The sequence below is a fragment of the Stenella coeruleoalba genome (assembly GCF_951394435.1).
Source record: "Stenella coeruleoalba genome assembly, chromosome: 4".
Classification (NCBI taxonomy): Eukaryota; Metazoa; Chordata; class Mammalia; order Artiodactyla; family Delphinidae; genus Stenella; species Stenella coeruleoalba.
The window spans coordinates 311359-447608 of record NC_137149.1 but is presented as its reverse complement, the minus strand read 5'-3'; the positions used below and the strand labels follow the sequence as shown (position 1 = coordinate 447608).

Below are 136250 nucleotides of genomic sequence, written 5' to 3'. Positions count from 1 at the left end.
CAGGAACACAGTGCCTGCATTCAACAGCTAGAGCTGAGAACCTAGTAATTCAAGCGGTGTCAGAGTAGAAAGAAGGGGCTTGCCTCAGTAGAAGGGAAAAATCAACTCTAAACTAAATGCATTTCTGGTCCTGCCCAGCAAAGCTTAAAAACAAGACCTAAAGGGTCACACAGTTTCCAAGTCACTTAACTGTGTCCCAGAAACAAATGCAAGAATATTTACAGGAATACAAAACTATCCAGCACCCAACAAGGTAGAACACACAATGTCTGACATCCAACCAAAAATTATTAGGCATGAAAAGAAGCAGAAAATGATAACCTGGACTGAGGGGAGAAAAATAATCAAAAAGGACCCAGGAATGACAAAAACAATAGAATTAGTGGACGAGAACAGCAGGCACGCTTCCTGTGACTATATTCCACGTGCGCAAGATGCCAGTGGCAAGGCAAGTATGTTAAGTAGAGACATGGAAGACTTTTCTAAGGCCTCCAACTGAACTCCAGGGAGGAGAATCAAAACGTCAGATACAGAATACACTGAACGGGGTCAAGAGAACACTGTGAAAGAAAAGGTTGCGAACTTGAAGGCAGAGCTACAGAAACTCTGCAAATGAAACAGAGAGAGAAAAATGACGGAAAGAAATGAACAAAGCATCCGTGCGTTGGGGGACAGCTTCAGGTAGTGAAATACACCTGGAACTGGAGCCCGAAGGGAGAGGACACAGAGGTGGAAAAGGAAGAATATTTTAAGAAAAAGTGGCCAGAATTTTCCAAAATGCAGTGAAAAACATAAACCCACAGTTCCCCAAAGCTCGACAAAATTTAAGCACAAGAAACATGAAATAAACTACACCAAGGACCGTCCTCCTCAATGCTGAAAACAGTTCTAAAGAGAAGAGCTTAAAAGCAGCCAGAGAAAAAAGGCACATTTTTATACAGGAACAAAGAAAAGGGTGATTGGTTGATGTCTTGAATGAAAACAATGCACCCAAGAAGACAGTGGAGCGGTATCTTTGAAATGCAAGAAAAGGAAACCCACCAACCTGCACTGTTTACCAGCCAAAGTGTCTTCTGAAAACAAGGGTGAAACAGGGCTTCTCCAGACATAAGAAGCTGGAAGAATTAGTCACTGGCAGATCTGTACTACCAGAAACGTGAAAGGACATCCTCCAAGTAGAAGGAACATGGGACCAGAGGGAAACCAGGAGCCACACAGAGAAGTGAAGGGCCCCAGAAAGGGAGACTATGTGAGCCGCTGGAAGGAATGCTTTTTTAATGATTTAAATTTCTTTAAAAGATAATCAATCATCCGCTTACAGAAGAAATAACAATGTATTGTGTGATCTCTATCATATGAAAAGTTAAAATGTATGATCACAGGAGTACAAAGGCTGGGAGGGGAAAATCAAATGGTGTTTTAAGGTTCTCTTACTACACATGAGATGGTATGATCTCACTCAACAGTGGATATTGACAGGTTAAAAAACGTATAGTATAGGGGCTTCCCTGGTGGCACAGTGGTTGAGAGTCTGCCTGCCAACGCAGGGGACGCAGGTTCGTGCCCCGCTCCGGGAAGATCCCATGTGCCGCGGAGCAGCTGGTCCCGTGAGCCATGACTGCTGAGCCTGCGCGTACGGAGCCTGTGCTCCGCAATGGGAGAGGCCACAACAGTGAGAGGCCTGCATACGGCAAAAAAAATAAAAATAATAATAATCGTATAGTATAAATCCCAATGTAACCACTAAAATAACCAAACAAAGAATTACAGCTAAGAAGGCAACAAAAGAGACAAATGGGATAATTTAAAAATATAATAATCAAAAAAAAGGGCAGGAAAAAAGGAGAAAAGAACAGATGAGATGAGTAAAAGATAAATAGCAAGATGGTAGATTTAAACCCAATCATATCAATAATCACATTAAATGTATATGATTGAAACATCCAAATAAAAGGCAGAGGTTACCAGATTGGGTTAAAAAAAAAAAAGCAAGATTCAACTATATGCTGCCCACACAGAGCACACTTCAAATATAGACACAAATTGGTTAAAAGTAAAGGGGTGGGAAAAGATAAATTGGCTAACACTCAACAGAATAACTGAGTGGCTGATGTATTAATACCAAAGCAAAGTTCAGAGCGAGAGTATGACCAGAGAAGAACTGGGCCGTTTCATGATGACAAAGTTCTAATCATCAAAAGGACGTAACAGTCCTAAATGTGCGTGTACCTACGGCCCGCGGTAAGAATCCATGAAGCAAAAGCCGGTTAGGAGAAATGGGCAAATCCACAATTATACTCAGAGATTTCAACACTCTTCGCCCAAATGTGATTCAACAAGTGGACAGAAAATCATCAGGAATATAGAAGACGTGAACACTCTCACCTAACTTGGCCTGATGGATATTTACAGAAGAGTCAAACATTTCCTGAGCCACAGGTGGCAATATTTTTTAAATAATTCAAGTCATTCAAAGAATGTTGTCTGACCACATTGGAATTATACTAGAAATCACTAACAAAAGATATCTGGGAAATCCTCAAATGTTTGCAAACCAATAATCCCCTTCTTTTTTTAAATATTTTATTTATTAAATAAATAAATTTATTTATTTTTGCAGCATGTGGGATCTTTCGTTGCAGCATGCAGACTCTTAGTTGTGGCGTGTGGGATCTAGTTCCCCGATCAGGGATCGAACCCGGGCCCCCTGCATTGGGAGTGCAGAGTCTTAGCCACGGGACCACCAGGGAAGTCCCAGTAATCCACTTCTTAATTTCTCATACATTGAAGAAGAAACCAAAGGAAAATTAAGAATTATTTTGGGGCTTCCCTGGTGGCACAGTGGTTAAGAATCCGCCTGCCAATGCAGGGGACACGTGTTCGAACCCTGGTCTGGGAAGATCCCACATGCTGCGGAGCAACTAAGCCCGTGTGCCACAACTACCGAGCCTGCTCTCTGGAGCCCGTGAGCCACAACTTCTGAGCCCACATGCCATAACTACTGAAGCCCACCTGCCTAGAGCCCGTGCTCCACAACAAGAGAAGCCACCACAATGAGAAGCCCGCACACCGCAATGAAGAGTAGCCCCCGCTCACCACAAATAGAGGATGCCTGCACACAGCAACAAAGACCCAACGCAGCCAAAAATAAATAAATAAAATACACTTTAAAAAAAAAAAAAAGAATTATTTTGAACTGAATGGAAATGAAAAGAGAACATATCAAAAACTGTGGAACACAGTTAAAGCAGTACTTAGAAATTTATGGCACTAAGCACCTAATTAGAAAAGACGGGGCTCAGATCAATGACCTCAGTTTCCTTCCAAAGGAACTAGAAAACATGAGAAAAGATGAAACCCCACGTAAGCAGAAGGCAAACAGGAAAGATCACGTGAGAAATCAATGAAATAGAAAACAAAACAAAAAGAAAAAAGTAGAGAAAATTAATGAAACCAAAAGCTGGTTCTTTGAGAAGATCAATGAAATCCATAAATCTTTTATACGTGGATCTGAAAAAAAAAAGAAAAGACACAGATTATCAATATTAGGAACAAGAGACGCAACGTTACGACAGATTCTACACACATTAGAAGAAGAATAGGACCAGAATTTGAAAAGATACGTGTTCACCGCAGCACTGTTTACAATAGCCAAGACGCAGAAACAACCTAAATGTCCATCAACAGAGGAATGGATAAAGAAGACGTGGTGCATATAGACAATGGAGTATGACTCAGCCATTAAAAAGAACGAAATCATGCCATTTGCAGCCACATGGGTGAACCTAGAGATTGTCATACTGAGTGAAGTAAGTCAGACAGAAAGACAAATAGCATATGATATCGCTTATATGTGGAATCTAAAAAAAGGCTACAACTGAACTTATCTACAAAACAGAAATAGAGTTACAGATGTAGAAAATAAACCCCTTACCGTGGGGGTAAGGAGGAGAAGGATAAATTGGAAGATTGGGACTGACACATACACACTACTGTATACAAGACAGATAACTAATAGGGACCTACTGTTGCGCACAGGGAGCTGTACTCAGTACTCTGTAATGGCCTATATGGAAAAGAATCTAAAAAAGAGTGGACATATGTATATGTATAACAGATTCACTTTGCTGTACACCTGAAATTAAGAACATTGTAAATCAACTATACCCCGATGCATTTTTCTTTAAAAAAGAAGAATACGGAATATTGTGAGTAAATTCATGCCAATACATTTGACACCTTAGAACTGGACAGAGTCATCGGAAAACAAAAACTACCAAAGCTCACTCTAGAAGAAGTGCAAAACCTGAATGTATTTATTAAATAATTTGAAGTTTTAATTAAAAATCTTTCCACAGAGAAAACACCAGGCCCAGGGAGGGTGGTGGTGGTGTGATGAACTGGCAGACTGGGATTGACATATATACACTAATATGTATAAAATAGATAACTAATAAGAATCTGCTGTATAAAAAATAAATTAAAAAATTCAAAAAAGAAAGGATATGCCACCCTCATAAAATGAGTGGGGAGCATTTCCTCTCTCTCTGCTTTGTAAAACAATTTGAATAAGATTGAAAATATCTGTTTCTTCAGTACTAGGTAGAACTTACCCAAGGAATTATCTGAGGTCGGATTTTTTTGTGGGTATATTTATGTATGTATGTGCCTGTGCGCATGTGTGCTTATGCGTGAATAAATTTTAAGCTATTAATTCATTTTCTTTACCGATAAGAAAAAAAAAAGAAAACACCAGGCCCAGATGGCTTCACTGAGAAATTCTACAAAACAGTTAAGGAGGAAATAACACCCATTCTACGCAAACACTCCCAGCAAAGGGAAGAGAAGGGGCTACCTCTTGACTCATTCCATGATGGCAAATACAGAATGACAAGAACAGAAGCCTACAGCACAGTATCGGTCATGACCACAGACGCAAAACACCTGAAGTTTTGGTTAATCAAATCCAACAAAAAAAGGATAATACATCATGATCAGGTGGGGTTTATCCCAGGGATGCAAAGTTGGTTTAACATTTGAAAATCAATCAACATAACTTACCATATCAACAGAAAGGAAAAACATATGATTATCTCAGTAGATGCAGAAAGATCACTGGACAGAATCCAACACCCATTCCTGATGTTAAAAAAAGAAAACTCTCAGCAAACTGGCAAAGAAAAGGACATCCTCCAACTGAGAAAAGGCATCTACAAAAACATTACAGCTAACATCATACTTAACTGTTAAAGAATGACACTCACCCCTTAAATGAGAACCAGACCTGGGGTTTGCTCTCTCCCTGCTAGTTCACATAGTGCTGGAGGGTCAAACCAGTTCAGACTGCAAGGAAGTAAAACACCCCTGATTTGTGAATGACAGGATCATCTATGTGGACGATCCTACGGACTCTACAAGACAAAACGTCACCGAAATGAGCAGTGTTAGCGCACTCAGCGAGGTGGCGAGACACAGCCAGCCACAAGCAACAAGTTTCCAGAGCCAATTACACACATGTCATCGAGTCACGTGACGTAGCGTCCCACTCGCTGGTATTTACCCAACAGGAAAGGAGGTACATGTCCACACAAATTTGCACACAAGTGTTCACAGCGGCTTTATTTGTAACAGCCCCGAACTGGGAACTACCCAAACGTCCGTCAACAAGTGACGGGGCAAACCGTTCTCGGTCCACACGATGGACGTGATCAGCCATAAAAAGCCGTGAACCATCCGTCGACACTTGGCAACGACGCAGGCGAGTCCGAAGGTGACTGTGCTGGGGGAAAAGGCGTGCGAACTGTGTGACGGCGTCTGTACCACATTCTAGAAAGAGCCAGTGGGTCTACAGTGACCGAGGCAGACGTGGGGCTGCCTGGGTCGGGGCTGGGAGGGGGCGTGAGACGACCTCTGGGAGTGATGGGAACAGCCACTGTCTAGATTGTGTCAGAGTTTCATGGACAGAAACAGGTCAAAATGTATCAAATCATATGCTCTAAGTAGTGTCAATTATGTCTCAATAAAGTTGTTATTTAAAACAACAAACAAATCAGGTTGATCTGCTAGACAGACAGACAGACAGACAGACAAGAGGCCTGTGTGGAGGGACTGGGGAGGCCGCTGAGGTGATGGGCTCGGCCTTGGCTGCTGAGTGAACACACGAAGTGTGAACGGGGGTGACCTCACTTTTAAATGCACGAGACCCCTTTTCGGTTTCGCCTTCTCTCCTGGGGCCTCACTGGAGCCCCCCCACGCATGGGGCTGGCCACTCCTGCACCTGTGCTGGGACCACTGAGGGAGGGACCCCTCCTCCCCGAGGGACACTGGGGGTGCTGCCGGCGACTCTCGGTCACAGACACCATAGGGATGGGTGGCCTCGAGCTGGGCAAGTGCGGCAGAGGAAGAGGCTGGTTGCTATGGCAACAGCCCTGCTTCTAAAGACTGGGCGTCCCTCCTTCTCCCTTGAAAGGGAAGAGGCAGAACTGAGAGCCAGGGGCACGCGGGGACAGGGGCCTCCCGGCTTGGCTCCTGTGGCCACAGGGCCGGTTCTACGTGTTGCTGCCGGACCGAACCACCCGCACTCACCCCACCCCAAGAACCCGCCGGGGCCCTTGTCTGCTCAGGAGCAGCAATTTGCGAGGAAGGGAAATGGGGACAGATGGGCAGGACAGCCACACCGCCCCGTGTACAGCCTGTCCACGTGCGCACGCGGGCTGTTCTTCTGCCCGCACAGCCTGTCGGACACATTCTGGGAAGAGGGAGCCCCACCCTCGAGGATCGGCCAGCAGGAGCCTGGTAAGCACCTAGCAGTGCACCGCAGGCACCGGGCCACGGGGCTGGCGCTGGCCCCTGGGACCAGCAGCACATGGGTGCTTGGAAATGCAGTCTCAGGCCCCATCCCAGACAGACTAGAGTCAGGCCCACGTCTTTTTTTTTTTTTTCTGTACGCGGGCCTCTCACTGTTGCGGCCTCTCCCGTTGCAGAGCACAGGCTCCGGACGCTCAGGCCCAGCGGCCATGGCTCACGGGCCCAGCCGCTCCGCGGCATGTGGGATCTTCCCGGACCGGGGCACGAACCCGCGTCCCCCGCATCGGCAGGCGGACTCTCAACCACTGCGCCACCAGGGAAGCCCCAGACCCACATCTTAACAAGACCCCAGGCGACTCACACATGCAAGTGTTTGCAGCCATGGGCCCTCAGGGGACTTGGCGAACACGAGATGGCCGATTACATGCAGGGTCTCGAGAAATGACGCAGGCGGCAGCTTCTGAAGTGCTGCTGGAGGCACGCACAGGCAGGAAATTGTAGGTCCGCTGGCAGGTCTCTGAAGCCCCTTGTCATAGCGAGGCTAGGGCCTTGTGTACAGGACCCAGAGCCCCTGATGGAGGGGAGGCTGGCCCCCCTGACAAAGAACTGCCTGTACAGTCACTAGCCTGTGGCCCCAGTTACGTAAGGGGCACCTGCGGCAGCCTCAGTGACGGCCCTATGGAGGGGATTCCTAGATGATGGCTCTGAAGTGAGGCCGATCCGCACACACCGGAAAGCCACCGTCGCTGGTCACACGGGGCGTGGGCCTGAGGCTGGGAGCCCGCGGCTTTGCAGACCCTTCCTGTAGGTGTTTCCACCTCCGCAGAACGGAGAGCGCGCCGTTCATACTCAGCGAGCAGCCGCAGCCCCACACTGGCCCCGGCTGCCGCACGGGGGCTATGGTGGAAGCCCCCAGGCCTGCCCTCCACGCCAAACCAAAATAGCACCATGTTTCTGGGGTTGGGTCCAGCATCAGGAACTGGGGAGACGTGAGGGTGGGGATTCCTTCTCTGTTCTCCGTATCACTCGCCAGATGGGTGCCGAGTGACAGATGATCACAGCATAAGCCAGGGCGACACCGACCGGCTGAGGTCTGGACGTGTACCTTTACTGGACAAAATCCCACAGTCCGTGGCGCCAGTATGCAGCGCAGCTGGCTTTCCTGTCCCCCTCGAGGAAGGAGACCAGCGGGCTCCCGCACATGGCAGGCACGGCAGCCCACCTTCGGAGTCTGCCTGATGGTACCAACGCTCCTACCACCTGAACACGGTCCAGGGATCTTGGTTCCCTTGAGGACATTATGCCGATTAGACAGGGCGGCCAAGAGATGACAAGCGCCCTAGAGGCCTCGGTAAAGCCCATGCGTCCCGCAGCGTGAGAGGTAAACCTGCTGAAAGTCCAGGGAAGTTTGGGGGTACGACGGTCTGGCAACGCGGGCGTGTGCAGGACCACTTCTAGGAGGCACAGCGCTCAGTGCGGCTCTGGGTGGGGGAGCGGCCCACGCCACATCTGCACCTGCTGTTCTCACCCATCTCCTGGGCCCCAGGACACTCGCCCCTTGGGTGGGTAGCCCATCAGACCCCACGCAGCCTGGAGCATCTGTGGCAGACACCCGTGGCAAACGCCTCCAGCCCAGAGCCCTGGCATCCTGGAGCAAGTCCATGTCCTCCTGCGTCAAACACAATTCTCCACTTGAAAAGCAGCTCTGGGTCTGCCACTGAGCTCTGGGGCAGGTCCAACTCATTTACCAAGTGGCCACGTGGCCCAAGGGCCCAGTGAGAAGACGGTGCACACAGCATTCGGTCCCGAATTTAAACATCAGAGCTGGGCCCAGGCGCGTCCAAAAGCGAGTCACGTGACCGGAGCCGCCAGCTCCTGAGCTGCCTGCTGCCTCTCCCTCAACCCACGGCCAGGGCTGCACGAAGAGCTTCCCGCAGCCGCGTGTGCACGCGCACCGGCGTCCCCGGCACGCAGAACCAAGGTGCACGCCCGGCTCAAGCAAGCAGCGTCCGACAGGTCAGCCGGTGGCCAGACCCAGAGCCACGAAGACAGGACACTTGGGGACAAAGGTCTGGGGACAGGGACAGAGAGGGTTCCGTGTCCTGCAGGAGAGCTACACCGCTCCAGGCAGCGTCCCCGACAGCAGGGGCTCATCAACGGGGCATGCCGATGTCAGCCTCTTTCTGCCATCTGTGACCACTCCGTGGGCCCAGGTGCAAAGTGGCCATGACAGCAGGGACGGAGGACGTGCACGGGCCAATTACGTGGACTTCCCGAACTCCCAGCACAGCTCCCAGCCCAAGCCCAAACCAGCGAAGACCAGAACGCGGTCAGAGGATGGGGACACGCCAGCAACCCGGTGGCCGCTTGACAACACACAAGCCACAGTGAAAGTGGAGACGGTGACTTACCCCTGGAGACGGCTGTGGCTTTGCTGTCCTGGCCAAGACGCAGGTGCCACTGCTAAACCCCCACTGACTGCCCTGGAGCCACACCTGTCTCCACAGGAGGGGCCCATCTGAGACCCCTGCTCAGTGGGGCGTGCGGTGGAGTGTGCAGTGTCCAAGGAAGGAACTGGGGAACCCAGTACCCTTCCCAGTAAGCTGCGAGCTGAGATGCCCCCTGACCATCAGGGGTCCTCAGGCTACCGAACCAGCAGGTAGAGAAAAGGCTGCTTTAAAAAAATGTTTTAATTGAAGTATAGGTGATTTACAACGTTCCATTAGTTTCTGGTGTACCGCAAAGTGATTCGGTTATATACGTGTATATATAGGGTCGGCCAGAAAGTTCGTTCGGGTTTTTCCATAAGATCTGACGGAAAAATCCAAATGAACTTTTTGGCCAACCCAATCTATATATTCCTTTTCACATTCTTTTCTATTACAAGATGTTGAATACAGTTCCCTGTGCTACACGGTAGGGCCTATTGCTTATATTTTATATACAGCAGCCTGGATCCCAAGAAGAGGCTGCTTTAACGCCCGAGTGATGCATTCCGCCCACCGCTACCGACCGGACTGGATCCCTCCGGTTCATACACTGCCGCTCTCACCCCCAGTACCTCAGACTGTGGCCTTATTTGGAGAGAGAGCTTTAAAGAGGTGATTCAAATGAGGCCCTGTGGGTGGGCCTGAATCCCACACGGCTGGTGTCCTCACAAGAAGAGGAGATCAGGACACAGACACACACAAAGGGACGACCCTGTGAGGACACGGGGAGGAGGCGGCCGTCCGCAAGGCAAGGAGAGCGCCCTCAGGAGGAACCCCTGCCCTCAGGCTGCGGCCTCCAGGATGCGAGAGAATGAGCCTCTGCTGTACGGGCCGCCCGCCCACCGTGGTGCTTGGTCACGTAGCCGCATGCAGCTAGAGCTTCCTGACGAGGCAGGAAGACAACGCCCAGAGACCGGGGGCCCACTGGGCACCCCAGCACCCCTTGTATGTAACAGCGGGGCCCCAGGCACCAAGCCCTGAAGCCTCCCCAGCGGCCAAGGGCAATGGGGACAGGTGCTGGCTTTGGGGTTCACGTGGAGAACGCTCACGCTGACATCCCCAGCCCAGGATGAGGCCGCTGGTGGGCCCTGGTGCCCCGCCCTTTCCATGCGGACAGGAGCCGGGGGTGACTGGGCCTTGCCTTGCGTGTGCCCTGCCAGGCCTGCCTCACCCATCCCTGAGCCCAGGCGGCTCGGAGGGCAGCAGAGAGAGGAGGGTGGGTCGGAGCCCCCACTCCCGCTTGCATCGCTCCAGACTGGCTGCACCCCCGCTCCTCGCCACGTGGCCTCACCAGGTGGCCTGGGCTGGGCGTGGGGGTTGGGGACGAGCCCCAGGGCTCCACACCACCCCTCGTGGCTTCCCTGCCCCCGTCCACATGTCCATCCACAGTCCCCAAGTCGCCCTCTTCTGGGCGTGCTGCTTCCTCCTGGACCCAGGTAAGGAGCCCAGATGACTGCAGGAGTGGACACTGTCGGCCTCCCCTGCAACTGGGGACAGTCTGGGCCAGGCAGGGTGCAGGGGGCAGCCGGGCTGGGCCTCAGGAAGTGGGAACCCTCTGGGCCCTCCTGGCGCAGGGGCTGGGAATGGGGCCTGCTGCACCCAGCGGTGACGCCAGAGACCCCAGGCGCGCAGGGCTGGGCAACTCACACCTGTCTGCGCTCGACCCGAGTCCCATCCCGGCTCCCACAGGCAGGGGTGGGGCGAGGCGGGGATGGCCTCACTCCAGCCAGGCCTCGTGTCTGCCCAGTGCCCACCACGAAGGCCGTCCCCATTACTGTGCGTGGAAAGGCACTTTAAGGGGGCGAATGAGGGGCAGGAGGCGACAAACAGAGGGGATGACCGGCTGACGGCACTCTGGCCCAGCATGGCTTCCGGCCACCCAGGCTTACGGTCAGCACAGGTCCAGTCGCGGGGCAGCAGTGGCCCTCACGGGGCGGGGACCCCCAGGTACCACACGGGGCTCGAGAAGGGGCCTGGTCGGGCCCAGTAGTCCACAGCACGAACCCGGTAGGAGCCGGAGACAACAGCCGTGTCTGAGGATACAAAGGCACGTGCCTGCCCTGGAACCTGAACCCCTCTGATCCCCCCAAACTCCAGGTGCCGGAAGGGCCTGGACCGCGCCCCACAGGGACCGTGCTGAGGCAGCAGGCCCACCTGGGCTGAACACGAAGAGGTTAAAGGTCGAAGGCTTCCTGTTGATGGGCAGGTACACCACACCCTCCGGGGAGAACTGGATCTCGTAGGTCCACAGGCACCTGGGGAAGGTCAGGCAGGACCAGGGCTGGGGTCCGGGGGGGCTGGCAGGCAGGGGGCGCCCAGAGCCCTACTCCCCTCCAGCCCCCTTCCTGGCCCCTCCCCGGGGCCCAGGACACTCTTCCTGCAATGACAAAGGGCCACACTGGCTGAGAGGAGGGGTCTGGAACACGTGCCAGGGGCAACTGGCCTGTGTAGGCGCCCCCACCCTACATCACAGAAGCACAAAGTCACGAGCCATTTGTGCCAACAGTGGGGGCAGCTGTATGGGCGGTGGAGAGCACAGTCCGCGTGGGGTGACCAAAGGGCCACAGAGAGTGGCCACATGGGCGCTGCAGCCCGGAGGATCTGGGGGCCCAGGGCGCGTTGGGGGGGCAGGGGTAGGGGTGGTGGCCGCACTCACGTACTTGGAGCTCACACGCTCATCGGACCAGACCAAAAGCAGCTGCCCGCGGGTCAAGGGGAGAGCGCGGAGCCGGGTCACCTGCGGGAGTGAGGCACCGGGACTGGTTGGGGGCGGGGCGACCGGGGCGGCGGCGGGAAGGGGACTGCCACTTGCCTGCCCCGGCGGCTCCTCCGGGCGCGCGCACACGTGCACCAGCCAGAGCGAGGGCAGAGGAAGCTCTGGGCGCAGCGTCAGGCGGCCGCTGCTGGGAAAAGGGAGCGGCATCACGGCCGCCGGATCCTGGGGACAGAGTCAGGGGCTCAGGGCCCTCGGACCTCGGGAGCCGCCCCGCCCCTTACCCCACGCTCCCCGCGGACCTCGGCCGCGCGCATGCGCCGGAACTGCTCAGCAGAGGGGTAGACGGGCCTGCCCAGGCGCCGCCACTCGCCGTAGGGACTGCAGAGCCAGTTGTCCATGTACAGCTGGACAAAGACGACCTCTGCGGAGCGGGTTGCTGGGGCCGGGCTCGCCTCCTCCAGGCCCCGCCCCGCCAGAGCTACCCCCACCCAAGGAGCTGGAGCCCCCTCTCTGGGAGCCCTGCTTACCCGGACCCGGGGGCACCCCGTACAGGCTCAGAGTCAAGGGTACGCTGCGGTTGGCATGGGCGCGGGTGTCGTCGCTCGCGTAGACCAGCACCGTGGCGCGCCAGGCATCGGCGGGGCCCATGGGGTGGTGGGTGCTGGCCAGGACGCCCACCGTGTGGTTGCTGTCCAGCACCGTCCCGTCCCGCGACACCTCAGCCCAGAGCTGCTCGCCGTCTACGGGGGTTAGAGGGATCGCCACGCAGAGTCGTCGCCCCTCGACCCTCCCAGGGCCCGCTTCCCACCATTTGCCCTCCTCCACTGGAGGTCCCCGGCGACACCACAATCTCTGTGACCCACTGAGCTGGGGAAGGGTGGGGAGGGACAAGAAACATGCTCCCGGCTCCCCAGCAAGGCACATCCTTCCGTGGGCCTTTGCACAAGCTACTCCTGGCCTAGAACGACATCCCCGTCCAACTGAGGCTTCGTCCTGGCCCCGCCCTCGCAGGAAGTGACGCGAAACCCGGCACGCGGCTCACCCAGCAGGGCCAGCAGGGCCATCGCCGTGAGCACCGGCTTGCGCAGCAGCTGCACGTGCGGCGGGCGCGTGTTGTTGACCTGGAAGCGCGCAGTGAGCGTGCGTTGAGAGAAGGGGTGCGGGTGGTAACTCAGGAAGGCGTTGTCGTTGCTTAGGAGCGCGTAGCGGACGGAGGAGCTGCTGTTGGCCACCAGCAGGTTCTGGTGCTGTGCGATGACCTGCGGGAATCGGGGTGGCTGGGAACGCGACCGCGGGGGCCGCCTGCCTGCCCCTCCCACCCGGGAGAAAGGCCTGCCCCGGGGGCGGGCCTGGCGGCGGGCCCACCTTCACGACCATGGCAGCGTAGGTCACGTCGGCCCTCCAGGGCTGCGGCAGGGACCAGCCCACCAGCGGGTCGGCCTCGTCGTTGTAAACGGGGGTGTCCGCGAACTTGGGGAAGAGCCGCTGTATCTGCCGCACGACCGCCGCCTCCTGCTCCAGGATGTAGATGGAGCTGCCCGCGCCCTGCGCAGAGGCCCCGCCTGAGCAACCCCCGAGACCGCCGCGGAGGGGCGGCGGGGCTGCAGGCAGCAGGCGGGCATTCTGGGGTTGCCGCGTGCGGGGGACCCCCGCGTAGGCGCTGGGTTGGGGGCGGGGACGGACGGAAGGGCGGGGATCCCGGGCTTGACCTTCTTGTGGAGGGCGATGTAGTCCAGCCTCACGCCCACCTCCCCGGTGAAGAAGTTGGTGCCGTTGTGGCAGTGCTCCAGGAGGCCCCAGCAGAGCGGGGAGCGCGGCAGCGGGTGGAAGGAGTCTCCGGGGCCGCCCAGGCGCAGAGCCGAGCTGGCGGCTCGCAGACCCTCGGAGCAGGCGTCGTAGTAGTTCAAGAAGCCTGGGCGGGAGGGACACCGAGTCCACACCCCCGCGCCGGAGGGGCGGCTGCCACCCCCTCTCAGATCCGCAGGACCCCAGGAGGCCGGCCTGCCCACCTTGCAAGGTCATGGACACGTTGTCAAAGTCGTGGTGGTCCGGCTCGTTCCACGTCTCGAAATTCCACTTGGAAACGTGCTTGAGGCCGTACCTACCTGCAGAGGGTCCCTACTGTGGCGAGAGGGCCCCTCCCCTGGGGCAGGGTCATGAGCTCATGGGGATCCCCAGGGAGGGCAACCATGGTGGGGGGTTTGGATGTGACCGGAGTGTCTGATTCCCTACGAGCTCGCCGCCCACCGACTTGACCCCCCTCCCCCATCAGGAGGCCCTGGTTCAGTGGGTTCATGATGAGAAGACCAGGAGGTGGTCCGGGTGGGCGTGGGAGGAGAGCCTGCCCAGGAGTGCCCACCCTGTCCCCGCAGGGCACGCGCCCCACCCACCGATGTATCTCCTGGCCAGGAGGGAAACCAGGTTCTTCCACTCGAACACCTGCCGCTCGTCCTCGAAGTCAGTGAAGCGTCCGGAGGGGCTGCCCATCAGCTCAAAGCCTGCAGCACGTGAGGGTGGCTGTGCTCACCTGCCTGTCTCCACCAGGCCGGCACTGAGGGAGGCCCTGAGTGGGCAACCAGGAGGACAGAAGGGCCAGGCCAAGGGGAGGGGGTGGGGCCAGCAGTACAGGGGCGAGGCTGGCAGCTTACCTGGGACGAGCTGGTTCTCCCTGAGAAGGTCCAGGTAGCGGTCCAGGTGGGTGAAGTTGTAGCTCAGGCCCTGCCTGGCTGACCCCCTGTAGAAGGACACTCAGTGTCAGGACGGGGGAAGGTGGGCCCGGGACTGGAACCGTGGCCACATTCAAGCAGCTAAGAAAGCTGCAAGGTGCCGGGCAGGACTAGGCTCCAGACTCAGCTGGCCCCTCTCCTCAGAAAGCATAACTATGTACGCCTATCAGTCACTCACAGCCTAGTATGAACTAGGGTGTCTGTGCTGGAATCCCACCCTCGAGCCTTCAGGGGCTCAGAACAGCCTGTGGGAGGGGGCAGGCGGGTCTTTTGGGAAACGTACAACAGGAGGGAGGGGGGAGAACAGGCATCCTAAAGACAGCTGACAGTGAAGCGGGAGGCCGTGGGATGAGCCTGGCAGGACCCCATGGTGCCACATCCTGCTTCCCTGCACCTCCTGGAGGCCAGGGCCCCAGACTCGGCTCCACACTCTGAGAGGCAATGTGGACAGGCAGGAGAGGGAGAAGGGCAGCCTCCCCACCCTGCACTCATCCCTGCGGTGGAAATGCATTCGTGATAAGCAGCAGGAAAGCAGCTAGCGGGCCTGGGGCAGAAGAGGGGTGTGGGTTGTGAGAGACGCAGTCACACGGGGCCTCGTGACAACGGTGAGGATGGGATCCTGACTCGGGATGGGACCCAGGGTGGCATGGGGAGTCCTCTCAGGGGTCGAAGCAGAGCAGTACCGTGACTTCTTTTATGTGTTTGTAGGACAATTTTTTGAACAGTTCTGGATTCACAGCAAAATTGAGACGGAGGTACTGAGATTTCCCATTTACCCCCAGCCGCGCTCTCTCCCCACGTGCACAGCCTCCCCCATGCTCAACATCCCAGAGTGGGACTTTTGTTACAACTGATGGACCTACACTAACATCACAGTCACTCCAAATCCACAGTCCACATTAGGGCTCACCTGGTGATGTACATTCTGTGGGCTCGGAAAAATGTATACTGGCGTGTATCTACCACTGTAGTATCACACAAAGTATTTTTACTGCCCTAAAAATCCTCTGTGCCGCACCTCTTCATCCTCCCCCACCCCAAACCCCTGACGTGTTTACTGTCTCCATAGTTTTGCCTTTGCCATGTTTTGAAAGGATCCCTTCATCGGCCCATTGGAGCCAGAGTGGGAGCTGGAAGACGGTTCCCCGAGGGAGGTATGGTGCCCAGACTGGGTGGTGGTGGTGGCAGCAGCAAGGGGGAGCTGGAGCGGACGGATTTAGGAGGCCGAGGGGCCAGCGTCCTCTGCCGGACTGGAGGGGAGCTGGGAAGGGGGGGTTCTGCACAACCGTGGATTTCACTTGAGCGCCTGCGGGTGCGTGCAGTTGGCAGAGGCAGGCAGGGGAGTAAGATGGGTCTCGAATGCGCTGGCGTGGAAGTGGTGCACCTGGGGTCGGGGGCTGGGTGAGGAAACTGGTGCTCAGCCGTCAGGCCAAGGCAAGGAGGGCGAGGCAGGCTGAGTAGAGCACCAAGCCTGGGGCTGATGCGGCAGCCTGGGGTGGCCCAGATGGGTGGGCCGGCAGAGGGTCTGAGGGCTTCCCCTTAGGGCACGCCTGGTCCATCCACAGTTCTGAGGGGGAGGGCGGACACGTTCTAGAGGGCGTGCAGCTGCGCCCTCTAGTGGCATCCAGGTGCGTCCCGCCTGCGCGGCGGCGAGGGAGGGGCGACGAGGGATCAAGGTGGAATCTGGCCCTGAACCGCTCTGGGTCTAAGTCTCCCAGTCAGTCCCACGCCAGTCTGGCCAGCACAGCGCCGTCCCCCTGAGGGACAGCGAGGGTCTGGACAAGTCAGCACGTCCCTTCCGGGCCTCCTCTGCCCCACTCGTCACTGCACAAGGCCAAGGCCGAGCCACCACGCAGACAGGGTGCCTCTGGCTCTCACCAGGCCAGGCCACGTCTTCCCACCTCCGGAGCCCAGACCCACAGCACGTGCGCAGCGGGGGTCCGCCCTTCCCCCTTCCAAAGGTCACAACCAGTAGCAAAGGAAAAAACTTAAGCGCTCGGGTAAAAATTAAATGCGTGGCAGCGGACGGGTTCCAAAGTCCCACAGATGGGGGTGGGGGAGCAGGCGTGGGAGATGGGCGACGCATGCACAGTGGAGGCCCGGGCACGGGTGCCAGGCTTTCCCTGCAGATCCTGGCAGCGCTGGGCCGACTTGGGGCGGGGGCGGGAGCACATCAGGCCTCGGGTAAATGCTGTGTGGCGCTCAGTGTCCTGGGCCAGCGGGGTGTCACCAGGGGAGCCCCAGCTGCAGAGCCGATCTCAGCCTGTCACTCTGAGTAGACTTGAGTGTCCGCTGACCCAGCGTCGGCACCCAGAAATGCCCTAGGAGTCAGTAACCTGCCCCCCGGGGACCAGAAGACCCAACCTTGGGGTGATCCCAGGCCCAGAAACCCCGGGGGGCAGTCCTCAGGCCCCACTGTCGGCGCCTAGGTCTCCATCCGTCTCAGCCTCCGTTGGGAGGGGAATTTGAGAGATCAAAGCTAGTGAGGGGGCTGAGCCAGAAGGTGCAGCGCGCAGCCCACCCCTGCGCTCCCCCTGCAGAGGCCCGGGTCACAGACGCAGTCCAGCCCGAGAGCCACGCAGGGGGCCGAACCTGGGCGCGAGGCACAGGCGGCGGCGCCTCCCGCTCCTGGCCCGGCACTTGGGCCGGGGCAGCCGAGGCTGCACAACGACTTTATTCACTGCACGCCGGCGGCCGTCAGGAACGCCTGCACCAGGAACGCCCCCCACCCCCCATCCCTGGGCCTGAGCGCGTGCGCCGCGAGGACCCAGCAGCACCCAGGACTGGTGAGTGCTCGGGTGCGCGGGGCGGGGCCCCAGGCCTCGCGTGCTCGGGCGTGGAATCTGGGGAACACAGGGTGGGGATCGGGCCGGGTGCAGATGGAGCCGCGCTTGCTCGTCTGGCAAAGGGAGGGACGCACTCGTGGGAGGGGGCGCAGGGTGTTTGGAAATGTGCTGGGTGGGGCCCGGGCCGCGCGTGCTTGGCTTGGGGGGTGCACTCGTGGGAGGAGGCGCAGAGCGGGGGTACGTGTGGAAATGCACGGGGTGGGAACCCGGGGCGCGCGTGGTCAGCAGGGATGGCGGGGCGCGGGGCCAGGGTGGGGAAATACATGGTGCAGGGCGAGAGTGCTCAGAGGGGGAGACACAGACCCGCCGCTGCGGGAAACCAGCAGCCACAGTCAGGGTCCGGGGCTGCGAAGACGCCGGCCGGGGAGGCAGGAGAGGCCGGGGAGGCAGGAGAGTCGCTCTTCTGGAACTGGGAGCCCTGGGGTCTGGTTCTCGGGGCCCTGGAGCCCAGCCTCTTTTCAGTTGCGGGGATACATGGCTCCTTTCCAAATAAGTGTACTCAGTGGCTTAAAATGGTGATTTAAAGACCAATATTAAAATAACCATGTGGCACAGGACTGGGCAGGAGGCAAGATGAGGGCGGTTCCAGCAGGCGGAGGTGCTGGAGACCCCACGCCCCGTGCTGGTTAACCCGTGCCAGGGTCCTGTGGCCCCCCTGCCCCAGTGGAGGAGTCTGCAGTGGGCCTCGGCCAGCAAGGCCCCAGGACCCAAGACGCTCGCCTGTGTGCCTGGTCAGACGGCAGCATGAAAACCACAGTCCTCAAAGCACAGAGGGACAGGCAGGGTGGGGGGGCGCTTAGGCCCCGGGGTCCTGCAGTTCTCTCTCAGCTGTATCTCTTCACCTGCTTAGAGGGGCTGGGGGAGTAGAGGCCCAGTCCCTGCCACCAAGGCAGCCAAGGTCAGGCCCCTTGCGGTGCAGCTGGATGGGGGACACAGGTGCTGCAGCGCTGAGAACAGCCCCTCCCTGAAACATAAATATCTCCACCTGCCTAAAATCCCACCACAGGTGCTCCAAACCTAGGCAGCCCCTGAAAGCCCTGTCCCCACCTCCTGAGAGGGGGAGGGGCCGCCGCCCCCATTCACCCCTCCCCTCCCCGGCAGTGGGCCCAGCCGCCACCTCTGCCCACACGTGTCACGCAGGGAGTTCCCACGATGCCGCCCCGCCAGCAGCTGGGTTGGGAGATAAGCGTGTTGTGACCCCTCGGTGGCCCCTCCACTCCAGCCCTGAGAGGACTCTTATCTGCCCCTGAACTGCTGTGACTTTCCCGCCAGCCCTCTGGGCGGTGGCTTCTGTAAACCACATCCTTGGGCAAACAGCACCCCCAGGACCGAGTGGGTACCGCGCAGGAGGCCCCGGGCTCTGCCCTGGGTGGCTGGGTTCAGACTCCGGAGGGCGGGGCGAGACCTCGGGGCCCAACACAGACTTTTGAAGAACAAGTAATCGGACGGACGCGGCATCGCAGTGGGGCCTCGGCCCCGACCACTCCTCCCCCTTGCTGCAGGTGTGCAGACCCTCCCACTCCCTGGCTATCCCCCCAGCCACCCTGGGGTTCCACTCCCACCTCTGCCCCCAAATGGGGCCTCTGGTCTTTCCCATCCGGGCCACGGATGCGGCAGAACTTTCAGGGCGGCTCTGGAGGGAAGTCCCAAAGTGAGACTGGACGTGGGAGGTGCCTGGATGGAGGTCCCCCCACCCCCTGCCCCGGGCTTTGGGAGACAGCAGGCCCAGGCCAGCTCAGCCTTGCAGCCCCGTCAGAGGGACCCCCCGCAGCCTCTCAGGCCTCCCCTCCGGGACGGAGAACACTCAGGGCTGCGGTGTTCTTTCCCCACGTCGCCCCTCAGGCACCCACTTGTTCATTTTGAAGATGTGAGAACTGAGGTTCTGAGTAATTTTAAAAACAGCAGCGCACTCTTAGTTAACTGTACGTGGGACACGAGGGCAGTCATCTAAAGGGAACGTTTACCTTCACACCGGCCCCATGAGGCAGGTCCCGCTGGCCCTGGAGTGTGGATGGAGGCGTGGCGAGGCCAGGCGGCCACCCACCGCACCGGGCCAGCACCTGGCCGGGATCCAGGTGGTGGGGCTCCAGGGGACAGAACCAGGACCCCCGTCCCTGCAGCAGGAAGGGCACACCTGGCTGCTAATTGTGTCCTGATGCCTGGCAGCCCTCCAGTCCTCGGCCACCCACACCCCCGCCCCGCCCCGCCCCCAGCGGCCTTGCGCCTGCTTTCCACACAACATGGGGCTACTCTGCGCCCAGCTGGCTCCCGCGGGGACCAGACCCATCTCCTGGCAGACAGGATGTCCCGGGATGGGACTCGGAGACCAGCCCCTCCCTCGGACCCCCATCCTTGCCCACACTCCAGGGTCCTGGGAGCCGTGGCACTGGGCCCCAGAGCCGAGGGGTCGCACGCTGCCTGTTCCCCCGCCCCTCCCCCAACACAACTGGCCAGGCTCCTGAGCTTCTGCCTCCCGCAGGGGCCCAGAGTCCAAGCTTCCCGCTCCAGCCACTCAATGCCCCAGCCCACCTGTCCCGCACCCGAGCCCTGCTCCTGGGAGGCTGGAAGCTTGTAAGAGCCCCACACAATTGTAACTCTCTGTGAGCCTCTGACTACAGTACAACTCCCCGAATTAGCCGCTCAGGTAATGCTCATCTGGGGGAACCTATGACTCAGCAATCTTCGGAGTAAATGATTTAACCGCACGCCCAGCACAGCCGAGCAGTCAGAGCTAGGCACAGGGCACTGCCCGCCGGTCAGTGCCAGGCCAGCTCCGTGCCTGAGCCCACCACCCGCACGCCCAACCCGCTAACTGAGCCCAAGGCCCCGGGGACAGACAAGCTAGGTCCGCACTCTCTGCCGAGCCCGTGAGGGGCCCCCTCAGGTAAGAGGCCCCCTGGGACCCTGCGGCAGGACAGCGACAGCTCTAGACAGCTCGGCCACAGCAGAGGCCAGCCCCCTGGATGGAGCAGAGGGGTAGGACGCTGTGAGTGGAGAGGCCCGATTCCACCGTTTCCTTTGTGGGCTCCCCGTTGTTTAAACAGTCACTCAGTCGACACACCTGGACCTCGGGGGCTGGCTGAGCTCAAGGTGTCCAGGGACCCCCGTGTGGTGAGGTCTTCAAAGGAAAGAAACAGCTCCCCTAGCATCCCCCAAAGGGCAGGCCTGCCACTCGAGCCCTGGGGGCGGCGTCCGCCTGCCCACACCTCACACCAGGCCGGGACGAGCGCCCATCCTCCACACCCGGGGACACCCCAGGCCCCGCATCCCCAGCCAGTGCACACACTGCGCCAGGGTGACCAGGCTCTGAGGAAGCAGAGACCATCTGCTTCATGTCACCAAGAGGGGGACAGCAAGAGCCGAAGTCCTGGCGGACCTCAGCACAGCTGTGAACGGGACGCCCTGGTGCTCGCTGAGCACAGAGGCAAGGTCAGCCTGGGCCGGGTGGCAGGCTGCCCTCTGGAGAGCAGGGACGGTTGGCACGTGTGTTCCGCGGTGCGCCTGTGCGGCCTGAGCCACCAGCCAAAACCCAGAAGCGTTAACCCTCACCGGGAAAGGGGCCTGCTGTCCCAGAACACCCTGCAGGCGACGGACACCAGTCACCCCCGCTCCCCTCCCAGCCGGCCCCTCAAAGCACGTTCCAGGAATTCTGCCACAAGGACCGGGCAGTGGCAGGCGCTGCTGCAGCACAGATTTGGGGTCCTGGCATCTGCAAGGCTCTTCCCGCCAGCAGGGCCGCAGTGCAGAGGTGATGGAGGGACGGCCAGAGGGGGCTGTGGTGGTCCGGGCGGCTCCGGGGGAGCGGAGGGGCCTCGGGCACGGACGGAGAGCAGTGGAGCTTGTTCTGGCCACGCGAGTCTGGGTCTCCATGACGCCCTGACTCTGACACGTCTCGCCACCCCAGCAATGACACCCACTTCTGCCCACCCTGCAGGTTTTCTCGGGGGGCGGGCCGGTGCCCCACGATGGCAGCGTCCCCTGAGTGCACACAGCAGGGCAGGGGGCTGGCGCTGGTTCGCCGGCGGCCCCCCGCACCCCCAGGCCTGCGAGAGGCTCTGAAGGCCCGGCTGTGGCGGAGCTGTTCGTGCAGCGTGCAGGGGGCCTGGGCGCTGCTGCAGAACCTGCTCCCCGCCACGCGCTGGCTCCGCCAGTACCAGCCTCGGGAGGACCTGGCGGGTGACGTCATATCCGGGCTGGTCATCGGCATCATCTTGGTGCCCCAGGCCATCGCCTACTCACTGCTGGCCGGGCTGCAGCCCATCTACAGCCTCTACACGTCCTTCTTTGCGAACCTCATCTACTTCCTCATGGGCACCTCACGCCACGTCTCCGTGGGTATCTTCAGCCTGCTCTGCCTCATGGTGGGCCAGGTGGTAGACCGCGAGCTCCTGCAGGCCGGCTTCGACCCCGCCCAGGACGGCCCGGGGCCCGGGGCCAACCGCAGCGCCCTCAACGCCTCGGCCACCATGCCGGCGCTTGGGCTGCAGGACTGCAGCCGGGACTGCTACGCCATCCGCGTGGCCACCGCCCTCACGCTGCTGGCCGGGGTTTACCAGGTGAGGAGCCGGGCCTGGGCCTAGACAGGCTGGCTCAGCCACTCAGAGCAGCCCTCCAGGTACTGGTCGCCCCCCAGCAAGGGCCAAGCCCGCGGGAGACAGGAGGTCAGGGCAGTGGCTTAGCCCGCAAGGCGAGGAGAGAACAGGGCATAGGCAGAAGTGGGTGCGTGAAAGCACCCCAGGTCGGGGCACCAGAGGGGCTGAGGGTGCCCGGGTCGGGGGCCTGCCTGGCCAGCTGCAGAGTGTGGCCTCGGGCCCAAATGTGCCCCCACTTGGCCTGCACATCCTCCCCAGCTTCCTGTCCCAAGTGGGATCCTGGGAACTGCCTTCCCGCCTGCCTTCCCACGGCCTCCCCGCACCCAGCCCTCACTGGACCAGGGCTGTCCACCCCAACGTCGCCCCCTCCCAAGAGCCACCTCAGGTTCTTCCTCTCAGCTCCAGGTCCCCCGGGAGGGGGGCGGTGCTGTGGACAGGGCCGAGGAAGGAGCTGCCTTCCGATGCCCAGAGCCCACGTGTGTGAGACCACGGTGAGCGTCGTGGCCACAGCGTGCACTCCGGCGTCTGCCGTGCCTGTGCGCGCACACGTATGTGCAGGCGGCCGCGGGTGGGGTCCACGTGGGAAATAAGCAATGCGAGGAAGGGAGGTCCGGCTCTGTGCTATGCCTGCGCCCTGCGGCCCTGACCACGCTCTGTCTGCAGGTCCTCATGGGCATCCTTGGGCTGGGCTTTGTGTCCGCCTACCTCTCGCAGCCGCTGCTGGACGGCTTCGCCATGGGGGCCTCAGTGACCATCCTGACCTCCCAGCTCCGACACCTGCTGGGCGTGCGGGTCCCGCGGCACCAGGGGCCGGGCCTGGTGGTCAGCACGTGGCTGAGCCTGCTACGCAGTGCCGGGCAGGCCAACCTGTGCGACGTGCTCACCAGTGCCGCATGCCTGGCCGTGCTGCTGGCGGCCAAGGAGCTCTCGGACCGCTACCGGCGCCACTTGAAGGTGCCGCTGCCCGCAGAACTGCTGGTCATCGGGGCGGCCACGCTCGTGTCCCACTTCGGGCAGTTCCACGAGCGCTTCGGCTCCAGCGTGGCTGGCGACATCCCCACTGGCTTCATGGCCCCGCATGTGCCAGACCCGGCGCTGGTGTGGCGCGTGGCGCTGGACGCCGCGTCCCTGGCCCTCGTGGGCTCCGCCTTCTCCATCTCGCTGGCGGAGATGTTCGCCCGCAGCCATGGCTATTCTGTGCGCGCCAACCAGGAGCTGCTGGCTGTGGGCTGCTGCAACGTGCTGCCGGCCTTCTTCCACTGTTTTGCCACCAGCGCCACCCTGGCCAAGAGCCTGGTGAAGACAGCCACCGGGTGCCGCACGCAGCTGTCCAGTGCGGTGAGCGCCGCTGTGGTGCTGCTGGTGGTGCTGGCGCTGGCGCCCCTGTTCCGGGACCTGCAGCGGAGCGTGCTGGCCTGCATCATCATCGTCAGCCTGCGTGGGGCCCTGCGCAAGGTGCGGGACGTGCCGCGGCTGTGGCGGCTCAGCCCTGCCGATGCTCTGGTCTGGGTGGCCACGGCGGCCACCTGCGTGCTGGTCAGCACCGAGGCCGGGCTCCTGGCCGGCATTCTCCTCTCACTGCTCAGCCTGGCCGGCCGCACACGGCACCCACACGCTGCCCTGCTCGCCCGCGCCGGGGATTCCAGCTTCTATGGGGACCCAGCAGAATTTGAGGGCCTGGTCCCCGAGCCTGGTGTGCAGGTGTTCCGCTTCACGGGGCCCCTCTACTACGCCAACAAGGACTTCTTCCTGCGGTCGCTCTACAGCCTCACCGGGCTGAACGCGGGCTACGCAGCCGCCTGGAGGAAGGAGCGGGGCCCGCGGGTGGGGGCTGGCGAGGCAGAGCCTGTCGAAGGCAGGGACCTGGGGCCCGGGAGCAGCACGGCTGCACTGGTGCCCTCGGCGACCCGCTTCCACGCAGTGGTCATTGACTGTGCCCCGCTGCTGTTCCTCGATGCTGCCGGCCTGGCCACGCTGCAGGACCTGCGCCGAGACTACGGGGCCTTGGGCATCACCCTGCTCCTGGCCTGCTGCGGCCCCTCGGTAAGGGACACCCTGAGGAGAGGCGGCTTCCTCGGGGAGGACCCGGGGGACGCGGCCGAGGAGGGGCAGCTGTTCCCCAGCGTGCACTGCGCCGTGCAGGCGGCCCGAGCCCGCTGCCAGGAGCCGGTTGCCGCCAACTACACCCTCTAACAGAGCCGGTACCTGCCGCCAGCCTCCACTCCCACCACCCATCACTGCAATCTTGCTGTCGCCTGGTGCCTCCAATCTAGAGGACCCAGGGAACCCCAAATGGGATGGAGAGTGGCAGTGAACACACACAAGGACCCAGACACTTGAGAACCCTCAACTGCACCTTGGAGACAAACGCTGCCTCGGTGCCAGCCTGGGCCCAGTGCTGTGCATCTGTGGTCCGTGGAGCCGGCCTGACAGTTGGTGTCCCGTCTTACTTGAACAAGGACCCGGAGGCAGTCACGTGGCCTCCAAGGTGCCAAAAGGACGTTGGTCCCTTGGCCCGCTAGCAGCCCCCCACCAAGTGAGAGCTGGCAGCTCTGGCCAGGGGTGAGAGTCTCTGTGTCTAGGAAACCCCGCAATGCACACACCCAAGTGTCTCTTACACCCTGTGCCTCAGCCCCCACAGGGGCTGGCAGGGCCAAAGGCAGACGTGACCAACACGACCTCAGCCCGGCCCCTGGCGTGGCATCCCCACAGTCTGAGCATAGAGCGAGGGTGCCCACTCGCCCGACCCAGGGGCTGCCCCAGCAGCCACAGCGCCTGTGCCGCCAGGAGGGTGCCCTCCATCCTCCCCTGCCCCCAGGATGCTTGGCCGAGAAGCACAGGGGCAATGGCTTCTTGGAGCAGGCGTCCCCCACCCCATCACCCCGCCATGGCCCGGTACTTCATTGTCCTCCACACCCAGACGCCACTTTCTCTCAGTCTCTGTCTGCATCTCCATACGCTGGGCTCTGCCCAGCTGCCCCCAGGCTGCCCATCCCCTCCATCACCCACCTGGCCGTGATGAGGTCCAGCAGCCAGTGGGTCCGAACCTGTTCCATGCCACCATGAGGGACGGCACCCACGTAGGCCAGGTTGAGCTGCTGGTCCCAGCTGAGGTCATACCGGTCAGCCTGGCTGTGCGGCAGTGGGGGACTGGGCACAAAACAAGGGGAAGCGGAGGCATTAGTTCCCTTGAGTGGGGCTAGCGGAGGGGCCTCAGCACAGGCCCCACACCTACAAACTCAGGGCAAGGACCGGGGCGTGTCTGCTGGTGAGTTTTACTGTCCCTGATGTAATAAACTGCCCCCTAGTGCCAGGACTCTGACGAAGTCTCAGGTTTATGGGGGTCGGGGGCTCCCAGAGAGATCACATTCCCACCCTGCTCCCTGCCCCACCGGCCGGGAGATATCAGCTCCAAGTCTGACAGAGGCAATCGGGGACACCAGGGACGGGGACAGGTCCCACTGCAGGGACGTCGAACGTTCTGGGGTTGCCCCCTCGAGGGGGTCCCGGTCTGCGCCAAAGAGTAGTGTCCTGGGCCACAGCCCCTCCTGCAGCCTGGGCTGCCGCGGTTGGCCACCAGGCTCTTCAGCCTCTGGGGGGTGACCAGGCACACTCAGGACCTGGCCCCAGGCCCCCACCACACGGGGCAGCCGCTCAGCTAGAAAACCTCCGCAGCACCGGAAACATCGCATAGAGCCAGCGAACAGAGAGGAGGTCCCCACTCTGAGGCTGGACCCGAAAGGAAGGAGCGAGCCGCGGCCCTCCTCACTTCGGAGCGCCTACTGCAGGTCTCTCCAGGTGCGACACGGGGGTCCCGGAGGCCCGGGCCGGGGTGCGCGGCCGCGGTTTGGGAAGAGCGCGCAGCGAGCAGGGGCGTGCTGGGCCGCTCCGACCTCAGTGTCCCCCGCGGAGCGCTCACCAGAAACCGGTGCTCCTCCAGAAGGGCTGCAGGGGACGCAGCGCGCGGGCCGCGTCCACGCGCACCAGGTGCGGAACCTCGGCGGCCGCGAGGGACGCGGCCAGGAGCGCGAGCAGCGCGGCACGGGGGCGAGGTGGGCGCATGGCGGGGGCGCAGGGGACGCAAGCTCCGGGCACGGGAGCACCCCAATCCCAGGAGACCCACCCGGCCCTCCGCGCTCCGGGAGCCGCGGTCCGCGCCCCGCGCCCCGCCCGCCGGTTCCGCCTCCGGGTCGCGCGCCACGTGACCGCCGGCACGGGGCGGGGCCTCGGCAGAAGCGGGCCGGGCGGGGGTCTGGCGGGCCGCGGGCGGTGGGCGGGGCCGGAGCGGTGGGCGTGGAGCGGGGCTGTGGGAGGGGCGCGGCCGGGAGGGGAAAGCAGGAGGCGTGGGCGGGGTCTGGCGGGAGGCGGCCGTGGAGGCGGGCCCGGGGCGGTGGGCGTGGGGCTGGGTGGCGGAGCGGGGAGCTCCCGCAGCCCCGGAATCTGGAGCGCTTCTCAAGGCAGTAGGCTCTGTCCAGCTGCCCTCAGGCTGCCACCCCCCCGCCCCAATCTAGAGCCCCTTCCCGGCAGTTTGCTCCCCTCCGTTCCCTCCCGCGCCGAGCAGACTGCGGGGACTGGGCGGCACTCGGAAAGCGCTCGGCCTTCCGCCGCTCGAGTGAAAACCGTCGTCTGTTAATGCTTCGGAAGGTCGGCTCGCGGGCCGGCAAGTATCGTAACGCGCGGGCCAGGCGGCTGCTCGGTGGAAGGTGGTCAGAAGTGGGACACATTTGGAAGGTGGACTGGTGGCTCTTAGGAATTTGGCTGGAGCAGCGTGCGGATGTGACGTTTTCTGAGAGGAGGGCTGTTGTAAAGCAACGGGGGTGGTCAGGGGGCTAAGCTGCCTTTGAGAAGCCAAGTGGACATTTCTATGGGCAGATGGGCAGCGCGGCCTGGGTGTTGGGGGAGGTGGGTCAGCGGTGAATGTTTAAGCTTCAAACTGCACATGCACTACGTGTGTGTATACGTACATATACTGTAGGTCGCACAGCATCACATCCTCCACCAATCAAACGTCTCAGGACTCGGGGAAGAGCCTCTGGCCTTGCACTGCCCTCCCTCGGACAGCAGAACCCCGCCCCAGAGTCAACCAGTGTCACCAGTCCCTTGGGCTGCAGAGAGAGGAGCTCTAAAAGTGATGGACGACATCCAGTCACAGAATGAAGACGTGCTGCGTAGCCCGAGGAAAAGTACAAAGGCAGCAGAACCCAGGCGGGTCCTAGTGAAATGCTGAAACCAAAGCTGAAAGGAAAGCCTCCAAAGCAGCTCGAGCGGGAAAGGACCCGCTACCCTCAACGTGCAAAACAGCAAGAAAGAACACTGACTTTCCAACAGAAGCGGCCAGAACCAGTAGCCAAGGGAAGGAAAACTTCAAACTAAACCAGTTAGCCAGGACGTCTCGATCCAGCAAAAAGCGTGCTCTGAAATGGAGGTCAAATAAAGACGCTTTGGAAAATCCAACTCTGAGAACGCTTGTCACCGCTGACCCTCCTTTACGGAAACGGTAACTGGTGTTCTTCCAGAAGAACGTGATCCTTGCAGCCCAGAGGGGCAGGAAGGAAGGAAAGGCAGCAGAAAGGTCTATTGTCTATAAGTCTAGGGAAGAGTGACACATAACACGGCAATAATAACATCTCGTGGGGCTCGAAGTATATCCAGAGACTGAAACACGACAGCAGTAGTAGCCCAGGGATTATGAGGGGCACACGGTGTGTGAGCGGCTGGCCCCCCACGTCCTCTGAGTGGGAGCGTCTACCGTGAAGGGACTTTGCAGGTGGGACTAAGTTAAGGGACTTGAGATAGGGAGATGACCCTGGATTATCCGAGCAGGTTCTGAGTGTCCTTGTAAGGGGGAGGCAGAGGGAGATTTGACACGAAGGAGGCTGCGTGGTGACTTCAGAAGAAAGAAAGCCATCTGAAGATCGTCCTAAAATTTGCACTCAGGACTTGCTTTAATCATGTTAATCATGTGTGCTTAGACAGACAGACACAGATCCCTAGAAATAGGAGGCAGGACCACATGGGGAGGCGGAGGGAGGGGATGGGCATTATTAAAGTATCCTCAGTGCAAAGAGTCTTTAGTGCCCAAAGGCAGGACAGGTCCCCTTTAACAGAGGAGAGGGCAGTGGAAATGCTTTGAAACTTGGCGTGAGGTGTGAGTTAACCACGGTCCTTGAATTAAGAGAGATTAAGGGCTGGGACAAGACAGAGGCCCATCTAGGGCTCCACTTGCTGGACTGGCATTTGAAAAGGGGTGTTTGAGGAGACCAGTCTTTGTCTCAGTCACACAGGCCCTCTGGGAGCCGTCAGGGACTATACTTTGAGAAGTGACATGTGTAGCATGTCCTGGCCACACCTCACGTCGTGGCCTTAGTGCACGTGGAAACGTGTGATTTTGATATATATTTGGGAGTCTGTGAGACAAGAGATTCCTAGAGTTCTCACCTCTGAAGCGGGCGATCTTTAGATGATGGTTGGACAGTGTATGATCAATGTGCAGATGGGCCACTTGTTCAGGGCACCCGCGGCTAAGACAGCTGCGTGAAGTCCAGCCGGTGTGCTGAGCTCTGGGTCCGTCCATCTGCAGGGCTGAGGCACGAGAGGAGCCCCGGCACATGGGGTAGCTGGCAGTGCTGTTCACACAGTCCACAGACTCCCGCTGCTGCCACTCAGGTCATCCCGAGGGGCTCCCCAGGTAGCCAGGGGGTCTGGGGGAAGAATATGTGGCCACCAGAACTCAGCAAGGACTAGAAGATGTTGGACCTGTGTGTCCAGTGGCTGTCCTTGGAGGAGGACGTCATCACGGTGAGGCCACACCTGTGCTCCTGGAGAAAGGCATCTGCCGTTGGTCAAGGTTGGCCAAGGGCTCGCCTGCCAGGACGGTGCGTGCTGGAAGGCAGCCAGGTGCCAGGGTGGCCTGGAGAGGCGTGGCTGTCCCTTCAGGGTGGAGCCGACGGTGGGGAGAGGCACCCACTGAGCACAGTGTCTGGTCGCTGGTCGGTGGAGACCGTGGTGTTAGCAGTGTTGGATTTCTGGTGTGGAGCCCTAACAGTGGGACCACAGCTGCACGGCGTGTTTCTTCCACCGTGAGCGACCCCTAAATTTTACAGGGAAAAGAATGGGCAGAACTAGGCCTTATTTTCTCCCCTCTGTGCCCTTATATTGGTTTTTTCTTTCATCCTTTTCTCCCTCTTCATTTATTTTCCTGTTAGGCTTTTCGTCCCTGTCTCCGATTGGTAAGAGGACCAGGGGGCCTGCTGGCAGCACCGTCAATCTTTCTCCCTCTTCCTTCTCTTAAACAAAAGCCTGTATTTTCTCAAATAAAACCTGGCCTAGGGCTTCCCTGATGGCGCAGTGGTTGAGAGTCTGCCTACCGATGCAGGGGACACGGGTTCGTGCCCCGGTCCGGGAGGATCCCACGTGCCGCGGAGCGGCTGGGCCCGTGAGCCATGGCCGCTGAGCCTGCGCGTCCGGAGCCTGTGCTCCGCAACGGGAGAGGCCACAGCAGTGAGAGGCCCGCGTACCGCAAAAATAAAATAAAATAAAATAAAATAAAATAAAAAACCTGGCCTGTATCTCTAAGCAGGGCAGAGCGGTTTCCTTCCCTCCGCCCGACCCCGTATCTGTCTCTGACTGTATTGGCTACATTCGCTTAGTGTCTCTGACTGTATTGGCGACATTCGCTTCTTTTCTGTATTCTTGGTGCTGTGGCATTTGGGGCCTTGGTTGGAGACACAGCCCTCCCAGTGCTGAGCCCCCCACAGTGAGCCACTCTCAGCCACCGCGCCCACGCGCCCTCTGCCCTCTGCCCCCTCGGGGCGGGGCACTGGGCAGGCAGCACTGTCCCTAGCGCTCAGCCCTGCCAGCATTATTCACACTGTCCAATCCTAAATCTGCCGCGTGTACCTGTGCTGCCTCACCCATTCCTTCCTGTGAAAACCCCAGTTAAGGCTCTGGGCCGCGTTCTCTTCACTTCTGCTTCTGCCTCCTGACCCAAACCTATGCTCCTGATGGAAGGGGGTGGCCCCTTCTCTTGAGAAATGTGAATAATAAATTCTTCCTTCAAGGCAGACGTAGAGAATGGACTTGAGGACACGGGGTGGGGGGGAGGGGAAGCTGGGAAGAAATGAGTGGCATGGACTTATACACACGACCAAATGTAAACTAGCTAGCTAGTGGGAAGCAGCCGCATAGCACAGGGAGATCAGCTCGGTGCTCTGCGACCGCCTAGAGGGGTGGGATGGGGAGGGTGGGAGGGAGACGCAAGAGGGAGGAGATATGGGGATATATGTATACGTATAGCTGATTCACTTTGTTATAAAGCAGAAACTAACACACCATTGTAGAGCAATTATACTCCAATAAAGATGTAAAAATAAATAAATAAAAACTGAAAAAAAAAAGTTCTTCCTTCAAAGGCAGTTGTCTCCATTTCTGTCACCTTACCATAGGTGATTAAAACAAATCCTGGGCACAAATTTTATTTTATTTTATTCTATTTATTTAGTTTCGGCTGCGTTGGGTCTTCGTTGCTGTGCGCGGGCTTTCTATAGTTGCGGCGAGCGGGGGCTACCCTTTGTTGCGGTGCGCGGGCTTCTCATCGAGGTGGCTTCTCTTGTTGCGGAGCACGGGCTCTAGGCGCACGGGCTTCAGTAGTTGTGGCACGCGGGTTCAGTAGTTGTGGCTTGTGGGCTCTACAGCACAGTCTCAGTAGTTGTGGCGCACGGGCTTAGTTGCTCCACAGCACGTGGGATCTTCCCGGACCAGGGCTCGAACCCGTGTCCCCTGCATTGGCAGGCGGATTCTTAACCCCTGCGCCACCAGGGAAGCCCCCTGGGCACAGATTTTAGAGCAAAGGTGCAGCCCTGCTCAGGATTGCCAGGAACGTGGCTCCAGCAGCTGGAGGCCAGCAGCCCGAGTGGAGGGAATGTGGTCCCGCCCACACCTTGAACAGGCGCAGGGGCTTCTGCTATGGAGACAGGGGCCATGACGCCAGAGTGGTGGGGACAGTGGGGTCCTGGGCACAGATGGACACAGGCACCACAGGGAGGCCGTGGGTCCATGCAGTTACCTGGGTTCACACAGGGCCTTCATATGCCCAGAAGGTTTTGTAACATTTGCTAAATGAGGACAACGTGACCACAGCAGTTCCCACACTCTCTCAGGTCCCTCGTCACACTTCCCCTCTGGCTGGAGTGGCTCTGGGGGTGGCACTCTCGGGATCTGGCCCAGGGGAAGTTGAGTTGTGGGAACATGGGTTGGGGGTCAGTGGAGAACACACGTCCTCCCCAGCCACTTGGTTAGGAAGTTACTGCCAGACATCCTGGCGTAGAAAACAGCTTCCAGGAACACCCGTGGCAACTAACCAGGAGGAAGGAGTGAATCACCCTAACTTTTGGAAAAGGATTAAACATGCGCTGATTTAACCGGAAACGCTGACATTGACAAGATAACGTGGACCCTAACAGCCAATGTGACAAGGACATGATGTAAGAAGTTTCGTCAGGTCAGCAGGGACATTTTAGATTAGTCATGGCCCAGGAAAAGCACATGACCCTGAGGCTTCCCAACTATGGAAGAAACTTGACGAAGTTCTCTCCGGCTGTGACAGTGGTCCTAACAATGTATACGATACAACCGGTAACGAGTTGTCATGCGGAAAGGCCTGTAAATTAGCAGTGACAATCGTTTTCAATCAGTTACGCTGGAGGGACTAAATTATCTTTTTCTTTTCTCCCTGGACAATGATATTGCAAAATTGTTATGAAAAGAGACAGTTAAAAATGTACACGAGGGAGTTCCCTGGCGGCCCAGTGGTTAGGACTCTGGGCTTTCACTGTCGAGGGCCCGGTGCAAGTCTTGGTTGTGGAGCTAAGATCCCACAAGCCACGCAGCAGGGACAATTTTTTAAGAACGTGGATGAAGAAAGAATCACAGTGGGGCAGCAGGCAGTTAGGATTAAAGGTGTGGCTTCTTCTAGATTCTGTGATGTTTGTGCCATTTATCGATATTTTTCATGTTTAATTTGTTGTGATTTTTTTCTCTCATTCTGACTAAGTGTGTTTCTAATTTTATCAAAATAATTCTGCATTTTTTCTTAAAGAGAGTCCCATTGACTTCAGGCTGCCCCACACCTGGGCAGGCCCAGCCCCACATTCACCTGGTGGTACATCGGCCAAGTAGAGACGCGCCCGAGGCTGCACAACACGCCGCCCTCTTCCTGAGACTCGGGCATCTTCGCCATCTCAGGGCGGGCAGGTGCTCGTGGCGCAGGACTCAAAGGCCCTCCCCAGAAGGGAAAAGGCTGCCCAGCTGGCCGAGAGGAAACGAAGAAGGCCTTCACTGAGAGCCACCACTGAGCGGGTGGCAGGACCTGCCAGGTGTGGGGGGGATGCAGACACGGTCCCTCTCAATATTCGCGGAGCCTGTCTTTGCGAGTCCGCCTGCTGGCGAAGACCCGCTCGTCCCACCGTCGGCAACGCTCGCGGCGCCTTCGAGGCTGTCCGCGGATGGAGGTGCGCGGACGGACGGGCCCTGCCTTCTCGCTTCTGCTCACCCGTGAGCGAGCCCTCTTCCTGCCCCTCCGGGGCCGCGTTTCCGCTCCTGTGATTTCGGTGGTGATTCTGCGGCTTCCACGGCCCCCGGCCGAGGGCTCTTCACATCCAGAGTCCTGAGCGCCGAGGGCTCTTCACATCCAGAGTCCTGAGCGCGCGAGGCCGGGACGTGCCCTGCGGAGGAACCCGTGTGCCGGGGAAGCTCCGTCCGGGCCGAGGGACAGCGCTGCCGGCCGGGTCAGTGCTTAACGAGCCAACGACGGTGTCTGTTCACTAAGTGGTCTTTTGTGTTGACCCATCGGGGAAAACGCCGTGCCGAGAGGCTGGCAGGAAGCAGCCCGGTGTTTCCCCAGGAGCCGGGGGTGAGAGTTTGCAGAGACCACATAGAGCATGACTTTGAGAATACTGACAATTGACTGTAACCAATAAAAGAATCACCTCCAGAATATATAAAGAACTCCTACAAATCAATAAGAAAAAGACGCTCAATGGAAAGGTGACCAAGGCATCTAAGCAAGCCTCGCAGGAGGAGGTGCAGACGACAGACAGATCCAGGACGAGCTGCAGCCTCTCTCACCAGCGCCGCCGGACAAGGGCCAAAGCCGCACACGCCTCTGCACCCTGACCAGAAAGGCTGAAATTGTGACACTGTTAGTGTCCAGCGCTGGCCAAGGTCTCCCACGTGGCTGGTGGAAGTATGAACTTTGATTTTTGTGTGGAGTCTTGGAAAGCTGTTCGACATTATTTTCTACAAGTGAACATAGCACGTCCTACTTCAGCAGACACAAGGACATACATGTATGTGTGGTAACCAGACACATGGACGAGGATGTTCCCAGAAGCATTTTCCGTAACAGCCAAAGTCTGGCACCAACACCCAAGCCCGCTGGTGCAGAAGGACTGAGAGGCAGGACCCCAACGGCGGGCCAGACTCTCACATGCCCGCGACGTGAGCAGCAACAAAAAGACCCTCAGTGGAACTCAAGACAAAACGTTGGGTGACACAGGCCAGTCACCAAACAATGCAGGACTGGCTGTTTCTGGGCCTTCCAGGCAGGCTGGCAGGTCTGTGCGTACATTAGTTTGCCTCGGTTCCCACACAAAACACCACAAGCCGGGTGACTTAAACAACATTGATTCTCCCACTGATTAATATGCTGAAACTCTAGCCCCCATGGAATGGCATTTGGAGGTGGGCCTTTGAGGATAATTAGGGTTGGATGAGGTCATGAGGGTGGCGCCCCATGATGGGATTAGTGTCCCCACCCCCACGTGCCAGCACAGCCAAAAGATGGTGTCTGCAGGCCAGGAAGCGGGCCCTCACCAGAACCAACCACACTAGCACCCTGATCTCCAACTTCCAGCCTCCAGAACCAAGATAAATAAATGTCTGTTGTTTAAGTTGCCTGTCTAGAATTTTATTATGTGTCCCAAGCAGAGGTTTAGATTTAAGCTTCATCTAGAAGCTGCTAATTACTTTGGAAGGTATTCCAAGCAGGTCAGGGGACAGTTTGGTGGAAGTTTGTTTGCCATTTTAGTTACTATGCTGGGTCAGAAAGCAGTTAAAGTCTGCGGAAATGGTCAGACGTGGACTTTTCTTCTCAAGATGTTTTTCCTGTACTCCGCTTTCTCGCAAATGGAGAAAGATATGTCCTGAAATCCTGCGTCCTTAGAAGTCAGCTGGTTTCAATTATGGGGAGTGGGCTTCAATAGAAACCCCTGCTTCTTACAGGCACCATGGCTGGGTCACAACCCTCCTGGGGCCAAGAAGCAGGTTGGCCTGGGGCTGCTTGGGGGTTGCTGAGGAGAGGAGTGTGGGCAGTCAGGGCCCTGTGGCCTCAGGGCGTGGGGAGGAGGGAGGGGGCTGGCAGTGAGCTAAATGCTCCAGGGCGCAGGGGCCCGTCCGGGGAGCCCCAGGCGAAGGGATGTCCTTGCCTTTTCAACATCACGGCCCCGGGGCTTTGCAACCCATTTCCCCTGTTTGTATGTTTGTCCTCCTGGTAGCTCAGTCCTGGCTCCTTCCGTCTGTCCACGGCCAGGCACTGAGATACCAAGTGGCGTTTCCCAACTTATTTTTCAGTTTGCTCTTGTCTGTCTGCCCCAGAACTCAGCCCCAGGGTGGGCAGGGGTGCCAGCCCAGCGCCCTGGTGCACAGCCGGTGCTCCAACAGGATTGGGAGCCCAGTCCCCCCCCACTCTCAGGGGTTGGCTCCGGTCTTTGGGCCCGTCCCTGGCCCCGCCCTCCCTCTCTCCCGCCTCCGCAGCCCCTCCCAGCAGGCCTAACACACTTCCAGGCATTTCCTCCCTACTACGCCCTCCCCCGGACATTATCCTCCCCTGGTTGTGTCCCCTGCCCCGTTCTCCTCCTCCTCTGGGGCCCTGCAGCCCCTGCTCACCCTGCCGTGCCGGGGCCTGTCCCGAGGGAGGGCAGCCCACAACGACGCAGCAGGGATCAGGCAGGTCCCCCGGAAGCGCCGTGGCCCACGACGCCCGGCTCGGCGACGCGCATTACAATCCGCGGTCAGGCCCACAGGGGCGGGGACCCCGGAGCGCTGTCAGGCGATGGGGCAGGATGCCCCGCGTGGACGCGACCCCCACACGTCCTCGAGACAACGCTGGGGGGCAGGGCAAGGGCTGGATTCACTGCCTTCCCTGGGAGTGCGGTGGGGGCGGGCCTTTCACAGCGGGGAAGGGTCCGGGAGGCCCGGGGTGGGGTCGCTTTAGGTCGCCCACGAGGTCGGGGTCCAGAGGGAAGGATGCCAGCCCCTCGGGCTTCCCAAGTGAGAGATGATGGGAGGGAGCACCTCCTGAAAGGAACCACCCCGTCTGTGATGAGGACAGGGGCCGGGCGCCGGGGGTTGCTCGCGGCGGGGCAGGGTCCACGCGTCCGAAGACCCCGCAGACTGAGCCGCCCATGCACGGCTGGTGGGAGCACACAGGGCAGACAGGCCGTCCCAGCTCCAGAGCCATCTCCATCGCCTTCCTCCTCCACCATGGACGCCCAGACTGGGGCCCAGAGGGCCTAGCTCCTCCCCGGACCTCACCCTGGGACCCCCCCACCCCGAGACCGCAAACCCTTCCCCGGCCCTCTGACTCCAGGCGGGGGCCCCCTAGGGCAGGGCCTGGCCTCCAGACCCCACTCTGGGGACCTGGGGCAGTGCCGCACGTTTGCCGGGTCGCCCTGAGCAGCCGCGAGCGGGATCCCGGTGCCGCGTGGGAGGCGTCCGTCTGCGCAGGCGCGTGCCCGGGCGCCGCAGGTGCAAACACCTCTCGCGTCGGTGTCTGCAGGTCGTGTGCCTGTCTCGTCCGGCCACCGGACCTCGTCGGGCCACCTGATCCACCCACCTGCCCGAAAGGCCGCGGAGCTCGGACCTCGGCCCACCCACTGCTCCGCAGGCTCGCCCCGCTCGTGCCCCGCCCCCATCCCGCAGGCCCCACCCCGCCCCCGCCCAAGGGCCGGGACCCCGCCCCAGACCCCGCCCCGCGGGTGCGCGCCTGCGCAGTGACGGCAGGCGCAGTCGGAAGCACGGCGAGGACCGCGGGGCACAGCTGGGGACGGCTGCCCCTCTTTCCCGCAGTGCTGACCCCGCAGTCGTCCTCCACTGGGGCACGGGCCGCCCTGGCCGGGGATGGCGGCGGCGGCCGAGCCCGGGGCCCGCGCCTGGCTTGGCGGCGGCTCCCCGCGCCAGGGCAGCCCGACCTCCAGCCCGGAGCTGGGCGCCGGAAGCCGCTCGCGGTCGGGGCCGGGGTCCGGGCCGGGGTCGGGGCCGGGGTCCGGGCCAGGGTCGGGGCCGGAGCGGGCGGGCGCTAGGCCCCTGGGCCCCGCCGCGCCGGGTCACAGCTTCAGGAAGGTGACGCTCACCAAGCCCACCTTCTGCCACCTCTGCTCCGATTTCATCTGGGGGCTGGCCGGCATCCTGTGTGACGGTGAGCGCCCGCGACCCCATCGCAGATCCCAGTACCTGGGCCAGAACGGGCACCTCACCTCTGACCTCTGCACTTCCAGCAATGGCCTCCCCAGGATAGAGTCCCTTGCCCCTCGGGGCAGGAGTGTGCCAGGCCCAGACCTCTCCGTGGAGGTGATGAGGGCCAGCTCCTGCGGGCGTCTGGGGGCGTCCAGTGGCCGCGGCCCCTCCCCCAGGCCGGTGGAAAGATCTGCTCCCTAGGCGCCCTCACCTGGCTTGGGATCCAGTGGGGAAAGAACGTCGCGGCAGCGCAGGGCAGGTGCAGTGAGTGCGGATGAGGCCAGCGAACCCTGAGCAGGTGCAAGGGGCAGCAGTGCGGCCAGGCAGGGCTGGCCTGGGCCACTGGCTCCCCTGGGCTGGCGCTGGCCCATTCTCTCCTGGGTGCACACTGCTGCCCACAGGGCCTGAGTGCTGGCGCTGCCCAGGCTCAGACTCCCAGAGAGCTGGGCCAGGCCTGCCACCCCGAGTGTGACATGCCCCAACAGGGCTCACACGCCGCCGCCAAGCCGGCCTGGCGGGGTGAGGAGGCCCTCCCTCCTCTGGCTCCTGGGCAGCTGACACGTGTGCTGCCAGGGTCCGCTCTTCTAATCCTGCTCGCTTCCGCAGGGGACGGGGCGGGGAACCTCTGCCCTGCTCAGGGAGACGGGCCTTTGGCTCTGGGGACAGAGGGAGCATTCAGGCTAGAGCCTGCAGAGGAGACTGGGCGCCTCACACAGGATGCCTAATGCCAGGGCAAGTGGCAGGTCCCCCTCGCGGGTATGGCCTCCTGAAGGTGGGCACTAGGTCTGAGGGGCGAAGAAGCCCATGGAAGGGAAATGGGGGTGATGTGGAGGCCTTCACTGGGCAGCTGTGCGGACCTTCTCCCCAGCTCTGGAGAAGGAGCCGGTGACCTCAGCAAGCAGAGGGGCCTGACAAGGGCATGGGAGGAAGAGCCCCTTCTGCCAGGGAGCACCCAGCATGTGGGGGGAGCAGGGACTAGGTGCACGGGCCAGAGGAGGAAGCTGGGGGCCGCCTGCCCGCAGCCGAGCCGGGCTGGGTGCCCCCCCAGGATGTGTAGGGTGCCCTCTTGCTGCCCCCGTGGGCCTTGAGAGCATAGCTCACCACTGTTGGAGCCTCTGGGCTGTACTCCCTGGGCCGGGGCAGGTGCAGCCCTCATTGGGCCAGCCACCCTGCCTGCCTCGGGGGGCTGGGGGGATCCTGGTCTATCACAGACTGGCTGTGGTCTGGGCAGGCACATCGTGTGTGGGAGGGGTAATTAGGGGTGTATGCAGTTGTGGGGAGTGAGGGAAGGGTGTCCCTGGTGAAGCTGGTATAGGGGGTAGGTAGAGGTGCAGGAGCTGGCCAAGTGCCCGCCTGCCCACCCACCCCCAGCAGAGACTTGAAAGAACTGGGCCTATGTGTGCGTGTGTGTATAGGGCGCTGGACGGGGGACTCTCGGGACCCCAGAACACACCGTCATCCAGGACGGTCAGAGCCACCAGGGCCCTGCTCCCCGCTCTGGGCTCTCTGGGGTGGGACAGAGGATCAGCTTGTCTCCATGCCCTCCCCCTACCCCATGACTAGGGTTGGGGTCAGGAAGTTTTGGGAGGGTGGGCCCACCGTGATAGGCCATCTGCCCCGTCACAGAATGCTGACACCCTACCACACAGCCCTTGGCGGTCCCCCTGGCTGCGGCGTCCTCCCGCGTGCCAAGACCTGGGGTCTTTTGATTCCCGGGCAGGACGGGGTCAACTCACGGGGCTCTCATTCCCATAGTCTGCAACTTCATGTCCCACGAGAAGTGCCTGAAGCACGTGAAGACCCCGTGCGCGAGCGTGGCGCCCAGCCTGGTCCGCGTGCGTATGCAGCATGGGCTACTGCACCTGCGCGGGGAGTGCGCAGAGGGGCAGGGAGGCCAGCGTGTCGGATGGGGTGGGCAGTGGCCCAAGCACTGGGGGGCTGGGGTGGGAGTGTTCCCTTGTGCTGGTCTGGGTCCCTGAGCTGCAGACTGCATCCCTGCCTGTGAGCCCCTCCCAGGGCAGCAGCTGGGCGACACTTCCCGATGGTTCTGACCCTGCCTTCTCCAGGGTCCCTGATACCCAGCACTGCCCCTCCTGCCTGTTGGTGGGCCTCCTCCACCTGTACTTCATCCGGGTGGCCTGAAGTGTATCACGGAGGGGAATAGGCCGGGGGGAGTGGCCAGCACCTGTGCAGCTGGATCAGGCCTGGGCAGGACCAGCCGGGGCCTGAGCTACAGTGGGGGTTGTCTGAGATCACGCCCCGGCAGCCCTGAGTTGGTCGTGCACAGGGAATGGGGAGGTCAGCAGGCAGGGCAGTCCCCGGCAGGACCCCTGGGAGCGTCGAGGGGCTGAGAGGCACACACAGCATCCTGTTAATCGTGCTCGGGAGGACCGAGGGGGGGTGTGGCGGTCAGGCAGGTGGCATGGGCTGGTGATGGGAGCTCCCTGGGACAGAGAGGAAGTGGGGCTTAGGGACCCGGCTGCCAGGCCTTAGGGCCCAGGCTGAGGCCGAGCTCTGCTCCCTCCAGGTCCCCGTGGCCCACTGCTTCGGCCCCCGGGGGCTCTACAAGCGCAGGTTCTGCGCCGTGTGCCGAAAGAGCCTGGAGGCGCCCGGGGTTCGCTGCGAAGGTACCGCCAGGAGCCTGCCTGGCTCCTCTGGGGTCTAACTCCCTTCTCACCAGGGACCTGGCCTTTGCTGCCCAGGGGCGCCCAGCCTTCCCTGCGGTCAGGCGGTAGCTCTAGCGTGGGGTTCGGGGATTCTGGAGCTGCCCGCGCCGGGAGGCGGGGAGGCGGGGAGGCGGGTGCAGGGGACCGCAGGGGCGCAGGCTGCGTGTTGAGGTGGGCCCGGAGGGGAGAGGAGCGGAGAAGCTGGTCCCCATCCCGCCGAGGGAGGGGGGACTGCTCCTGTCTCGCACGTCGGACCCCAAAAGGTTAAAGAATGTGCCGTCAGGGGAGGGGCGGCCCCAGACAGGAGCAGAGAGGCCGGCGAGAAGGGGTCTGGCAGGGTCGGTGGGCAGCGGCGAGAGGCCCTAACCCTGCCCGCCCCCCAGTGTGTGAGCTGCACGTTCACCCCGACTGTGTGCCCTTCGCCTGCAGCGACTGCCGCCAGTGCCACCAGGACGGGCACCGGGACCACGTGAGTGCGCTGGGCCGGGGGCCGGAGGGCCGGGGAGGTGGGGGAGGCTCCGCGGAGCCTGCTGACAGGCCTCTCCGCAGGACACGCACCTCCACCACTGGCGCGAGGGAAATCTGCCCTCGGGCGCGCGCTGCGAGGTCTGCCGAAAGACTTGCTGCTCGTCCGACGTGCTGGCCGGCGTGCGCTGCGAGTGGTGCGGCGTCCAGGTGGGGCGGGGCGGAGGCCCTGGGGGCGGGGCGGGAGAGGCGCGGGTGCGCTTGAGGCGGGGGCGGGGGTCCTGGGGGCGGGGCGGGATGGATGTCGCGGCCAAGACCTGTGGGGCGGGCTGCATCGTCCAGTGGCAAAGCAGGTTGGGGGGCGGGGGTCCTGGGGACAGCTCGTTTGGATCGGGGTGTTTTCCGGCTTTTGGGGTGGGGGTTCGGTTGTGCAGGGGAGACTGAGGTTGGGGGTTGCGTGGGAGCTCAATGTGGCCCCCCGGGAAATCACTGAGGGCCGGCCTGGACCCAGGCCCTCTCCTGTACCAGGACCCCAGGCTCGAGCCCGTGCCCTCTCCCCCAGGCCCACTCGGTCTGCTCCGCGGCTCTCGCCCCCGAGTGCACTTTCGGGCGCCTGCGCACCATGGTCCTGCCGCCGGCGTGCGTGCGCCTGCTGTCCCGCAACTTCAGCAAGATGCACTGCTTTCGGATTTCCGAGAGCACGGCCCCTGAGCCCGGTGAGCAGGGCGGCGGGGAGCGGGCGTCTGGGGTGGGGGCCGGCCCTCGACTGAGGCCAACTGTGACCGTCCCGCAGGGGAGGGAGAAGACAGCGTGGACGGAAGCTCCCCCGCCGGCCCAGGGAGAGAGGTGATGACACTAGAGTCCAGTAAGTGCCCCTTAGCAGTGTCCAGCCCCGCATCCCATGCCCCGTTCCCCCATCCCGTGCCTCGTTCCACGGATTTGCACCCACTTCCCTGTGGCCCAGGCAAGCAGACTCTGAAGATCTTTGACGGCAACGACGCAGTGCAGCGAAACCACTTTCGTGCCATCACCGTCCCCCGCCTGGCCAAGAGTCAGGAGGTGCTGGTAAGAGGGACCCCGCAGCCGCCTTGCAGGCCCGTCCCTGGGGGGCTGCGGGGACCCAGCGTGGCCTGGCTCCGCTCACGCCCACCCCCACCCCCCTCCAAGGAGGTGGCGCTGCGGGCCTACTACATCACGGAGGACCCTCAGGGCTTCCAGCTGCAGGCGCTCCCTGCACCTGCTCTGGCTGGCAACACCGGGGCCTCAGGAAAGGCCTGGAGCGGTGGGACCACCGAGGAGGAGGGCAGTAGAGGCCCAGGGGCCCGAGACGCTCCCAGCATCACTCGTGTTCCCGAGGCCTGGATCATTCGCGCTCTGCCCCGCACCCAGGAGGTCCTGAAGATCTACCCTGCCTGGCTCAAGTGAGACCCAGGTCCCCGGTAGGGTCCGCGGAGGGAGGGAGGCGTGGGGGCTGTGTGACCCCAGCTCCTGAGCTTGTCCCCTGCAGGGTGGGTGTGGCCTACGTGTCCCTGCGTGTGACCCCGCAGAGCACTGCCCGGACTGTGGTGCTGGAGGTCCTCCCACTGCTCGGACGCCAGGTATGTGTGCTGGGCCCGCCCTGCCTGGCGTGGTGGCCCCGTGTGGGTCTTCGGGAGGCGGGGTGGGGGGGGGGCGTTAGGGCTGGTCCAGGCCTGATGCCCTGAACTCCACCCCAACAGGCCGAGGGGTTGAAGAGCTTCCAGCTGGTGGAGGTACTCATGGGCAGCAGGCAAGGTGAGCGGGCAGCCTGTCGTCAAAGCCCTGACCAGTCCTGCCCCCAGGCGCCGGCGGCCCTGGGCAGGTGCTTTTGGAGGTGGCCGCGGGGCCTGGGGCTAATAGTGGTGTCTCTCAACTCTGCAGTCCAGCGCACGGTGCTGGCGGACGAGGAGCCTTTGCTCGACCGGCTTCGTGAGATCCGGCAGGTCAGTGGGTGTGGACACTGGCCCCTGGGGAATGGCTGGCCTTTGGCCATGGCTTCTACCTTGTAGAGAGGGAGTCTGTCTGCCCTTAGGACACAAGGCCACGCTGGCGGGCAGCTAAGCATCCCGGCCAGCAGTGCCTCCCCTTCGCAAGTTCCCCGTGTGTCCTTTCTCTCCTCTCCTTTCCCGTCTTGGCGGCCTTCAGCCTGGGGCGTCTTCCCTTCGGCCCCCTTGGTGGACGGGGGGTGGGGAGGCCCGTCCCCTAGTGCTCTGCTCGGCGTTCCCCCCTCCCCGCAGACGTCCCTGCGGCAGATGAGCCAGACGCGGTTCTATGTGGCTGAGAGCAGAGTGGTGGCCCCGCGCGTCTCTCTGTTCGTGGGTGGCCTGCCCCCTGGCCGGTCCCCCCAGGAGTATAGCAGTCTGCTGGACGAGGCTGTGGCCAGCAAAGGTGCGACTGCCTGGGCTGGTCCGGGGCGCTTGGCCAGGTGGGGGCAGGGCGGGAGTCCTGAGAGCAGGTGTGCGGGCTGCCGGGCCGAGGCTGCGTCCCCCTGCTGCCCCGCTCCCCCCAAGCACTGGCTGAGCCTTTCCCGAGCTGGTTCCTGGCCCAGAGGGTCTCCGTCCTCACCTCTGGGGCCCAGACCCCATCACCTCCTCTGAGGAGGTTTCCTGCTCTGGGCCCTGGGGGGGTGCCCTGTGCCTGGAGTGGGGGGGCGCTTCCTGGGAGAGCTGCGCTGTTGGGTGGTGTGAACTTATTCCTGGCCTGGGGGGCCGGGTGGGGCTGCCTGGGGTGGCGGCCCTGGGTCGGGGGCCTGGGGGGCAGGCCCCTGGCGTCTGACGGCAGCGTGCCGCCCCGTCCCCCCCCCGCCCCCATCTTTGCAGCTGGCCTGGTGTCCGTGAGCCACGTCTACTCCGCACAAGGTGAGCCCCCACGGGTTGTGGTCATGTTGGGTCCGAGGTCGCTCCCTGGAGTAGCTGGAGCAGCCTTGCCCTCTTGCTTCACCTTGTTTGGGGCCCGTGGGCCGGGGAGACGGTGCTGTTTCATTTCCTGGCTCACGGCCGCGATGCTTTTGCTAAAACGTGACTGAGGTGCAGAGAATGTTTTCTCCACAACCTCTTGTGGTCATGGTTTCCATCTTTTATGGCGGGAAACTTCAGATCTCCGCAGTGGGAGGACAGTACCGTGAGGCCCGTCTCCCCTCTGTGGGTCCATAGCAGTTACCAACGTCCTCCGTGCCTCTCGCGGGTCCTGGGGGGGGGTGCGGGTCTGCTCCACCCTGCCTCCAGGTGGCCTTCTCTGGCCACCCAGCATCTCCTGTCTCTGGGCCCGGCTGTCCTTGGAGGCTTCCCCCAGGGGAGGGAGTCACGCACTGCGGGGACGCCTTGGGACGGGCTGGCCTGAGGTGGGCCGTGGCCAGAACTGGGGCCATTCAGCCGCGGGAGGAGGCGAGGCCCCAGCCCAGACACCGTGTGGGTGGCGGCAGGACAAGTAACCGAGCTCACGGCCCACCTGCCACAGGTGCCGTGGTGCTGGACGTGGCCTGCTTTGCGGAGGCCGAGCGGCTGTACATGCTGGTCAGGGACACGGCTGTGCACGGCCGGCCGCTGACCGCTCTGGTGCTCCCGGACGTGCTGGTGAGTGGCGCCGGGGCGGGGCCTGGGGCCATAGGTTCCACGGCCAGTTTGTCTAATACCCGGTCAGTTGGAGCAAAGTCCGGGTCTGTGTGCACGGCTGATTCACTCCGAGGGAGGGGCCCGAGGTCCGATGGAGAGAGGCCGGCACGCCACGTGACTGGCCCTGCAGCGGACACCTCTTCAGGGCTGGCCTGTGTTTGTGACTGTGTGTGCGGCCCTCGCAGGGTCGTGGGCCCTGGCCCCGCTTTTCCTGCCCGGGAGGCCTCTGCAGCCCTGCTCGCACCCTGGGCCTCCTCTGGCCAGTAGGTGATGCTCCCTGACCCTGGAGGCTGTCCCAAAGCCCCAGCAGTGCCCCAGACCCCGCCCTGCGCTGTGTGCCCTAGTAGTAGCTTCTGGTCCTTGGCCCTGCTGGCCCCCAAGGACCCCCCGTGGTGACCGGACCCCAGTTCAGGCCGAGCAGGATTAGAGCAGAACGAGTTCAGGGTCTGTGACTGGGTGAGCCACGTCTGCAGGTTTCTGCTGCCCTGTCCTACCATCCAGACAAGGAGGCGGCCACTGCAGGTCAGGGCCCCCCTCCGCCGGCTCCACGGGCAGAGACGGGTGGGTGATGCCGACACGCACTTTCTCTCTCCCGGCAGCTGCCTGCCCTGGGCTGAGCAGGTAAGTGGTGACCGCAGGCAGCTCGGCCCGGTGGCTCACACGTCACCCCAGTGTGTCCTCGGCCTTGAGCCACGGCCGAGCCCGTGTGCGGCCGCTGCCCGCTGTGTCTGCGCCCGTTTGTCTCCTGTCACCCAGCAACCCCCGTCGCGGGGACCCCAGCCCCCGTCCTCACCACGTGGGGACCCCTGCTCCCTGCCCACTCTCGCGGGCGCTGTTTCTGCCGTTGTGTTTGGGGGCGGGCTTTGTCCCGTGGCCCAGGGGAGGCCTGGGGCCGCCCTGCGAGCCAGGCTGCCCCTCCTGACTGCCGTGTGGGTGGGCAGGGGCCTGGCAGTGGGCTGGCTCTGAGAGGGGCAGGCGGGGTCCTGCGTGGGCTTCCAGCCTAGGCTTCTGGGCCATGTGGGTCTGGTGGCGGGCATGGTCTGAGGACACGTGGCGTGGCAGCTGTGGCATGGCCGATGTGCTCAGAGCTCCAGGCTGGCCAGTGCCTTCCCGCCCCACTGGCCAGGGGTCTGTGGGCGCCTCTTCTGTTGTGGGATGCAGCCCGAGCAGGCAGTGGTGAGGTGGGGTGGCCGCGTGGCCTTCCTCTGGAGGGGCCGGCCCCAGACTGGCTCAGGCAGGTGGGCTGAGGGGCCGGGGCCGCCACTGCCAGGCCGCGTGCTGGGGGAGGCCCGGCTCTGTCTCTGGGGGTCCGGCCAGCCCGCCCTAACGCAGTCCCATCCGTCAGCACCTGAAGCTGCCCCCACACTGCCGCCCCCTGCTGGTGTTTGTGAACCCCAGAAGCGGAGGCCTCAAGGGCCGCGACCTGCTCTGCAGTTTCCGGAAGCTGCTCAACCCCCACCAGGTCTTTGAGCTGACCAACGGGGGGCCGCTGCCCGGGTGAGCCTGCCAGAAGGGGTAGCTGCCCATGCCCGCCCCCCGGCCAGCAGGAACAGGTTGGGGTTCGGTGGGTCGGGACCCTTGAGGGCACCCTGGGTGGGGACGAGCTGTGGCTGCTTCTGCCCCGGGGGTGACCTCCTGTCCCTGCTTGTTCGCGGCCGTGGCCAGTGCCGGGACACGTCCTGTCTCCCTGCCGCCAGGTTCCACGTGTTCTCCCAGGTGCCCTGCTTCCGGGTGCTGGTGTGTGGCGGGGACGGCACCGTGGGCTGGGTGCTTGATGCCCTGGAGGAGATGCGGCACCGCCTGGCTTGCCCAGAGCCTGCCGTGGCCATCCTGCCCCTGGGCACAGGTGGGGTCAGCTGGCACGTTGGGGGATGGGGCCCCGGGCTTGGCGGGGCGAGGGGTGGGTGTGGAGAGTCAGCGTGTGTCTTGCCGCTGTCCAGGGAATGACCTTGGCCGGGTCCTCCGCTGGGGGGCGGGCTACAGCGGAGAGGACCCGTTCTCCGTGCTGGTGTCGGTGGACGAGGCGGACGCCGTGCTCGTGGACCGCTGGACCATCCTGCTGGACGCTCACGAGGCCGGCAGTGGGGAGAACAGCGTGGCAGACGCGGAGCCCCCCAAGGTACCGGTGTGCCCGGGCGGGGGTGTGGCACCCGGCTGGCGTCTCTCTACCACGTCTGTCCAGGTGTTCGTCCTTGTCCCGGCCACGCCTTGGCGCTGGCGCCAGCGCTGTCCCCTCGTGGACGCGGGTGCCAGGCCTGGGGATGGCCGGCTCAGAACCTGAGTGTGGGGCAGTCACCGGACAGAGCAGCTCTGTGACAGGAGGCCGGACCCACCGCAGGGGCAGCGGGGAGCACATGGTGGGGGCCGACCGGGGCCAAGGGACAACGCGTCTTGTTCTCAGATCGTGCACATGAGTAACTACTGTGGGATCGGCATCGACGCAGAGCTAAGCCTGGACTTCCACCAGGCACGAGAGGAAGAGCCCGGCAAGTTCACGAGCAGGTGCCGCAGGGCAGGGGTGGGTGCGGGGCTGCCCTGGCGACCATGTGCTTCCTGGGGGCTCGCCCCGTGACTGTAGGTCCCCCGCCAGGTTCCACAACAAGGGCGTGTACGTGCGGGCTGGGCTGCAGAAGATGAACCGCTCCCGCGGCCTGCACAGGGCCCTGCGGCTGCAGGCGGGGCGGCAGGAGGTGCAGCTGCCTAGCATCGAGGGGCTCATCTTCATCAACATCCCCAGGTGCCCGCACGCGGGGCGCCCAGGCTCCGGCCCCCCCCGGCCTCCCTCCGGCCTCCCTCTGACCTGTGTGCCCCTCCTTCTTGGTGCAGCTGGGGCTCGGGGGCCGACCTGTGGGGCTCCGAGAGTGACTCGAGATTCGAGAAGCCACGCATGGACGACGGGCTGCTGGAGGTGGTGGGGGTGACGGGCGTCGTGCACATGGTGAGCGCGGAGGCGGGGGACCGGGGGGCCGGGCTGCGGCGCTGCGGCCCTCTGAGCATGGCTCCCCCTCTCCCCCACCAGGGTCAGGTCCAGGGTGGGCTGCGCTCCGGCATCCGCATCGCCCAGGGGTCCTACTTCCGTGTCACCCTCCTCAAGGCCGCACCTGTGCAGGTGGACGGTGAGCCCTGGGTCCAGGCTCCCGGGCACATGATCATCTCGGCCGCAGGCCCGAAGGTACGCCCGGCGCGGGCTGGGCAGGGGGATCGCTGCCCGCAGGCCTCGGCTGCGCGGAGTGGCCGGCATGGCCTGGGCGCCTGGCGGTCCTGCTGCGGCTGGTTCTTCCCTGACGCGGGGAGGTCGTGAGGCTGGATGAGGCCGGCCAGCCCCCAGGGAGCCCCTCCCCACAAGCCGCGGTCACACCACGCTCCGCTCTTTCCCCTTCTGTAAGATGGGCTGAGATGGCAGCGGCCGTCCTAGGACCCGGCACCAGGTGGCCTGCAGTATTGCACAGCCCTCAGACCTTGCCTGTCTCGGGACAGGTCCACATGCTCAGGAAGGCCAAGCAGAAGCCCAGGAAGGCGGGGACCCCCAAGGATGTGCGAGCAGATGGGGCGCCTGCCCCTGAGGGGGACTCCAAGTAGAGGCGGCTCCTGGAGCAGCGCTCGCTGGTGGATGTACTCGCCCACAGCCCTGCCCTTGGGTGTTTCCCTCTTGTCCCATCCCCGTGCCACACACAAGTGCTGGGTGGCCTTCGTCCCAGTGATGGGCGGGCACGGGGCTCTCTGGGGCCCGGGCCACTGTCCTGGAGGGCACACACTCCTCCCCAGGTCCCTCTGCCACCTCTGACCCCTTCAGCCAGGCAGTGCTGCACCTCACCTCATGCCCCTTGGGCTGGCCCCCTGGATGCTCCTACAGGGCAACTGGCTCTCTGGACCCTGGGGTTGCCCAGCACAGACACGGGACACCCTGGCCACTAGCTCTTTGGCCTCACCTCTCCACCGAGGGCTGTCCTGGGGGACGTGCCTCTCCAGGCCCGGGTGGTGTCTGGCCGGCCCAGTCGGAAGCTGGCTGGTGGCCCTGGAGTGACACGGCTGGGATGGGAGGGCCCCGAGGAGGCCAGGTGGTGCCCAGGAGGTAGCAGGAGCCTGGCTGGGGGCCCAGAGGAAGTGCGGAGAGCGTGCGGAAGAGCGGGGGCGGCTTCAATCAGCAAGGCCGACGCGGCACATGACCATCGCGGCGCTCGGCCTCCCATTTGCCGACAGTCAGCACACGGGTGCCGTGCCCGCTGCTGGGCAGACGGGACTCGTATGATCTCCGTGCGTCTCCACGCGGAGACCTGGCGAAACAGGATGCAAACGTGGCTGTCTGGCGGGCCACTCGCAGAGCCCCTACCACAGAGCCCCAGAGTTTAGCCGGCCCAGAGTCTCGACCTGGTCCCCAGAAGAGCCCGACCCCAGCTGCCTGGGAGCCCCCAAAGCCCCAGAGAAGGGTCCACGAGCCCCTCTCCTGATCGCCTGGTCTCTTTGCCTTTGGCGCTGTCTTGCCGCTGGGCCCTCGCACCCTGGGTGGTGGCCTCACCCTGACATTCGGCCCCAACCTCGGACATGGCCTGCCCAGCCCCGTACCCGCCAAGCTCATGCCAAAACTGTCCAGACACGTGCATCGGAACAGCCGTGGGTGGCGGCCCGTCCTCGCCACGTGCCTCTGGTAGCTGCTGTGTGTCCCCAGGTCTGCGTCCCCGGGGATGGCATCAGCTTCTGCTTTGCGGGCCCCGTTGGTCAATGTGGACCGTCTTGTAAATTTTGGTTCAGGTGAACGTGTCCTCTGTGCGTGCGTGAGTGACTGTGTGTGCCCGGAGGGGCTGCGTGGGCTCTGCACCGCCCCCCCCTCATTTGTAACTTATCACCTAAAGGTGACCGTAATTTATATGTGGGACAAATACAGTCTGGGCGTCCTGTCCTGCTGCCGTGTCCTGCGTCTGTGCCCGAGGCCAGTGTGTCGGGGGAGGAGGCCTGGGATGTGGGGGCCGGTTGGATAGCCTGCTGCCGTGTCCTGCGTCTGTGCCTGAGGCCAGCGTGCTGGGGGAGTGTGTGTGCCTGAGGCCAGTGTGCTGGGGGAGGAGGCCTGGGATGTGGGGGCCGGTTGGATAGCCTGCTGCCGCGTCCTGCGTCTGTGCCCGAGGCCAGTGTGCTGGGGGAGGAGGCCTGGGATGTGGGGGCCGGTTGGAGAGCCGAGCAGCTGCCAGGGCCCTCTGCCCGCGGGACGTGCTGCCTGTTGAGGACCAGGCCACATCGCACACCCACACCCACCACGGGGCTGCGGCCCCAGCTGCCCCGGAACCACCCGCTGCCTGCGGCCCCCCCGCGGCTCATCTCCACTCGGTCGAGGCAGACAACAGGCACGTGGGACACAGTGACACTCCTGTGAGACTCTTGTCTGCAACAGTGGAAGACAATCTGAGGGGCTGAGGTAGAGCATGAAACTTCACAAGGAAAACAAAACCCGAGGCCGGGCCACCAGCCGGACACTTGGACCTCAGGCAGGGGACCGGGGCCGCACTAGCAGGGAGCAGGGAGGAGCGGGGACTGCGCATCGTCCGTGGCCCCAGGCACCGGCCGGGTGTGTGTGGGCCGGGCCAGACCCCGCAGGCCCCGCAGGCCCCGCAGGCCGGCCAGTGCCAAGCGCACCAGAAGCCGCAGCAGGAGGAAGGTGAAGGGCACGGCGATCTGCATGGCGTGGAAGATGGCCGTGCTGAAGCTGCTGAGCACGCAGGTGCAGGCGAAGGCCAGCAGGCTGGCACAGGGGTAGAGCACGAGCTTGGCGAACATGAACGCGTGCTCCCGGCCCCCGAACCGCACCGAGGGCTGCAGCGTCTCCCCCCCCTGCAGCAGCGCCGTGGTCCAGATGGCGAACTGGAAGATGCTGGCGAAGAAGATGATGGCGCAGCTGACTCGTACGCTCTCCAGCTCGTCGTGGGGTCGCCTCGCGAAGGCCGACGTCTGCTGATAGGCCAGGGGCAGCCCGCCCACGAAGGCCAGCGAGAGCGTGTTGAGCAGGCCCATGGGCTGCGTGGCCTTGCGGATGTGCAGGAAGAGCGAGTGGTGGGCGAACCAGAGCAGGCCCACCGTGGCGAAGGAGCCGAAGTAGGCCAGGAAGTGCGGCCCAGACGCGCCCAGCGCCGCCACTAGGCTGCCGTGGAACTTCGCCTTCACGTCCTTGGAGTCCGGGACGTTGTCCTCACTGAGGGGTGAGATACACAGCATCTGCAGCGGCCCCACCTCTGGCGTCCGTTCCGGGCTGCCTGCCCCCACCCCGTCCCAGCCCCTGCACGGGCTGCCGGCCCCCCGCACACTTGAACTTCAGATGAACGGACGGCATACACTAAGACTGCGCGCACCTGTGTTCACACACGCAGCGCCGTTCACCTGAAGTTCAAGTTCAACTGCAGCCTGTGTTTCCTTGGCTGACCGCAGCCCTGCCCACCGGACCCTGGGCTGGTGAGCGGCACGGGGCCCTGAGCCCGCAGCCCCTCTGGTGCCCACGGGTGGGTGCTCCTGAGGCCTGCCCACCGTCCTGCAGCGGCCCGTCCACTTCGGGAGCGGTCCCACAGACCTGAAGGGCTTTGCCTCCGAGGTCCTCAGGTTCCTGGGCAGAACTTTATTTTAAGGAGCGATTCTAAGGCACATCCGGCCCAGGCTTCTCCCCACTGAGGTCATGGCGCTGCCGCCCTGCAGCCACGGAGCCCAGACACACCTCTGTGCCCACGATGGCGGCTCCACGTGTGCTGGTGGGGCTGGGGGCGGGAGACAGAGCCTGGGGGCTTCCCGGGGATCCCCACCTGGGTCCTCGGGGCTGTGGCTCTGGGTGGAGGAAAGAACCCTGACCGCCCCCACCCCCCGGGGTTCCCAGCCACAGCTGGCTCCTTGCTACCACCCAGCAGGGGACCCAAGCCAGCATGGCCTGGCTGCAGGGCAGAAGCAAAGCCAGATCACCCCAGAACCTTAGGTCTAGGTCTCAGAGATTGGTACCAATGGACATTTGCTCCCAATTTTTAAAAATTCACAAATTACAGTAGGGAAAAGCTACTAAGAGAAATTTAGGAGCATCAAGACCTTAGGTGAGGGACTTCCCTGGTGGCGCAGTGGTTAAGAATCCGCCTGCCAATGCAGGGGACACGGGTTTGAGCCCTGGTCTGGGAAGATCCCACATGCCACAGAGCAACTAAGCCCGTGTGCCACACTACTGAACCTGTGCTCTAGAGCCCGCGAGCCACAACTACTGAAGCCCACGTGCCACAACTACTGAAGCCTGCGCGCCTGGAGCCCGTGCTCCGCAACAAGAGAAGCCACTGCAATGAGAAGCCCGTGCAGCACAACGAAGAGTGGCCCCCACTCGCTGCAACTAGAGAAAGCCCGCGCGCAGCAACGAAGACCCAACGCAGCCAAAAATAAATAAATAAATTTATATTAAGGAAAAAAAGACCTTAGGTGATCAGTTACAGAACATAAAATCAGAGCATTTTAACGTTAACAAAATAAGAACGTGCTGAAGTACGACCAAGGAATAAAAGGCTTTAAAGAAAAGACGGAAGACTTGAAAAAGCAGCAGATAAAACAGAAATAAAATGACAACAGCTAAGGTTGGAACTGTGACAGACCGCAGAGGCTGCCTGGCCGAGCAGAAGCGCAGGAGCGAAGGGAAGAGGCGGGCTCGGAGCAGGAGAGGGACGCAGGGAGCCGGGGCCGCCCGCCCTGCGTGCGCAGCTCTGGGAAGGACGAGGACCGGGCCCTTCTCAGGTGGGAGCCCCTTGGGGAGGGTGGGGCTGGCAGAGGAGTCTTGGCCCGGCGGGTCCTCACCAGATGTCCAGGATGAGCAGCGTGGCCACAATGGCGTACACCCCGTCGCTGAAGGCCTCCACCCTTTCCTTGCTGAGCGGCTCGTGCAGGTCAAAGGTGAAGATCTCCAGGCTGTGAGCCGGGGGCTCCCTGGGGCCTGTGGGAGGGGCAGCCAAGCCCTCAGGGCCTCGGGCCAGCTAGGAGGCCCCGCAGGGACGCCGCCTGCCCGGCCCGTGTTCTGTGCGCCCCGGCGGCAGCCCCAGCACCCCACACTCCAGCCCCGCCTGGCACCTACCCACAAGCCTGGCTCTGCACCAGCCGGCGACCTTGCTGACGTAGGGCAGGAAGATGACTGTCGCCATCAGCAGGTACGACTGCACGAGACAGGGCACAGGGCACGTCAGGGCACAGGGCACGTCAGGGCGCGCGGCGCCTCCACTGGGGGGCCCAGCCAGGAATCCCAGCCCAAAGCTGCCCGCCCGGAAGGGACTGCAGCCCGAGCAACAGGAGGCAAAACAGGTGAGTCAGCCGCCATCAAGACAGCAAGCTTCTGGGCGTAGAAGAGCATTACCGGGGGGTGAAGAGACATCGCACAGAACAGGAGATGTTTGCAGACCACACGCCTGGTAAGGGTTACTATCCAGGCTTCATAAGGAACCCCGACAGCTCCACGACGGAGACAAATAACCCAACTGAGAAATGGGCCACGGACTTGAACTGACATTTCTCCGAAGAAGAGACGCGGCCCCGACACGTGTGGGGAGGCGCTCAGTACCACTAACACTCGGGGAAACGCCAGTCACAACCACGAGGAGAGCAGCGCACACCTCGGGACGCTCCCAGCGGGAACAGGGAGCAGCCGTGCTGGGGTGGGGTGGGGCTGGAGCCCTGTGCGCCGTCGGTGGGAACGGAAATGGCGCAGCTGCTGGAGAACTGTCGGGAGGTTCCTCAGAAACTAGACAGGGAATCGCCACAGGACCCGGCAAGTCCACTTCCGGGCACACCCATGCTCACAGCAGCCACCGAGTGTCCGTGGGTGGGTGACGGGGCCCATCCACACAGTGGGGTACCACCGGCTAATGAAGAGGAAGGGAATCCTGACACCGGCGACGTGGATGCACTTGAAAACATGCCGAGTGAAAGAAGCCAGACGTAGAAGCCCCCTGTTTCATAATTCCACTTATATGAAGGAACCAGGATAAGCAAACCCCTACACACAGAAAGCAGACTCGAGTTTCCCGGGACTGAGGGTGGGGAGACAGGGAGTGGCTGCTCACGGGCTCAGGGTTTCTGTCTCGGGGGAATGAAAAGTCCCAGAACCAGAGCGAGGTGAGGCACGGCGACGTCGGCGGTCAATGCCGCCGAGCTGCACGCCGCAGATAAAATGGTCACAGTGGTCAATTTTTTGCTACGCGGACACCCAGTTATTTTAAACAGGGAGGCTGACGGGACAGGCGTGCTCCCGGGCCCCAGGTGGCCGCAGAAAGCTCCTCGCCGAGCCCTGTCGCCTTGGCTGGTGGCCCCTCTCAGCGAAGGGCTTCCACCCCGTCCTTCACAGTCATGCTTCAAGGTCACCTGGCACCTGGCCTGGTGAGGGGACTCAGGAGACGACGGGCACCTCGGGGACAGACGGGGGGCGGCCGGCATCACAGCTCTGCTTACGACCTCCAGTCTCCACACGTCAGAAGACCACACCATACACGTCACTCAACACACACACACCGAGGGGGTGGAGTGTCCCAGGTGCCTGGCAGGTGAGTGCAGAGGCCCCGGGGGGCGACGGCGGCCACGCAGGATCGGCGTGTGTTGTGTGTGTGCACGTGCGCTGCGGGGCAGGAGGGAACAGAACAGCCCGAGGGGGAGCCTGAGTTCCGGGGCGGGGGGAGATCTAAATGGCCACGGGGACCTGCCCAGGTCTGGAGGAGCGCGAGTCCTGGGAGCAGCCGGCACAGGAAGCTGGCATGGGAGGCCCTGGGCCCCGAGTGTCACCAGTGGAGGAGGTGGTCCAGAGGGAGGTCAGGACGACCTGGGCCAGGGCAGTGAGCAGTGGCTGGCCCTGGAAGGTGGACCCCGCACAGCGTCCCACGTGAGGGAAGGGGCTGGTGAGGACGCCTGGAAGGATGGCCGTGGGCTCGTGGGGAGGCTGCAGGGGGTGGGCCTGGGGGCCAGGAGGCTCTGACATGCCTCGTCTCACAGGGGACGAGGGGTCAGACCCCCACTGTGGGGAAGGAGCGGGAGGGATGGAGAGGAAGGGGCAAAAAACGCAGCACAGAGAAACGACCGACCGCTCCCTCCGAGGCCGCAGACCCCCCAGCCCCACCGAGGACTCTCCTCTCCCCAGTGTGGCGGCCCAGCGCCTGCCTCCCACCACTGTCGTCCCGTGAGGGTGTGGCCACTGCGCAGGCTCATCGCGGTCCCCGGCAGCACGCGGGGCCCTGTCTGCCTGCCCCAGGGCTTCCCGGGGCCAGTGTCCAGGCCCGACCAGTGGGCACGGCCCCCGTGGGCCTCAGCTCTGCCTGCTTCTCCTGACCCAGGCCACACGTACCACATCCCAGCTGTGCCCTCCGTCCTCCACGCGACGACCCTCACCGCCCCTCAGCCCCTGACCTTGTCCCCAGAGCCAGGAGGGGCTGTCCCACCGGAAGCCCGGACGCAGTGGGCCCCTCAGTCCTGCCCTGCTGTCTCTCTGTGCCTCCCCATCGCCAGCCCCACCCTGGGACACCCCGCCTGACCCCGAGGGCCCCTGCAGCATCCCTCCCGCCCGAGAGGAGCGGGGCCCACCCAAGAGGCGCAGACACTGTACGGCGAGGGGACCGAGTAGAAGCCCGAGGCCCGGCCCCACCTCACACGCCAACGTCCACCCTCCCCTTTACCCACCCGTGGCCTGACCTGGGCGCCCTGGACACTGGACCCCAGCCCCCAGCTCCATCCTCCAGGGTGCGGCTCTGCAGGCCTTGCCATCCTGTTTGTTTTAAACTTGAATTCTCTTAAAACACTTACTAGATGTATAAAGTAGCGTTAACCGTTCATTTTTTCACACGTCTCACGATGCTCTGGGTGTAGAGATTCACTTTACCTCACTAGAGCTCAGCTAATTAAAGGCAGGAGCTGCGCATCCAGCTTCTACAAGTAGCTCTGGGACGGCGGCTCGCCAGGGTTTCCCTTCCCCTTCCTGGATGAGGGAACCTGCACCACAACAATATACCTGTCGACTCAGCTGTGGCTCAGCGCCGGCAGCTCGGCCAGGGCGGACCCTCCGTATACACTGTTGCTACCACGCATTAAACGGAACTAACGAGAACCTACAGGGAACCCTACTCAGTGCTCTGCCGTGACCTAAATGGGAAGAAAATCCAAAACAGAGGGGATGTATGTGTACGTAGAGCTGATTCACTTTGCTGTACAGCAGAAACTAACACAACAGTGTAAGGCAACTACGCTCCACTAAAAAGAAGTAAATAAATCAATAAATTTTAAAAAGAAAAGCACGACCTGCAGGCTCGAGGGCGCCGTGGACGGAGTCCCGCACGGCTCTGCCCGCGCGGCCGCCGTCTCTCCCTGGACGCTGGGGGTGCGTCCGCCCGGCCCTCGCCCAGCTCCACCCTCGCCTGCACCTCCCTCTTCTCCACTCCAGTCTCTCCTGCTCTGGAGTTTCCTTCTCCACTCTCTCTCTCTTCTGGCGGCTCACGTTCCTATGCACGCACGTCTCTAGAAGGCACGCGGCCTCCCGGGCCTACAGGGCGTGCGCCGTGTTTGCCCACGCGGGCTCCTCCCCGCAGAGCAGCCCCCCGGTGGGCCCCCCGCACAACCCCCGGCGCCCCCACCCCGACTCACCACTGGGTAGAAGAAGAGGGAGAAGCCGGCCGCAGCCAAGCACAGCGCCGGGCCCCGGAGAACGATGCCCAGGATGTGCTGCCGGTAGAGGGCCCGGTGGGCCGAGCGCTCGATCTGGGGGCTCAGCAGGTGGGGGCAGTGGAAGGCGTAGACCACGATCAGCGCCTGCGGGAGAGGCAGGCTGCAGGGTGCGAGCGGGGTCTCGGGTGGGGCTCGCTGCAGGATGTTCTGGGGGCGCAGAGTGGACGGGAGCCCTCGCTCTGCTCTGGGGGTCAGGTGCGGGTCTCACAGAGCCCCGCCTGAGGGTGCCGGCGGCCCCATTTCACTCTCTCTCCCCGTCAGCACAGGAAGCCCAGGCCCCGAGCGTCTCTGGCTTTGACCTGCCGCGGCCCACGCGGGTGGCCCGTGGCAGGCGCTGCGTGGCAGGTGGCGTCTGCGCGGCTCCCGCCACGGGCGGCCCCACACGCGCTACATCTTCTGCTCCACGAGGACGGGGTGTGGGGGCAGGGCGCCGGTGTCCTACCTGCACGGCCCCGACGGCCATCACACACACACAAAACAGGAGGATGCCCAAAGGCACCTCGGGGAAGGCCACCATCAAGGAAAACTGCAGCCAGAAAAAACCCCAGAATCAGGACCGCGGGGCCCCAGGGCCCGTGAGCCCCGTGCATCAGCTGGGCTCCGCCGCTCAGCAGCAGAGCCGTCTTGGGTGGGACGGCCCGAGCCCTGGAGGCGTCTCTCTCACAGAGCCATCCCGCCCAGTGCTGGAAGCCTTTAAAGCTGTGCGCTTATCAGATTCATAGACTCCCCAGACCCCAGTTCTCCGCGATGGGCTACGTACCCAGAGCCCCGCTCTCTGTCAGAACCAGAGGGAGCTGCGGGGTGAGGAGACGGAGGGGTCACGTGCTGGGGACGAGCCCAGGTCGGCCAGGAGGCCGTGGGCTCCGGGGTTCAGGCGGGAGCCGAGAGCCTCAGGGAGCACGGAGAGGGCGCCCCTCACTGCGCCCCTGGAGGCCAGGCTGGTCTCTGCCCCCGACAGCCCCGCCTGGGGCCCTGGAAGCCTCCCCACTCCGTCCAGCCTGGAAACCCAGGGTCGGCCCTTCCCCAGGAAAATTCTCTCCTCTCTGCAACCCCGTGGTCCAGGCCCCGGGCCTCCCAGTGGCCTGAGAGCTTCTGAGAAGGGGAGCACCTTAGGGGCAGAGCCCTCCTGTGCAGGAGGGCAGGCTGGACCCCCAGGTGGAGGAGGGGGCGGAAGTCCCTGGGACTCACCGTGAACGGCAGGAAGGTGATGCTCATCATGCAGGCCTGGGGGGAGGGAGGGAGGGGGGAGGGGTGCTGAGGGCGGCGGGCGGGGCCCTGGGAGTGGGCGCGGCCCAGCCCGCACACCTGGGGCACCCCCCGGGGAGCTGAGCAAGGCAGAAACCAAAGGACAAACTCACCAGGTTAAGCAGGGCAAGCGTATCGTCTATCTTCCCAACAACCTGGAACAATCTCAACAATTTAAGGAAAACAGGAAAAGTCATGCTGTCAGTAAACATGGTTCTAACGGCATCAAACACAGACACTCATACGACAGAGACGGTCTCACACCAAGGCGGAAAGACACGGACAGAAGCCTGAAAACGGAGGCCGGGAGCAGGCAGAGCTCCCGAGGCCCCGGCCCCTCCCCGGCCCCCACACGGTCCCCCCCAGGGTTCTGACCCACGAGGATGTGGCCTTCTCCCCCAACTGGGGAGGTCTGCACTGCTGGGGGGCGTTCTGTAACCGAGACGCCAGCACCCAGCCCATCCCCACCCACCTCCGGGGGTCCTCCTGGTCCTTGCACCCCGTCGGGGGCTCAGGTGACGCCCACAGCTCTGGGGCCCTGTCCCCCTTGGGTCCTAAGGAACCTTTTCCTCCTTAACAGAGAGCTCGGGCCCTGGAGCGTGTGTCCCGAGGCCCCAGCCTCCTCACCAGAGTCCAGGGATCAGGACGGAGGGGCCGTGCACAGCACGTGTGTCACAGTGCAGCAGAGGTGGGCAGCCCACAGCCCTGCCCTTGCCCTGCCCGGGCTCACGGCGGCCCGAGCAGCGCTGCACCCGGCACCCCGTTCATCGTCCCGGGCCTGGGGTGTAAGCCCTGTTGCTGCCGTGTGCAGAGGAGAAAGCAGAGGCTTGATCCAGCAGGGGGGGCCGGGGGAGGGGAGGGGAGGGGCAGCCCACTAACGTGACCCCTCGTGACTCAGCCCCAGAGGGCGGGGCCGCCATCTACCCCGAGGACAGCTCATCAGCGCCGAGTGCACCCCCACTGCCACCCTGACCCTCGGCCAGGGCGAGGCCACACCTGCTGGGCACACACCCAGCCAGCCACAAAGATGTGGCTGCCAGCCCAGAAACAGGCCCCAGCCTGCCCGTACCTCGTGTGTGCCGCCCAGGCCACGGTCACGATGAGGAAGGTCATCAGGTACACAGCGATCCTCGTCGCTAGAAGTTTCTGGACACTCTTGTCAAACTCCTGGAACAGAAGAGCGTCACCATCAGACGCAGATTCACCCACGGCAGCCGGCGGCCCCGCCCCCGGGCGCCAGGCCCTGGGGGGCCGGAGAAGTACCTGGGAGCCCTCGCCTCCCCCCACCAAGGCTCAGCCTCAGTCCCGGGCTGTCCCTGAGGCCCCTGCGGAGGCCCCCCATCTTCCCAACATGGCAGGCCCCCAGAAATGCCAGCTCTGGAGGCAGAGAGGTCTCCGTCGAGCCTCTCCTGGGATCCTGGCAGGGTGGCCACAGGCCGTGCGGCCGCACGAAGTCACGGCGTCGCCGGGTAAGCGATCCCGAAGCAACTGCGAGGCCTGGCGAGAGGGCCGCGGTGTCTGGACGCCAGGTGCGGGCTGCGCAGGAAGCTGGCCCCAGGCCGGGAGAGGGTTTACGCTTCGTCAGCAAAAACTCCAAATGCAACCTTGCCCGTGTCTGCTGCTCCTCTGAGACCACATGGGCAGCACCGCTTCCAGATCCCTGGGTCCCTCTGGCCTTGATGAACCTTCTCCTTCATGTCAGGACCATCCTCAGCGCCTTCCCTGAAGGGGTCTCCCCGCCTCCGCGGAACCTTCTGGCTCAGAGCCCTCTCGTGGGTCAACAGAGGTCACGACCCCGACCGCAGAGAGGCAAGGAGCTCCAGGCCCGCGCATCCCATCCCCTCCCGCATCTCACGTGCACACCCACCACCCTGTTCTGAGACTGGTGGCACCGAGGTCCCCAGAAGGCTCTGGGGCAGGCACAGCCAGGAGAGCGTCGAGGCCCCCGGTGGGCACACGGCTTTCCTGAGCTTGGCCGGAGCGCAGCCCCCAGGCCCCCTTTGGGGGGGGGTGCCCCGGAGCAGAGGAAGCCGCACGGGGCCCTTTGCTCACCGTGCCAGGTGCCAGTTGCCAGTTGCCAAGGTCAGGCTCGACCATCATTTCTGTTTAATTCTCATCCAAACGCTACGAGAAGTAGCGATATCACCTCCCGCAGATGACTCCCGGCAGTGTCCAGGCTAAGTGTGCTGGTTGGGCTGCAGCCAGACCACGGCCACACGTCCTGGGCCAGCACTGCGCATCCTGGAGCCCAGAGGTGACACCCACTCGACGTGAGGGGCCCAGAGAGCCGTGCTCGCGCGCACACACGCCCGCGAACTCCGAACGTCTCCCGGAATCACGTCCGGTTTCTGAGGTGCTGCGACGTGTGGCCATTTTACTTATAAAATGGAAATATTCCAAATTGACTAGCCATGGAAACTCTGCTTTACAGAAACCTCGTTTCCCACTCACCTCCCTGCTCGTGGCGCAGGCCCACGCCCAGCAGGCCGGCCGCCCTCTGCCCCCAAGCACCTGCTCTGAGAGGCACGCCAGCGCGACAGACAGAGAGCCCAGGGAGCTTCCCCGCGACGCCTGCCGGCACAGTCCGCGCCAGCCTCCAGGCGCTCCTGCATTGCTCAGGGCTCAGCGCGAGGGCACCGGGGCTGGATGGCATCACTGGGGGACGTGGCGGATGGCCTGGCCCTCGCAGCCGGGTACGCCCGAGTGGAGCCCGGCCTCGAGCTCAGGGCCTGAGCCTCCTGGACCCTCGCCCGCACACCAGACACTGCAGACTGTTCCCAAGTACCTGTTCCGGGGAGATCTCCGTGTGGGTCACAGGCAGGATCTAGGAGAACAGACACAACACGAACCCGGGAACACTTCTTGGGCTGGGCACCGACTGCTCCCTGGACGCCACGTGCCGGGGGCGCAGGCCAGTGCTGGGCGGCTCCTCCCCACACCCCCAGTGGCCGCGGGGCCCGCACGGACCATTACGGTGGCAATGATGGACAGAAGCGCGTCGCTGAAGCTGAGCATGCGATGCGAGCTCTGGATCCCGTCAGCCGTGTCCTCGTCCTGTGAGCCCGTGGAGGAGGCTCCCCGCCCACCTAGGGCCGGCTCTGGGGTCTGGGGCCCAGACATCGTGGTGCCTGGGAAGAAGCACAGGTCTGAGCCCGTGGGGTGCTCCTGGGGGCCGTGACACAGGCTGGGCGGGGCTGGGCAGAGGGGCCCTGCCGCTGCTTCCTCTGCCCTGTTCTCCTCTCCCAGCCAGCCTTCTAGAAGAGGGGCCTGTGACCTGGGAGACACACCCTGCGACCGTGTCCCCTCTAGGGACAGGAGAGGCAAGCGGAGGCACACGGCACGTATGGTGGGTGCTCCGGGCGTGACACCCTCGACCCCAACCAGACACCACCGTGTCCCTGCTCCCACTGCACCCTGCATCCCAGCCATGATGCGACCTTTGGGGGAATCAAGGTTCTGCGTGGAAAGCCAGCTGCCCCGGCTGCTGCCCCACTGGAGGGCGCTCTCGCTCCTCCTGTTGGCAGGCGGCCTGGGGGACTGGTCGGGCACCCGCCAGCGAAGCCCCCACGGCAGAGCTCCCTGGACAACTCAGTATCAGAGGTGGGCTGGGAAGACAAGCGAGGTGCCGGCTGACGGGGCTCCGGGCAGAAGAGATGCCAGTGCCTCCTGGGAATGGAGTCGGGGCCCCGCAGCGGGAACCCCAGGGGGGCAGGCCGTGGCCGCTGGGAGGCACCAGGCTCCTTGCTGAAGGGCAGCACGCGTCCTCTGCCACGGAGCTTGCCTGGGCAGAGGGCCAGCATCGAGAGGTCGGGAGAGAGGTCGGGGCTGGAGTCACCCGCAAATGCTATCAGAGAGGACGGGATGCCCCGCGGTGGCGTGCGGGAAGCACTGCGCCGAGGTGCCCGGGACGGAGCTGGAGGGGGTCCGGAGCGCAGGACGCCAGGGCTCCCTCGGACGGGTGGCCCGAGTGGTAAACCCCCTGAGAGGGAAGACTGGAAACGAAAGGGCGCCCTGGTCTTCACCCTGAAGAGGACGCTGCCGACCCTGGCAAAGCGCCAGGAGCCTGAGGGCGGGGGAGAGTGAGGCGGAGGAGCTCCGAGGGGCGGCTGGATGTCAAAACTAACAGCCGAGCCTCCCAGGACAAGACAGAACCAGAACCCCGCCCCCAGAGTGCAGAATGGAGGCTCACGGGGACTTCCGGACAGGAAGGACAAAGTGCCGATGCACGTACAAGATACGCAGCAGCCCGGGAGGCGCAAAGGGCGCCGATGAGAGGTCAGCTTTGCACAGGCGGCAAGGGCGTGGGGGATGCAGAAGCTGGCAGGGGGCAGGGCACCTCAGCCACCGGGAGGCCACTCGGCGGCTGGTCAGGGCTGCGGCGCCCACCCCTAGGCGGCCAGCCCCAGGGTGCACACGAGGTGGGGACTGCGGGCCTCGCGGAGCAGTTCACCTCGACACTGAAAGCCACACACGTTCTGACTGACAGGCGGCACATCATTAACCACTAAGGGAGCTGCTACCAAGGGCTGTGGACTGTCTGTGTCCCGAATATGCACGTGTCGCGTGTCGAGCCCCACCCCGGGGGATGGGATAGAAGGTGGGGCCTCTGGAGGTGACTAGGTTAGAGGAGGCCGGGAGGGTGGGTCCCAGGATGGGATCGGTGCCCTGACAGGAGGGGACCGGCGTGCTCCCTCCCTCTGCTGTGTGTCGGCAGGCCGGAACGTGGCCTCACGGGAAACTGAACTGGCTGCCACCCTGATCTGGGACTTCCGGCCTCCAGAACTGTGAGAAATGAAGTCCTGTTGTCTAAGGTCCCAGCCCGTGGCATTCTGTCGTGGCAGCCAGAGCAGACTGAGACAGCAAATGCCAACAGAAGAAACCACCTACATGCATACACGCAGAGGCACAACGCTGAGGGATGGATCGAGCGCAGAAAGACGCACGTCGTGTCACGCCACCGATGTACACACACACCAGTGAGAGCACAGTAACACACACAGGACAGCACTGCGGTGACCCAGGCGGGAGGGGTGGAGGGCGGGTGCAGATGCGGCTCTAGCTCTCATCTGTAGCTCTAATTTCTCTCTCACCGGACCCACTTTCTAAAGTTTACACACAGGAAGAATCACTCCTTCTGGTGCCAGCGCTGAGATTTAGACAAATGCACGAGGCGTGTAACCATGGCCCCATCACAAAGCAGTTCTGTCCCCGAGCAGTGCCTTTGTGGGCAGGCCTTCCTCGACCCAAACCCTGGCCACCGCTTGTGCCTTCTGTCACTGTCGTTTTGCCCTTTCCCGATCGTTCTGTAAATGGCCTTGTACCCAGAGAACCTCTGGAGCCTGGCTTCCTCTACTCAGCACAGTGCATCTGAGATGTGCCCATGTCTCGGGAGTATCAGGAACATGTCTTTTACTGCTGTGTAGTTAATTGTACTGCATGAACGTACCTGTTTATCCACCCACCAGCTGGGAAACAGGTCATTCACGGTTTTAGCAGTTAAGAATAAAGACACTATAAAGATGTACACACAGGTATTTGTGTAAACCTGTTTTAGTTCTCTTGGGCGAATACCTCAGAAGGGGCCTGCTGGGTCATTTAGTACGTACGGGTCGACTTTATCCGCCAAACCATTTACCAAAGCAGCCGCAGCACTCTGCGTTCCCACCAGCAGTGTGTGAGAGCCGCATCTGCCCCTACCCTCGACAGCACTTGGCTTGGAGGGTCTTTTCAAAATTTAATGATTTTTTTTTTTTTTTTTTGCAGCACGCGGGCTTCTCACTGCTGTGGCCTCTTCCGTTGCGGAGCACAGGCTCTGGACGCGCAGGCTCAGCGGCCATGGCTCACAGGCCCAGCCGCTCTGCGGCATGTGGGATCCTCCCGGACCGGGGCACGAACCCGCGTCCCCCGCATCGGCAGGCGGACTCTCAACCACTGCGCCACCAGGGAAGCCCCTATTTAATGAATTTCTAATTATAGCTGTGCCGAGAGATGTGCTACCTCACTGTGGTTTAATTTGCACTTTCGTATCGACCAGCTGGGTATTCTCACATGCCTACTTTTAAACTGCACGTCTTTTGTGGCAAAGTGTCTGCTAGAATCTTTTGTTCACTTTTTTGAGGAGTTATTTGTATTCTTACTGAATTTTGAGAGTTCCTTCCACATCGTGGTTAGAAGTTCGGTGTTAGATATGTAATTCGCAGGCATTTCCTCGCAGTTTTGCGGCTTGTCTTTCCTTCTCTTACCTCTTCAGAAGAACGGCAGTTTTAAACTCTGACGGGACTTCCCTGGTAGTCCAGTGGTTGAGACCTCACCTTCCAACGCGCAGGGTGCGGGTTCAGTCCCTGGTTGGGGAGCTGGGATCCCATGTGACTCAAGGCCAAGAAACCAGACGTAAAGCAGGGGCAGCATTGTGACAAACTCAGCAGAGACCTTGGAGATGGTCCACATTGAAAACAACAACAATCTTTATCTCTGGGTGAGTTCCAACTCGCCACCTTGTCATTCACGGATCACTCCCTTGATGTCATATCTAACAATGCTTTGCTTAACCCAAGAGCACAAAGATTTTCTGGTTTCTTTTAGAAGTTTTAAAGTTTGAGGTTTTACTTTTGATCTACGATCATTTTGAGTTAATTTTTATATAACATACAAAGTATCGTCAAGTTTCCCTTTCTTGCAGATGGACGTCTGGTTTTTCCAACACTTCTTGTTGAAAAAACTGTCCCTTCTCCACTGAATTGCCTTTGCACACACCCTGGTCAAAAACTAACAGACCACATTTGTGTGGGCCCATCTGGGGAGTGTCCATTCTGTCCCACTGACTATGCATTTGTCCTTTGCCGGTTTCACAGTGCCTTGATTACAGCTTCATAGTAAGTCTTGATATCTGCTAGAGTCCTCCAACTCTTTTTTTTTCCAAAACTGTTTGGATTATTCTAGTTCCTTTGCCTCTCTCTCACATGCCCCTGCTTGTTGGGCCCCTTTCATAGTTGCTACAGGCAGAAAGATGGGGTACAGCAGCCCTCACTGCCCAGGCCCACAACTGGGAACTGGCCTAGGGTCAAAGCCACGAGGAGGAAGAGTGAAAAAATGGAAAACTCACACCTGTGGTCACTGATTCAAGTTCCAACTGCCCTTTCCAACCTATTGCCTTTTGCATACTTTTTCTTTTAATATTTTGTCCAGAGTTTTTACCTGTAATCAGCGGGAGAGGCAGCCTGAAGGGGACTTCCTCATCTTCGCCAGCACTAAACTTAATACTTTTTTCTTTTAATTTTTTAAAAAATATTTATTTATTGGGCTGCATCAGGTCTTAGCTGCAGCATGAGGGATCTCTCGTTGCAGTGCACAGGCTCTCTAGTTGTGGCACATGGGCTCAGTAGTTGTGGCACACAGGCTCTAGAGTGCACCAGCTTCATTGCCCCGTGGCATGTGGGATCTTAGTTCCCTGACTGGGGATGGGACCCGCATCCCCTGCACTGGAAGGCAGATTCTTAACCACTGGAGCACCAGGGAAGTCCTTAAACTTAATACTTTACTTTACAGAAGGGAGGGAGAGAGAGGAGCTGAGAAGAGCAGGCAGAGGGGTGAAGGGAAAAGAAGACCATCCGGACAAAAATAAGACAAAAGCTAATGTGTTTCTTTAGGCACGGGTTAATTTGGGGAAGCAGATGTCCATCACATTGCTTTCTATACTTTTTGTATGTTTAAGTTTCTTTCAATTAAATTTTAGTTTTAATAAGTCAGTAAATATCAAATATAGACACAAAAATCCTCAACAAAATGTTGACAAATAGATTCTGCAACATATAAAAAGAATTATATACCATGCTAAGTTTTATTCCAGGAACGTAAGGTTGGTTTAAAATTTAAAAATCAATAACTGGAACACACCATATCAATAGAAAAAAGACAAAAACTATCATCTTAATAAATGCAGAAAAAGCATTTGACAAAATATAACACCTCTTCATGATAAAAACTATTCAACAAAATAGGAATGGAAGGAAATTTCCTCAACCTGATACAGGGCTAATATCACACTCAATGGTGAAAGACTGAAAACTACCCGCCTCAGATCAGTGACAAGACGAGGATGTCTGCTCTCAGCACATCTATGCAACACTGCTCGGGGTTCTAACCATGGCAACTATGCAAGACAATGAAACAGAAGGCATAGAGCCTGGAAAGAAAGAAGTAAAACTGTCTCTATTTGCAGATGATGTGATTCTGTATATAGAAAATCCTAAGGAATCCACACAAGAAAACTATTAGAACTAATAAATGAGTTCAGCAAGTTTGCAGGAAATGAGATCAATATATAAAATAAGTGCATTGCTATTCACTAGCAATAACCAATCTGAGAATAAATTTAACAAAACAATTACATTTACAATAGTATCAAAAATACTTAGGAACAAATTTAACAAAGGAGTACAGGGACTCCCCTGGTGGTCCAGTGAAAAAGAATCCGCCTTACAATGCAGGGAACACGGGTTCAATCCCTGGTCAGGGAACTAAGATCCCACGTGCCACGGGGCAACTAAGCTTGCGCGCCACAACTACTGAGCTCACGTGCCTCAACTAGAGCCCGCGTGCCACAAACTACAGAGCTCACACGCTCTGGAGCCCACGTGCCACAACTACAGAGCCCACGTGCCCCGGAGCCTGCGCGCCACAACTAGAGAGGAGAAAACCTGCACGCCACAACTAGAGAGAAGCCCGTGCACCACAACAAAGAGCCCGCGCACTGCAAGGAAAGATCCTGCATGCCTCAATGAAGATCCCGCGTGCCGCAACTAAGACCTGATGCAGCCAAAAATAAATTAATTAAATAAATAGATAGTAAATAATCTTTTAAATAAAAGGAGTACAAAACATTGTTGAAAGAGATTAAAGAAGACCTCAATGAGTGAAAAGACATCCTCTATTCATGGATTAGAAAATTTAATATTGTTAACATGGCAATACTTCCCAAATTGACCTACAGAGTCAACGCAATCCCTATCAAAATTCCAGCTGCCTTCCACGTAGACATTTACAAGCTGACCCTAAAATTCACATGGAAATTTAAGGAACCCCTGGCTATTTAAGGAGTAGCCAAAACAATCTTGAAAAGGAACAAACCCGAGGACTCACACTTCTCAATTTCAAAACTTAGTGCAAAAGCTATGGTAATCAAGTCAGTGCAGTACCGGCATACAGACAGACATGCAGATCAAGGGAAGAGAACTGACAGTTCAGAAGTAAACCACTACATTTATGCTTAACTGATTTGCAATAGGGTGTCAAAGCCATTCAATGGGGCAAGCATAGTCTTTTCAACAAATATTGCTGGGACAACTGGATATCCACATGCAGAAGAATGAATTTAGATACCACCTCATGCCACATACAAAAATTAACTAAAAATGGATCAAAGACCTAAATGTAAGAGCTAAAACATTGGAGAAAATCTTCAAGGCCTCATATTTGGCAAAGAGTTCTTAAATACAACACCAAGAGCACAAGCAACGACAAAAAATAAATTGGAGTTCATCGCAATTTTACCTTTTGTGCTTCAAAGGACACTATTAAGAACGTGAAAGACAATCCACAGAATGGGAGAAAGTATTTGCAAGTCATGTATCTAGTAAGACTCCAGCGTCCGAAATATATACAGAACTCCTACAACGCAACAGTAAAAAGACAGCCCGATTCAAAAAATGGGCAAAGGATGTGAAAAGACATTTCTCCACAGAAGATATCCTAGTAGCCAATAAGCACATGAAAAGATGTTCAGCATTACTGGGCTGCGTTAGGGAAAAGCAAATCAAAACCACGAGACAGTCACCCTCCAGGATGTGGCCATAATACAAGTAAATGATGGACAACAGCAACTCTTGGTGAGACCGTGGAGAAAACGGAGCCCCTGTGCACTGCCGGGCGGGAATGTAAATGGTGCGGCTGCTGTGCAAAACAGTATGGAGGGTCCTCAAAAAATTAAGCAGAGAATTAACATAGGATCCAGCAATTCCACTTCTCGGTATATACTCAAAGGAATGGAAAGCAGAAACTCGAAGAGATATTTGTACACCAATGATCACAGCAGCATTGTTTGCAATAGCCAAGAGGTGGAAGCAACGCCAGTGTTCATCTACAGATGAACATCTAACGAAAATGTGGCATCTCCATCTACAATGAAATATTATCCAACCTTAAAAAGGAAAGACATTCTCACATGTTATGACATGGTTGAATCTTGAGGACACTATGCTAAGTGAAACAAGCCAGGCACAAAAGGATAAATACTGTCTGATCCCACTTATATGAGGTCCCTAGGAGTCAAGTTCATAAGGAAAGAAAGTAGAAGGGTGGTTGGCAGGAGCTGGGGGGAGAGGTGGGAGTTACTGCTTAATAGGACCAGAGTTTCAGCTTTGCAAGATGAAGAGTTCTGTGGACGGATGATGGTGACGGCTGCACAGCAACGTGAATGTACTTAATGCCACTGAACTGTGCTCTCAAAAAGGGTTAAGATGGTAAATTTTGTTACGTGCATTTTACATGGCTAAAAAAAAGCACCTGGCACATAAGTGTTCAAAAACATGTCAGCTACACCTAACCTTCATCACACACGAGTTTTTAAGACTCATGGTGATGAACGAAAGAACACAAGACTGAAGGTCGAGGAGTGGAGTTGAGAAATAATTTTTCTTAAGATGGAAGAGACTGAAGAATTGTTAAATTCCGATGGCAGGAAGAGGGAGTTGAAAATTCCTATAACAGAGAGGAGGTAACTGAAGGCTCGTGACCCTGCAGAGCCACGCAGGGTGCTGGCTACGCCTCAGGGTGTGGTGGGGCAGAGGTGTCCTGGGCAGGCTCAGTCTGGGAAAGCTCAGAATGGGAAATGCCCGAGTGCTGTCTGGAGATATTTATGACAAATGACAATGAGAACAACATGTGACATCTGTCCAACATTTACTAAGTACCAAGCATTGTTCCAAGTACTTTATATGTCCTGTTTCTTCTAATTCTCAAATAATGCTGTGAGGATGATTGAAAGACAAATAATGACTCTGTGTGTACGTGTGTGTGTCTAATAGTGAGAGCTCAGTGTGCATCGAAGTGCAAGGAGTTTGATAAGGCTGGAGCACAGGCTCAAACTGGGAGGTGTACCTGAAGTATAAGGCGGGACTAAATCACAAAGAGCCTTGTAAGCTCCTTCAGGAGCGGGGAAATTATTGGGAAGATTATGCAGCGATTGTGTACTTTTCTTTACATACATACATATAAACATATATATGTATTATATTCCGTATACAAGTCCATTAGCAGATATTTTCTCCCAGTATGGGCTGTCTTTTCATTCTCTCAACATGTAAAAAAAAATATATATATATATATATTTATGTGTATATATATATTTATGTGTGTATATATTTATATATTTGTGTGTGTATATATATTTATGTGCGTATATATTTATATATTTATGTGTGTATATATTTATATATTTACGTGTGTATATATTTATATATTTATGTGTGTGTATATATATTTATGTGTGTATATATTTATGTATTTACGTGTGTATATATATTTATGTGTGTATATATTTATATATTTATGTGTGTATATATTTATATATTTATGTGTGTATATATTTATATATTTACGTGTGTATATATATTTATGTGTGTATATATATTTATATATTTATGTGTGTATATATTTACATATTTATGTGTGTGTATATATATTTGTGTGTATATATTTATATATTTATGTGTGTATATATTTATATATTTATGTGTATATATATTTATATATTTACGTGTGTATATATATTTATGTGTGTATATATATTTATATATTTATGTGTGTACATATACACACACATATATATTTAAATCAACAGACTATTTTTCTTTTAGCAGTTTTAGGTCTGCAGAATAATCGAAGGGAAAGTACAGAGAACGCCCATATACCTGTTCATTCCCCCCGCCCCCTTCCCCACCATTAACATCTTACATTAGTGTGGCAGTTAGTGAGCCAACACCGACGCACTGACACATCGTGTTGTAGTTCTATGGGTGCTGACAAATGCATGACTTGTATTCACCACTGTAGTACCGTACGGAACGATTTCACAGCCCTAAGAATCCCCTGTGCTCCCCCCATTCATCCCTCCCTCCCCCCGAAACGCCTAGCAACCATGGACCTTTCCACTGTCTCCAGTTTTGCCTTTTCCAGCATGTCATGCAGTTGGAATCTAACAGTATGTGTCATTTTCAGACTGGCTTCTCTCACTTGGTGACATGCTTCTAAGGTCCTCCATGTCTCTTTGTGGCTTGTAGCTCATTTCTATTTATTATTGTATAATACTCCATTTTATAGATGCACCACAGTTTATCCATTCACCTACTGAAGCACACCTGCAACAATGTATTTTGAAGTTCTTAAGTTTGATGAAGTCCTGTTTATCTATTTTTTACAATTTATTTATTTTATTTATTTATTTTTGGCTGCGTTGGGTCTTTGTTGCTGTGCGCAGGCTTTCTCTAGTTGTGGCGAGCGGGGGCTACTCTTCATTGCAGTGCGCAGGCTTCTCGTTGCAGTGGCTTCTCTTGCTGCAGACCACGGGCACGCAGGCTTCCGTAGTTGCAGCATGCAGGCTCAGTAGTTGTGGCTCACAGTCTTAGCTGCTCCGCGGCATGTGGGATCTTCCTGGACCAGGGCTGGAACCCGTGTCCCCTGCATCGGCAGGCGGACTCTCAACCACTGCGCCACCAGGGAAGCCTGTTTATCTATTTTTTATGGATTGTACTTTGGTGTCATATCAGAAACTCTCACAGATTGTTTTCTAGAAGTTTTATGAGTTTTTTCATATATGATGCAATGTATGGATTAACATTCTTTTTTTAAACATATGGATATCCAATTCTTCCAGCACCGTTTGTTGAAAAGACTATCCTTTCTCCAATTACCTTTATTCCTTATTCACAATCAATTGAACATATTTATACTCATGGGCCAATTTCTGGACTTTTTATTCTGTTCCACTGATCTACTTACACCTTTATGCCAACACCACACTATTTGGAGTACTGAAATTAGATAGTATAAGTCATAAAAATCTGTCCTTGTTCAAACTTGCTTTGGCTATTCTAGCTCTTTCGCAGTTCCAAATGAATTTTAAAATCAGTGTGTCAATTTAAAAAAAGTCTGCTGGGATCTTAATTGGAATGGCATTGAATCTATAGATTAATTTGATGTCCTAACGATCCTGAATTTTCTAAATTAATGAATACTGTGTACCTTTCCACTTATTAAGGTCTTCAGTGTCTCTGAGCAAACCTTTTTAGTTTTCAGTTATAAGTCCTGCACATCTATTTCAGATTTATCCCAAAGATTTGGTATCTTTTGATGCTCCTGTAAATAGTGGTTTTTTCCCTAATTTCAGCTTCCAATATTTGTTGCTAGTTATTTAGAAATATGCAATAACTTTTTATTTATTTTGCATATTAACCTTGTATCCTGCAACCCTGCTAAAGTCACTAGTTCTAGTAGCTCTTTCTGTAGTTTCCATGCATTTTTTAACCTAGAACAATGATTCTCAACTGAGGGCAAGTTTGCCCCTCAAGGGACATTTGCAATGCCTGGAGACATTTTTTTTCCTAAGATTTTTTTTGATGTGGACCATTTTTAAAGTTTTTATTAAATTTGTTCCAATATTGCTTCTGTTTTATGTTTTGGTGTTTTGGCTGCGAGTCATGTGGGATCTTAGCTCCCCGAAGATCATGTGATCTTCAAATAAACAATCTTCCTTATTCCTTTTCAATACGTAAGCTTTTCATTTCTTTCTTTTTTTTTTTAAAGGCAGAGGACTCAGTGAGTGAAGGTAGTGGGATGGAAATTAACTAGCTCATCTTTTTTAAAAAAACACATTTATTTATTTATTTATTTATTTTTGGCTGTGTTGGGTCTTCGTTTGTGTGCAAGGGCTTTCTCTAGTTGCAGCGAGCGGGTGCCACTCTTCATGGCGGTGCGCAGGCCTCTCACTGTCGCAGCCTCTCGTTGCGGAGCACAGGCTCCAGACGTGCAGGCTCAGTAGCTGTGGCTCATGGGCCTAGCTGCTCCACGGCATGTGGGATCCTCCCAGACCAGGGCTCGAACCTGTGTCCCCTGCATTAGCTGGCAGATTCTCAACCACTGCGCCACCAGGGAAGCCCCTAATTTCTTTTTCTTGCCTCATTACATTGGCTAGAATTTCTAGTACAATGTTGAATAGAAATGGTGAGACCAGAGACTTGTTCCCAATCTTGGAGGGAAAAAAAAATCCAGTCTTTCATCATTCCATAGGTCAGCTATAGGCTTTTCATAGATGCCCTTATTATGTTGAGGAAGTTTTCATTTTATTCCTAGTTTGCTGAAAGATTTTTTTTTTTTTAAATCAGGAAATCGATGCTGGATTTTGTCAAATGCTTTTTCTTTTTTTGAATTTTTTTTTCGTCTGTGCCGGTCAGCATGTGGGATCTTAGTTCCCCCATCAGGGATCAAACCCGTGCTCCCTGGAGTGGTAGTGTGGAGTCAACCACTGGACCACCAGGGACGTCCCCGTCAAATGCTTTTTCTATGTCTACTGAGATGACTGATTTGGTTTTCTTCTTCACTGTAATACTGTAAATTACATTGATCCATTTTTTAATACAAAGCCAACTTTGCAATCCTAAGATGAACCTCACTTGGTTATGTTGTATTATCCTTTTTATATAGTATTGGATTCAGTTTGCTAAAAAATGTTTTAAAAGAATTTTTATATCTTTGTCATGAGGAACATTAGTCTGCAGTTTTCTTTTCTTGTAATGCCTGTGTCAAACTTCGGCATTAGAATAATGCTATCCTTATAGAATGAGCTGGCATTCATATTTCCTTCTTTCAATTTTAAGAATCTATATAGAATTGGTATTATTTCTTCTTTAGTTTGGTAGAATTCCCAGTAAAGCCATCTAGGTATGGAATTTTCTTTTAGGAAAAGTTTTTAACTACAAATTCAATGCTTTAATAGTTATAGAGCTATCTAGGTTATCTATTTCTTCTGGAGTGAGTTTTGGTATTGTCTTCCAAGGAATTTGTTCCTTTAGTGCAAGTCGTTGAATTTATTGGCATAAAGTTGTTCATGTTCTCCGATTACCCTTTTGGCAATGATGTCATCACCTTCATTCATGATATTGTTAACCCTTTTTTTCTTTGTTCAACCTGGCCAGAAATTTCTCTTTTTTATTTATCTTCTCAAAGACTCAGCTTTTGGCTTCATTGATTTTCTCTATTGTTTTTGTCTTCTATTTCATTGATTTCTGCTGGTATTTATTATTTCCCTTTTTGTACTTACTTTGAGTTTCATTTGCTCTTATTTTTCTAGTTTATTAAGATGAATGATTTGAGACCTATCTTCTAGTAGTGTTTTAGCCACAAATTTTGAAATGCTGCATTTTCATTTAGTTCAAAATTTTAATTTCCCTTTTGATTTCTCCTTTGACCTATGGGTAATTTAAAAGTGAGTCAGTCAGTTCTCAAACATTTGGATGATTTTCCAGAGATATGCTATTGATATCTAGCTTAATTCCACTGTGGTCAGAAAACCTATTTGCCCAGAATATGATCCATCTTGGTAAATGTTGTTTATATATTTGATAACGTGTATTCTGCAAATGTCCATTAAATCAAGTTGCTGGTGTCATTCAACTCTACCATACGCTTGGTCATTTTCTGGGTATTTGTTCTATCATCATCTGAGAAAGAAGTATTGAAATCTCCAACTACAGTTGTGGGTTTGTCTCTCTCTCCTGCACTACTACTAGTTTTTGCTTCATGTATTTAAAAGCTTTATTATCAGGGGCAGAACTGTTTAGGATTGTTATGTCTTTTCATGAATTCACCCTTTCATCATTATAAAATAATCTTCTTAACTTCTGATTATAGTCTTTTGTTATGAAATTTACTACAAAGGGACAGGTTTGGCGATGAAGACTATAAATTCAGTTTTAGACATATATATATATATATATATATATATATATATATGAGACACGTATACATGAGCTATCTCATGTATATGAGAGATACCTAAGAACAAATGTCTAAGAGTTCAGGAGGGAAGTGTGATCTGGAGACACAGATCTGGATTAAGATGGTGTTACTATAGCACCTAGTGCAGTGTCAGTATAAAAAGTGCTCCATCAGTATGAAACACAAAGCCTGAATAGACTCTCGTCTCCAAAGTAATTACACTATTAAAAACCTCCACGCAAATGTAGGTCATACCAGAATAAACCCACAACCTCCAAAGTCAGACGAGCCCTGGACTACATCATGCTTTCTAGTGAGTTATTCACTAGGTTTTCCACAAAAGCTATTTTAGATCTTTCCCACACTGCTCAAATCTTAGTTTTCTTACCTCCCTTCCCATTTTCGGGAGACGTTTTCTTCTCCTTATTCACAGTGAAAACAGAAGAAAACAGAGAATTCCTTTGCTTTCAGTCCAATAAACACATAAAGTTACCTGCAACTACAACCCACCTTCCTCCCTTCCTTTTACGATGAAAAGCGATTTTCTTACATCCAAAGTGAACACTTCCTATGCTCTGGATGGCATTCCCTCCTACCGTCTAGGGGACCACTTTGCACCTGTCCCTTCTTTCCCAGCAGACACTGACTGGCCCCCTTCCATCAGCTGGAGGCTGCTCAGCAATCTCCTATCCTATAACCTCTCAACATCCATCATAACTCTAGCTCCCACACTTTCTTCTCCATAGCCAAACTTACTGAGTTACCTCCACTTACCATCTCTCTCTCCACTTCTTTACTCTTCCACTCAGGGTAATGGAGAGTTTCCAATGAAACAATTTATTCTTGGCAAGGTCACCAAAGATCTCATTGTTGCTAAATCCAACACACATCTTTTCCTACTTTTCCTACTTTTAAATGACATTTGACACTTTTAATTACCACCACCCTCCCCAACATCTTTCTTTGGCCCGGTGACATAAAGCTCTCTTAGTTGTTGTTTTTTTTTTGCAGTACGCCGGCCTCTCACTGCTGTGGCCTCTCCCGTTGCGGAGCACAGGCTCTGGGCACGCAGGCTCAGCGGCCATGGCTCACGGGCCCAGCCGCTCCGTGGCATGTGGGATCCTCCCGGACCGGGGCACGAACCCGCGTCCCCTGCATCGTCAGGCGGACTCTCCACCACTGCGCCACCAGGGAAGCCCTCTCTTACGTTTTATTCCTGCTTCCCTGGCTGCTCCTCCCCTCTGAAGACTGTACCCTCTTTCTAACTGCGGTGTCCCCTTGGCGCGCTCTTCCAAGTCAACTACCACCTACATGCTAGGGACAACCAAATACAGCCTGGGCTCTTTCCTGAGCCCCCAGTCCTTGTATTCCATTTACCAGACGAACACACCGGCTGAAAAAGCCACGTAACTTGTGTGGACTTCTAGCTGTACCACTAGCTGTAGCAACAAGACCCTGGCCACCTGGCCAGGTAATGACACTGCTGAGCACATTTTGCACCCAAAGGCGGGGTGTGGGGTGCGGGATTAACTATACTGTGCGTTCTCCAAAATAATCTAGGCTCATTAAGGCGAATACATAAAAAGATACTGCAAGCAGTAAAGCACTGCATGAACGAAGCTGCTTTAGTATAAGGATAACGCACGTTAGCCCGTCTGGAAAGATATTTTTAGTAGCTTGAAATTCTAGGCGGGTTAAGATGCTGTCTGGGGCTTTCGGCTCCAGTCCTCAGTTTGGGGATGAACACTCCACACCAGGACCTACAGGAAGCAGCCGGGCACACAAACGAGCCAAGGGATCAGGCGAGTGGTGGTGTCTTACCTGAGGGAGCAGCTCTAGGTGATGGGTGACACGCGGTATTCTGGGTCCAATGCTGACAGATCTGACTTTTCTACAGAAGCTACAAAACTCGGTTTCTACAATTAACCTCTTCAGTCTTTCAGTAACAACCAACTCGTTAAAAAGACGGACACTGCGGGCCCCCCGGCGCTCCGAGCACACGACCCGCTCCTCCCGCCGTGCGGTCCAGCCCCGGGAGCCCCCGAGCACCAGCCTCCGCGGAAACGGCCACGTGGGGACGGCTGAACGCCGCGCCGGGGTCCAGACCACCCAGGGACAGGCACTGCCGCCGCCGCCAGCCCTCTGTTAGCGCGACAACCGAAATCCGTTCCGAGGCCTGCGGCACCGCGCACGCGCACCGCCCCTCCCCCAGCCGGCACCCCGCCCTGCGCATGCACGGCCGCTGGCGCGGCGGAAGTGAGGCGCCGGCGCTCTTCCGGGCGGCGACGCGCTCCCGCCCCTGCGTCGCGGCGTCGGGCGGAAGCTGGTGCGGTTCGCGGCCGGCGGTTGCCGAGTGGACCCGGACGCGGCTGGACGCCGAGCCCTCTGTCCGGCGCCCGCCGCGGGCCGCCACCATGTCGCTGCTGCAGTCTGCGCTCGACTTCCTGGCCGGCCCGGGCTCCCTGGGTGGTGCTGCCGGCCGCGACCAGACTGATTTCGTGGGGCAGACGGTGGAGATGGGCGAGCTGCGGCTGCGGGTGCGGCGGGTCCTGGCCGAAGGTGAAGCCGGGGCCGGTGGCATGGGCCCGGCCGGGGGAGGGTCAGGGCCGGGGGAGAATGGCCGCGGCGGGGAGGGTCACGGCCGGCCGGGAGGCCACTGCTGAGGGTGAGGCCGGCCTAGGGTTGGGCACTTCCTTGTCGGAGGCTTGGGGTCAGGCCGGGGCAAGGTAGTCTTGGCGGCAGGTGTGGGCTGACCCGCGGCCGGAGCGGAGGCTGTGGCGGCGGGAAGGAATGGTGGGCAGGCGGGGCCTGGAGCGAGTGGCCACAGTAGAGGCGGAGCGAGGGGGCCCCGCACGGCTGAAGGCTGGAGTCCGGAGGCGGGCGGTGCGGCGGCGTGGGTCTAAGTCGTGGTCCTTCCCTCGCATGGAGGGCGGTAGTGGGGCAGTGGACGTAGGGCTGGCCCTCCTCGGGTGACAGGAACTCCGGCGTGGGTGACCGCAGTCCTACCCTGCTTGGGTGTTGGGACAGACAGCAGCGCAGTGTCCGGTAGCCGGGCTTCCTCCCTTACGACCTGAGCGTCCCGCTCCCCGACCTCTGTGTGAGATCCCACGGAAGTTACTGCAAGCTGAGCCAACAGGTGTGATCGGAACAGAACCTTGCAGGGTGGGCTGGTCCATCTTTAGTCGGCTGTGTTTCCGCGTGCTCTCTCTAGCTTCCTGAACGTCCTCTCCCTTCTTCACCCAGAATTTATCACCAATGTTGGCGCAGTCCTAGTTCCTCATCTGGGTTTTTCTGTTCTGTCTGGCATGGCAGATTTCCCTGGTCCTGGTGCTCACCAGCTAAACACAGTTGGCTTTGGGGCCGGTGCTGAAGCAGAACTGTATCCCCTGCGTTAGCACTCTTGCTTCTACTTGCGCCGCATTTGAGGTGGGAAACTGGCTGACTGTTCTGGTGCCCTCATTCCTAAAGGCCTGAGGTGATGTTCTGGCCTTAGCATCAGAACACACTTTTTCTCCACTGTCAGAAACGAAGAGATTTTGGGTGTGATTTAGTGAGAAAACATCAGGCTCTTCTTTCAGAGGTAGGGGCCAGTATCTCTAGCAATGAGAGTTCCCCCAGATCAATTCACTTATTCTGAAAATACCAGGCAAGTATTTTGATTCTTTTAAGAAATTCGCAGTGGACGGTACATGGTTTCTGCCTTGTGGAAGTTCAAGTAAGACACAGGCTTTGATGACCAAAGGACAGCGCAGTGCAGGGGATCCTCTGGGTGGATAGACAGTGGGCGCAGCTGAGGTGGGAGGGTAAGGATGCACCCCTGCTGGGTGCAGTGGCAGGGCCAGGGGGAGGAGGGCTGGGATGGGAGGTGGGTCACGGAGAGAAGGAAGCTCTTGCCTGTGGCTTAACACCCAGGATGAAGAACGAGGATAGGGGAGCAGCCACTGTGGCTGTGCAGAGCACCTGTTCCCTTTGCTCTCTGGGCATGTCAGGAGCTGAAAGTCACCACTGCGATTAGCAACTGTAGATTTCCTCCCCTTAACCTGAACTGGCAGCTCCAGCTTTCTGAACTGGAATGGTAAGAAACCTGTATGAAGTCGTTCACATAAAACAGCAACCTTAGAACATAAGCTGCGGGAAATCAGGCTGTCTTGCATAAATATGGGGAAGGTCCCGAACCCAAAACCCTTGGGTACCTATGTTGACAATTCCAGAATTCTTCAGGTTTTAGAAAGATAGTGTGTATCCTGTATGTCCTGGGACACTGCTGCGGGAGTTGGGAAAGTGTCACATAATCAAGTGTGTTACTATATCTGTAATTAAATAAGTAAGCATCCTCACTGTGGGATAATTAAGTCTTCAGATAGCCTCACATCAGTTCATGTCAGGTGTTGCCCCAGGTGAGTTTATAGTAGATCAGATTTTGCTATCAAATGATTTAGGGAAAAAACATTGGTTTTCATAGCTTTTTGGAATTTGCACTTGTCTGAAATGGGTTATTGGGCAGAACGGTGGGTTGGGTGATCCAGATAGCTTTCTAACCTTTTCAAAATTTGTTCTAAATTTTCACTTTCTTAAAGCAAATGACTGGGAGTTCCCACAACGTCAGAGATGCCTAGTCCAAGTGGGCTTCAGGATACGTCCTGCGTGTCTTCTTGTTTCGGATTCTGCATGCTCATGCTTCCTTCTGCCAGAAAGGATAACGGGGATGGATCGCTACTGCTTGGGAGCATTTGGTCCCTCGGGCAGCCCAGCTCTGTAGGGCTGCTTTGCTCTGTGGACTCACTCCCGTGAGATGGGCTCGTCTCTGCCAGGGAGGGTTCCGAGGGGACGTTTCCTCTTTGGACACTGCAGAGCACAGATAGCCAGGATCTTTGCAGCAGGGACTTAGGCTCGGTGGCCGGTTGTGGCCATCGGGACGAGGCGGCCCACGTCTTGTGCCTGAGTGATCGCCCTCTCAGCTGGCCCACCCGACCCTTCACTGGCCCATTGGCAGCTTTAAGGTCAGCCTTTAACCGCGGTGATAGCACCCAGCATAAAGCAGTAATAATCACCAGAGCAGTACTTATGGGGTCCTGGCTACTTGGGGGGCACAGTCCCTGGTGCTTCATGTGGAGTGTGATCGTGGTGGTGCTGAGGTCGGGGCCATCGGGAGCTTGCCAGTGCCCCCGGGGGGTGATGGTGGAGTCGGGCGGCAGCTCAGGGGAGGCTCTGGTCCCAGGAAAAGCCTGGGTCGTCTTAGGTGTGTCCCGGAGGGTTAAGTGTCCAGAGGAAATGAAGGTAAGAGAAGCTGCTGGAGTGGTGCCGCTGGAGGGCCAGGTGGGAGCCGAGCGCGGAGGCGGCCACTGGCTTTGCCCTGCCCGCTGGGCGCCTGTGGTGCCAGGCCTGCGGTACTTCTCCAGTGCGTGTCTGTCTGCTGGCGCGTGGGTGCCTGGAGCGGGACACTGGGGAGGTGGCCCTGAGGCCGGACACTTCGGGGTGTCTTCCGGGGAGGGTCCTGGGATGGGGACGTCTCCCTGCGGGGAGGTGCTCTCCTTCCTGCCTCTGCCAGGCCTGCTCGTCTCCAGAGACACCGCCTGCCGTCTGCGTGAGCAGGCGTCTCTGTAGGGTAGGTAGTGATCACGTGTGTGCAGTGGAGCTCCTGGAATTCTGCTCTGTAGGAGTGTCTGCTGCTTACCAGCAATGCTGAGGGAAAACGTGTTAAGATCACCCGGCCTGCTTCCCATGCTGCTGCCCCACCTGGCCTGGTGCTTGCTGTCCTGCCAGCAGTGCCCCACCTCGCCTGCCCCTGTCTGTGACCCTGCGCTGTGGGAGGGACAGTCACCGGCCTCCTCGGAGGCCCTGCCGGACTCCAGCCTCCCCACATCCTCCTCATTGTAGTGGATAAAAGTGGTATCCGGTTCTGTTGGTCTGCGCTTCTCTGATGGGTGAGATTGAGCTTATTTCAGTGCCTGTTAGCCGTTCTGGCTCCCCTTCAGGAATTGCATGGCCACATGCTGTGCCTATTTTCTTTTATCAAAAATACTTTGAATTGCGTCCTTCACCCGGGGGGATGCAGACTGCAGGTGCTGTGACAGATGCACGCACCTGTGCAGCAGATGGCTGTGCAGAAAGTTGCCACCCCAGAAAGCCTCTGGGCCCCAGTCCCCCTCCCGGCCAGGCGCTTGCTGGCTCTGAGTCCCCTCTTCTGGGACAGCATGTCTCTGGCGTCGCGCCCGGGTGCTCTCACCGGCGGCTTCATGGTTTTGAAGTTCGGTTCCCTTTTCTGCTGCAGTTTGCTGTCCCTCCCCTGCCATGGACCTTTGGGTGTTCCCATTTGGGGCTATTGTGAATAAAGTTGCCAACGACATTTTTTATGACGTTTTTGTGTGTTTTCCTTTCTCTTGGGTAAAATGCCCAGGAGTGGAGTGCGGGCTTCTGGGTGGGATGTAGGGTTAGCTTCAGATGAAATGGCCAAACCCTCTCCACCGTGGCTGCGCCAGCTTCTGCCCCACCAGCTCGTGAGCGCCTATCGTTGTGGTTATACCCGTTCTCGAGAGGGTGTAGTGGTCAAATCTGCATTTTCCCCGTGATACTGTCCAACACCTTTTCACCCGCTTATTAGCCAATCGTGTATCTTTTCTGTGTGTGAAATGTTTGTTAAAATCTTTTTTCCATTTTTTATTGGGCAGGAGTTGTGGGAGTTTCTTATTATTCTGGATCTGAGTCCTGTTTTTATATAATACACGCACACACGCACGTGCACCCCCCCCCCATATGTGGGGAAGAGGAGGTCAGCCATTTCCCGATTACAGAACATACACGGTAATGACTGTGTAGGGCACTGTCTTAGCAGTGCCCAACATGGCATTCCTTTCATGCGTTTTATACGCTAGTGTTACTATTTTTACGTAGACTTTTAATTTTGAGGTCATCATAGACTTATGTGCAGTTGTAAGAAAAGGTACGGAGAGGTCTGCGTACACTGCCCGTTCCCGCTGTGGCAGCATCTGGAAAAACTGGAGTTGCCATCACAACCAGGATTGCATGTGTCCATCCCCACAAGGGTCCCTCATACCTTTCACAGCCAGATGCCCCTCCTGGACCCCTGGAAAGCACTAATCTGCCCTCCTCTGTAATTTGTCCTTTGAAGAATGCTGTGTAAGCGAAATCACACATCGTGTAGCCTCTTGGAATTGGCTTTTTTCACTCCGCATGATTGTCTGGGGAGCCATCCAGGTTGTTGTGTCTGTAACTAGTTCGTTTTTATTTCTGCAGAGCACTCCGTGGTGTGGATGTGCCGTAGTTTGCTCAGCCATTCGCCCACTGAAGCACATCTGGGTTGTTCCAGGTTTTTTGGTTATTTGAAATAAAGCTGCTATAAACATTCGTGTACAGGTTTTTGTGTGGCTGTGTTTTCATTTTTCTGGAATAAATGCCCAGGTGCTGGGTCACATGGCAGTTGCATGTTTTGTTTTTAGAAAACCACCAACCTGTTTTCCAGAGCGGCTGTGCTCTTTTCACATTCCCATCAGCAGTGGCTGAGTGTCTTAGTCTGCTCGGGCTGCTGTACAAACTGCAGGCAAGGTGGTGTAAACAACATGTTCATTTTCATTATTTTGGAGGCTTGGAGTCTGAGACCAGGGTGCTGGCAGGGTCTCTGGTGAGGTCTTTTCCCTCGGCTGTTCTGGTGTCTCCTCTTCTTCTAAGGACTCTAGTCCTGTTGGGTCAGGGCTTTAACTTTATGTATCTCCCTAAATGCCCTCTCTCCAGATACAGTCGCATTGGGGGCGGTTAGAGCTTCAACACATGACTTCTGGGGGGACACAGCTGAGTCCATTACAAAGCGTGATGAGTTTCTCTGAGTCTTTGCCAGTATTTTGTGTTGTGTTTTCATTTGATCATTCAGCAGGTGTGTAGTGGTAGCTCATTGGGGCTTTAATTTGTGTTTCCCTAAAGGCTAAGGCCGTGCTTATTTCCACCTCCCACCCTCATAGGAGAAACGTCTCTGTGCCTTCTGCCTATTTTCGAATCGTCTTTCATTGCTGAGTTTTGAGAGCTCGTTGTATGTTGTAGGTACGAGTCCACTGTCAGATGTGGTTTGCAAGTGTTTTCTCTCAGGCTGCAGCTTGTCTTCCAGCCTCTGAACAGGGTCTGTTGTGGATCTAAAGCTTTAACTTTCAGGAAGTCTGTTCTATCACTTTTCCTTCCTGAATCCTGCTTTTGCTGTCAAGTCTGAGAACTCTTTGCCAAGCTCTGCGTCTCCAGGATTTCTCTCCTGTGCTGTCTCATGGTTTTGCATTTGTATGCTCTGAGTTGATTGTCGTGTAAAGTGTAAAGTTTAGATTGAAGTTCTTTGTTTTGCCTGGAGCTGTCCAATTGCTCCAGCACCATTTATTGAAAAAACAGTGCTTCTAACATGGAATTGCTTTTGCATCTTTGTCAGAAATCATTTGGGCATATTCGTGGGGTTCTATTTCTGGGGTTTTTCTCTTTTGTTCTGTTGCTCTGTCCCTCCACCAGTGCTACACGGTCTTGATTACTGTAGCTATACCACAAAATTTGAAATTGGGTTTTTTTTCAAATAGGAAAAATTTCAAAAATGCAGAAAAGTAGAAAGAATAACAACAGAACAGACACCTTTGTCCCTGCTCTCCAGAATGAATAAACGGTAGCTTTTTAAAAAGTCGTGTTTGGTTCCAGACTTTTTCTAAACAGTGAAGCATCACAGATGTTGTTAGGGTTCTGTTGACCCCCTACCCCTGGTTGCATTTCTCTGTTTCTCTTCAGAGGCAGCCGCTACCATGAATTTATGGCATGTGCTTCCTGCTCATCTCTTGTTTCCTCTGCATGTGCTGTGTTCACAGACAATGCATAGTCCTGCTTTTCGGGGTGTTAAATACAATACAAGTGACTGTGTTGTTGTTTATTTTAAAAATTTATTTATTTTATTTATTCATTTTTGGCTGCATTGGGTCTTCGTTGCTGTGCGTGGGCTTTCTCTAGTTGCAGTGAGCGGGGGCTACTCTGTTGCCGTGCGCGGGCTTCTCATTGTGTGGCTTCTCTTGTTGCGGAGCATGGGCTCTAGGTGCACAGGCTTCAGTAGTTGTGGCACGCGGGCTCAGTAGTTGTGTCTCGTGGACTCTAGAGCACAGGCTCAGTAGTTGTGGCTCACGGGCCCAGCCGCTCCGCAGCATGTGGGATCTTCCCAGACCGGGGCACGAACCCGTGTCCCCTGCATCGGCAGGCGGACTCTCAACCACTGCGCCACCAGGGAAGCCCTCATCTATTTTTTTATATTGACTTACTATTTAATTTTATAACTGCTACGTTGAGATGAAAGTGACGTACAGTAACTCTGCACATATGTCAAAACACTTTAAATATGTCCCGTGTGTGTATATATATATATGTATATGTGCGTGTATGTGTATGCCTGCATAGCTGTCATTGTCGTCAAGGTGGTGAACAAACCCATCACCTCCACGATTTTCCTCCTTCCCTCACAGTCCTCTCCTCCCATCCTCGACCTCCAGGCCGCCGCTGACCTGCTTTTTGTTACTGTAGAGTAGTCTGTCTTTTCTAGGCTCTCCTATAGATGAAATTGTGTGTACATACACATGTACTCCTTTTTCCTGATTTTTGTTCTTCAGCATAATCGTTTTGAGAGTCATCCTGTTGCTGCATGTTAGCAATAGTTCCATCCTATTTGTTGGTGAGTCGTGTTCTGTGCAGGGATGATTGGTTTATCCATTCACTGTTGATGGACATGTGGGTTGTTTCCAGTTTGGGCAGTTACAAATGGGGCTGCTATGAACATTCGTGCACAAGTCCTTGTGTGGATGTGTGCTTTTATTTTTCCCGGGTAAATACTAGCAGTGTAATGACAGGGCTGTAGAGTTGGCATATGTTTAACTTTTAAAGAAATCTCCAAACTGTTTTCCAAAATGATGATACCATTCTGCATTCCCATGAGTGGTGTATAAGCGTGCAGTTGCTTCACACCTTCATCACTATTTGGTAGGTCGGTTTAAGAACTTTTAGATGTTCTGATAGGTGTATAGTAGTATCCTTATTTACGTGTGCATTTCCCTGGTGGATAATGACACAACATTTTTCCATATGCTTACTTGCTAGCTATTTATCTTGGTTGAGTGTCTTTTCATATATTTTGCTCATTAAAATGTTGTTAAACTGAACTTTGGATTTTCTTTATATTTTCTGGATAGAGGTCCTTTGGCAGGTGTGTGATTTGCAAAGCAATTAGGGGCTTGTCTTTCACCCTCTCAACAGTGTATTCCAGAAATCAGTAAAACCATCTTTAATGAAGTGCATTTATCATATTTTTCACTTATGGATCATACTTTTTTTTTTATATCTAAGAAATCTTTGCCTAACTTAGGGTTTGTAGAAATAAAGTTGATTTTTTTGTATGTTGCTCTTGCATCCCACAACCTTTCTATACTCATTTATTACTGATAGTAGCTTTTGGGGTGTAGGTATAAGCTTGTCTACATAGACGATCATGTTGTCTGCAAAGACAAACATTTTTACTTCTTTTCAATCTGGATGCCTTTTATTTCTTTTCTTGCCTGATTGCACTGGCCAGCACTTCCAGTGTGATACTGAATGGCAGTATCCCTGATCTTAGAGGGAAGCGTCTGGTCTTCCACTGCTGAGTGATGTTTGCTATGGGTCTTTCAGAGATGCCCTTCATCAGGTTGAGCAAGTTTCCTTCTGTTCCTAGTTTGCTGAGAGTTTTAAATATCATGATGAAATTTTCCACTGTAGGAAACTAGAAAAAAGTAAGCAAATCAAACTAAAAATAATTGAATTACATTGATTAAACCGACTCTGCTTAGTTGTGCTGTATTATCCTTTTTTATATGTTGTTGAGTTTGATTTGTTAATATTCTATTTTATCTAGAATTAATGATTTGTTAAGAATTCTTTCATCCACATTCACGTGTGATACTAGTCTTTTATTTGTTTTCACAGGACTGGCCTCAGTTGTGCTGATTTTCCCGCATTGATCTCGCTCCTGTGTTCATTCCCTTCCTTCCTGTGAAGCAGGGTATTTAGAAGGCAGTATTATATGAATCGGGGCCATCATTGTTGCAGAAAGCAAACTGCTAGCCACAAGTCCAGTTTGTGTTTTACTTAGTAAAGATATTTTTTTCCCATGCTTATTCAAACTTTATTTGAGACAGGGGAAGTTATTTTTAAAGCTTAATGTTAAATAAAATCACAGCACTGAACTGATGTCTATTTTTCTAATTTTCAGGAGGGTTTGCATTTGTGTATGAAGCTCAAGATCTGGGGAGTGGCAGAGAGTATGCGCTGAAGGTAATAAAGGGGGACAAACGCTTTTGTGGGTGTCGGTGTGTTTTAAAAGAAACAGGTGTCTAAGTGACAGTGTTTTCAGAGATTTATCCCTGTTCTTTAGTTTGTTTCTTTTTTGCAGTCTGTGTCTGTTTGTTTTGCTTGTTTCTTCTGCCGGTGAAGCCTCAGCAGTTTTAGAGGACTGGAGAGCTGTGGTCCCCGACTTTGGGGCGGGGACTCAGCGGGCGGCCAGGGGAGGAGGGTCAGAGCTGCCAAAGCAAGGGCTCCACGAGTGCTGGGAGCTTGAAGGCCACTCGTGTAAAACAGCGTTCACAGTGTATCTATAAATAAGGGCCACGGGGGTGCGGTGGGAGGGGGCGTCCGGGCCACTCGGGGTGCTGGGCACGCGTGCTAGCTTGTCCTGAGGCTCGCAGAGGGCCTGTCTCGGGGGCGGCCGAGCTGGCGGTGTGCACTTGCACTCTGGCATCCAGAACTAGACCCACATCTCACTTTCCTCTAGCCTGTTTGGGGAAAAGCCTCCTACTGTTGGTTTTTCCTATGCCCTTGGATCATAAAGGCCCATTTCCAAGGGTCTGTAACCTCTGGCACGTTTCTCTGCGGGTCAGATGTTAAAGCACAGGCGGGGGAGCCCTTAGATGCGCGGTGTGTGTTCTCTTGGGTACAGAGCACTAAGATAGAGCCTCTACTCTTCCCTCGTACGCTATTTCCTGATACAGAGATTACTGTCCAACGAAGAGGAGAAGAACAGAGCCATCATTCAGGAAGTGTGTTTCATGGTATCCTTTTCCTGGTCACGTGGAGGCCTGCGTCCAGCTGTGGTTGAGCACGGCCGAGAGGCTGCGCAGTGACGCCCTCTCCGTGTTGGCTTCCCTGGACTTACCTGCAGCGCGTGTCTAGTAGGAAGGAGTTCTCTTCCTTGTTCTTCACTCTCAGGGTGATGATAAGAGATCTGTACCCTTGGGAGCGTCGTCATTCCTGCTGCGAGGTCTCCAGGCCAGGGGTGGGCAGCCCCCTGCCTCTGCCCTTCTGCCTGTCCTTCGTGACCTGGTGTGGCCCACGGTGCCCGGCCAGCAGCTGTGCCCCCAGCCCCTCGCCAGGCCTGGTTCCCATGGGCCTCTGTGTCGCTTCTGATCAGCCCCCCGAGTCCCTCTCGCCCTGCCCAGAGCGCGCGGGCCCCCCCGGGGCGTCCATGCATGGCGCGTCGGTCTGTGGGGCTGGCGCTGCTCTGCTCTCCACTCGCGCACGTGCTCTCCTGGAACTGGGGTCTTCCCTTTGCTGTCAGAATCTGTTCTCTTCCGTCTCAAAGCTCTGTCCACTGTGAGCCTGCCGGCCGCCTGGGCCCAGGGGTCCTCCCCTTGCTGGGTTCCCGGTAGCCTCGTTCACCTTCACAGCCTTGCGCATGCCACGCCCTCCGCCTGCTGTCCTGGCCGGCCTGCGGTCAGGTGCGTGGCCAGCGTGGTGGGGGTCTTTGTCCCCACCTTCCCTCCCGCTCCCCCTCCTGCCTGCGTCTTCCTGCAGTCCTGGCTGCCCCCTACCTGCTTGCTGTCCTCTTCTGGCTCTGACGCGGCGAGATTGCAGGCTAATTGCATTCACTGTTCTGACCTTAGTGTCTTAATGTTATGTATATATTGTTTTAAACGTGCAGACTTACGCATTCTCCTTTAACAAGACACCTGCAGAAAAAACTTTCAGGCCACGCAAATATTGTCCAGTTTTGTTCTGCAGCGTCGATAGGAAAAGAGGAGTCAGACACCGGGCAGGCCGAGTTCCTGCTGCTCATGGAACTCTGCCGAGGTGAGGTTCCAGTGGCTCGGGACCGCCCAGCAGTCGAGAGGTGCTCCCGGGTCTTCTCTCCCGGAGACACGGTGGCTGTCCCGCAGAGAGCATGGCCCGCTGTCCGGCGGGAGCTCTTTGAGAGGCTGCATCCCCCCTCGTCCCTGCGCTGGGCGTGGGGGCAGAGATGGGTCTGAGAAAGGGGTGGAGGCGTGCTGTCAGGGCTCTCGGGCAGCAGGAAGCCGCCTCAGGCGGGAAGCGGTCAGCTGAGGCCGGGGAGGTGGGCTTGAGCGGCTGCGACCTCACCTGCGTCGAGGTGGCCACACTTGCACTTGCTGTGTTCTGAAGGGAGGACTCCTGTGTCCACTTAAGGCAGCGGAGAGCCCATGCCTTCCAGAGAGTTCTAGGGGCTCAGCCTCTGTCTGTGGCGGAAGCAGGCCCCCCGCCTGGAGGGTCGGGCTCGGCTCGTCCCCGCACTGAGCACCTGCCCCGTGCTGGACCCATGTGGGCAAAAGAGCGGGGGCGAGGTGGCCGGAGCCCGTCCTGGGGCTCGTGGATGGAAGGGGCAGGGCAGGACTCCTGAGGTCCGGCAGGCGTAGAGGACTGGCTGTGGGGCCCGGAGTTGGGGCAGGGGCCGCCAGACGTCCTGCTTGTCCATTGGTCGCAGGCAGCGCATGTGGGGCCGCCACGAGGCCAGGGGAGAGTGAGGGAGACTGCGGCAGGCGGCTACCCAGGAGGGAAGCAACCCCAGGGGTCACTGCCCCCAAGGAGTGTCCCAGGAGGAGGGGTGGGGGGCCGTGAGTGCAGGAGTCATGCTGCAAAGAAGAGCAGAGACGGGGTGTCGGGGCTGCTGGGGAGGGGGTGCTGTGGACTGCAGCCGGGAGCCAAGGTGCACAGGATCCCCGCCCCGAGCGAGCGGAGGAGGACGGGGGTCCCCATCCCGAGCAGCTAAGGCGGAACCTGGAGCGCACGGCGCTTTCCGACGGGGTGGCGTGGGAGTGCCGGGCTCCGGCCAGGAGCGGCGTCGAGATGCAGCCGCGTGCTGGCTCCTCGGTTCCCACAGCTGGTGAGTGCCGACCCGCCCAGCCCAGGTCTGGCGCCCGGTTCTCCCACTTAGCGGATGGTTGGCGTCGCTGGGTTCTACCTGCAAGAGGCCTCATGCTCGCTGAAGACAGCGTCACGTGGGAGCTTGTGAAGCAGGGTCCTCTCCTGCGAGCCTGCCGCGCCCACGTGGTGCCCCCACGTTCACACGCGCCCTCTGGAAGGCTCCCAATGCGCGGGGGCGGCGGGGGCCGCGCGGGTCCCACAGGGCCCTCTCTGGGCCCTTGGTGTCCCCGGAGAGCCGAGGTTCGTGTACAGCGCTCCCCGCTTGTTGTTCAGTCGCTCGCTGCGCCTTGGCGTTGCTTTGATCTTGGGTTTGGAGGCCGTGGGCGCCTTTCACGAGTGCGGGCCTGCGGGTGGCGCCTGAGGTGGGGGCGGCCCCGACGCGGCGACCTCGGTGAGTGCACCAGTCTTGGCGGTGCTGCCGGGACTCCCCATCTGGGCCAGCGCGCGAGGCCCAGGTTGAGCACTAGGCATGGCGGTGGCAGCTCCGGCGACGCAGGGTCTTTGGGAGTGGTGGGGGAGGGGCACGTGGGCACCAGTTCCACTGAAGGTTGGTCTGGTGGTGGCCACCCTGGATACATGCCCCAGGAGCCCCCATCCCTTCCTGGGACCCCAGCTTTGTCCTCCGCGGTGCCCTCTCAGCCGCCGTGCCACCTACAAAATTATCTTTAGAAAGACCGCTCTTGATTCTCATGGGACGCCAGAGGCCAGCGAGCCCTGACCTCGTGCACGCGCCGGCTCGCCCCCGCTGCCCCAGACAGCCTGGCGGCCACTGTCATCCCTGCTCTAGACCCCTCGCAACACCTCATGGGGCCTGTGCCCTGTCTGCGTCTTGGGGGTTGGCGGTCTGTTCCTGAGGGCCCCATCGGCCCTTGGGGCTCCACCTCTACTGTGGGCCCCCTGCCCCCGCTGAGGGTTAGGGTTAGGGCACAGCACAGACAGAGCCCAGCCCCAGTCCAGAGTCAGGGTGGGGAAGGGCTGTGCAGCTGTGCCGGGAGCTGCGGGAGGGTGGCAGGGGCGTGGGAGCTGGCGGGTTGGCAGGAGGCAGGGTCGCAGGGCGACGGGCTGAGTGCCGGTTGACTGTGGGGCCTGTAGATGTGGTGGCGCCCTCGCAGCTGCATCGAGTGGACCGCGGGCCCTAGCGTGCGGAGCTGCGCTGCGGAGCGTGGCAGCCGAGGCAGCCTGAGGCCCGGACCGGGGAGGGGGCGGCCGCGGAGGCCAGCCCGGCAGAGACGGCGCGCGGCACACAGTCGTGGAGGGAGCTGCCGCGGAGGGGACCGGCCGGCCTCACTGGTCTGGACTGCGGCCAGTTACAGCAGGACTGGGGCCTGGGCCTCAGAGACAGGAAGGCACAGCCTTGAGGCGGGCGTCCTGGGGCCTGGGATGGGGGCCCAGAGCCTCGCTCTCCAGGCCTGTGCTCTTCCCACGCCGCACTCCTCGTTGTCTGCGTGTTCAGTGTGGAGATTTCTCCTTAACGGCGGAGGACCGTTGTTACCTAAGGAAACACGGTGATTATCTCCTTAGAGACATTCGGAAAGACATACGCACTCGTGGTTGTTTTTCTTGTAGCTTGCTGCGTCATGATGGGCTCCCAGGGTAGGAGGACTCTGCTGGTGGCTGGGCAGGCGCTCCCATGCAGGGCTCTGTGACTCACTGTGGCCCTGGTGGAGGTCGCACACTCCTCTGCGGGGCTTGGTGACCGCCGGAGGGCGGGGTAGCCCCCCCCCCCGCCCCCGGCCCGCGGTGGGCTTAGGAGGGCAGTGGGCCTGGGGCGGGCGTAGCCTTTACAGCTCTGTGGTGATGTGAATTTAATTGTCTCTTTTAGGGCAGCTGGTGGAATTTTTAAAGAAAATTGAATCTAAAGGTCCGCTCTCGTGCGATACCGTCCTGAAGATATTCTATCAGACGTGCAGGGCGGTGCAGCACATGCACAGACAAAAGCCGCCCATCATCCACAGAGACCTCAAGGTACCGCCTTCACGCTCGCGCTGCGGGACAGGAGCCCTCCGTCCAGATGAAGCCCTCTTGCTCTGCTGGGTGTCGTCGCCTGCGTGGGTGTGCTCATGGGCTCGGGGGCCCAGTGTGGCGCCAGGAGGAGGTGACCGCTCCCCTGGGCTGCGCGCGCCGCCGCCCTTCCCTCACCCGCCTTGGGGCAGGAGCCCTGCTGCCTGGTGCGGGGGCAGGGGTGCTTCCCTGCCGGGGTGCTGGCACGCCCATCCCAATGCACACCCGGGATCCGTGTGTGCGTGGAGCTGCCCTTTGGCATTTTGCCGCCTGGCCGGGGGCTTAGTGATTTTGCCTTTTCCTGATTAATGATGCTGAATGCTTTTGCCACGTTCATAGTCATCAGTGCTCTTATTCCCCTCACTCTTCGGTTAAGGGGCTGTTTTCTCGCTGTTTTTCTGGTGTCTGTTGGTTTTATTTATTTATTTACGTTTGGCTGCGTTGGGTCTTCGTTGTTGCTGTGCGTGGGCTTTCTCTAGTTACTGCGAGTGGGGCTACTCTTTGTTGCGGTGCGCGGGCTTCTCACTGCGGTGGCTTCTCTTGTTGTGGAGCACGGGCTCTAGAGCGCAGGCTCAGTAGTTGTGGCGCACGGGCTTAGTTGCTCCGCGGCATGTGGGATCTTCCCGGACCAGGGCTCGAACCCGTGTCCCCTGCATTGGCAGCTGGATTCTTAACCACTGTGCCACGAGGGAAGTCCTGTTGGTTGGTTTTTGTACATTCTTACAGCAGTCTTTTTTAAGTTACATGTGCTGCAAGTATTTTCTCCTGGTCCGTGGCCTGATTTTAACAATAATCCAACATCCACAAAGCTAGTGCCCCGACTCTGACCATGGCTCAGGGTAGCAGCACACCAACCCCCTTCCCCACCTTCCCTGCCCCTCCTCAGTCCTACTTGCTAAAAAAACTGTAAAGCAGACCCCAGACGTGCCATTTCCCTCCCAGAAACTTCTGTACTACTTCCCTCATGTCCAATCTGTAGCCAGCCTTCCTGGTTTCCTTGCTGGTCTAGAAGAGTGCCGTCCTCAAGTGGGGGCGGGGCAGCTGTGTTTCTCCTCTGTCTCAGGAAAGTGAAAAACTAGAAGGCTGACACTAAAGAATCCGTGTCCGAGAGCTCAGCCTGGGTTGGGCTTCTCAGTGCCCGGGTCCGCGGCAGCCGGCCCCGCTGGGGGACTCCCTGCAAGTGCTCCCCGTGGATGGGAGTCCTCACGTGGTGCTCTGTGGAGGGGCAGGAAGGACACAGGGATGTACCAGACACGAGTGTCACACCCAGGGCTGCGTGTCACTCGCTGGGAGCAGTTGTGCACTTGCGTCCTCTTCAGTATGATTTACCTTTCGCTCTTTGGGGCGTTTGGGAGTGGAGTCCCACAGTCCATTTGCTCGGCGTCCAGACTTGGAGGCTGTCCATCTCGGGAGCCCACACCGAGTGGGGCCGGCAGACTGCAGACGTCCTGGCCACTGGGTCGAGCAGGTGTGGCTGGGTCAGTAAAGCTGCCCCTCACCTGGGTCACGGAATCCTGATCTTCTGACTTGTTTTGACCGTTTGAAAAGTACAGCCCCGCTTAGCATGTGGGCTGGTGGTGGGACCTGGCTTATGGAGCCGTGGCTGGATCTGTGCCTTCCCGTTAGGAGTGCAGTCTGGGTCCCTGTTGGTTTTGGATTTTAAAATTCATCGCATGTATTCACAGTTTCTGAATAAGAGGTCTTTTGTGTATCTTTTGTTAGATTTCTTCTTTAGTTATTGATGTGTTTGATTATTTTTAAATGGTATGTTCATTCTTTTTTCATCTTCTAAGGTTTTTAAGCGCTTTCATTGTACATCCTACGTTACTAGGTCAAGTTATCTTTGATTTGTGGTGGATTTGAACTTCCGTTTGTGTTTCTGGGCATCCCATTTTGAGGTATATGCACCGACTTTGGTCAGAAAGAAGTGTCCCCAGGCCCAGAAGGCCTCCTGGCCGCTCTGCCTTCAGAGCGTCTCCCCACCGGGCGCCACACCCCATGCGTGCCCACGGTCCAGCCTGCACCCCGAGTTCATAAAGACCGTCTTCGGAACTTCGCAGGTTGAAAATTTGCTGCTCAGTAACCAGGGGACCATTAAGCTGTGCGACTTCGGCAGTGCCACGACCATATCGCACTACCCGGACTACAGCTGGAGCGCCCAGCGCCGGGCCCTGGTGGAGGAGGAGGTGAGCGCGGGCCGGGGCGGGGGGCCCGGGAGGCCCGGGAGACACCCTCACTCACCGCACCCCACACCTGCTGTTTCTTCCTTGCCTTTTCTTGTTGCAGCGAAATGTGTAACATGAAATGTACCACCTTAGCCGCTTTTAAGCACGCGGTTCAGTGGCCTTCAGTGCTTTCACGTCTCCACGGCACCTCTGTCCTCTCCAGGACTTTTTCATTATCCCAAACGCAGCAATTTAAAAAATCACGTAAAAACCTACCTTCACAGGACATTGGGCAGCTCCCACGGGAGCCGCAGGGGAGACGGGTGGGCGTGCTCCGAACACGTGTGAGCAGGGGGCAGCGCTGGGCGGGCGCAGACACCCACGTTTGCGGCCGTGGCCAGGGGAGGGAGGGTGCCACCGTCGGCCCACGCACATAAGCAGCCCACGGAGGCTGCACAAGCAAAGAGAGCGATCCGAGATGGAGCCGGGTTCCGAAGAAGAGTGCTGGGTGGAGTCTCCGCCGGGCAGGTGTCTGTTCCTGGCTGCCCGCGCCCTGCTGTCCCTCGGGACCTGCGCTCCCAGTGGCGCGCCCACGTCTCGGGGCTGTACACGCATTCCCTGCCCGGTGGTGGGCAGAATTGAGGGGGAGGAAAGCCTTGGCCGCGTGGGCTGGGGCCGGGCTGAGCCACCTGGTGGGGCTCTGAGTCACGTTTCCCAGGGCGGATCCTCAGAGCTGCGCAGCCCTGCCCCCGCCCCACTCCCACACCTGGTGCCCCGAGCCCCCACCTGTTCGTTGTTGACGAGGACTCGTGGGCGCCGTTCTCTTCACGGGTCACGGTTCTGTGTGTCCATGGTTGCTGTGGCACTGAAATGCCCCAGACATGCTTCGTGCTGGCCCCCGTGTTCCCTTGACCCCATCCTGGCAGGGCCCAGCCACAGAGCCGCTCGTGGGACCGCCCTGGGCCAGGGCTCTCGACGGGCGCCGACTGCCGCGGCACAGGGACCACCGTGCAATGTAGCGGCTATCACTCACCTGTGACTTTTCCTCTGATACGTTTGTGTCCTTTATTTAGATCACCAGGAACACGACTCCCATGTACAGGACGCCGGAGATCGTGGACTTGTACTCGAACTTCCCGATTGGCGAGAAGCAGGACATCTGGGTAAGGCCGCTCGCCCGCAGTGCATGGGCAGCCCCGCCACAGCTGGCGCAAGGCCCTGGGGCGCAGGCTCCAGCCTGCTGGTCCCCTCAGCCTCCCTTCTCTTTTCCTCTTGGCTTGTTCTTCCGTTTTTTCAACGGCCCTTGTGATGCTGTTCGCGGAGATGTGCTGACGGGGGTGTGGGGTCGGGGGGTGGGTAGCAGAGTGGGTGCAGGTGCTGCGTGGGCTTTGGGCCTGAGACAGGTCGCTCCTGCACCCTTGGACCTGAGCTCTCCTGGTCGGAGCCCCTTCACGGGGCCGGGGGTTCACGAAGCCACAGTTCACATGGTCAGAAAGAGGACCTCCAGATGGCCTTGCAGCTATATGCTGACCTGGTGGTGGCCAGAGCGATGGCCGGGCCCGACGCCTTGCAGGGGGCTTCAAAGTGAGGTCAGGCCACACACTTGGGGTGACCCTTCACATCTCCTGGAACATGTCCCATCGATGGAGGGCAGTCCCTGTATGCGGTGAGTGTGGGGCCTGGCTGAGCAGGTATCTGCTGACGCCTTGGTTCAGAGTCAGGCACAGAGCTCGGGGAGCATGGCGCCGTGCACATGGCACTGCTCCTGCCCGTCTCAGGTGTCCTGCGGCCTCTCCGGTGTCCCTAAGAGCAGGGACAGATGGCCCTGAACCCCCGCGCCTCGAGGCTCATGGTCTAGGCCCATCAGGCCCGAGTCCGGCCTCAGCCCCGCCGTGGATGTGAGTCCCTGTCCTAGGGGTAGGTGGAGACTCTTTGACACACATGAGCTGGTCAACCCCAGGTGGGCGCCCTCAGCCTGTCCCAGCCCAAGAACCACGTGCACGCACACATGCGGGAGTTGGAAGGCAGGTCGGGAGTTGGCGCTGGGACTTGGCCTGGTCTGGGCCCAGAATGAGCTGCTCCCCCAACACACTGGTCGGGTTTGGTTCCCCATCATGTTCCCGTGGCTGGAGCTGTGGTGGAAACATGGCGGGGACACTGACGTTTGGCTTCAGTGCCGACCCCGTGGAGCCTCGACAGCCCCCAGATTCATCCCCGGCGCTCACGTCAGCCCAGAGGAGCATGGTGGGGGCACCCTCCTTGCAGTCGCCCGGCCACATGCCCCTCTGCACAGCCGGCCGGCCGGCAGATCCCCACACTGGGCTGCAGGAACTTTGCATCTTGGAAGGACCTTTTGATCACAGCGTGAAGGGCTGGAGTTCGTTGGCCGCTCTGACTGGGATGGTCTCTGTGCCTGGCAAGCGTGGGCCGCGACCAGACGGGCGGGGGCGCGGGTGAGACTCGACGGGCCCCGCCCATCTCCCGCAGGCCCTGGGCTGCATCCTGTACCTGCTCTGCTACGGGCAGCACCCGTTCGAGGACGGGGCGAAGCTCCGCATCGTCAACGGCAAGTACGCGATCCCTGCCGACGACACACGCTACTCCGTGTTCCACGGCCTCATCCGTAAGTCCCCCCTGCCGACGTCCCCCGCACCCCTGTGAACACACGTCCTGAGTGGCTGCTCCGGTGATTTTGTTCCTCACGCTGTCATCCCTCGCTTGCTTTTAAAATCAGTACCATAAGCAAAACGCAGGGCCTCCGGGGTCCCTAGCCCCTGCAGAGCAGGTGGTGCTTGCTCCCCAGGAGCCCGGCCTCGGCGCCCGCGGGACGAGCACACGCTGCCTCTGCCCTAGGTGCCACGCTCAGGGTCAACCCTGAGGAGCGGCTGTCCATCACGGAGCTGGTGAGCCAGCTCCAGGAGATCGCGGCCGCCCGCAACGTGAACCCCAAGTCGCCCATCACCGAGGTAGGCCTCCGCGTGCTGCTCGTGGCCCCACCGTCTCGACGTCGCCATAGAGCCCGGCTCCCCGGGCGCTCGCGGCCCCACGCGGGGGGGGCCCCCAGGCAGCGGGGTCGCCTGAGGAGAGGTGTGCCGCCACGTGGGGTCTCCGGAGCTCGAAGCAGAGCCGGGGGCCGGGCAGGGATGGGAGCGGACCCGGATGTCCAGTATGTGCGGCTCATAGAGGCTGGAAGCCGTCAGAGGTCAGCCTGGGCTGCCCAGTGGCCTTTACAGAAAATGCGTGCCCCTGGCAGTGGCAGAGGCTCGGGTGGCGCAGCGAGGGCCGTAATCCAGGGGCAGCCAGTCTGCGCGTGTGCCGCTGGCCCTGCTCCGCGGCGTGGGCAGAGGTGCCCATGGAACAGCGCAGGCCGCTGGGCAGTGGGGCTCGCGAGCACGTTGTGCTCTTAGCGCTTCTAGAACCCAGGGCCCGCGGGTCAGACGTTAAACCCCTTCTGTAGGGTTCTTCTGCCCGGGGCCTCGCGGGGAGAGAAGCCAGTCCCCCACGGGGCAGCACGGGCACACAGGCCCCGACAGACTCTGAAACCAGGAGAGCACCGCGTAGGAGACTGGGCTGAATCCACAAACGGGTGTGTGGGGAAGGACTCAGCAGAACCAGAGGCAGCAAGGCGTCCTCCGACGAGCCTCGGGGCGCGTTCCCTGGAACTTTGGAGGAGGTGTGGCGGCCTGCAGTCGCTTTGGGAGAGGCTGTGTGCTGTCACGTAGCTGATGAAACCACAGAACTGGGGGTTTGTGAGGAAAAGACACGGTCGGTCTAGCAGACACACCTGCTTCACGCCAGCGTGTGTGTTACTTGCAAGGCTCCATGGAGCGTTCCCGTTAACACTGGCCGCCTCCGGTGCACCACAGGGCACAGAATCCACACCACGTGTAGCTCGTTGCTGAGCCTAACGTGGTAAAACGTTAACCCGATGAACAGAACGTTTCTTAAAACCCCACGAGAAACCGCAAAGCGCCTTCTATGTAACTTATGAACAGAGCGGCCGTGCAGCTACACGTGCCTCAAGTGGGACGAGTGTGAGGCCGGCACTCGAATGCGGCTCAGCCCAGCACCGACGTCCCAGGGTCGGCCGAGCCCGTCACCAGGGGCGCCACAAGTCTCCGCAAAGTGTTTGGTGTCATTGCGGCAGGCGGCGCCGGCCCCGGGCTTGGCCCGTGGGAGATGGTGCCTCGCTGTGCAGCCTGCGGCCCCGCTGCTTGGCGGCGCCCCACCCGGCTCCTGTGTCGACAGCAGGGCCTGTGGCCTTGGCGGCTGGGGGCGTTCACGGCTGCCGCCTCTGTTAAGGCGACGGAGCCGTGCGCCCGGGCGACCCCGAGGATCAGCCCTGGGGTTGAGACTCTGGGAGGTTCCTTCGTGGCTTTTGTAGTAAATAGGTGGAGGAGGGTGGACTTGGGGGGCGATGTGCCCCAAACGCGGGCGCCATGCGCTGTGCCTGACCTGCGTTGGGATCCTTACAGCTCCTGGAGCAGAACGGAGGCTACGGGCACGCGGCCCCTCCTGGGGGCTCCGCAGGCAGCGGCTGCGGTGGAGGTGAGTACTCCTCGCGTCTGCCGCGCGCTGGGCGCCCGGTCTTGCTCTTGCGGGCTTGGGGCCCGGCAGCGAGAGGCAGACTGCACGTCTGGGGTCCCCAGGACCAGTCTCAGGTTCACGGCTCCCTAGCGCCCCGAGAACTCAGCGGGGCTTCCACTCGGGCTGCAGTTTAGAACAAGGAAGGAGGACAGAGACCGAGGGCTGGCTGTCCCCTCCCTGTGCTGTCAGGGCAGCCCGGGTCCTCCGAGCCCCGGCCCCTGGCCCACAGAGCTGTGGGGTGACTGCCTGTGTGGCCGCCTCGGCCTCTGGCCCCTCAGGGACCCAGCTGCCCCCACAAGTCACTGGTGAGCACAGCCCCTGCCCAGGTGGATGGGGGTGCGCCTTCCACGGCCAGCCCACAGCGACCATGAGGGTGGGCACGTCGGGAACGGGTATGTGAGGAAATAGAGCAGCCGTGCGGGGGCCCTGGGGCCGGGGGCCAGAGGGTCCGAGTCCGCGGGTTGAGAAGAGGGGCTCAGATGGGGAGACAGTTCTGGCAGCAGGAGAAGTGGGGCTGGCGTGCTTTTCTCACGACTCGGGCGTGTTTGCTGAGAGGGTCGCGCTCCGATCGTCCGGCGTGCTGGGCGGGTCTGGGCGCCCAGTGCTGATGCAACACGGTGTGTACCGGCCCGGGAAGCTTCCAGGAGTCCTGCCAGGACCTGCCTCCGCCCTGTGCCCCCGGGGCCACTGCCCACCTCACAGTTGGGGCACGGAGCCCACCTCCCAGGTCCTCCCGCAGCTCTCGGCCCCGGGGGTCCCTCGGCAGCTGGCCAGCCCGTGTCCTGGCCCCTTGCCCACCAGTGCTGTGGGGCCACCTCGGGGTGCCGAGACGAGACCACACCGCACGCGCGCGGGGCGCCCGGCGAAGGCGTCACTCAGGCAGGGCCTGGGCGGCGGAGAGGCCGCAGACCGCCCCCGCTGTCTGCGCCTCCACAGCCACTGCTGCAGCCCGCACCCCAGGGCCCTGGGGTCTCGGGGCCTTCGTGGGCCACCACTCCGGTGTCATCAGGGCGGCGGCCAGGAGGCCGCTCCCCCGCAGACCCACTGAGCTGCGGCTCCCGTGGCCTTTCTGTGCCCGGCTGGGGCCACCTGCACGGCCCTGCTCCCGCGCTCTCACCTGCGCCGTGCGTCTGCGGCCTCTGTGTGTGCCGGCGTGTCCGTACCTCGGGGACAGGCCGGTGGCCCTGGCTGGCCCTGGCACGTGTCTGTCAGTGACGAGGTCCCTGATGGTGCCCAGCGAGCGCTCAGAGTGGGGTGAACGTCCTGGAGCCGGGGACGCCCACGGGCGCCCAGAGGCTCCGGCCCGCTGATGGTGTCCAGGTCCTGCCCTCGCGAGCGGGCCCGGGGTGCCTGGTTGCGGAGCGCTGGTGGCTGGGTCGGGGACGCGTGGCCGCTGCAGGTGCTGGTGGCTCTGGCGGGCCCTGCCACATCCTAAGGCTTGTCTCTGTTTGCAGGCCTGGTGGTCGCCGAGTACGACCAGCCCTATGGCGGGTTCCTGGACATCCTGCGGGGCGGCACCGAGCGCCTCTTCACCAACATCAAGGACACCTCCTCCAAGGTCATCCAGTCCGTTGCCAAGTGAGTCGAGGGCGCACAGGCTCGTGGGTTCTCCGCAGTGAGCTTTCGGAACCCTGGGTGCGGCCCTGCCTGCACGCCTGGCCGAACCCCAGGTGGGGCCGTGGGTGAGCGGCCCGTGCTCAGCGCCAGCCTGGCCCCCCTGCGTGGGCTCAGCCATCGGTCCCTGGCTGCGCTTCTGCCCCCTCAGTGGAGGGAGCACGGTGGGAAAGCAGACGCGCTGGCTCCGGGCCACATCCCCCTCCCCGAGGGGGGCCCTGTCCACGGCGACCGCGGCCACAGTACACGACCTGTTCGTGCTGTCCTCCGAGCGGTCTCGGCTTTGACCAGGGAGTTTCCGGGAGCGTTGGGGGTTACCTCTGGCATGTCACCTGCCTCGTCCAGCGGCAGGGGCAGTGTGTTCGTCGTGTCTTTGAGCGCGGGGCTCCGGCAGTGCAGGGCGCCTGCTCGCACCTGTGTCTGCGGCCCTTTGCAGCACCCCGGGCTGCACCTCGTGGCTGGCGGAGGGTCAGATGCACAGCTGTGCATTCGTGGCGTCCGGCTCTCCGGAGCCCCGTCCACGGGGACGGAAGCAGCCATGTGGGCCGAGGCTCTGGGTGCGAGGGCCAGAGGGTCCCGGACGGGGCGTGGGTGGGCGGAGGCGACTGCTCGGGCTGACCTATCACCTGCCGTGGTGTTCCTGCAGCCGCGCTCCCAGGGCGGGGTGGTCTCGTGTGACGGCGCTGAGCAGGCAGCTCTGTGTGCGTGTGGCCGCACCCCGGCCCGCGGCCGTCCCCATGCTTTCTGCTGACTGGGGAGACGCCAGGGCAGCGGGTCCCACGGCGCCACTCGTGTCCTCCCATCTTCCTCCCAGCGGGGTTCATCATGGGGTCTCGGGGCTGACCCGGGCTGGAATGGCAGACCCGGCAACAACGAACGGGATGTGAGAGAAGCCACTCGGCCTCGCCCAAGGAAAGAAACCAAGTTCCCACACGGCTGAGACGCCATCTCCCCCACCCTCCCCACCCCCCCAGGTCTCTAATGGGCCCAGCGTCCCTGGCCTCGGGGGAGGCTGCCCCAGCCTCTGCACCCGGAACCATGATGACGGGCACCTGGGGTTTGGGGAGGCGCGTGCTGGGCATCACGTACCTGCTCGTGTTCAGAAAAGCAGAGTTTCGGGTGAATGGTTGGGCCTGAGAGTTGCCTGTGAGGGTGGGGGTGACGGGGCTCTGCCCGGATTTAGCTGCCTTCACGCCCGACTCGACTCACAGCCGTGTTCGTGAGCCTGACGGGCCTCAGGCTGATGGTACAGCCAGGCCACGCGGTGGCCACACGCACCCGAGGGCAGGTCCTCGTAGGAGTAGGGGCGGGGCTTTCCTAGAGTAAGAGGAAAGGTGCGTGCGTTGGGTCCCAAGACCACCCCCAGGGTCCCGAATCTCCGGAGGACACGTGAGACCCGCTGGCGAGCGGTCCTCGTAGCTGCGAGTTGTTTCAGAGAAAGGACACAGCTCAGCTCCCCGTGGAGTCATGGACAGACAGATGGACACACTGAATTCCCAGCCGAGCTGCGAGGCCGGGCCCCAGAGACGGGCCCGTGGGGCTGCCCATGGGGCACTTGAGCCCTCGGCTCCCCAGGCTGCAGGTCTCCGCATGAACCCCGTTTTCTCCAGGCATTTGGGGCGTATGGCCACTCCTGTCAGTCGTGAGAACGGGCAGCGCCCTCCTGCTCTCGCCAGACGCCTGCCGGGGCTAGCCTTGCCTACAGCCCCTCTGAGGACCAGGGTCAGCCTGGGTACCGCCTTTCGCCCAGGACGCCTGCTGGAAGTGGAAGAAGTCTGTGAGGCCCTGTGTTTGTGAAGTTGGTTTAGAAATACCAGTGTGAGCTCATTCGTTTTGGGACTCCCCCATGAGAAGGCCCAGGAACGGTGACAGCCCCGGCCCAGGACTGTGACCTGTAACTGCCCTTCCGACAGAAGGGACCCCGGGTCTTCCCTGAAGGCAGGGAGGCCACCCCACACTGCCATCCCCGTCACGGGGAAGGACCCAGACACGGGGTCCTGCTCTCAAAGGCTGCTGGCTGGAGCGGGGGAGCATCCCAGCAGCGACAGGCTTGCACACGTGCAGCGAACGCTTCCTGTTCTTTGTTCCCCACATCCACAAACGAGCAGAAGATCCACACGGAAGCGGCCTTCCCCCTGCAGGGTCAGAGGCGCAGCGGCCACGGTGCTTGAGCTCCCTGAGGGGGTCCTCCAGGCGGAGCCCCGTGTGCTGGGCTTCAGGCCTGCCACAGGAAGGTCCAGATGGGGCCTGGTGATGGAGACCCTTCAGGGCCACTGCCAGCCCCTCGGCCGCAGGCAGGACCTTCATCTCAGGGTATGTGGGCCCAGGAGTCCCAGGGCCTATCCGGAGGAGGACCGTCCCTGCGTGTGCAGCCTGTCCCACGTGGCCTCCAAGAGGCGTGGCTGGCTTGTGGGCCTGACCCTGAGCCCTCACCTGTCGGTGGTCTCATTTGTTTCTCACCAGTTTTAGGTCAGACCCTACACGTCCACATGTCCTAGAGCCCCCGTGCCAGGTCTTCACAGACGCCCCCGCCAGGCTCCCCGGGTTCCCAGCCTGGCGGTGTCTGCACTCTCAGTGTTGACCTGCCCCACCCCCCCCCACTGCCACGGGTGCTCCGGCCCCTCCTCAGGGACAGCGGGGTGGGTGGCCAGGCCCCGCCAGCTTCCCCAGCACTAGGTATCCCACGTGGAGCCTGTGGCCTGTGGGCCTGGGGACGCGAACCTCTGGCCGCGGGTCCCTGTGAACTGCTGCTCTCATCCTCCTCTCTTTTTCCTGTTGGGTGTTTGTTTTTCTTACTGATTTTACGTTACATTCTAGAGACTAGCTTTTTCATACAGGGTAAACACAGCAAATGCCTTCTTGTCTGTTGCTCGTTTTAATTAAAACACGAGTTTTTCACAGTTCCCTTTCCGTCTTTTGTCTTCTCGTTTAGGAAGCCTTTCGTGCCCCAAGTTGTAAATAGATCAGACCTGATTTAAAACACATCTTAGGGACTTCCCTGGCGGTCCAGTGCTTAGGACTCCGTGCTTTCACTGCTGAGGGCCCGGGTTCGATCCCTGGTCAGGGAACCAAGATCCCACAAGCCACGCAGCGTGGCAGAAAAAACACACACCCATTTTAAATGTCTGAATGTATTGCAAATGTACCTTCTAATGAGTGGTTGGCGCACATCTGGCTCTTTAATCCACCTGGACGTCCTTCTGGGGACTGTTCTCGATTCTTGTTCACTTCCCCCGACCGGAGCAGCCCCTCTGCTGCCGACCAAGCTGGGCGCTGTCCCGGCTCGTCCTGCGAGCCCCTCGCGGCCCCGCGCTCTGCTGTCTGGGCGACAGGCCTTCCTCCCTCCCCCCAGGAGCACTGGCCGTTCTCACTCCTCTGTTCCCGCACGGGAATTCTGGAGTAAACCTGTCCGGTTGCCTGTGCGGCCGTTGAGGGTGTAGTGCTTTATCTACTTCATGGGCAGTTTGGGGACAGTTGGTCTCCATGGTGCTGACTCTTCTGCTGGCTGTGCGGGGCGGGCGGGGGGTGTTCCCGCGGGAGCGCCACTGACCCCTGGCCCGGCCTGGCCTGCGGAGGGCACCGCGTGCAGCCCCCGCACCCTGCTGACACTGACGACCGAAACATGAGACAGGTGGGGAAGCGCGCCGTCTTTACGTTTAGGAGAATTTGTATCGTGAAGGTCGTGTTGCTCCTCAGTTAATCTATGAATTCTTTGCAATAAAAATAAAAGTCTTGATGTCGTTTCCACAGATTTCAATCTCAAAATTCACATGTAAGTTATCCAGAATGGCCGGCGATGTTTTCAAAAATAAGAAGAGACAAACTCTGTTCTTTACCAATTTTTTTCAAACATCTGTTGTGTTGTTACAAGCGTTTAGACTCACGCTTGACATGTACTTAGGTAGGGATAGTATGAAACACGAAATGTCAGTCTAAAAGAAAATAACAGACCAACGGGTCTGTGTTGCTGAGACCATGGGGAGCTGTGTAGAAGAAGAGAAAATTGGGTCCCGTCTAATAACAGCCAAATGCAGTAGCTCTGATTTGTTAAAAGATCTAGTTGTGAAAGGCAATTTCTTAGGAAAAACTAATAAAATATAGAGGAACATTTTTATAACACCAGAGTAACGAAGATATCTTAAATGTGAAAAAATATATATAAGCCATGGAGAAAATGGTTAATAAATTTAACTAACTTAAAAATTCTCTGTTCCTTGAAAAAACACGTTTCTTTAACAAAAAGATGTGGCACTGATTGGGAGTAAATAGGTTCAAACTATGTAACTCACAAAACGAATAGTATCCGTTATATACAGTGGATTATGAAAATTAATAGGAAAACGGAAAAACGCATAAAGGAAATTAACAGAGGACAAACTATGAATAAACTACAAGGAGATGCTCAGCTTCATGTTACTTTGTAGATAGCACCGTTGGGTCATATATTTTGATCCACTCTGACAAGCCCTGTGTTGATTGGTGTATTTAGACCATTGGTGCTTAAAGTGTTTATTGGTACACAGGCCGACCCCGCTTTACTGCACTTAGAACGCAGTGAGGGTCTGTGGCCGCCCTGCGTCAAGCGAGTCTGTCGGCACCTTTTTCCAACAGCGTCTGCTCACCTTGTGTCTCTGTGTCCCGTTTTGGTAATTCTTGAAGTACTTCAAACATTTGCTCATTATTGTATTTGTTATGGGATCTGTAATCAGTGCTCTTTGATGTTACTGCTGAGACTCACTGAAGGCTCAGACAATGGGTAGCATTTCTTAGCAATAAAGCATTTTTAATTAAAGGGATGGGCACTGTCTTTTGGGCATAACACTGTTGCATTAATAGGCCACAGTGTTGCGTAAACGTAGCGTTTAGACGCGCTGGGAACCAAAACGTCCGTCCGCATGGCCCCTTTGCTTCACTGCACAGGGCTGCAGCCGAGCCCGCGGTGTCTCTGCGGCACCTGGGGTTGATTAATAGCCGCCCTATTTGTTACTGTTTTCTAGTCTTCGCCGTTGTTCTTTGGTGCTTTTTTGTCTTCCACTCTTTTCCTATCTTCTGTGGTTTCAATTGAGCATTTTATATGATCCCTCTTCTCTCCTTTCGACCTTATCAGTTATACTTCTTCTGCTGTTTTCAGTGGTCTCCCTAGAGTGTGCCCATTTACCAGCTAACCCAAGTTCACCTTCGAATAGCATATTATCACTTCCCAGGCAGTGGGTGTGCTTCATAATGCCACAGAAATCCTAATTCCTTTCTCCTGGCTCTCGTATCATTGTTGTTCATTTCACTGGTACACAGGCACGCTTGAGTATGTGTGTCTATACGGGAAACATGTACATAGGCATACCTATCGGGTGTATTGTTGCCATTATTATTTTGAACAAACTTATTAGATAAATTAAAAATAAGAAAAATAAACATCTTTATTTTACTTTCACTTATTTCTTCTTTGATGCTCTTCCTTTCCTTAGTAGATCTGAGTTTCCGACCTTTATCGTTTTCCTTCTTTCTAAGGAACTTTTTTTTAACATTTCTAGAAGGTAGATCTACTGGCAACAAATTCCCCCAATTTCTCTCTGAGAAAGTCTTTACTTCTCACTTCTGGAGGATAATTTCTCAGGGTACAGAATCCTGGGCTGCTGGTTTTTCTCTCAACACTGTAAATATCTCGCTTCACTCTTTGCTTGCATGGTTTCTAAGGAGAGGTCAGATGTGATTCTTATCTCAGTTCCCCTGTAGGTAGTGTCCCCCTCCCCTCCCACCCCCCAGCTCCTCTGGGATTTTTTTCTTTATCTTTGATTCTCTCTAAGTTGAAACCGACATGCCCAGGTGTAGTCTTTCCAGCATTTGTCCTGCTGGGTGTTCTCTGGGCTTCCTGGATCTGTGGTTTGGTGTCTGACATTGATTTGGGGAAATTCTCAGTTAAAATGTTTCAGTATTTCTTCTGTTCTTCCCTCTCTTCTCCTTCTGGATTCCCCATTGTGTCACACCTTCGCCCCACAGGCCTTAGATGTTCTGTTCTGTTCTTTACAGGCTTTTCCCTTTGCTTTTGGGTTTTCAGGGACTCTGTCGAGATGTCCTTTCGCTCAGAGGTTCCTTCCTCAGCCGTGTCCACTCTAATCAGCCCGTCAAAGGCAGCCTTCATTTCTGCTGCAGGGCTCTGATCTCTGGCGTTTCTTTTTGGCTCTTCCTTAGGATTTCCACCTCTCTGCTCACATTCCGCTCATGTCCTGCATGCTGTCTACTTTACCCATTAGAGCCCTCAGCACGTTGACCACTGTTGTTTTCAGTCCCTGTCTGATAATCCCAGCATCCTGACACATCTGGTTCTGATGCGTGTTCTGTCTCTTCAGATTCTGCTTTTTGCCATTCCATGTGCCTTGTACTTTTTTCTCATTAGCCAGACATTTTGTACTGGGTCAGAAAACTCTGTCTTCCATTTTTGTTGTCATCTCTCTCCCAAACCAGCTCCTTATGTCCCACCTTCTGGTAGTAAGAGAATTAAAGACCCTTCCGATCGGGACCCCCGCCTCTCCACCCCTTGCAGTTTATAATTTCTCATCCACCTCTTAGGTAGATGTCAGCTCCACACGTGCCCACATGTGGATGCACGCAGCCACCCAGGTACACACGTGCACACTGACACGTGCACACACGGTGTCCCCGGGAGCTGCAGCCTGAGCGGTGAGGGCCACCCCCCACACACCCCGGCCTCTCAGGGACTTGCTTCCGTTTAAGCTCTTGTGAGTTAACCGTAGACACTTCCTATAATAACCAAGTGCCCTTCTTTTTTTAATTCCAGTTATGCGAAGGGAGATTTGGATCTTTCTTACATCACGTCCAGAATTGCAGGTGCGTTTGTTTGCCAGCTTTAACTAAGGGTGAACTTCTGGCGCTCTCCTGTGTGAGGGTGGTGCGTGGGATTCTGGCCTCTTGGGCAGCCACTCCCTTGCCCGAGATGTGGCCTAGGGTGTCCACCCCTGCATCCAGTGTGCCTCTAGGCCGTGCGGTGGATAACGCCAGTGTCAACCCAGCTTCTCCCCTGGTCTGGAACCTTCTGAAACGCTGAGGTCATGAGGGAGATAATGCGAGGCCACACATACTAAAATGTGGGTCTCCAGGCAGAAACCACAGTCCAGACGCTTGGGGAGCTCCTGTGGCGCTTCAGGCTCTGCGGCAGAAGCTGCGTCTCAGGAGGGTCTCGGGGCACCATCTGGGGATCCCAGAGGATCTGACGGGCGGTGGGGCGGGGCTTGTAGGCCGCTGCTCCGCCCCTTCTCAGGACTCACTGTACCTTCGGGTCAGCGGCCACGAGGAGCAGGCCCCGCGTGTGCCCGAGCATCTGGCCTGTGGTTGTAGAGGTTGCGGGGGCTCCTCTCTTGCAGTGATGTCATTCCCGGCGGAAGGTGTGGAGTCGGCCATCAAGAACAACATCGAAGACGTGCGGTTGTTTCTGGACGCGAAGCACCCGGGCCGCTACGCTGTCTACAACCTGTCCCTGAGGACGTACCGGGCCTCCAAGTTCCACAACCGGGTGAGCACGGGCTCTGGCTTCGCTCAGCCTCGTGTGGCGCTGGTCCTCCCCTGACACTGTGCAGAAGGGGCGGGGTCTTGAGGATCGCTGAGCCTGAGGTGCCTCCAGAGGGAACACGAGACCACGCAGTTTCCTTGGCGGATAAACACTCGGGGCGTGGACGCTTTTTACAGTATTTATACTGACCCTGAGCGCAGACAGGGCGGGTGCTGCGCTCCTTCTGCCACGTCTGCCAGAGCCTGGCTCCCGAGTCCTGTCGCGCGACTGGGGGGCGGGGGGCGGCGCTTGCTTTGGGGGTGGTGGGGTGCTTTGGGTGGGGCCCGTGTGTCTGCGCCCCGGCTGGCGAGCTGCCCTCTCTGCAGGTCTCCGAGTGTGGCTGGGCAGCCCGACGGGCCCCGAGCCTCCGTAGCCTGTACAGCCTCTGCAGGAACATGCACGCCTGGCTGCGCCAGGACCCCGGGAACGTCTGCGTGGTGCACTGCGTGGTGAGCAAGCTGCCCCGCCCTGGGACACTCAGGGGACAGAGGGGACGTGCAGGGGGTCAGGCGGGGGCGGCCGGGTGTCCCGAGTGGTGACCCCGATGCCCACCACTCCCGGGAGCAGCAGTTCTGCCCCGGGGTCTGCAGCAGGCGGCTCCTGGCACCTTCTGTGGGTCACGGCCGGGTCCCTGGCAACAGGGGCTTCTGGCAGAAGACCGTCCTCACTGAGGGTCCCCCCCACCCCTTTTATGGAAGGTGCGGGCCCCCTCGTGGCAGCACCCACGTACGGAGGCCAGCCTGCCTCCTGGGACCCCGTCTCTGAGCCCACCCTGGGGCTGAGGGTTTGTGGGTATCACACCCAGTGGGGCACCTGCCAGAACCCACCCTCGACCGTCAGTACTGCCGTCCTGGTGTGGGTGACCATCACACCAAGGGTGGCGCTGCAGAGGGTTCGCGAGGGTGAGCATGGACGTGCCGAGCGCTGAGGTCGGGTGGGGACCAAGGTCAGGTGGGGACCCTGACGGAGCAGCACGTGCCCGGCCGCCTCGTGCCTTCTGCTGCGGAGCCTGTATTCTGTCCGCTCCCTGAGTTCTCACCTCATCAGGTGGGTTTTCCTAAGTTCCCTGATGAGCCGCGGCCCCAGGCGCAGGCCCTGACTGTCCTGGGGGAGTGAGTGCCGCCTGAGCCTGTCCCGTGCATCTGCCCTAGGACGGGAGGGCCGCCTCTGCCGTGGCCGTCTGCTCCTTCCTGTGCTTCTGCCGGCTCTTCAGCACCGCAGAGGCCGCCGTGTACATGTTCAGTATGAAGCGCTGCCCGCCGGGCATCTGGCCGTCCCACAAAAGGTATGGCGTCCACCGTGGGGCCTGGGTGCGGCGTCACCATGGCCAGGCCGTAGCTGTGGGTGCTGGGAGATGGCAGGGTTTCGCGCGGGCGTGGACCTCGGTGTTGGGTGGAGCACGGGCCCGCCTGCGCAGTTGGGGCAGCCGCGCCTCTGCCCTGTCGGGGCTCCGGAGCAGCGGGGCCGCGCCTCTGCCCGGGGCCTGGGCGCCAACCTTCCTAGCGCGTGAGGCCACTTGCTCGCTGGCGATGGGGCAGCCCCTGGGTGCCACCTCTGCACACGTGGCCCAGTGGCTCCATTCGGCAGGGAAGGTGGCATCTGGGAGCTGCGTGGCAGCACCGCCTCCGCCGTGTGTCCTCCACGTCAGGGTCCGTGAGACACAGCTTCTAGGCTGTCTCTGCTGATGACTTACAGGGAATGGTTCCCCAGGGCTGCAGCTGGCCACCGCCCACCCCCTGCCCCCTGGGGCCACTGCCTGCTCCCAGACCGCCTTCCCCACTTCCATCCACCTTGCAGTGAGGGGGGAGCCTCACGCTCAGGCCTGAGGAGTTGCTCACTCCCGTCGGGTACTGGGGGAGCATCTCCTTCCTCTGTGGGGAGGGCCTTGGCGTGAACAACACAGGGCCCGAGAGTGGGGAGAGCCGGGGCCGCCTGGGCCCTGCTGCCTCCCTCCCCTGCCCTGGCAGGGAGATCGAGAAGGCGTCCAGGCCAGTGAGGGGCCGTTGCGGTCATTCCTCCCGCTCGGGATGGCTGCACTGCCTCGATGGCGGTGTGGGGTGGTTGACCCACTCCTGCTTGTGAGACCCACCCCACTGGCTCGCTGCCCAGGGGCAGGGTGTACCCCGAGACAGCTGGCACGCTGTCGTGTCTTCTGTGTGGCTCGGGGTGGGGCGGGGCGGGGCGGGCCTGTCCATCGTGCAGAAGGCGTGGCAGAGCAAGGGCTGCGCCGCCGAGCATGGGTGACAGGCTGCCGACCCTTTCAGCATGTCACCTTCCGTAATCTGGGCACACCCGGGGTTCCCAAACTGTGCCTGCAGCTTGGGGTGCCGCTCGGGAGCGCTCAGAGTCGGGGGTCAGAGCCAGCAGAGTATCGTTGTTGCCGGTCTGTGCCTGGCCCCAGGGCCCCCAGCAGACCCCAGGCTGCTTCCCTGGAGACGTGCAGATGTAGAGAGCGTCATCCCCCACCCGGCCCAACAGCTTATAAAAGAGCGCTGCCCACTTCAGATGCATGACTTTTCAAACCTGTTGGAGAAGAGCCATCGGTTCACTCCCAGTCCAAGGAGGGACAGGCGCCCACCCACAGGGTGCTCGGCGGGGGGTGGTCTGTGCCCTGCAGGACAGGTCAGAGGGGGAGGCCGCTGCTCAGGGGGCACGAGGTCATCTCCTGGGGACATACGGATGAAGCAGCCTTCGCATGAGACTCGGAACCGTGATGGGACGTCTGGAGTTGCTGGTCGCTGGTCTGTGCGTCCAAGACTGATGACAGGGGTGGGGGTGGGAGGGAGCAAGGAAGACCCAAACGGAGAGGGCCGCGACCTCGGAGGGGTCTGTAGACGTCCTTCACCGGAACACGCGTCGGGCCATCTCAGGTGGTCGGACAGACGCACCACTGGGGCCCCCGGGGGAGACGGAGCAGGAAGGGGGAGCACGGAGGAGGCGTTGCTGAGAATTTCCCCAAATTAACGGCAGACGTTGAACCCAAGAAGCTCAGAGGACACCAAGTGGGATTCAGAACAAAACACACACACGGAAAACCTACTTTGGCTTCCGGCGTTCACACTGCCGAGAGCCACGCACAGGCGCTCCGGAAGGTGGGCGGCAGGAGTGGAGGTGCAAGCAGGGAAGGTTCTTCTCAAGGGCCGTCATTACGTCAGCAGAGGATGCGAGTGGCGGCCTGGGACGTGCTCGGGTGACCCAGGAGATCAGGAAGGAGAAGCCGAGGCTGCAGAGGCAGGCGGGCGGCCGGCTGGCTGCGAAGCCGGTTCAGCATCACCTGTGTGCCGGGCCCCTCGCCGAGCGCACGCTGCCTGCGGGCCTGCCCCGTAGCAGTGACGGCGGGGGCGGAGGAGGGTTGTGTGCAGGGCACGTGCGACAGGCCCCGCTGCTGAAACACCCGTCCCTGCGGGTCAGGCGTCCAGTTCAGCCTTGACTCGGGCAGTCTCCTCCTCCTTCAGTTTTGAATGTGCTCCCAAGGTCACTCAGGTTGTAGGCTGTGCACCTGGGTCGTGGTCCTGGCTTCTTGCTGTCGGCGAGAGGCGCCCGGGTCTCCTGCCACGCGGCCGTCTCCACTGCGGACCTCGGGAGCGGCCAGAGTGCAGTGGCGAGACGGAGTGTCGCCTGCTGTCAGTTTGGAGCCAGCCACGGCTCCTTCCCCTCCCTGGGAGACGGGTTAGACCAGCGCGGGAGATGGACGCCCTGCGGCGGTGCCACAAAGAGGAGCTGCGGAACCACCAAGGGAGCCGGCGGAGCGGATTCCAGGTCCACAGAGCAGGACGGGGGCGGTTGCAGCGTCCCTCTCAGTGAGCAGTGGAACAGGTCGGCAGGCCGGTTCAGAGCCACGGAGTGTACCCACGACAGCAACGTGCGTGCAGAGCCCTTGGGAAGAAGGGTCATGTTCCGGGCTCTTAAACCACGACAGATTGGGAAGAATAGAAATCATGCCAGATATGTTCCGAGGCCATCGTGGAATTAACCTGGAAATCAGTGACAGCAGGTGGCTTTGGAAAGCCTTAAATATTTCAAAGTGAAACAATCTACCTATGAGTAGCTGGTGAGTCAAAGAGGAAATCTCAAGGGAAATTTAAAGATATTTTGAGCTGAATGAAAATTAAAACATAAGATTCATGAGATGACACCGGAACGTTGCTTTCAGTGAAATTTATAGCATGAGATGCTTACGTGTGATTGAGAAAAGACTGACGACCTGATGGGCTCCAGAGACACGGAGCACGGGTGCGCGCCGTGGCATGTGGGCACATACGGAGCACACGTGTGGTGTGTGGGCTGCACACAGCATGTGTGTGGCGCGGTGCGTGGGCTGAGCACGGAGCACGCATGTGACGTGGCCCGTTTTCCTGCACAGAACACGCGTGTGACACGGTGTGCCTCCTGCCCTCCAGGTACATCGAGTACATGTGCGACATGGTGGCAGAGGAGCCCATCACGCCCCACAGCAAGCCCATCCTGGTGAAGGCCGTGGTCATGACGCCTGTGCCCCTATTCAGCAAGCAGCGGAACGGCTGCCGGCCCTTCTGCGAGGTCTATGTGGGGGATGAGCGTGTGACCACCACGTCCCAGGAGTACGACAAGATGAGGTGGGCTCGGGGCTCAGGCCTCCTCGCCCCGCGGCCTCATCTTCTGGGGGCTGTCGAGGAGGGAATTGTGCTCTGGGGCTGCGGCTGGGCGGTGGGCGTGGAGGCGGGGCCGGCAGGGCCTGTGGGGGAGTTCTCGGCGTCTTCGTGCTGGGTGGCTCCTTGGAACTCCTCTCCTGGACCATCCTCCCCCCACGCCCGACGTAATTTGGCAGAAAAACCCGCGAGGCAAGAAGAAACTGGCGCTGTGGGTCGCAGTTCATCAGAACGGTGCACCTTATACCTAAGTGCACTGCTTTTCTTGGTTCTGTTCTCCAGGGATTTTAAAATCGAGGACGGCAAAGCGGTCATTCCCCTGGGCATAACGGTCCAGGGAGACGTGCTCATCATCATCTATCACGCGAGGTCCACCCTGGGAGGAAGGCTGCAGGCTAAGGTGAGCGGGCGCCGGGCGGCCCCTGGCTCGTGGGCGAGCTTGGTTCTCTAAGCGCAGTGAGAGCTCTGTGTCCCCACCTGTGTGGCAGAGGCAGAAGGGACTGTGGCCTGAGCCTGCCCGGCTGTGGCCCTGGGGCCTCCCCACGGGCCCAAGGAGCCGCCTGTTGGCTAGGGCGCTGCCCCAGCCTCTGTGTGTCCCTGGCCCTGGAGCCCCGTGTGGGGCCTCAGCTGGTCACCCGTGAAGGGCCTGGCGTTGCCCTCCCGGCCTGAGGACCTTCTGTTCGCTTTCTCCCTGCAGATGGCGTCCATGAAGATGTTCCAGATCCAGTTCCACACAGGGTTTGTGCCTCGGAATGCGGCTACTGTGAAATTTGCAAAGTATGTTGGTGTCACACTGAGGGGGGCGGACGAGAGGACCCCAGCCGTGGCTGGTGTGGAGACAAGTGCAGCGCGATTGATACTGGCAGGGGTCCCGGGAGTGCTGAGCTCTGACCCCTGGGGTCCCGGGAGGGCCATGAGCTCTGACACACGGGGTCCCGGGAGGGCCGTGAGCTCTGACGCCCTGGATCCCGGGAGGGCCGTGAGCTCTGACGCCCCGGGTCCCGGGAGGGCCGTGAGCTCTGACGCCTGGGCTCCCGGGAGGGCCGTGAGCTCTGACGCCCCGGGTCCCGGGAGGGCCGTGAGCTCTGACGCCCGGGGTCCCGGGAGGGCCGTGAGCTCTGACGCCCCGGGTCCCGGGAGGGCCGTGAGCTCTGACGCCCCGGGTCCCGGGAGGGCCGTGAGCTCTGACGCCCCGGGTCCCGGGAGGGCCGTGAGCTCTGACGCCCGGGGTCCCGGGAGGGCCGTGAGCTCTGACGCCCCGGGTCCCGGGAGGGCCGTGAGCTCTGACGCCCCGGGTCCCGGGAGGGCCGTGAGCTCTGACGCCCCGGGTCCCGGGAGGGCTCACACAGGGCAGTGCCGTGCCAGGGCTGCCTGTGGTAAGGGCTCAGGGAGAGCCGCCCAGCTGCCCTCACAGCGCCAGCGTCGTGGGCCGTGGGCATGTCTGTGTTTCTGCCTGTTGTTGCTCCTTTAAGAGTTTCCGTGTTCTTGTCTTTTAGTATGTTTTCCACATTGGCACCTCGTGTATTTTTTTTTTAACGTGCCAACGTGACAAAGACGAGGAATGCCACGCTTTAAGGTTTCAGGTTTTTTCTCCTTTGGAGGAAGGTAGTCCCAGAGCTTCAGGTGTCCTTGTGTCCTCAGACATTTCTCTTCAGAGACCCGATGACTGAAGACCAAGCAGAAGAGCTGGGCGAGAGGCCCGTAGGTGAATCTGATGCTGGAGCCGGGAGACGGCATTGACTGTCTCGTGTGTTCAGGGAAGTACAAGGGGGATTTCACCGCAGAGCTGGAACGTGCGAAAAGGAGGCAGGTGTGACTCTCGGACTGAGAAACGTCACAGCTGGAACTGAGGATTGAGCCGTGTGCCCGGTAGCAGAGTAGACACAGGAACGAACAATGGTGAGAGAGAGATGGATACAGAGGGGTCGCAGGGGTGTTGGGGGCTGGGAAATGGTCAGACGTGCCTTTGTTCGGAGTCCAAGGAGAAGAGGACACACCAGAAACAATGTTGGAAAAATCACCGGCCAAAAATTTCCTTACACTGATGAAAAACGTCAAACCATAGAATCAAAAACTCTGAAAACAGCAAACTGGAGTTTATATAAAAGAAGGAAGGAAACGCCTTCCTCAGCATGTTGCAAATTGCTGAAAACCAAAGACGACCATTTCGGAGCCCCCAGGGGAGGGACCTTCAAAGTAAGGAGACCGCAGCTGCCTGTTAACCAAGGGGCGGGAGCCGGAGCCGGGGGCATCTTCGGCAAGTGCCTGAGGAGAACGTTGGCCAGCTTGAAATTCTGCCTCCTGTGAAGTCATCCTTCAGAAGCGAAAGCCAATCAAAGATGTTTTCAGGCAGACGAGATGTTTGCAGTGTGTGTGTCAGACATGGACACGTAGAGAAGCACAGAATGAAAAGAGAAAGATGCCCATTAAAAGCAGGCAGGGGACTCGGCTGGCGGATGCACACGGCCAGCGAGCACCTGAGCCAGTCTGCACGTCCCTCATCACCAGGGAAGCAGGTCAGAGCCGCGAGGGCAAGGAAATGGGGGGGGAGCCCCCGTGGGAGCCACGCGGAGTTAGATGTTTTCTTGTGACGAGAACTTGGAAGATCTCCTGCCTCAGCACTTCCCACGTGCACGTGGCGTCATTAGCCACGTACCCAGGGCCTCAGGCTCGATGGCTCCAGACTGAGAAGAGACCCCCGTGGCGTCGGCAGTCGGTTGGAGAGTGAGCTGTGATGTCACGTCCGTGACCCTGTTAACGCCTGCTCAGGCCTCCCGTGGGGCCCCATCCGGAGGCCCGAGGAGCGGCTGCCTCTGGGGGCGTGGCCCTTCTTGGGGTCTGGAAAGAGACAGTGTTTTATTCTGAATGGACTGTTCCACGAGGATAACCTTTATGAGGCGCGTGCGTAGGCTTGTGCTTCGCTGTGCACGTCGTGCCTCCAGAAGTGGACTCGTCGGTTTAATAGCAGAAAGGCAAGGGGTGCCCCGCGGGCGGCTGAAAGAGGACACTTTGCAGAAGCAATCTGAAATCCCTCGGGTGCCTCCTGTGAGTGTGGAGGGGTGCCGAGCAGTCCGGGACGAAAGCCGATGCGTTTGTTTCCCGCTGAGCGTGGCAGGCTCCCCCTCAGGGCCTGTCCAGCGGGGCCTGGCCCTCTGCCCTCTGAGACCCCGGACCCTTGGGGCAGCAGGGCTGCGCCTCTGCTCACAGACCTCATTGTTTCCTCACTGGCCTGCTGGACGGGTGGGCAGACCCCGGCCTGGGTGGGGCTGTCCCCGGGGCGGGGCTGGGCAGGGAGGCGGGGGTGGGTGGCCACCAGCATGGTGCCGGGAGTGGCCCCCCAGGCCCTGCTGCCCTGGAGCTGAGCTCGTAGTGGCCGCGCGCCTTCTCCCTGCTTGGCTTCTTGGCCTCTGCTCCTTGTGGATGGGCCCCTCCCGGGGCCCTCCCTGGCCTCCGGATCCCCTTGGCCAACGTCGCTGTCCGGGCTTTCCACCTGCGTCCCCGCGCCAGCTGTTCCTGCCCGGCTGAGCCGTCGCCCTTGCAGTCGTCTTCTTGTGGGCACCTGGCCTGGACAGGAAGGAAGCCCATGGCGGCCTCTAGGCTGGGAGCCTGAGAGGGCCACACGGCAGTGCGGCCACTGTCCCTGTGCCCACGTGGGCCCGGCCTCGCCCCTGCAGAGACCCCTCATTCCCCTCCTTGCACAGGGGCGGCTGCGTCTGTGAGGAGTGGGAAGGATTTGGGGTCACGCGTGCTCGCTCGTCCCATTTTGCTGAATCCAGGGAAGTAAGAACTAACATTTGCTGTGGCCTCACCACCACCCCTGACCACTCCTGCGGCCCGTCCTCTGCCCGGAGGCCGTTCTTGGACATTGCAGAGGACGGCAGGGCCCCTCCCTCGACTCCTCACCCTTCAGGGCCCCAGCGTTCTTTTTTGTGTTTCTCTCTTTGTTGCTTTACTCTTCTTATAGGCACAAAGCAGTAAGTGATGCAAACACGTTAGCATAAAATAAGAGCAGCTGGGAGCCTGTTGTCTAGCTGAGGAACTAGGGTTTATCCATGTGGTCACCAGAGGTGAGCTTAGGAATTCCCTCGAAACATGCGGAGCCACAGAACGAGGGCAGTTCAGTGACGTGGCAGCCACAGTCCCCACTGCCAGGCTGCCCTGTTACCAGTCTCCCGCCCGTGCCCGGGCCCCCCGGCTCCGCGTCCCACCCAGTGGGAACAGGTTGGTGCCTCTCCACCCCTGCCGCCAGATTGCAGAGGTGTTGGTTTCTGGGCATCTGTTAATAGTTGGGGATTTCACCAGCGTGGATGGCATTGTTCTATGGGAACGTGCATTTAAGCTCTGAGGACCTGATTTGAACTCCAGAGCCTGAGGAGTGAGGGCTGAGCGCTCCCCTGACGGAGGAGCGGGGGTCCTGCTCTGCGGGTGTGGACGGGCCCCACTGCACACACACCCCTGCCGGTCCCTCTGACCCTTGGCTCAGTGGCGGCGTGAACGTCCCGAGCATGCAGTGCAGGGGCTGGGGTGCCTGTGGAGCCCGCGGCCCTGCCCCGCGCTTGTTTCCCAGTGAACATTGGGGTGGTACCCGCAGTGCCCGTGGTCGTGCCTAACCTGCTTCTCGCCTCCCCAATGCAGGTATGACCTGGACGCTTGCGACATTCAGGAGAAATATCCCGATTTATTCCAAGTGAACCTGGAGGTGGAGGTGGAGCCCAGAGATAGGCCCGGCCACGAGGCCCCACCCTGGGAGACTGCGAGCATGCGGGGGCTGAACCCCAAGATCCTGTTTTCCAGCCGCGAGGAGCAGCAAGACATGCTGGCGAAATTTGGTGAGATCCTTGTTTTCTGGGCACGCCTGCAGGTGGCCCAGTGTCTGTTTTTGGATCCCAAACCACGTGGCCTGCAGGCCCTGCCGGGGTCATGGGGTGGGGCTGGGACCCCCAGGAGGGTCAGGTTTGAGTCACACGCTGTTTTGGGGGGGTGCGTTTTCTGGACATGTGTCAACTTTGAACATGACCTGGAAGAAGTCGAGGCTTCGATTGGGACCAGCTGGCGGGGCTGCCCCCGCAGCAGAGTTTGTTCCTGGCCAGCCCCCACCCCCTCCACACCCCGCAACTCAGCAGGGCTGTGTCGGCTTATTTCATAGCATTTACAGAAAGTAGCATCAGAAGCACGCTGGTGGGTGGGACTTGGGACTTCGTTTGCCACATAACGATTTTCTTCGTGTTCTTGGCTTGCATTTTTTTCTGTTATGTGAGGACAGCTAAGTGTCCCTGAATAGCGTGTGTGCACGTGTGTGCATGCACGTATGGTTTCCGGTGTGCGCGTGTGCACACGTGTCCCGGGGCAGCGTCTGGGCAACGCTGGGATCCATTCACTGATGGTTGGTTGTTGTGTGGGTTTCTGGTGGTGGTGAGCCCTTCCTGGCTCTGGGCCTGGGCCCCGGAGCCTCACACGGGCTGCTGCCCTGGGCCGGGTGGCCTGACATCCCCCTTCCTGCAGGAAAACCAGAGCTCCCCAGACAGCCAGGCTCGTCTGCGCAGTATGATGCCGAGGCCGGGCCTGCGGACGCCGAGCCCCCGGAGTTGGACTCACTGCACAGCAGCGGGGACACCGACCGCTTTCTGCACACGCTGGACTGGCGGGGTGGGTAGGCGGGCCTGGCGCTGCCCCCGTGGGCCTCCCCGTGCTGACTCTTCGCACTGAGCCGCAGCCGCCCCACCGTTGTCTTCTTTTCAGAGGACGGGGATTGCGCGACAGCCCCAGAGGGTCACCTTGCCGAGGAGGGTCCGTCTGCTGCGGCCGAGGACGGACGTGTGAGCGAGCCGTCTGACGAGGAAGCCCCAACGCTGTCAGCTGAGAGCGGGGACGTGGCCGACGAGGACACGCCAGGCCCGGACCTGCCGCAGGAGGACGGTGTGGACCTCCTGGGGCTGCACTCCGAGGCAGGGCCGGTGCCCCCCACGCAGGCCCGCGGGGGCCCCCCCAGCAACGCGGACCTGCTCAGCCGCCTCCTGGGGGCCCCGGCAGCTGCTCCAGAGGGTGCCGCAGGCAGTCTGTTCGGCGGGGACGCGGCGCTGCTCTTCACCAGCCCGGCCTCTGCCCCGAGCACACGGACCACGGTCCCGGCCGGTAGGTGCCGCCGACAGGAGTGGGTCACGGCAGTCTGCCGTTCAGGGAGACCGTGAGCCCCCAGAGGATCTCCTGAGACAGGCGGGGGTCAGCGGGGTCAGCGCCTTGCCCCTCCCTCTCGGGGCCACGGGGTCGTGGGAGGGCCATCCCGGAGCCGATCCTCTGGGCCGAGGGTGTGCACTGTGGTGCCGGCGCTCACGTGCACCTGCTTCCTGGTGTCCTGCCACAGCGGACCCGTTTGACCCTCTCCTGCTGCCATCTGACCCGGACGCCCAGCCCCACTCCCAGCCCGACCTCTTTGGCGAATTTCTTAATTCGGACTCTCCAGCCACCCTGCCTGCATCCTTTCCTGCCACCCACAGCGCCCCACCCCTGGCCCACGGCACCAACTTCCTGCATCTGGGTAAGTGCGGTCTCCACACTGGGGGCGGGGCCACAGGGCCGGGGGAGATGGGCAGTGCCCTCCTCCCTCCCCCAGAAAGGGGGTGCAGCCAGTGTCCACTCTGTATGCCCTGCTGGGTTCCCGGGGAGGTGGGAAGGCAGGCTCTGGGGCACTGGCATGTGGCCAGCCATGGCGGGAGGAGGCCTCTCTGAAGACCCTTTCAGATGAGGGACCGCGGACGCTAGTCTCAGCATCGCCCTGTGGGCTTCTCCTCTTGCTGCCTCCCTGCATCCACTTGGTCAGTGCAGTGACCGTGTGATGTGTCCTCCGCCCGTGTGGAGGGAGACCGGTTGGAGGCCCCAGAGGTGCGTTAGCACAGCCCTGCCTGGGGCTTCGCTAGGCCAGGAGCGCCGCAGGGGCTGCTGCCCAGCACCTCGGCCCCCCACCTCCCGCACGGGCGGCCGGCAGGTGTGCCTCCTGCCCACACGTGGAGGGGGGTACGGAGGGCGGCCCCCGAGACTGCCGCAGATGGGGCTTGTGGCCAGCCCGTCCCCTAGGGCCCCCAGGAGGCCATGTGAAGGCCATGTGCCCGCCCCCACCGGGGACACACCTGATAGCGCCGCTGTCTTCCCAGGTGACCTGCCAGCGGAGCCCAGCAAGATGACAACCTCTACCAGCCACCCGGACCTGCTGGGAGGATGGGACGCCTGGGCTGAGGCCCCGGCCCCCACACCAGCTGCAGAAGGTACAGCACGTGGCGTAACTGTGACCCCGGCCCCCAGAAGAGGAGGAGACGGGAGCAGCGCCCCAGGGGCACTCTGGCCGGGCCTCCTGCCACTGTCCGAGTCCCCCCGTGCGGCTCTGTGGGCGCTCATTCAGCTTGTTCTGAAGTTTCACCCAGAATGTTCCTTAGCGCTTCCTGTGCCCTGCAGGGCCCTTGAGAGGCTGCAGGCTATCCTGGTCTGTCCCCTGTCTGTGGGGGCAAGAGTGCTTCTCGTGTCTCACTTTCATCATGTCTGTCCTTCTTTCCGTACGTCAGGATTCTGTCCCGTGGGGAAGTTTCCGGTAGTGAGTTGTTTTCAAAGGCAGTGGTGTTTGTGGCGCCTGTGACGTGCTTCTCTCTTAAGTCCTGTTTATTAACTTATGGGCTGTGATTGTAAACATGCTACTCTGCCGGTTTGATAGGCTACCAGTTCTTTCAATTTGCTTTTCTTCATTATGCGTGAGGTTATTATTTTGTGTGTTTTTGGTTATGTTTCTTTTGAGAACTGTTTCACATTTTCTAATCATTTTTTTGCACGGGAAATTCACCTTTTTTGTATTAACTTGTAAGAGCTCTTTATGTATGAGCTGCCATCATTTGTAATGACCTCACAGTTGACTCTTGACTGACACGGGAATTAGGAGCAGGACAGTGATTTACTTAGACGTTTCAGTACCTTGTACTTAGAATGAACGAATGTCGTAGAGTGCACTCACGCTTTAGATGGATTCAGGAGGTGGTAGGACAAACCCAGGACAGTTTAGACGAGCTGTCGGGTGACCTCCCACACGGAGCCACGTGGGCAGCTCGGGCTGCGAGTGTGGCCACGTCCCAGGTGCAGTGACAACGCCGAGCGAGGCCTTTAGGAGCGTGAGATGGGAGGGCAGAAGCCGCGTCTACTCCAGTGCGCTGGATCTAATGTCCCTGCCCTCCTCCAGGCCCCTTCGTCTCTCCTGGAGGCCAGCCGGCACCTCCTGGCCCCCCAGCCAGCCAGACCAAGTCTCAGAGCCAGGACCCATTTGCAGACCTCGGCGACCTCAGTTCCGGCCTCCAAGGTAACCTGAGGGCCGTGTCGGGCATGTGGAAAGCACCAGACCTCTCTCTGGGGTGTTGTGTCCGCCTACCTGAGGTGGGGCCTCACCCTGTCCACCCAGGCCCAGGGCACAGCGACACCAGGAAAGGCCCAGTCTGCTTCATCCCAGGAGCTTGTTACCAAGATAACACCAGGAATTGCCAAAACTGGTGCTGGAGTCTGGCCCTCCGCTGGCATAGCGGTGCTTGGGGGTCATCTAGGAGCGGTCTCAGCACAGGAGCGTGGAGAGTGCCTGCCCTGCTCCCCAGGGAGCAGAATGCACTGCCAGTAATTTTTCTGAGAAAACTTTTAGGGACGTTAATTGTTTGGAGGCCAGGAGTGTCTCTCGTCCCTTGGCAGTCGGGAGGCATGTGGAATTTTAGGTGAAAATAACATCTCCCCAGACGCTTCCTGGCATTTCAGGTTTTGGTGTCTCCCTGAGAGCATTCCTGGAAGTTTGGGTTTGCCCTGGGCTTTCTGCCTCTATCTTGGGCTGTCTGAGCACAGGGCGGGGTCACTTGGAGCCTCTCGGGGGCTGCCTGTGGTGAAAAGGAATTCTCGGGATCTGGGATGCCTGTTCTCAGGATGGAGCCCAGCCCTCAGCTCTGCAGTGACCCCAGACCTCCGTCACACCCCCTCAGAAAACAGAGTCCTGCATGAAGCTGATGGAGCCGAAAGGAGAAACAGACAAACTCACATTCTAGTTGGAGACCTCAGCATCCCTCTGTCAACAAAGATAGAGCCACCAGACAGAAAGTCAGCAAAGCTGTGGGACATTCACAGGACACTGTGCCTGACAGCAGCAGGACACACCTCCTCCTGCACCCAAGCAACCACCAAGAAAGGCCATGTATTGGGCCATAAAAAGTCATCAACAAACTTAAAAGAACTGAAATCATATAGACCGTATCATTCCGTGACCAAATGGAATCAAACTAGAAATTGGTAACAGCGAGATAACTGAAAAATCTTCAAACTCTTGGAAATTAATACACTTTTATTTTTTATTTTTTTAAATTTTTAAAAAAATTTATTTTTGGCTGCATTAGGTCTTCATGGCTGCACATGGGCTTTTCTCTGGTTGCGGCGAGCGGGGGCTACTCTTCGTTGTGGTGTGTGGGCTTCTCACTGAGGTGGCTTCTTGTTGCAGAGCACGGGCTCTAGGTGCACAGGCTTCAGTAGTTGTGGCATGCGGGCTTAGTAGTTGTGGCTCGCGGGCTGTAGAGCGCAGGCTTAGTAGTTGTGGCACTTGGGCTTAGTTGCTCCGCGGCATGTGGGATCTTCCTGGACCAGGGCTTGAACCCATGTCCCCTGCATTGGCAGGCAGATTCTTAACCACTGCGCCACCAGGGAAGTCCTGAATGACACAGTTTTAAATAACACGGGTTATTTAGGAAGTCTCAAGGAAAATAAAACAGCGTGTCGAAGAGAATGAAAATGAAAACACGACACATCTAAACTTGGGTTATGCAGCTAAAGCAGTGCCAAGAGGGAAACACATAGCATTAAGCGTGTAGTTTGGAAAAGAGGAAACGTCTCATCAGTATTGTGAGTTATCACCTGAAGACATTTGAAAAGAAAAGCAAAATAAGCTCAAAGCAAATGGAAGGAAATGGTAAAGAGCCCAAATCAATGAAATAGAAAATGAAAACTAGAGAAAATGGGTTGATCAAAAAGCTAGTTCTCTGAGAAGATCAGTAAAGTTGACAGATCTCTGCTAAGATGGATTAAGAAAGAGGGGTTAACCCAAGATGTCCACAGACCCCAGAGGCTCTGAAGGGAAATGGACTTACGGCTTCAGCACCAGTTCTGGGACTGAGGTGAGGTGGACAAGTTCTTCAGGTGTGCCCCGTTGAGGTAGAGCGTTTGAGTGGGTCTGTAATCATAAAGAAAGTGAATTCATAGTTAGAAACCTCCCATAAAGGAAATCTCCAGTCCCATCTGGGTTCACTGGAGAATTTTACCAAACGTTTAAAGAATTCATACCAATTCCACACAGTCTTTTCCAAGAAATAGGAAGAGGAGGGAATATTTTCCAGTTGATTTTATGAATCTGGTATTACTTTGATACCAAAACCAGATGGAGGCGATACAGAAGGAAACTACAGACCACAGGGCAGCGTCCCTCATGAACACAGACACAAAGATCAAAGCCAGTCATCAGCACAGAGAGCTGCACAGAGAGCTCATCAGTGCATGAAAGCATCGCACCGGGGCCTCCCTGGCGGCCCAGTGGCCAAGACTTCGCCTTCCGACAGAGGGGGCGCGGGTGCGATCCCTGATCACGGAGCTAAGATCCCACGTGCCGCGGGGCAACTAAGCCCGCTCACCACAACTGCTGAGCCCGCACGTTCCCTGGAGCCCATGCGCCACAGCTAGAGAAGATTCCTCGTGCTGCAACTAAGACCCGACGCAGTCAAAATAAATAATTTTTTAAAAAATTATGTATGTACGTATACATATGTATATGTATACATAGCGTTAACTGGCCTAGGAAGGGAAGTCGTGTGATCACATCGGTGGTGCAGAAGAGGCATTCCCCGGAGTTCAACACCTACCTGTGATAAACACTCAACAGACCAGTAATGCGAAGCCCGTGGCTTGATAGGGAGCAGCTGCAGAGTCCCGCCGCCAGGCTTGCGCTGGATTTCAGAAGACCACACACTCCCCGGGGCCAGCCCAGGTGGTGCAGGCAGGCAAGAAAGGGACAGAAGGGACACAGGCAGTGTTGTCATGTGCGGACGACGTGCTGTCTGTGTGGGAAATCTCAGGGGGTCTGTGAAAGCATTTCAGGTCCCAGAGTGAGTTCAGGAGGGTCACAGGACACAGGATCAACAAACAGACACCACAAGGGTATTTCTGTTTACTAACAACATGCACAAGGAACCCAAAATTTAGAACAGCACCGTTTACAATCCCTGCGAAAGAAGAAACAAAGAAACATATAACATATTACTCTTACGAAGCACATACAGGACTCGCGAAGCTACAAAACCAAACGGGGAAGACCTCAGTAAACAGATGAGCTCGCAGCCCGGTGACCCACATCAGGAAGGTTCTCTTGCAGTGGTCAGTGGGGTCAGTACAGTCCTCACCAGAAATGCCAGTGAGGGTTCCTGCAGACACAGACGAGCTTGTTGTAGACTATTTGGAGAGTCAGGGGAAATGGGGTGGTTAAGACTCAAACCACCAGGCCTCCTGCCTCCTCCATGCCTGCGTGCTGTGGGCAGGACAGACACGTAGATCACCGACCTGGAAGTAGCCCCACACCAGTAAGACCAACGGACTTTTGCCAGAGGTGCAGAACCATTCATGACGGTGCTGGGGCGGCAAGAAAGTGGCGTGACCTGAACTGCACACCTTAAACAGCAGGTAGATGACCATTTTACTCAGAATTGGCCATAGATCTGTAAAGCTTTCAGAAGAAAAGAGAAAATTGTGGGGACGTCGCCTTTAGTGTCTCCTGGACCACGATCCGTCAGCAAACAATGGATAAATTGGACTTGATCAAAAAGACCTCTTGTGCCCTGCTAAAGGCTCTCAGCAGGTTGAAGAGCTACAGGGTGGGAGAAATAGCTTTGAACCACGTATCTGACAACTATCTAGGATATGTAAGAACAGTAAAAACAGAGCAAAACACATCCAACTTGAAAACGGGTGAGTGGTGAAGAGAACGGCAGCCTGGGGAGAGGTCTAGTGTCACTGGCGGCCCCGGAGGCGCGGGGGGTCTCGACGGGGTGCAGCGCCGGGCGCAGAGCTGGCGGGCGTGCAGGACGGCTACTCGAGGCGGGCGTCGGTTCTCACAGAGCCGAACCCACGACCGCCGTCTATCCCAGAGGCGCACGTGGGCTGAGCAGGGAGTCTCCGCAGCAGTGCTCAGGGCGACCCTGTTGGTAATCTCCACAGACTGGAACCCACCGGAGTCCTTCTGTGGTGCGTCCACCTGCCAGGCTGCTGGCGACGAGTGGGTAGGTGGGTGGGTCCTGGGTGAGAAGAGCCCATCGCAAGGGCCGCCTGCCCTGTGATTCTGCGTCTAGAATGTCTCGAGGTGAAAGGTCACAGGACAGAGAACGGGGGCATCTTAGCCCAGTGCTTGCGTGACTGCACGCGTGTGAAGTGGCACAGAACCACGCACGCGTGACGCGGCACGTGCCTGCGTGCACGGAGCAGTAGCCTGCGTGGTGCTGCTCGGGGGCCCTGTGGGCGCTGGGTGCTGGTTTGGAGCTTCCTGGACTCAGCCCTGCATTTGAGCGAGTGGGGAGGGGAGCCCACCCGGCCCAGCCCCTGCAGACGGGCCAGCTGTGCGGCTACCTAGAGGCCGCCCGTCCTGGCGGCCGACCTGAAACGTTCATTTCGCGGGGGTGTGTCCTCTGCCTGCAACGGCCGAGTACCCGCCGGGGCAGCGCCCGGTCCTCAGGCCGTCAGTGACACTCCCCACGTGAACTGTCTCCCCAGGCTCGCCCGCTGCACCTACTCCTGGGGGCTTCGGTCCCAAAGCAGCCCCCCCTCCCAAGGCCAGCGGCTCCTGGCAGACGAGCCGGCCCCCAGCCCAGGGCGCCCCGTGGCCCCCCCAGGCCAAGCCAGCCCCCACGGCCAGTGCACAGCCACGGCCAAACTACAACTCCAGCTTCAGTGTGATTGGCAGCCGGGAGGAGAGGGGCGTCCGCGCCCCCAGCTTTGGTGAGTCCTTCCTCTCTCGCCGCGTGTGTGGGTTTCTGAGCTTGCTGTGAAGTGGTTACAGTGAAATCCCGTTTTGCCTTGTCCAGCTCAGAGCCCAGTCCTGGGAAAGGGTGTTTAAGGAGACCCAGAGTCTGTTTCCACCCAGCGGGAGCCCCTTTGGATGGAAGTTAATGATTTCAGATGCATGTCTGTGCGTGAGCCTCTGCCCCCAGTGGGCCAGGCCACACTGTCCGGGAACCTTCTCGGCCTCTGCTGGCCGGGCAGCTGGGTGGTCAGCCCAGGCCTGGCTGCCTCGCTTGTCACGGGGGTGGTGGTCCCGACGCCTGCCGTGGCCCCGCCCACACTCGTGCGCTCATGCCTCGGGGCAGCTCTTTTGGGCATTTCCCATCTTCTCGGCCGTCCTGCCGTCCCCGAGGGTTCTCGAGCTGGCCACGCAGCACAGAGGCCGCAGGCAGGCTGTTGGGCGGGCACTTAGCACGGCCCCTGAAGCCTCTGCTCTCCTCCAGGTCCAAAGCCAAGGGTGTCGGAGAACGATTTCGAAGACCTGTTGTCCAACCAGGGCTTCTCCTCCCGGGCCGACAGGAAGGGGCCGAGGACGATCGCCGAGATGAGGAGGCAGGACCAGGCGCGGGACTCAGACCCGCTCAAGCTGAAGGTGCGGGGCGCTCGGGCCGGGGCAGGGTGGGGGGCACCCTGGGCAGGAGCGTGGGGAGAGGGACGCAGCCGCGCGGCCCCGACTCACGCACGAGGACCTCTGTCCGACGTGCTTGCGGGGGCAGTGGCTTCCATCTACGCTTATTTGCTCTCCTGAAAGTTTCGGGGTGAAAGATCAACTGTCCCCACGTGGCTGGGACGTGTGGCTTCGTGCTCGTAAGCTCCTCGCTCTTCCGCACGCCAGCCAGGACCCCGGTCGGGGGGCGCGGGCCGCAGAGACCCCGGGGTGACAAGGACGTCTGTGTGCCTGGACCCCGGGGTGGACAGGGCAAGGCTGTGACGGCGGGTCATCTGTGAATGCCCCACTGAGGAAAGGGTCCCTGGATTCCACGCACCATCTAGTCCGTGTCCTGTCCGGCCAGACCTACGGAATGGAATTAGCCATGCCTGGGTGGGGTCAGTGCAGACACTGGGGTGGGGGTCCACGTCGGGGCCACACATCTCACAGTCAGATCCCTGCTCCGTGGGGCGACCACCGGCGGCTCGGTGGGTAGAGGCCGGGGCCTGGCACGCCCTCAGCAGTACGGCGTCTCCTTCAGCTCCTGGACTGGACGGAGGGCAAGGAGAGGAACATCCGCGCCCTGCTGTCCACGCTGCACACGGTGCTGTGGGACGACGAGAGCCGCTGGACGCCCGTGGGCATGGCCGACCTGGTGACGCCTGCGCAGGTGAAGAAGCAGTACCGCCGCGCCGTGCTGGTGGTCCACCCGGACAAGGTGGGCACGGGGTGTGGGCTCCGGGCCGGGGGCGGCGCGGGCTCTGGGAGCAGGCCGGGCCCTCACCGCCGCCGTCCTGCCTGCCCGCAGGCCCGGGGGCAGCCCTACGAGCAGCACGCCCGCATGGTCTTCATGGAGCTCAGCGACGCCTGGGCCGAGTTCGAGAGCCAGGGCTCCCGGCCGCTCTTCTGAGCCCACGGTCGCAGCTGCGCGCGGCTCATGGAGCTGGAAGCTGCCGGCTGGCCTGGAGGGTTGCACGTGGGCCGGGGCGGCACGGGCTGGCGCGGCCGCGGCTGGCATCACGTCACGCCCGCCACGCTCAGCGGATCCAGAGCCAGCGCCACACCCTTCACAGGAAGAGAAAGCATTCCAAAGCCTCCGAGTTCTTTCTTTCTCTCTTCTGGTCCTGAAGGAAAGGTGACGATTTGCACTCCTCCCACGCGTGTCACAGTCTGTGATTTGTTTTATCCGTGGTGCGCCCACTGGGGAGATGGCGCTGCTCAGCTGTCCTCCAGAGTCCGGTCCTGAACGTTCACGCCTCTCCTCGTAATCAGCCTGGTGACACCTGTACATAATTAAACTATTTTCTGACGCCCCTCCTCCGGGGCTGCACACCACCTCCCTGCACTTCTGCTGTCACCTGGTTGACCTTGGCTCTGACCGTGAAGATGAGTCGCAGGGACCCCCGCCCGGCGAAGTTGGGCTCCTCTCCACTGCTGGTCTGAGCCCCTGCGGGCCCCCAGCCTGGCCTCGGCCAGCAGCCCAAGCTGGGTGGTCAGGAGTGGCAGGAGGGCAGGCGAGCCGGGAGGTGTGGGGAGGGATCAGATGAGCTGCGGCTTTGGTCTAGGGGCTGGCCCGCGTCGGGTGCTGGGCACGCCCTGTGGCCCCTGCAGCGTGGCGGAGGCAGGTGGTCTTGCTGCGGGTACACAGAGGCTGGCCCTCCCCCTGGGCCCCCCGGGTCCCTCCTCGTCACAGCGGGAGGGTGTGGGGGGCTTTGGATTCTCTCGTTCCGGGAATTCAAAGCAAAAGCAATGGCCTTGAGTCACGGCCTGTTAGAGAAGCCCCAGCCGCCCCATGCTCTGGGGGACAACACGTCAGGACAAACGACAGCAGTTGCACGACTCGAGGTTTTGGTCGGAAGTGACGTTCCCAGCCTCCTGCGGGTCAGTCCACCATCCCCAGGGCTCGTCCTACTCCTGGCTGCCTGGCGCTGCTGGCCGGGCCCTGGAGACGGGCGGACCTCGACCCTCGTCCCCGTGGTGACAGCAGGCTTGGCCAGGCCCGGCCCAAGCTGCCCCTCGGCCCAGTCAGCACCGTGGCTGGCCTCTGAGAACTCTGTGCGATCTCTTCTTTAGCCAGAATGAGTTACTGAGTCAGATGTGCTGCCGAGTCAGGGATTCAGGAGTGCGCCACCTGCCCCTCAGTGGGCTTGCGAGTTGGGTCACCAGGGCCGGGACCCTCCCGGTGCCGGGCTCCTAGGCGCCCATCCTCACAGCAAGGCCTCACCTGGGAGGCAGCGCAGCGCTTAGCTGAGCGCTCTGACTTGAAGCTCGGAGCCCTGCCTTCCACCTCCAGTGACGTCTTTGGTCTGGCAGGGGGTGGGCCTGTACCTCCTGACAGTTCAGAGGAGGAAGGGGCTCTGGCTTTGTGTCCTGAGGCCCCAGGACCCTCCGGCCTCTGCCCCAGCCCAGAGCAGGAGAGGAGGCCGAGGGCCGCCTGGACCTATCACTGTCCCCTCACTGAGGTGAGCCACCCACCTGGGTTGTTGCGGCTGCTGCTGCAGGAGGGCAGGAGGGTTAAACCCGGCTCTTCCCAGGCTGAGGCCTCTTTTCAAAGAATACTCACTCTTTTAAGTAACAGTGGGACTTCCCTGGTGGTGCAGTCGTTAAGAATTTGCCTGCCGATGCAGGGGACACGGGTTCGAACCCTGGTCCGGCAGGATTCCACATGCTGCGGAGCATCTGGGCCCGTGCGCCACAACTACCGAGCCCGCGTGCCGCAACTACTGAGCCCACACGCCTGGAGCCCGTGCTCCGCAACAAGAGAAGCCACTGCAATGAGAAGCCCGCGCACCACAACAAAGAGTAGCCCCCACTCGCCGCAACTAGAGGAAGCCCACGCGCAGCAGTGAAGATCCAATGCAGCCAAAAATAAATAAATTTATTAAAAAGCAAAACAAAACAATGAACGACCTAAACAGGCCCAAGACCGCACATCAGAGTTGCTCTGGGTCATGGCTCAGGGCCGGAAGCCCCTGGGTCTCTGGTGTGGTGCTCCCTCCGCCGTCCCTACTGGCTCTGAGTTACTGTCTTGGTGAGGTGATGGCCCCAGTGGCTCCATCCCTACAGGCCGCAGACCCTGAGCAGGGCTGCTCCAAGGACCACATGTGTCCCCTCCAGTGAGCCCCTCGGGGCCCAGGGAATGACCCTATAACCCTAACCCTGTGCTGGGCCGCTGCTGGCCCCATCCCCGCTCGAAGCGGGCGTGGTCCTGGGGAGTCTGCTCCTCAGCAGAGGTCGGGTCTGGAGACTGGCTCAGATTAGGGACCCAGCACAGTACACGCCTCCCGGTGCTGCCCACCCATCCGTCACCCCAGGACCCCCTGGTCCGGCCGCTCCCTGTTCTGTAGAGGACCCCACCCAGCACGCGCCGGACAGCCTGGGTGACTGGTGTCGCGAAGGGACATGACCCTGGTCCCAGCAGTGCCTCCCTTGGCCCCCCGCCCCTCCCCTCCTGGTCCCAGAGGCAGTGAGTGCGCCCCTCCCTGGAGTCCTGGCCGAGGTATCGAGTCCTGTGTCTCCGTGAGTCCTCGCCCATCAAGCCGTGTCCCTGAAATCAGGACGCACTCTGATCGCGGGTCCTTGCTGTGTTCCTGCTGCGTGGTTCTCGCCGCTCCTGGGGGTGGTCCCCCACCCCCACCCCAGGGCAGCGCGGGTCTGAGGACGCTGCTGCGTCTCCCTGCCGCAGGGGCCCCTTCGTGGGCTGGGGGTCCTCGGGCAGCGTGGGCAGCGCAGGAGGCCCGTGCACTTGGCTCCAGCACCGGAGACGGACTGGACTCCCGCCCCCGCCGGATTCCCGGCAAAGGCCCCTCTGTGGGAAGGGCTCATCTGCTCAGTGAGTGTTTCCCGGCGCCCACTGAGCAGGCCCAGGAAGACTCCCGAGGAGCGGCCAGCTCGGCCTCGAACCTCCGTGGGCTTTCTCGCCTGCCCAGGTCACTCTTTCTGAGTCCTTAGAAACAAACTGCTGCTCCGGGCCCTAGTCCAGGCTCTGCCTTGGGGGACCCAGGGTTAGATCCCCTCAGGCCGTGCGGGGCACTGGAGTGACGTGGGACCCCTGCTCTGTGGCGATTCCACCACCAGGCCTCCCTTCCTGCCCAGTTTGGGGCCAAGCCCGCTCCCTTCAGGGCCGAGCCCCAGGCAGCCGGGCAGGTGCTAGTCCCCACGGAGACCCTCAGGAATCACCCTGTCCCAGCCCCGTGGGGTGAGTGCAGGGGACTCGGGCCAGCTCGGAGTCACCAGGCCTGTGAACCATCCTGGGAGATGTGCCTCTGCCCAGGGTCGGGGGGTCAAGGTGGAGTGCGGGGCTGGGAATCCTGGCCCAAGAGAGACCCTCTGTCCAGTATGAAGCCGGCTCAGGCCCCCAGAGGGGTTGGGCAGACCCCCGGGCGCCTTGCTCTGCAGCCACCCAGCCCCCAGGTGCTCTGGGCCCTGCCAGGAGCTGGCCAAGCCCCGCCCTGTGCCCGGTGGTCCAGCCCGGGCCTGTCTTGGTGATGGTGGCTGTCTGGGCTGCGGTGCTGTGACAGATGTCTCCCCAGTGTGGCGGTTTCTGTGCCAGAGTGACGGGCTGTGGGAGTGGGGGGCCCGCAGCTGCCAGGAGGGCACAGAGAGGACACAGACAGACAGACACACGCATCTGCTGTTTTCTCTGTTACAGACACGGCCCCTGTCCAGCCGGAGCGCCTGCTGGGCGGTGCGTGAGACCTGGGCACCGTGTCTCGTATGAAGGGAACCCTGGGGCCTGCTTGCGCTGGGCAGGGCCCTGCCTGGCCTGGTGTGAGGGCAGGGCAGCACCCAGTGGGCAGGGCGGGGGTGTGGGGTCCCTAGAGGAAGGAGAGGCTGGCGGGGGGCGGGGGGAGGTGCTGCTTTCGTTCGGCAGGAGGTTTTCAAGGCTCATCCACGCAGAGCTGCCTCACGACTCACCGGGTGACATCCGCGGTTTGGAGAAACACCCGTGTCTGTGGCTGCCGTGGATGCGCTGCCCACTCCCGCCACCCGCCTCCGTGCCTCCAGGACGCACCTCGTCCCTGAGAGCGATGTTTCAGGACCAGGAAGCCCCCCTCAGACCCCATGGGCCAATTTTGGGGTCAGAACCTGCCCCTGCTCCCAGGGGCCAGCCTTGGCTTTCCCAAGAACACGGCTACCAGGGAGGGGCGGGCCTGGGTCTGCCAGACTGGGGAGCAGCTGGCCTGAGAGCAAGGACACAGCTGTGGACAGTTATAGACCTGCTCCAACCAGCAGAGTCCGGGGACACCCCTGGGGGTCCCCCATGGGCAACCTGGGGGGGTGTTAGGAGGAGAAAGCGACACTAGGATAGGAGTAGGAGAGAGGGAGACAGGAAGGGGACGTTACGGGGGCAGGAGGGGCCCCTTGGGTGGCACGATGAGGCCAGCAGGTGTGTTGCTTGTGGGTGAGCATGTGGGGGGACAGGTAGATTTGGGGGGACTTGGGCTGGGGTCCTCCAGGAGTCTCATCAGGGGGAGGGTACATAGGTGTGGGGGGCAGAGCCCGGACCCAGGGTGGGGCACTGGGCAGCTAAAGGGCCACTGGTGGAGGGTCCTGCTTCTCATGGAGGACACCTGGCCCTGAACTGGGATTGTGTCCACTGGCCACCTCGGGTTCGGGCAGGGCCTGGGTCAGAGAATCTCCCACACCCAGGCCCCCAGGACAGGAAGAAGGGGTAGGAGGGCTGGCTCCCTGATGCCTGGGGGAGGGGAGGCCTGGGCAGACAGCAGGCCAGGCACCGGGCCCAGGGCCTTGAGAGCCTCCCGGCCCGCGCCAGGGCCAGCCCCAAGGCTGTCAGGCCATCGCACTGGCCAAGACAAGGCGCCGACCATCTACGGCACAACCCGGATCAAGGGAGACCCCCTCCGCCTTTTCCACGGCGTCTGGGGAGCTGCCCATCCCCCCGAATGTGTGGTCGCCCCGGTGCCCCTGCTTATCTGGCCCGAGAAGCACCATCCTGCAGTGGCGCAGCCCGGCTCCCCGGCGACAGTTGTCTGTATTCAGCGACTGCCTGGGCTCCTCTGGGGGCGGGGGGCGGGGAACGCCTCCCTGTGGTCTGAGACGCCTTCCATTTCTATCATTTCTCCTTTTCTGCATGCGATGCTGTAATTCCGACGTGATGCCTGGCACTAACTGGTCCTTCAGGGATGGAATATTCTACCCAGCCTCTTCCTTCTGGGGAGGGGAATGCCCCCGGGGCCTCCAGGGCTCCCACCCGCGTAAGGTGGACACAGGTCTCACCCGTCTGGGCCATGCCATCCGCACCTGTAGCACAGATGTGGAAATCACACCTTCCGGGTGTTTCTCACCCCCAAGAGGCAGTGTGGGACGCAGGCCCTTCTGAACCCCTGGGTACGGGGCCGGGTGGGGGGCAGCCTGGCCCTGGGAGGCACGATCGAGCCCTCCCCCACCTGGCTCAAGACCTCCTTCCCGCCTGCAGGGCTGCTGCCTGGAGCGTGGGACACTGGGTCACTCAGCCCGAGGCCCGGCTTGGCCACCCGCGCTAACAGGCTCCAGGTCTCTCCGGCTCCGCTGTTTTGATTCTGTGATTCTCTGCGTGGCGCTTACCCAGTGGCGTCTGAGAGGCGCCGCCTCGACTGCTTTCCTCAGCGGCCCCCGCGGCGCCAGGACAGCCCCCTGGCCGGCGGTGGACCGGTGGGTGACGGGGACAACAGGGGCTTGGACTCTGCAGTGGATGAGGGGTCGCCGTCCTGCATCACCTCGTCGGCCCCTCCGAGGTGGTGGACGTGATCCAGAGAAGCTGGCCCGGGCCCCGGACTCCTCTGCCCTCCCGGGGCTGCAGGCTGACCGCTCCAGGTGCGCTGATGAGCTAGCAGCAGGCTTTCTGAGGAGAGAAAGCCCGATGGGGTGCTTCTTCTGACGCTCCAGGCTGGACAGTCCCCTGGCCTGCACAGGCCTGGCTGCTGCGGCCTCCCTGCCCCCTGGGGCAGGCCTGGGACCCCACCCTACGCCGGGCCTAGGGGAGCGGGGCCTGGACTCAGCCGCCCGCCCCTCCCCGCCACCCCTCGATGCTTGACCAGGGCTGCCAGGCCCCCCAGACACAAGCACAGCCAGGAGACGGCCACGACCCGGGACCAAAGGAAGACCCTTCCCCAGCTGAGCAGACAGGCATCTCCCCGTGCCTCCTGGGTGTGAAGCCCTCCAGTGGGACCCACACAGGCCTGGCCTCACCCTGGGTGCCACTGGAGGGAGGAGGGGGTTGGCACTCCTGGGCGGTGTTCTCTCTCTATGGCCTGCCTTTCCGGGAAGGGTTTCTTGCGCCTGAAGCCCACTCCCCCAAGGGCCAGCTCTGTCGTCCGCCAGCTCAGTCCTTGCTGGACCTGGGTCACTGACTGAGGGAGTCGTGGCCTGACCCACACAGAGTGCAGCCACCTCGGGGCCTCGAGGGACACGGGGTGCAGGAAGCTCTGAGCACTGTGTCCACCTGAAGCTGCCTGATGGCAGAGCCCAGACCTCACTCGGCCAGAGCGGGAGCCCTGTGCACACCCCGGGGGCCCTAGACCCTCCCTCGGTCCCGTACCAGCACAGGCCAGCCGCCCCCCGTCCGGGCCCTGAGCCAGGCCTCTGACCGAGTGTCCTGTGAAAGGTCCCCGAGGCTGGTCCGGGCAGCCCATGGGGGTGGAGGAGGCCTCTGGAGTGGGATGGGGGAGATGGCAGAGCTGACGGGTGGGGGGCATCCACAGAGCAGGGACACCCGGTCTGCAGTTCAGGGAACTCTCCCCAGGAGGGTCACGCGACGCGTTAGAGGGAGTGACCGCTGGACAGAGAGTCAGGGGCCCAGAGCCTGGGTATGGACGCTTGTTCCGCTGGACATCCCTTTCCTTTCGCCTGCGGACACCCCGACGTGAGGCTTGGGTGAGCCGACCCCGGGGCTGGGGCAAGGGCATCCGGTGGCCTGGGCTCCCACCAGGCAGAGGCCTTCAGAAGAATGGCCTCTCGCGCGTCGTCCCCCTGTTGCCTCCTGTTGGTGACCGAGGCCCTCCGGTTGCTCAGGCCACCCTGGTGCTTCCGTGCAGCCCTGCACCGCCACGGCTGCCACCGTCCCAGCAGAGCGGTGAGAAGCAGAATCCCACCTTCAGGCCTGTGAACTCTGCTAGTCTCACCTTGGAGCACAGGGGTGGGGTGGCTCCAGGCAGCAGTCAGGAAGGAGAGGGGGGCATGGGAGCCACAGCCCCTCGTGGTCACCGCCCTCTCTGGAAGCCACAGCTCCCCCTTTCCAACACTCTCCCCATGGGGAGGGGTGGAAGGATCAGGGGCCTGGGGTCTGGGGTGAGCAGGGGCAAACTGAGGGGCAGGAGCCCAGATCCTGGGCCAGCTCCTCAGAAAGCGGGGGGCGGTCCTCAGGGCTCCCGGGTGGTAACCGAGGGGCCCCCTTGTCTCTGGAACTCGAGGAGCAGCCTCTGTGGGGATGAAGAAGAGTGCATCTCGACACACAACCCTGACCCAGGACGGGGCGGGAGTCCGAGGAACGAGCAGGCCACCCCAGGCCGGGCCGGCACCTGCAGCTGCGCCCTCGGGAGCCCACGTGGCCAGGGAAGGGGCCTTGGAGTCGGGGAGCGCGCAGGGTCTCCTCCACACACAGCCGAGACTTCTGGCCCAGCTCTGAGGAACGGCAGTGATGGTTTTCTGGCTCTGCTTTGCTTCTGCTTTTCACGTGTTACATTACCTGGCAAGTAATGATGAAATCCAGCAGGAAAATGGCAACACAGGTGGTGCTGGTGCTGGGGACTGAATTATTCATCGTGTTAAATTATTAAGTTTGTATTTGAAGTTGCTGGTGAGCCCATGTGTGCCGAGAGCCCGTCCCAGCCCTTCCTGCGGGGCCTGCGACCCCCTTGCCAGACCCCATGCCAGGATTGAAGAAGGACTTCAAGTGATCCTGGGCCCTCCCGGGACAGAGGGGACCAGCAGGCGCCAGGCCTCCCTGGAGGGAGTGCAGGGAGCCAGGCAGGGGCTTCCAGGACGCTTGGGGCTGGGGGGGGGGGGGGGCGGGAGTTGCTGGAGCAAGGCGGCCGCCTCCCCTTCCTGACACCTGGAGTGACCCCGTGGGGGCCGCAGGGGGGACTCTAGGTGGCGCTGTGGCGTCTCAAACCCAGCACCACGTGCTCCCGGGCTTCGGCATAGCCCTGCTTTGGGTCAGGGGTTCCCAGCCCTCAGGGGCTGCCTTCTGCATTTGAAGAGCCCGCAGAGCACTGAGCTCAGGGCTCTATCCCTGTCCTGCCGGCCGGCCAGGGTCCCATAGCCCAGACGTGGCCGTGGCCAAACACACACGCCCCGAAGCTGACCCCTTGGTCGCAACGCCTCCCCCTCTCCAGCTCCCGGCACCCGCTGCCCAGCCCGACCTGCCGCCGCCCAGCTCCCCCACCCCGACACCCTCCTGCGTCTTCAGCCCGCTGACGCTGACGGGTGCCCTTGGCTTGGCCTTTCCTGCTGTTATGGACGTCTCCCGCTCAGCTCCTGCCTCTCTGGCCACTGCGGGCTGGGGCACTGGTCACCGGAACCCAGGTCCTCTTCTGGGTGCTCACAGGGCCGTGAGTGCCCACCTGGGGTGTGGCCCCGAGGCCGGGCAGAGGCCATGAGCTGAGGTGCCTCCCTGCCATGGGGGCTGGCCTGGCTGGTGGGCAGTTCCAGGCTGTTCCCCTCATCTCCCGCCCAGAGCGGGTCCCCCGCCCTCCAGTCTTCGTCAGGTCCCACAGCCGCCCGGCCTCTCCCTCTCCCAGAGTGCCGGTCATCCGGACCTGGGACTGTCACCAACCTTGTCTATTTCTCCATAGGAGGGTCTGAGACCCTGCTGGGTCCCCCAACCCCAGCCCAGGGCCTGGACAAATGTGAGAACTGAAGAGGCAGCTATGTGTGTGGTGGGTCTAAAAGGGGTAACAACACAAACAGACACACAGAGACAGAGACAGAAAGAAGGTGATGACCCCACAGGTGACCTCCGAATGGCGACCCCGCAGGGAGGCAGGAGGAGGGAAGGAGGGCCGGGCAGCGAGGCCCACGGAGGCCTCTGTCCTCTGTCCTCCGACGTGGTGCGGGCCTGGGTCACAGGGTCAGTGGGCTCATGGAAACTGTGGGCCGAGCACGGACCCCTACACTCCTGTCTTGGTGATGGGCACACCCAGTCACACCCCGCCAGGATGCCCCAAGGTCAACGGGGTGTCCCCGTGCTTGTAAGGGCAGCTGGGCTCACGGGTCGTGGGGCTGCTCTGGACTCAGCTGTGGTCACCCCCCAGGTCCACGTGGTGGTAGAGGCGGAGGGCAGAGGCTCCAGTGGGGAGAAGGGGCTTCTCTTTCCTGGACCCACACCTCTCCCGCCGGTGTCCACACCCAGGTTCTGAGGACACTAAAGGGCCAGGGTGAGCAGACCCTGAGGGCTCAGGCTGGACCCTCAGAACCCCAGACACCTGGAAACAGGCAACCACTCCCTCCACAGAGCACCTGTCCCCAGACCTGCAAAAGGCCTGGGGCTTCGACCCACGTCACGTGAAGGGTGGCGGTAGAGGTAAATGAACGTGTGCTTCTGACACTCCTAGGGGTCAGCCAGTGCACGCTAGCAAGAGGCGCTCCCTGCAGCCTTGAGCACCGTGTTCGGTCCCCAGGCCCACCCTTCTGAGCAGCCCCACCGCACCCACCTTGCACCTCCTTGCCCACATCCGGGTGACAGGAGCTATCGGCAGGAGGAATGGACAGAGCTGAGGCCAGCTCCCACAGCCCCTGCGTCCGGGGAGGCTGCAGCTCCAGGCGTCCTGGGATGCGAGCCTCCCCCAGGGCCAGCAGAGCCCTCGCTGGCCAGAGTAGCTGCAGAGTGGCGGTGCCCCTGCCAACTCCCAGAAAGCTGTGCTGGCCTCCTCCACCCCTCCCCTTCCTCACTCCTGCCGGCTGGGGGGCCCTGCCGGGCCACCAGTGCGCACAGTTGGGCCCGCAGACGGTCAGCGAGGGATGGGCGCTGGGAGCCCAGGCTCCAAGCACATGGGGGGAAACAGGCATGCCCTCTGGGGTTCAGGCGGACTGTCCTGGGGGAGCGGCGTGAGGAGTGCCCCCCCGGGGTGGGGCTTCCAGGATCTGCCCCTTCCACCCCAGGCCCGGGGAGTCCTGACGCCTCAGCTGAGAGGGGAGCGTGAAGGCTAAGGCAGCGGCCACCAGGGGGGTCCGCCCACCAACCAGGAGGCCAGCGGAGACCCGGACCCCTCCCACAGCACTCCTGCGACCCCAGGAGGGGTGGTGGGACTGGAGGTCGAGCCGCCGACCTTGCAGCGACCCGGTCTCCCCGCAGCGCGGTTAACGCCGCAGAGGAAATCCCGGAGGCCCCAGGGAGGGGGCGGCCGCGGCGGGGGCGGGACTGCGGGGACACGGAGCGGAGCGGCCGGTCCGCAGTGACCTCTGCGCGTCCCTGCCCGGCGTGGGGCCGCCAGCCAAGGGGGCGAGGGTCTCTCGGCCTCTGTCCCACTAAAATGAAACGGCGTGGCTCCTTCTCTGCGACTCTATCACGCAGAAAAATAGGTCCCGGTCGGTCTGCGGGCTGCTCTCCTCCAACGGTTGGATGGGTTTTCTGGCGTCTGGGGGCTGCCTTCTCACGCCCAGTGGTGCGGGAGGCCCGGTAACGGCGGGGGTCGGGGGCCAAGGCAGCGCTCAGGGGCACTCGGCCCGGTCGGGACCGCTGTCACCGGCCGCGCCGGGGAACCCCTTCCCGCGCGCGTCGGCGGAGAGTGGGATGGCGACCAGAGCCGCGACGCCCAGCTCCCCCCGACAGCGGCTGGACTAGAAAGGGCTTCGCTTACTGGCGCCGCGCACGTATCCGTCCGCACGCTAGGTGCCCCAAACGGGCGGAAGCGGATGGGAGTGCGGGACCTTGTCTCGCCGTTGGGGGGGCGGCCCCCGCCCGGTCCACACAGAGGGGATCGGATGACGCGGGCTGGGGCCAGTATCTGGGGCTCTGGACTGAGGGGTGGGCCGGGGTCGTGCGCGCTGGCTCGGGAGCTCGCGCCCCGGGATCCCCCCCGAATCCGGCCCGGGGGCAGCGCTTTGGAGGGGAAAGGGGGGCGCGGCTCCGCCCCTCCGGTCCCCGCCTCCCGCGGGCGCCCGCCCAGCCGCCGCGGCCCCGCCCACCTCGTCACGCTCGGACGCGGGCGGGGGGCGGGGAGCGCCTCCATGTGATGCGCCCTCCTCGCGGTGCCCTTCAGCTTCAGCCGCAGTTCCAGGGGCGCCACATGGACCCGGCCGGCCCGAGCGCGCTCTGCCGCTGACCGCCCGCCCGCGCCCCGGCCCCAGCCCCAGGAAGGTAACCAGCGGCCCCGCGCGCGGCTCCTTCCCAGGACCCGCAGGGCGGGCACTCGGCCCCAGATGCCCCCTTCCCGGCCCGGGCTGGGCGCTCGGTCAGCCCCCGGCGGGCGCTGTCCGCCGGCGCGGTGCTGAAGCGGCCCAGGGGTCGCGGCCCGCGCCCTCCCTCGTTCTTACTCCTTCTCCGAGTCTCCTGCCTCTCGCGTCTCCCCTTCCCCTCCCTCGTCCTCTGTCTTTTTCTTTCTTTCTCCTGGCGCTCTCCCGCCTGAGGGCCGCTTGGCAGAGCCGGGCAACTCGCTCGCCCGCAAAGCCAAGGGGTGCGGCGGCCGCGGGAGCCCTGAGCCGTGCGATGGGGCGGTGGGAGCACTAGGGGAGCTCCGGCAGCGCCCCGGCCTCTCAGGGCTGGGCCCTGAGACTCCCTCCCCACCAGGAGGCAGGGGAGAAGTTTGGAAGAGAATCTGCTTTGCGGCAAAGGCGCCCCTGCGCGCCAGCGCTTTGCGGGGAGGCAGGGGTACGCTCGCCCCCCCATCCCTCCCCAGCCTGCACACACGCGGGTCTCCTTCATCTGAAAAGGAAAAAACCCCCCATAAAACAGTGGATCTCCAGGGACCTGGGTTTCCTTGCCAGGAGAGACCTCACCAGACAGGGGGTGGGGGGTGGGGGCACCGCAGCTGCTGTTTTTACAGGAAGCACCTCCTCACCAGACTTGCAGCTGGCCTGGACCCTGGAGGTCCCCACCCATGCAGATGCAGGGGGAGGGGTGGTCTGCCCCCCATTTCATTTGTTCCCGAAGGCTGGGGCCCCTGCAGTTTCTCCCTTCCACCCCAGTCTCTGCTGTGTGCAGGGAGCAGTGGGTGCTGGCCTCTCCCCTGGGTGAAACCTGGTCTCCCAAGACTTCCATCCGAAGCCAAAGGGAGCTCCCACCCAGGTCCCACCCACACTGACCTTTCCCATCCTTTAGATGGGTCTCCGCGCCCACGGCCCAGGGCTCCACCAGGGAGGCAGCAGAGCCAGTCACCTCCAAACG

General features: G+C 59.5%; 5 protein-coding genes across 16 annotated transcripts; 3 read left to right on the top strand and 2 right to left on the bottom strand.

Moving 5' to 3' along the window:
- Positions 1-9082: 9082 nt before the first annotated feature.
- IDUA (alpha-L-iduronidase) lies at positions 9083-26336 on the bottom strand. 7 transcript variants are annotated; one of them, XM_079920663.1, is made up of 14 exons: positions 26096-26336; positions 25186-25326; positions 14661-14746; positions 14403-14510; positions 14022-14117; positions 13722-13924; positions 13378-13557; positions 13055-13271; positions 12540-12752; positions 12312-12433; positions 11957-12234; positions 11451-11551; positions 11186-11329; positions 9083-10008 (listed from the first exon to the last, which is right to left on the bottom strand). In XM_079920663.1, exons 1-13 carry the CDS (start codon positions 26236-26238, stop codon positions 11223-11225), a joined length of 1995 nt encoding a protein of 664 aa, XP_079776789.1. In that variant the 5' UTR covers positions 26239-26336; the 3' UTR covers positions 9083-10008; positions 11186-11222. The 7 variants fall into 7 exon arrangements, 5 of the variants coding, with proteins under 5 accessions (XP_079776789.1, XP_079776791.1, XP_079776788.1 ...); XM_079920665.1 differs by having other exon boundaries at positions 9083-11329; positions 11957-12033; positions 12109-12234; XM_079920662.1 differs by having other exon boundaries at positions 9083-11329.
- On the top strand, positions 21335-25045 carry SLC26A1 (solute carrier family 26 member 1). Its single transcript, XM_079920668.1, is given in 3 exon segments — positions 21335-22140; positions 22840-24333; positions 24335-25045. Coding segments are annotated over 3 exon segments (2241 nt in total). The 5' UTR covers positions 21335-21549; the 3' UTR covers positions 24491-25045.
- A 9955-nt stretch (positions 26337-36291) lies between the features above and the next one.
- DGKQ (diacylglycerol kinase theta) lies at positions 36292-48338 on the top strand. Of its 3 annotated transcripts, XM_079920128.1 has the most exons (23): positions 36292-36649; positions 38443-38522; positions 39215-39314; positions 39737-39822; positions 39903-40028; positions 40381-40534; positions 40612-40683; positions 40783-40883; positions 40986-41239; positions 41326-41416; positions 41537-41591; positions 41718-41779; positions 42074-42224; positions 42656-42694; positions 43293-43408; positions 44793-44944; positions 45145-45293; positions 45388-45566; positions 45849-45949; positions 46038-46184; positions 46274-46385; positions 46467-46619; positions 46925-48338. In XM_079920128.1, the coding sequence occupies exons 1-23, from the start codon at positions 36352-36354 to the stop codon at positions 47024-47026; spliced, it is 2880 nt and encodes a 959-aa protein (XP_079776254.1). In that variant the 5' UTR covers positions 36292-36351; the 3' UTR covers positions 47027-48338. The 3 variants fall into 3 exon arrangements, with proteins under 3 accessions (XP_079776254.1, XP_079776253.1, XP_079776255.1); XM_079920127.1 differs by having other exon boundaries at positions 46274-46619; XM_079920129.1 differs by lacking the exon at positions 36292-36649 and having other exon boundaries at positions 38053-38522; positions 39783-39822; positions 46274-46619.
- Positions 48339-48803: 465 nt separating this feature from the next.
- TMEM175 (transmembrane protein 175) lies at positions 48804-74557 on the bottom strand. Of its 4 annotated transcripts, XM_079920536.1 has the most exons (11): positions 74249-74387; positions 59348-59508; positions 59166-59204; positions 57450-57547; positions 56494-56545; positions 56324-56359; positions 55578-55661; positions 55055-55219; positions 51516-51594; positions 51242-51377; positions 48804-49625 (listed from the first exon to the last, which is right to left on the bottom strand). In XM_079920536.1, exons 2-11 carry the CDS (start codon positions 59498-59500, stop codon positions 48944-48946), a joined length of 1524 nt encoding a protein of 507 aa, XP_079776662.1. In that variant the 5' UTR covers positions 59501-59508; positions 74249-74387; the 3' UTR covers positions 48804-48943. The 4 variants fall into 4 exon arrangements, with proteins under 4 accessions (XP_079776662.1, XP_079776665.1, XP_079776663.1 ...); XM_079920539.1 differs by lacking the exons at positions 59166-59204; positions 59348-59508 and having other exon boundaries at positions 74249-74557; XM_079920537.1 differs by lacking the exons at positions 55578-55661; positions 56324-56359.
- A 103-nt stretch (positions 74558-74660) lies between these two features.
- GAK (cyclin G associated kinase) lies at positions 74661-125740 on the top strand. Its single transcript, XM_079920535.1, has 28 exons — positions 74661-74986; positions 83688-83749; positions 84463-84522; positions 85426-85540; positions 88449-88591; positions 90688-90813; positions 91866-91955; positions 93280-93415; positions 93646-93758; positions 95268-95340; positions 96834-96957; positions 103790-103839; positions 104373-104521; positions 104884-105006; positions 105709-105842; positions 108958-109152; positions 109468-109585; positions 109883-109962; positions 113821-114014; positions 114688-114831; positions 114925-115317; positions 115547-115720; positions 116334-116444; positions 117401-117517; positions 121990-122214; positions 122721-122869; positions 123468-123644; positions 123735-125740. The coding sequence occupies exons 1-28, from the start codon at positions 74842-74844 to the stop codon at positions 123834-123836; spliced, it is 3822 nt and encodes a 1273-aa protein (XP_079776661.1). The 5' UTR covers positions 74661-74841; the 3' UTR covers positions 123837-125740.
- Positions 125741-136250: the final 10510 nt, after the last annotated feature.

Bases quoted from the DNA above. Each gene is read 5' to 3' on its own strand.
- GAK (XM_079920535.1), top strand. From the start codon at position 74,842: ATGTCGCTGCTGCAGTCTGCGCTCGACTTCCTGGCCGGCCCGGGCTCC. The intron at 84,523-85,425 runs GTATCCTTTTCC...AGACACCTGCAG, and splicing joins TTCAGGAAGTGTGTTTCATG to AAAAAACTTTCAGGCCACGC. The intron at 122,870-123,467 runs GTGCGGGGCGCT...CGTCTCCTTCAG, and splicing joins CAGACCCGCTCAAGCTGAAG to CTCCTGGACTGGACGGAGGG.
- IDUA (XM_079920662.1), bottom strand. From the start codon at position 26,238: ATGCGCCCACCTCGCCCCCGTGCCGCGCTGCTCGCGCTCCTGGCCGCG. The intron at 14,511-14,660 runs GTAAGCTGCCAG...CACGTGCTGCAG, and splicing joins GGAGAACCAGCTCGTCCCAG to GCTTTGAGCTGATGGGCAGC. The intron at 12,235-12,311 runs GTCCGCGGGGAG...CTCTGTCCCCAG, and splicing joins GGCGCATGCGCGCGGCCGAG to GATCCGGCGGCCGTGATGCC.
- TMEM175 (XM_079920536.1), bottom strand. From the start codon at position 59,500: ATGTCTGGGCCCCAGACCCCAGAGCCGGCCCTAGGTGGGCGGGGAGCC. The intron at 56,546-57,449 runs GTACGGGCAGGC...TAAATTGTTGAG, and splicing joins GCCTGGGCGGCACACACGAG to ATTGTTCCAGGTTGTTGGGA. The intron at 51,595-55,054 runs GTGAGTCGGGGT...TGTCTCGTGCAG, and splicing joins CCCTCTTCTTCTACCCAGTG to TCGTACCTGCTGATGGCGAC.
- DGKQ (XM_079920127.1), top strand. From the start codon at position 36,352: ATGGCGGCGGCGGCCGAGCCCGGGGCCCGCGCCTGGCTTGGCGGCGGC. The intron at 44,945-45,144 runs GTGAGCCTGCCA...CCCTGCCGCCAG, and splicing joins AACGGGGGGCCGCTGCCCGG to GTTCCACGTGTTCTCCCAGG. The intron at 45,950-46,037 runs GTGCCGCAGGGC...GTCCCCCGCCAG, and splicing joins CCCGGCAAGTTCACGAGCAG to GTTCCACAACAAGGGCGTGT.